The sequence below is a fragment of the Brassica napus genome, chromosome C6, assembly GCF_020379485.1.
Source record: "Brassica napus cultivar Da-Ae chromosome C6, Da-Ae, whole genome shotgun sequence".
Lineage (NCBI taxonomy): Eukaryota > Viridiplantae > Streptophyta > Magnoliopsida > Brassicales > Brassicaceae > Brassica > Brassica napus.
In genome coordinates, this window is record NC_063449.1 from 29,309,667 (window position 1) to 29,450,895 (window position 141,229).

The 141,229-nt window shown below is 36.2% G+C and overlaps 16 protein-coding genes, 2 non-coding genes and 1 pseudogene across 22 annotated transcripts; 10 read left to right on the top strand and 9 right to left on the bottom strand.

Annotated features, from left to right (window-relative positions):
• Positions 1-10,182: 10,182 nt before the first annotated feature.
• On the top strand, positions 10,183-16,918 carry LOC106355639 (ABC transporter B family member 5-like). Its single transcript, XM_048759812.1, has 11 exons — positions 10,183-10,464; positions 10,551-10,605; positions 10,848-11,023; positions 11,106-11,327; positions 11,421-11,659; positions 11,882-12,681; positions 12,781-13,595; positions 13,670-13,936; positions 15,069-15,332; positions 15,505-15,801; positions 15,879-16,918. Exons 1-11 carry the CDS (start codon positions 10,183-10,185, stop codon positions 16,227-16,229), a joined length of 3,768 nt encoding a protein of 1,255 aa, XP_048615769.1. The 3' UTR covers positions 16,230-16,918.
• A 7,330-nt stretch (positions 16,919-24,248) lies between these two features.
• LOC106432711 lies at positions 24,249-24,857 on the bottom strand. The gene has a single exon (XM_013873554.2). The coding sequence runs from the start codon at positions 24,855-24,857 to the stop codon at positions 24,249-24,251; it is 609 nt and encodes a 202-aa protein (XP_013729008.2).
• Positions 24,858-26,152: 1,295 nt separating this feature from the next.
• On the bottom strand, positions 26,153-28,310 carry LOC125588654 (AT-hook motif nuclear-localized protein 11-like). Its single transcript, XM_048760248.1, has 5 exons — positions 27,887-28,310; positions 27,570-27,637; positions 27,357-27,488; positions 27,109-27,270; positions 26,153-27,031 (listed from the first exon to the last, which is right to left on the bottom strand). Exons 1-5 carry the CDS (start codon positions 28,299-28,301, stop codon positions 26,804-26,806), a joined length of 1,005 nt encoding a protein of 334 aa, XP_048616205.1. The 5' UTR covers positions 28,302-28,310; the 3' UTR covers positions 26,153-26,803.
• Positions 28,311-30,194: 1,884 nt separating this feature from the next.
• Positions 30,195-31,857, top strand: LOC106432701 (F-box/kelch-repeat protein SKIP4). Its single transcript, XM_013873545.3, has 3 exons — positions 30,195-30,378; positions 30,562-31,082; positions 31,152-31,857. Exons 2-3 carry the CDS (start codon positions 30,589-30,591, stop codon positions 31,735-31,737), a joined length of 1,080 nt encoding a protein of 359 aa, XP_013728999.1. The 5' UTR covers positions 30,195-30,378; positions 30,562-30,588; the 3' UTR covers positions 31,738-31,857.
• A 12,015-nt stretch (positions 31,858-43,872) lies between these two features.
• Positions 43,873-53,519, bottom strand: LOC106434348. The gene is made up of 4 exons (XM_048760249.1): positions 46,292-53,519; positions 45,921-46,026; positions 45,511-45,846; positions 43,873-45,424 (listed from the first exon to the last, which is right to left on the bottom strand). Exon 1 carries the CDS (start codon positions 52,738-52,740, stop codon positions 51,721-51,723), a length of 1,020 nt encoding a protein of 339 aa, XP_048616206.1. The 5' UTR covers positions 52,741-53,519; the 3' UTR covers positions 43,873-45,424; positions 45,511-45,846; positions 45,921-46,026; positions 46,292-51,720.
• A 3,199-nt stretch (positions 53,520-56,718) lies between these two features.
• Positions 56,719-60,671, top strand: LOC106432729 (U-box domain-containing protein 36). Its single transcript, XM_013873567.3, has 7 exons — positions 56,719-57,190; positions 57,274-57,377; positions 57,862-57,983; positions 58,074-58,178; positions 58,309-58,537; positions 58,624-58,947; positions 59,020-60,671. The coding sequence occupies exons 1-7, from the start codon at positions 56,953-56,955 to the stop codon at positions 59,278-59,280; spliced, it is 1,383 nt and encodes a 460-aa protein (XP_013729021.1). The 5' UTR covers positions 56,719-56,952; the 3' UTR covers positions 59,281-60,671.
• LOC106432731 (SKP1-like protein 21) lies at positions 60,560-63,565 on the bottom strand. Of its 4 annotated transcripts, none has more exons than XM_048760250.1 (10): positions 63,384-63,565; positions 62,964-63,044; positions 62,436-62,669; positions 62,167-62,358; positions 61,981-62,106; positions 61,816-61,885; positions 61,434-61,501; positions 61,177-61,358; positions 60,978-61,093; positions 60,560-60,878 (listed from the first exon to the last, which is right to left on the bottom strand). In XM_048760250.1, exons 2-10 carry the CDS (start codon positions 62,997-62,999, stop codon positions 60,871-60,873), a joined length of 1,032 nt encoding a protein of 343 aa, XP_048616207.1. In that variant the 5' UTR covers positions 63,000-63,044; positions 63,384-63,565; the 3' UTR covers positions 60,560-60,870. The 4 variants fall into 4 exon arrangements, with proteins under 4 accessions (XP_048616207.1, XP_013729025.1, XP_013729026.1 ...); XM_013873571.3 differs by having other exon boundaries at positions 60,560-60,884; XM_013873572.3 differs by having other exon boundaries at positions 60,560-60,884; positions 61,981-62,091; positions 63,384-63,564.
• A 6,711-nt stretch (positions 63,566-70,276) lies between these two features.
• Positions 70,277-71,003, bottom strand: LOC106432720 (brassinosteroid-responsive RING protein 1). The gene has a single exon (XM_013873562.3). It carries the CDS (start codon positions 70,905-70,907, stop codon positions 70,410-70,412), a length of 498 nt encoding a protein of 165 aa, XP_013729016.1. The 5' UTR covers positions 70,908-71,003; the 3' UTR covers positions 70,277-70,409.
• Positions 71,004-80,380: 9,377 nt separating this feature from the next.
• On the top strand, positions 80,381-81,919 carry LOC106432728 (photosystem I chlorophyll a/b-binding protein 2, chloroplastic). Its single transcript, XM_013873565.3, has 4 exons — positions 80,381-80,668; positions 80,870-81,057; positions 81,160-81,674; positions 81,762-81,919. Exons 1-4 carry the CDS (start codon positions 80,619-80,621, stop codon positions 81,777-81,779), a joined length of 771 nt encoding a protein of 256 aa, XP_013729019.1. The 5' UTR covers positions 80,381-80,618; the 3' UTR covers positions 81,780-81,919.
• Positions 81,920-82,157: 238 nt separating this feature from the next.
• LOC106432727 lies at positions 82,158-90,238 on the top strand (annotated as a pseudogene).
• Positions 90,239-92,007: 1,769 nt separating this feature from the next.
• On the top strand, positions 92,008-92,673 carry LOC106432708 (photosystem I chlorophyll a/b-binding protein 2, chloroplastic-like). Its single transcript, XM_048759813.1, has 3 exons — positions 92,008-92,037; positions 92,132-92,536; positions 92,628-92,673. The coding sequence occupies exons 1-3, from the start codon at positions 92,008-92,010 to the stop codon at positions 92,643-92,645; spliced, it is 453 nt and encodes a 150-aa protein (XP_048615770.1). The 3' UTR covers positions 92,646-92,673.
• An 11,144-nt stretch (positions 92,674-103,817) lies between these two features.
• Positions 103,818-103,924, bottom strand: LOC125589408. The gene has a single exon (XR_007325601.1). It is a non-coding gene; the product is annotated as a small nucleolar RNA R71 (small nucleolar RNA).
• Positions 103,925-116,674: 12,750 nt separating this feature from the next.
• LOC111213661 (pentatricopeptide repeat-containing protein At3g61520, mitochondrial-like) lies at positions 116,675-119,132 on the bottom strand. The gene has a single exon (XM_022715469.2). It carries the CDS (start codon positions 119,047-119,049, stop codon positions 116,761-116,763), a length of 2,289 nt encoding a protein of 762 aa, XP_022571190.1. The 5' UTR covers positions 119,050-119,132; the 3' UTR covers positions 116,675-116,760.
• Positions 119,133-119,526: 394 nt separating this feature from the next.
• LOC111213662 (3-methyl-2-oxobutanoate hydroxymethyltransferase 2, mitochondrial) lies at positions 119,527-122,107 on the bottom strand. Its single transcript, XM_022715470.2, has 5 exons — positions 121,581-122,107; positions 120,579-120,785; positions 120,360-120,506; positions 120,110-120,163; positions 119,527-120,019 (listed from the first exon to the last, which is right to left on the bottom strand). The coding sequence occupies exons 1-5, from the start codon at positions 121,986-121,988 to the stop codon at positions 119,792-119,794; spliced, it is 1,044 nt and encodes a 347-aa protein (XP_022571191.1). The 5' UTR covers positions 121,989-122,107; the 3' UTR covers positions 119,527-119,791.
• A 4,426-nt stretch (positions 122,108-126,533) lies between these two features.
• LOC106406599 (proline iminopeptidase) lies at positions 126,534-128,943 on the top strand. The gene is made up of 10 exons (XM_013847288.3): positions 126,534-126,865; positions 126,947-127,083; positions 127,180-127,353; positions 127,431-127,667; positions 127,756-127,856; positions 127,931-128,003; positions 128,097-128,165; positions 128,246-128,353; positions 128,443-128,568; positions 128,651-128,943. The coding sequence occupies exons 1-10, from the start codon at positions 126,562-126,564 to the stop codon at positions 128,843-128,845; spliced, it is 1,524 nt and encodes a 507-aa protein (XP_013702742.2). The 5' UTR covers positions 126,534-126,561; the 3' UTR covers positions 128,846-128,943.
• A 117-nt stretch (positions 128,944-129,060) lies between these two features.
• TRNAE-CUC lies at positions 129,061-129,133 on the top strand. The gene has a single exon. It is a non-coding gene; the product is annotated as a tRNA-Glu (tRNA).
• Positions 129,134-129,459: 326 nt separating this feature from the next.
• LOC106406365 (reticulon-like protein B6) lies at positions 129,460-131,142 on the top strand. Its single transcript, XM_013847002.3, has 5 exons — positions 129,460-129,714; positions 130,041-130,221; positions 130,308-130,449; positions 130,576-130,645; positions 130,749-131,142. Exons 1-5 carry the CDS (start codon positions 129,510-129,512, stop codon positions 130,913-130,915), a joined length of 765 nt encoding a protein of 254 aa, XP_013702456.1. The 5' UTR covers positions 129,460-129,509; the 3' UTR covers positions 130,916-131,142.
• On the bottom strand, positions 131,120-135,452 carry LOC106406364 (golgin candidate 3). Of its 2 annotated transcripts, none has more exons than XM_013847001.3 (15): positions 135,051-135,452; positions 134,859-134,957; positions 134,636-134,758; positions 134,217-134,330; positions 133,904-134,012; positions 133,761-133,825; positions 133,490-133,657; positions 133,244-133,357; positions 133,006-133,131; positions 132,537-132,833; positions 132,392-132,457; positions 132,105-132,307; positions 131,957-132,011; positions 131,690-131,875; positions 131,120-131,587 (listed from the first exon to the last, which is right to left on the bottom strand). In XM_013847001.3, exons 1-15 carry the CDS (start codon positions 135,243-135,245, stop codon positions 131,381-131,383), a joined length of 2,127 nt encoding a protein of 708 aa, XP_013702455.1. In that variant the 5' UTR covers positions 135,246-135,452; the 3' UTR covers positions 131,120-131,380. The 2 variants fall into 2 exon arrangements, with proteins under 2 accessions (XP_013702455.1, XP_013702454.1); XM_013847000.3 differs by having other exon boundaries at positions 133,006-133,134.
• Positions 135,453-138,794: 3,342 nt separating this feature from the next.
• On the top strand, positions 138,795-140,534 carry LOC106406140 (delta(8)-fatty-acid desaturase 1). Its single transcript, XM_013846743.3, has one exon. It carries the CDS (start codon positions 138,996-138,998, stop codon positions 140,343-140,345), a length of 1,350 nt encoding a protein of 449 aa, XP_013702197.1. The 5' UTR covers positions 138,795-138,995; the 3' UTR covers positions 140,346-140,534.
• Positions 140,535-141,229: the final 695 nt, after the last annotated feature.

A 141,229-nucleotide genomic window follows, 5' to 3' on the forward strand; every position in this document is an offset into this window, starting at 1 on the left:
CAAGACTTTCAAAAAATTATAAGTAAATAAATTTAACTCATGATTTTCAACTTTTAGGCTATATGCTAATGAAAATATTCACATATAACATGCATTATGTATAAGTTGAAGGTATAAATAATTGAAAATGTTCACATAATATTTTTAAAACACCAAAAATATGCTAAATATCATTTATTTACTATATAAAAGTTGAGATTATAGGTCATTAAGAGTATACACATAGGATTATAAAAGACCAATAAGAATATGAAAAATCATAATTATAGTTTACTATTTTTAAAATGTTAAAATTTCTAAAACTAATTATTTCACCATCAAATAACGCAAACTGATAAATAAATCATTAAAATGGAAATAACTTATATGTATACTAAATATTTGGAAATTTAACAAAAGAAATTAACTAAAATAAAATATACTATTCAAAATAAAATTTCAAAAAGTGTATTTTCAAAATAAATTAGAAATCAATATCAAATGTATTTTCTTTAATAATATCCAAATCAAAGAATTAACAAGAAGGAACCCATAAAAAATATAGGGTTTGAAATAAGCGAAGAATAACAGTGAATGAAAACGAAAAACGTCCGTGATGGAAAGTAAACCATACAAGTCGAAGACAAAATCCGATAGACAAAAAATGCATCACACCAAACAATACCAGATATATTAGAGAATAATTCCAAACTACATGATGAATTCTTATTGAGAAGCTCTCTCTATTGAGTTATGTCGAAGAAAATATTTAGATAACAATGTTTATAAGATAGATGAAAAATAAAGAGCCTAAGAAATCATGTCAAATATGTTAGTTAAGATTTTAAATAAAAATTATAACGAACACAAACAATAAATTAGCATGAAAGATAACATAAAAAATGATAGAAAGAACAATCAATATGAATTTATCAAAATAACTATAATATCTAAGTACTATAATCAACAAATTAAAAACATAAAAATTTACAAATTTTGAACATTTAAAAAAAAAGTAAAATATAATATATTGTAATAATCATTGAGCATTTGGCAACTAGAAAAAAAAACAATTATCGAAATTATATAATAGTTTTAAAAGAATCTTAAAAATCTTCATGTAAACTCCAAAACAAACAAATATTAACTATTATACCAGACAGTAAATTATAATATATTGTAATACATTATACGATCATACAAGCTTAACTATAATACAAATAATTAACGGAATAAAGTAGAAGATAAATTTAATATTTTAAATTCTCAATATTATTAATTCAATAAATAAAAATGTTAGATAACATTTGATAAATTCATTATAGAGAAATTCCCTAGAATAGCCCTTTTTAAGTTTTTATCACAAAAATAGCCCTCCGTGAAGAAAATGACCAAAATAAGTTTTATTAAAGGGTAAAAAAATATTTTTACCCTAGGGTTAACTAATCTAAACTTAGGGTTTAGAGTTAAGGGATGAGATTTTGGGGATAGAGTTTCAATTTTTTTTTTTTAAAATAAAAATATTAGAATTTTCAAAATAAAAAGGGGCTATTTTGGTCATCTTTTTTTCTTGAGGGCTATTTTTGTGACAAAAACTTAAAAATGGCTATTTGAGAGAATTTCCTTTCATTATATTTACTTTACTTTATATACTATCTTACAAAGGCAATTTAATATTAACTAAAGTTCATCAAAATATTTTTAGTGATTAAATTTTAAATCTAAATATTATACTATCATATATATATAAGAATCACACATTAATTGTAAAGTTTTTATGACTACAAAACAAAATTAGATATTATGCATATAGTTCAATCGTTTATGTTATACAAATATAATATATGTAAAATGTATGATAAAATATAATGTATTACAAGTTTACATGCATCAAGCAATTTATATAATATTTTAAAATACAAATTAGTACTTTTCAAAAATTATGAATATGTTTATAAACATAATTATTACATTTATAATTACAAATAACTAAATAGCTAATAAGAGGGTATAGTTATAAATAAACCTAAATAATAAAATCAACAAATCATATTTCAGATAAGAAATTATATAAATAAATTAAATAATTAGTTTTTAAGTTATTATAAACCTAAATTAAATTATTAATACACTACGCGCGAGTATAAAATCTAGTCTATACTATATAAAAATTGAGGTTATAAACCATCGCGAGCGTCCACATAAGATTTAAAACAATCAATTAAAATATGACAAATCATCATCTTCATTTATTTTAGTTTTCTAAAATGTCAATATTTCCAGAAAAAATATTTTAAATTAAAACAAAATTATTATTAAATAAATAAGTTAAACTAACAAAATAAATATTAACATTTCAAAACTAGCTTAAAAATGGAAAATATTAAGGGCTATTTGCAAAATTGACTCAAAACTCAAAGTCAAACACAAAACTAACCTATGATTATTTTGGAAATTTTATTTGTCATATTCACCCCAGAAGTTCAGATTATTCACGAAAATGCCATTAATGTTTTTCTTCGAAAATGGCCTTTTTACTCAAACTTCATCAGCTTCAAGTATTTACAAGATTGTCATTGCCATCAATACACCAACCACCATGAACAACCAATTTGAGGATCTTAATGCACCTCAAATCGATTTACACTCTTTTTTCTCAATTCTTATGAACTAAAAACAACATTTCTTTCACTTTCTCTCCATATTCATCCAAAAAATCCAAGATTTTGATTCTAAAAATTTTATGGTTCATAGAGCCATTGAAGCTTATGATTCTTGGTGGGTCACTTTTGTTTGAGATTATGGGTGCTTTGAGAAGACTTTTGTGTGCTAAACAAGTTATCTTACCGATTGAAACTATGAAATCAATTTTTTTTTCCAGATCTGTTCGTCAGAAGACTTCCGTGTAAGTCTTCTGGCAGTAGAAGACTTACACAGAAGTCGTCTGGTCAATGCAGATGTTAGTTTTGCAATTGACTTTTAAATGTGTTTTCAGAGACGGCTTATATGGAAGTCGTCCGTTTTTGTTTGTTAAAAAAATCTCAAGAATACCAGAGACGATTTTCATGTAAGTCATCTAGGATAAACGAGCTAATTTTGCATTTGACCGGATTGTGTCAGAAATTTGACTTCTCCTGAACGACTTACTTGTAAGTCGTCCGAAAGAAAAATAAAAAATCAATATTTTATTATAATTAGACGACTTTCATGTAAGTCGTTTCAAGTTACTTTTGCAATTGAAAAATAAAACTTAAATATTTAATTTTATCTGGATGACTTACACGGAAGTCGTCTGCTAGACGACTTACACGGAAGTCTTCCAGGATTTTATCCTGAGATTCTGATCAAACCTTAGTTATTGCAGAAGACTTCTGTGTAAGTCGTCTACCGGAAGACTTCCATGTAAGTCATCCAGATAAAATTAAATATTTAAGTTTTATTTTTCAATTGCAAAAGTAACCTGAAATGACTTACATGGAAATCGTTTAATTATAATAAAATATTGACGTTTTATTTTTCTTTTGGACGACTTACTTGTAAGTCGTCTAGGAAAAGTCAAATTTCTGACATAATCCGGTCAATTACAAAAATGACCTAAATGGACGATTTTCCTAGAAGTCTACCAGAAGACTTTCCTAGAAGTCTACCAGAAGACGTGGAAGTCTTCTACGTAAATGTTTATAAACTTTCATTTTCTCTAAAACTATTAAAAAAAAATTAACAGTTTCTTGTTAATTCATGTATATTAGTTGATATTTGAGCTCTTGAGTGAAATTCATAACTTAATTGGTTTAATTATGAGTTTACCAACATTCATGTGTATTAATGTTTCCAGCTATTTCGAGAAAGTCTTATACGTTAGTTTTTTTGTAAATTTGTTAAGTAACTTTAAGATATGTTTATTTAATTTTCAAAAATGTTAAGTAACTTCAAGAATATCAAGTAATATGTTTTAATGTGTCTTCTTAGATCATAAAATATACTTTTTAACTTTCAAGAAATTTGAAATTTCAATTTTCACTTTAAATTTTGAGTTTCCCGCATAAATTTTAATTTTCCGCTTAAATTTGCCGCTTATATTTCAATTTCTCGCTTTAAATTTAAGTTTTCTGAGAAGACTTCTCATAAGACTTAATGAAAGTGTTCTATCTTTGAACTTATGTAATGTTTTATCTTTTGTGAATTTGACTAAGTTTTCTTGAGAAATTGTTTCCCTTAATTGTAATAAATTTGATTAATTTTTGTGTTATTCTGTTTTGCTATTGAAGTTGTATCAATAACTTCAATTATGTCAAGTAATTTTGGCAAGATAATATTGTGGACAATGAACATATTTACCAAATTTTTTCATTAATATCTCTTCATATTTACAAAAAAATCACAACTAAAGGAGTACACATGCAAATCACAAAACATACCATAAACAAAACTATTATAGATCATTTCTCTACAAAGACAAGCTTGGATTCCACTTGATATGGATGAAGACTCCGTCAGAAAACTTTCGAAGACTTCCAGGAAGTCCTCCAGAAGCCATTATATTTTAGAAGACTTCTGAGAAGACTTTCCATAAGTCTTCCAAAGTCTGATCCAGATCTAAAAAACATGTATATCAAACCCAGATCTGAAAAATCTGCATTTAAAAAAACGTTCAAATGGCTTAAAACAGAGAAAATGAGTGGAAGATTGGATATATACACTTTTATAGAACACACAAAGTACATATCCAAGTGGAAGATGAGAACCATCTGATTAAAAACCTGCAGCAAAAAAGATAGATTAGTGAGAAAGACATGAGACAAAAATAAAAAAATTCATATAAAGTTTGATACATATATAAAATTAATAGATCTACCTTTAAATGAGTGGAAGATGAGAATCATGTGATGAAAAACCTGCAAAAACAAGATAAATAAGTGAGAAAGACATGAGACAAAAACAATAAATTGATATAAAGTTTGATGTTTATAAGTTCAAAGAGATTAGAGAGAAGTTGGAGAGTTTTAGAATGAGAAACATTACATTTTTGTTGCAGCCATTTGAGATGAGGAGAGATAATGTGTAAATTTATTTTTATATAGGGAGAAAAAAATTCCAATAAGGTTAAATATTTTCGATTCAGAAGACTTCCTAGAAGGCTTACTTGTAAGTCGCCCAGAACACTTCAATATTTTTAGCGGGAAACTAAAATATTTTTAGCGGAAGTTAGAAAAAGTCTTCTAACCAATAATACTAATCAACAGATGACTTCCCTGTAAGTCGTCTATACCCTAAACATAACCTCTAAACTAAATTAACTAACTAAACACTTCATAAAATCAAATTGAACTTAAAAAGTGTTTACTATACAGAGAAATAAACACATATAGGTAAAATTTTAATTTTCAAAAAAACATTTAAGCTTTCCAAAATCTAACCCTAAGCTTTCCAAAATCTAACCCTAAGAATACATACAATACTACAACATATGTTGTCAAACCCTAAACCAAAGAATATCATGATTCACTACTTTCACTCATCTATGTTGAAAACAATTCAATTTTATTATATCTTAATTTATATCACTTAAAACTGTTTATAATCACATGATTTTAATTTTTCACTTGTTAAAATATTTTTTTTTAAATTTAAAAATTATTTTTAAGATCAACTACACCAGAAGACTTCCATGGACATCGTCTAGACGACTTACAGTATATCAGAAAACTCAGAAGATTTTACGGGGCTATATTCGTAAAAATGAGTTATGTTTCTTTGTTTGGTCACAAGGAGCTGGCTGTAATTTCACAAGGCTTTTAGGTTAGCTTTGCATTTGATTCAAGTTTGGGTATAGTTTTGCATTTAACATCAAGTTTTGAGTCGTATTTGGCAAATTTCCCTAAGATATTTTCATCAATTTCTCTTGAAAGAATCCATGTAGGATTTAGAACCCATTAATCAAGTACATTTTCAAGTTGACAATTTTAAACAATTAAATATTTTTAACATAATTTATAAATTCATAAATAAAAATTAATAATCATTTTTTTGTCAGCAACATAAACAGACTCAACTAAGAGACTCTGCAAACCAAACTGGTAATTCTGCATCCATATGAATATAAAAGACGGTTGAGTCATGTCACTGCCTGCAAGACTATCCGTCCTCGTATTCTGCGTTTTAGGTATATGAATGAGCTCTAAGTAGTTAAAAATTTATTTCAGTATCCTGATATATTCCAAATAACTTGCAAAAGTAGACAATTCTTATGGTTCTGAAACTTTCTTCACCAATTGAGAACAATCGTAATTTCTTTATACATTCCATTGCCGAGATGAGCGTTTCTATTTCCAAATGAAAAGGTGAGAGGATGGTTCTCATATTCCTTGCCCCCATTAATCCATCAAATCTTTTTAGCCAAACCAGTTGAAGTGGAAGAGATGTCCTCCAGGAACCTGATCACCTGGACACAAGAAAGGGCGTCAGTTTAAACGACATGATGGATATGATAAACTAATAACTTGAAGGATTTTTCACAAACCCTTGTTGATGTCTTTGACATCCTATGATCAAGAGCATAATATGCAAAGTGTACATAACCAAGTAAGTGAGCTAATCTATGGCACGACTGAACCTACACAGACTAGTATAGTTAGATATCAGCTGATTAAAGTCTGCTGCAGGCTTCTGTCAAAGGTTTCTAGAACAGACATGCAAGTACTAGTTTTCGTAACACTGGAATATTGGCATCTTCACATCTCTTTCCATATGCCATATCCATTGTCTTCCTTGTCTTGGCTATCTGCAAAGTTTACAACAACAGCCAAAATATGTTCAAAGACAAATTCAAATGTATTGGCATGGACACATAGAGAGATAATGAAACTGTAACCAGTTATAAAAGCCAGTATCAAGAACTGGTAAGTTATTGTAACTTCAATGTTTTAAAAAGCTACATGGGAATTGTTACCTTGCACAGCTCTAGAATATCCTCCACGTGATTACTTTCCAAGGTGAGCTTGACTTCTTTATTTTGAGTTTTATCCAAACTCTGAAAAAGGAAGTGTAGAAATGAGAAATAGTTACGGAAAAGTCAAGCTCACAGATTTGAATGTGACATTTAAGCTAAATAACATTTCGAGTAAAGACCTGAAGGAATTCTAGAGGCAAACCAGCAAGCTCAGCCTCAGGAAAAAAGAGACGAGAACTATCTTCATTTAAATTCTGAACGCATCACAAGCTTAGCTCATCAATTTCATTTCTCAGTCTATCCACTTCCTCTCTTTTTGTTGCAGTAAAGTTCAGACCATTGTGCTCGGAGTCTGGAACCTGTCACTGATGAAACAGAAATCAATACATTTCTTCACCTCACACAGCTCAGTAAAGAAAAAAAAAAAGTATATATGCAAGCAACTCTTGCAAATGTGCTACGAAATAGAGCTCATTACTGCAACCACTTTCTTCTGGAGCAACAGAAGGAAAGATTTAGAGCCTTTAGTGAAACTCTAAAATATTCATGCACGGATATAAATATTCTTTTGATTTTTTCTAACATGTATGGGTTAATCTTGTCAACTGTCTCATTTCCTGGAGTCAGGATAGCTCTCTCGGTAATACTTTCTTTTGTACTTTTTGATAGCATATTTTCTGCGCTGGTGGCTTCGAAAATATCATGCAAATGATTTCCAGATGATTGCATTAAGAATTTGGGATTAACTTCGACTATATGACCATTGTCTTCGTTGGCTGATCCTGCTTTGTTTGTAGGTGCATTTCCATCACCAACACATAGCAGCCATTCCAAAGCTTTCTTGTGATTTTTCGTCTCATATTCTGTTTGAGATCAAAGACTTTGCAGAAGTCCCACAAGTGTGACTGTTTTATTGATTCTAAAACTGTTACAGCTCTAGAACTTTGTGGAATTATCGGTAGTGTTTGCCTGAAATCTCCACCTAATAATATAGTTTTGCCTCCAAAAGGTTGGTTTTAACTTTTGGATCTTAATGGACATCAAATCTTGTAGTGGCTTCAAATGCATGCCGATTTGTCATAAGCGCCTCATCCCATATAATTAGATCAGTTTTTCCAATTAGTTCAGCAAGCATTATTTCTGGAAATATATCACATACTGAATCTTCATTGAGATTCATGGGTATCTTAAAGTGAGAATGTGCTATCCTTTTTGCAGGTAAAAGCAATGCTGCACTGCCGGATGAAGCAACTGGGAGTACTATTTCTTTTTCCTGATCGCAACTTAGAAATAATGATGTTGTAAAGGTATGTCTTCCCTGTTCCACCAGGACCGTATAGAAAATTTTTTTTTTTACCCAAACCATTTTCAACTGACTCCATAACTGCATCATAAACTTATACACATTTAGACTGTTGCATCGTTTGCTATGTTCCGCTTCTCTTGATGTACATTGTATTGTAACTCTTGGTTTAGCAATGTGTTACCTAGTTATTTTATAACTGTTAGTTTGGTTTTGGCATGTCATTGAACTCGTCTAGTGACCGTTCATGCCGGTGCATCACTTTCTCTATCTCTCTCATGACCGATGAAACCGACATGTCGATCAACACGATGAAACCGACATCTCTTTCGAGACTATGATAAATGAACTACGTTAGACTTGAACCCGCAATGGGTACGTAGGCAGCTCGACTTTAAGTTCAGTCACGATCCTTCTTTCTCCCCAAATCTCTATGCTATTCGGCATACGGATAGAGTTCATTTTTGTTGACTCATACATGATTACATCGTTGTGTCCTGAGGATATCGTTCTTATGTTGTTTTTTCCCTAATCTTTACAAACAATCACTAACAAATACCTAGTGTGGGTTTCTACACAGTAATGTCGTGCTCAGTTTGGTTTTATATTTTTTTTATAAAAGCAGAAACTTAACTGAATTAGAAATGATTCAGATTTGGCTTGGGTTTAAAGTCGAAAACCAACAAAATCCCGAAACTCCAAGTTAAACCCGAAAAAACCAAAGAAAACATTCGGGTTATTCAACTTTGGATAAAAAATTTATTTATATATATATATATATATACATATATTTTTAATTTTAATTTATTATTTTTAGGTAAATAAATTATATTTTTGATATTCGGATACCTGTTCGGTTCTTGGTTTAGTTCTGGTTCAATTTTGGTTTTTATTTGTTTAAAGAAATAGGATCCGATCCGTTCGGGTTTTTGTAAGTTTCAGTCCTGTTCAAGTTTTCATTTTTTCGGTTCAGTTTTTTGGGTTCGGATAATATGCCAATGACTAATTGACATGATTATTTTCTTTTACCTACACAATCTGAATCACTTAGCAACCCAAATTAGCTGTTAAACGTAACCAAAATGTTCAATTTGAGTTCCATTTGGCAAGTTTACTCACCGGTTAAGAAGATCAACTAACTAGAATTCACATACAATTTAATTTGTTTCCAAGTATTTCCACCTGACTATGTAACATCAGATTTTAATTAGAGTTAGATTGAATGATTTTATGTTGTAATCAGTGAACCATTACGCATTGACCTAAAACATTTTTTCTCAAGTCAACCTGACTTAAGTTCCCGCGAACCATCGAATAGACACAACTCATATATATTAAGCATGTTTATATTATTATATACAAGAAGGTATCTAAATTCTGTAACAATGATATCCATATTTAGGCCTATTTTCTGTCGACGATTTTGTTTAAGACCCATCAAATGCCATGTTAGGAATACAATAAGGAATAGTGGAATACACGACCAAGTTCAGCAAATGCAGAAATTAGTCGCTCCCCATGACACATGAATGATGATATTTTCATATTAAGCACTCGAATATTTGGGTTAAACATTTATGCAATGATTTTAGGAATTACATGACAGAACAATACTACATAAAAGTTATGATGAATTAAACTGTATTTTTCTTTCTTTTTTAAACTGAATTAAACTGTATTTGTTAGGGAAAAAATAACAAAAAGAACAAAACATTCCATGTTTTTGTCTCTTAATCTTTGTTTATGTCACCTGATAACAACATCTCCAAAATAATATATATCTTACACCTCATTAATCCCTTCTTAACTATTGTATTAATAATAAACTAGATAGTAAACGGAAATTTTAAATGATCGTTCAGATGTTTTAAGATCTTTCAGTGATCGCTTTTTCTAGGCGTTGTTTCATTTCTGATACGTGTGGGTCATTTCTCTACGAAAATCCAGGACAATGGTCAATGTATCTAGTTTTGAGACAAGTCATGTTCATTCAAGAAGTCCCACACAGTCGGAGATGAAGAAGGGGAAAATCGAAGAGAAGGCAAAGACCGTACCTTTCTACAAACTGTTTTCTTTCTCGGATGTTACCGATGTGTTGTTGATGATCGTTGGTTCGGTCGGAGCTATCGGAAACGGTCTTGGTTTTCCGTTGATGACATTGTTGTTTGGTGATCTTATTGATACGATTGGTCAAAACCTATTCACAAACGACATTGTCGAGTTAATCTCCAAGGTTAGATATAGATGCCCAAAGGAAACGATCTTTCAAGTTTTACTTGGTTATGTTTACTTTATTTTTTTTGGTTTTCTTCGTTTTAGATTTGTTTGAAATTTGTCTACCTTGGACTTGGGACATTTGTAGCCGCCTTTCTTCGTAAGTAATACTCTCTGATTCAATTAAATATTGTTTAATACAATGTAAACATTTTCAATGTAAGATTTGACATAAATACATTAACTTAACCTCAAGTGAGAATTAATAAAAAGATAGAAAATATCATGCTATTAATTAATTTATGTAGAACATAACAAAACAGAACTACTGTATACACACATTTTTTTTTGTTTCTTGTCAAGGAAGAAAGCAATTTCGTTTTATGTTTTCCCGTGTTCTAGAGGTGTCTTGTTGGGTGATTACGGGAGAAAGACAAGCTGCAAGGATAAGAAGTTTATATCTGAAGACAATTCTAAGACAAGACATTGTATTCTTCGATGTCGAAACAAACACAGGAGAAGTTGTTGGTCGTATGTCAGGTGATACTGTTCTTATACTAGATGCTATGGGTGAAAAGGTAAACAAACGAAAAATATCCAGAAAATAGATGTTATTGTATACATACATTGAAATATATGAAGTGTCAAATTTTTTCTCAGGTTGGGAAGTTTATACAGTTGCTTGCAACTTTCTTGGCTGGATATGCTTTAGCGTTTGTGAAAGGATGGTTACTTACACTTGTTATGTTAGCCTCAATTCCTCTCCTAGCTATGGCTGGTGCAGCTACATCGATTATTTCCACTAAAGCTTCTTCTCAACAACAAGCTGCTTATGCCAAAGCATCAACTATTGTCGAACAAACTTGCGGGTCTATTCGAACCGTAAAAATACTTCTTTCCCTCCTTTATTGTTGACTTATCATAAAATATATAGAAGTTTGAAACATAAACCATGTTATTGCATGATTCCAACAGGTTGCTTCATTCACGAGAGAGAAGCAGGCGATTAGTAGCTACAAAGAGTTGATAAACTTGGCCTATGAGTCGACTGTCAACCAAGGTTTCTCTACGGGTTTAGGGTTGGGAGTAATGTTCTTGGTGTTCTTTTGTAGCTATGCTTTGGCTATATGGTTTGGTGGAGAGATGATACTCAGAAAAGGGTATACAGGTGGTGCAGTGATTAATGTAATGGTCATTGTGGTCACAAGTTCGATGTGAGTAGAACATATCTTCCTTAGTCTCAAAACAGTTAAAACAATTACAATTGTAATTTTTTTAGGGACAACTTCCCACTTCTGAATTAAGTAAATCTCACATCAGAAGCGAGAAGAGATTTAAGTAATGTATATAAGCGAGATGAACCAATTCACTTATTGCCAATTGGTTTTGAGTTGGAAACCAATCTAACTGTTTTTTTTTTCTTTTTCTTTGGATAGGTCTCTAGGGCAAGCAGCACCATGTCTAACCTCATTTGCAGCAGGTCAAGCTGCAGCTTATAAAATGTTTGAAACGATAAAAAGAAAGCCGGTAATTGATTGTTTTGACCAAAACGGGAAGGTTTTAGAAGATATACAAGGAAAAATAGAGCTGAGAGATGTGTGTTTTAGTTACCCTGCAAGGCCTAGAGAAGAGGTCTTTAGAGGATTCTCTCTGATGATCTCAAGTGGCACAACCACTGCTTTGGTAGGAGAAAGCGGGAGCGGGAAATCTACTGTGATCAGTTTAATAGAAAGGTTCTATGATCCGAATTCCGGCCAAGTGCTTATTGATGGTGTTGACTTGAAGGAGTTTCAGCTGAAATGGATTAGAGGAAAGATTGGATTGGTTAGTCAGGAACCGGTTCTGTTTTCTTCAAGTATAATGGAGAATATTGGGTACGGGAAAGTCGGAGCGACTGTCCAAGAGATTGAAGCAGCTGCGAAGCTAGCAAACGCGGCTAAGTTTATCGATAAGTTGCCTCGGGGTTTAGAGACAATGGTAGGTGAACATGGAACTCAGCTCTCAGGAGGACAGAAACAGAGGATTGCAATCGCTAGGGCCATACTTAAAGATCCTAGGATTTTGCTGTTAGATGAAGCGACAAGCGCTCTTGATGCAGAATCCGAACGAGTGGTTCAAGAAGCTTTAGATAGGGTGATGGCTAACCGGACTACTGTGATTGTCGCACATCGGTTAAGCACGGTGAGAAATGCTGATGTGATTGCTGTTCTTCACCGTGGACAGATAGTTGAAGAAGGTACATGATACACATTGTTACTTAAGGATATATATATATTCTTTTGGAATATAAAATTGTTTAGCTTTTGTTTTACTTTTATTACATTTTACATTTAAGGTTCACATTTGGAGCTACTCAAGGATCATGAAGGGGTTTATTCACAACTTATACGGCTACAAGAGATAAACACGGAATCAAAACGATTAGAGATTTCAAATGGACAGCAAGACGGATCTATCAGGAATGGAGGAAACAGTGGCAGTAGGATGCATGGTGATGATGATGATGAATCTGTTTCCGCTCTTGTCTTACTTGCAGGACAAGAAAACACTGAAATGCCTAAAGATATGCCCAAAGATGTGTCAATTACTCGAATTGCTGCTCTTAACAAACCGGAGGCTCTGATTCTTACACTTGGAACCATAGTATGTGCACTTGACGGCGCTATATTCCCCATCTTTGGACTCTTCTTTGCTAAAGTTATCATGGCTTTCTTCCAACCGCCTCATGAGCTGAGGAGCGATTCGAGATACTGGTCGATAATATTTGTGCTTCTTGGTGTACTCTCTTTGGTAGTGTATCCAACACATATGTCCTTGTTTGCTGTAGCTGGAGGGAGACTGATTCGTAGGATACGATCAATGTGTTTTGAGAAAGTTGTTCACATGGAGGTTGGGTGGTTTGATGAGCTCGAGAACTCGAGTGGTGCCATTGGAGCAAGGCTCTCTGCTGATGCAGCCTTGATCAGGACACTTGTGGGCGACTCGTTGGCTCTAACTATCAAGAACGTTGCAACCGCCGTGGTGGGAATAATCATAGCTTTTGTGATTAGCTGGGAGTTAGCTGTTATTATCTTAGTACCGATTCCTTTAACTGGAATCAATCATTACGTTCAGATTAAGTTCATGAAAGGCTTCAGTGCAGACGCAAAGGTTGGTTCTTTTTCATTAAATAGGTTTAGGGTTTGTTACTTTTTCAACAAGAAACTGAAATAAATTGTTTGTAGACAAAGTACGAGGAGGCGAGTCAAGTGGCGAGTGATGCGGTTGGGAGTATAAGAACGGTTGCGTCTTTCTGTGCGGAGGAAAAAGTGATAGAGATGTATAAGAAACGATGTGAAGATTCGATCAAATCGGGGATGAAGCAAGGACTAGTCGCAGGATTAGGGTTTGGTCTCTCCTTCTTCGTTCTTTACTCTGTCTACGCTGCTTGTTTCTACGCAGGTGCTAGATTGGTAAAAGACGGAAGGACAACTTACAACGGTGTTTTTGAGGTTTTGTCTTCGTTCTTTTTCTCCGGAAATCTATAGTAGACATTAGTGTTCGGGTTCGGTCTGGATTTCGGGTTTTGCTTTCAGCCTCCTAGGCACCATTTGGATTTTATATATGTTTAGGTCAGGTTTTAAACACACTTTGGTTTCAAATATATTTTATAACTAGATGTTTCACCGCGTTCATCCGGGCATAAGTATTTTATAATTACTTATTAATACATACATTACTAATTAAAAAAAAAATATAGTGATAAATTAAACCAATATATATATATATATATAGTGATACATAATTATTTATGTTTTCATTTGAATTTTTTTACATATTATATTTTTTTGAAAATTTCTTTGTACAATAATTTATTATTAATAAATAAATCTTAGAAATCACTTAATATTCTCTTTTCAATTATATAAATTATGAATTTTACTTGATTAATATTTAGTTATGTGTTTTTTTTTTAATTTTACCAATTTTAAAAGATATTTTTGGATAACACAATATATATAAAGGAACTATCTCTTTTTTTAATATGTTTTTAGATTTTGGATAATTTTTATTATTATTAATTTTAATCACTTATTTAATTAAATAAATTATTATTTTTTATTAATTTTTGGCTAATTTATATATTTTATTCTTTAAAGGTATAAACGAAATTAACGTATGTAACTTTTACCGAAGCTCGAATGCGAAAAAATCACTTCACAAATAATAGTATAGATAGATATATAGATATATCCAAGACACATTTTAGAGCATAATCTATTTCTAGTTTGGTTAATTTTAATTATGTTCAGATAATTTTAGATGGCATAACAAAATAAACACAAAATTGAATATCTGAGATACTTATTTAGTTCTTGAATACAATTTGGATACTAACTCAAATTTTTATGTCAGTTTTTTTTGGGTTATTCGAATTTTAAATATTTTGGGTTCGGTTAATAAATAATAACACTTAGGGCAAATGTATGTTTTACACAACTCTACTTGATCAATTCGAGTATTTTTACAGTTTGGACATGTTTTTTTTGTTCGGATTCGGTTCGGATATTAGATTACTGTTTTTTATTGCCTAGACCTGCTAGAAGAGGCTAAATGTTTTTCTATTGGATGGGTTTGCGCCAGGTTTTCTTAACATTGACGGTGACAACAATTGGGATTTCTGGGGTGAGTTCTTCCGCTCCTGATTCAAGCAAAGCTAAGAGTGCTGCTGCTTCGATCTTCAGAATCATCGATAGGAAATCGAAGATAGACACGAGAGATGAATCAGGGATGGTGTTGGAGAACGTAAAGGGAGATATCGAGTTTTGTCACATAAGCTTTGCTTACCAAACTAGACCTGATATTCAGATTTTTCGTGACCTTTGTTTCTTCATTCGTGCCGGAAAGGTAACATTTTGTATACAAATTATAAAACTTATAAATCTTAAGTGATATATATGTAGAAAATGGACTAATCTACCTATAGTCAATTTGTTTGAAATATATCTGACTTAATAATAAACTGATGCTTCTTTCAAACTTTACATGTTTACTTTTCTAATTCTTGTGCTTATTTCAGACTGTTGCTTTGGTCGGAGAAAGTGGATCAGGTAAGTCTACGGTGATATCGCTGTTACAGAGGTTTTACGATCCGGATTCGGGTCATATCACTTTGGACGGAGTTGAGCTCAAGAAGCTGCAACTGAAATGGCTGAGACAACAAATGGGGCTTGTAGGGCAAGAACCTGTACTGTTCAACGACACAATACGAGCCAACATTGCTTATGGAAAGGGAGGAGAAGAAGCAACCGAGGCTGAGATCGTAGCTGCTTCTGAGCTCTCTAATGCTCATAAATTCATCTCTAGTATACAAAAGGTGACTGAAACAAGATCTTTTGATATTTATATTATTACTTGTGTTGCAAGTAAAAACTCTTTCATGTTTGGTTTTAGGGTTACGATACTGTGGTCGGTGAGAGAGGGATACAGTTGTCAGGAGGACAGAAGCAACGCGTGGCGATTGCACGTGCCATCGTGAAAGAACCGAAGATCTTATTACTGGACGAAGCGACGAGCGCGTTGGACGCAGAATCGGAGCGTGTGGTTCAGGACGCACTTGACCGGGTGATGGTGAACCGGACCACGATCGTGGTGGCTCACAGGCTTTCGACGATCAAGAATGCTGACATCATTGCCGTAGTGGAGAACGGTATGATCGTTGAGAAAGGGACGCACGAGACGTTGATGAATATCGAAGGTGGTGTTTATGCTTCCCTCGTTCAACCTCACATGAGTGCTTTCTAGGGACGTTAATACGGGCTCAACCCCACAGGGTTAGCCCTAATCCGTGCTAACTCGGTGAAATGCCCTAACCCTTATTTATGTAACAGTGTTTAAAAAAGGCTGGTCCTAATAGGTCTAGGGTTTAAATCTTAACTTTTTAATTTTGATTGACAAAATTATTATAAATATATACTGAAATTTTAAATTTGTTAGATAATGCAAAATATATTTTTTCCGTCAAAATTTCAAAAAAAAAATCAAATTTTTCTGCCAAAACGGAAAATCAAGTTTTAGCTAAAACAGAAAATCGAGCCAAAAACTAAAAATCGAGTTTTTTCCCACAACTAAGAATCAAATTTTTCCGCCAAAAACGAAAACTGAATTAAGAAAACTGAGTTTTCCCGCCAAAAACTAAAAATCGAGTATTCCAGCCAAAACCACAAAATCAAGTTTTTCCGCCAAAACAGGAAAATTGAATTTTCAAGCCAAAACCACAAAACCGAGTTTTCCGTCAAAAAGTGAAAAATGAATTTTTCCGCCAAAACCACAAAATCAAATTTCCCGCCAAAACCGAAAAAACTCAATTTTAAGTTATGGCGGGAAAATCGATCTTTTGTTTTTGGCGGGAAAAACTCGGGTTTGTGGTTTTAACGGGAAAACTCATTTTCCGGTTTTGGCGAGAAAAAAATCAATTTTTCGGTTTGACGGAAAAAATTGGGTTTGTGATTTTGGCGGAAAAACTTGTTTTTGGTTTTGGTGAGAAAATTTGATTTTGTGGTTTTGGCGGGAAACTCGATTTTGCAGTTTTGGCGAAACTTGATTTTCCGGTTTTGGCGAAAAAACTCGATTTTGTGGTTTTTGTGGAAAAACTCAAATTAGGTTTTGGCGGAAAAAACAGAATTTTTGTTTTTGACGGAAAAACTTTATTCTTAGTTGTGGGGCAAAAACTCGATTTTGCGATTTTGGCAGGAAAACTTGATTTCGAAGCTCAACAAATTGAAGGAAAGAATCATATCATATCTTAATTTTTCTAATTTTATCTTTAAAATTTAAGAACAAAAATAAATGAAATATTTTTTTTCAGTTAAATTGACTAACCCTGGTACAAACCCTAACCCTTGATTATAACAAAGTTAAAATATGGCTGAGTTAAAATAGGGTTGGGCTTATAATAAACAAAAGATGGTTGGACCATAACCCTATGGTTAACATCCCTATCCCTAGTGCTTTCTAATTGATACAATCATACAACGCCGTATTTTTCATAATAAACAAAAGATAGAAATTAAAGACACGAACGTTTCTAACAAAATGTTTTTTTTCTCCGAACAAAATGTTTTGTATGAAGAATTATTCATTGTTTGTTTGGCTGAAAATAAAGATTTTTGTAAGGATTTGAATCCACATTCGTGCTTTAGAATTACAACTAGATCACGACCCGCGCAACCGCACAGGTTTTTGTTTTCATTTATTTTTATATAAATATTTTGTTTTCAATTCTAAAATGGGATATATTATAATATATATGTGTCTATCAATTTTTAAAACATAATAATAATTTTACTGTATATTTTTTTCGTTGAATAGATTGTTTCAAACTTTCACATGTATTTGTATCTTCTTCTATATATATATATTTTCGAATTATTATTTTATTATTAAAATCATAACTATATATATAAAGATTATTAAATATTGTTTTATTGTCATATTCAAAGATATTGTAACATTTCACAAATTTAGAAAGTTTTTAAAAATTAAGCTTTTCGCTTCATAGATTAATATTATCAAGTAAATAATTAAATATTTAGTTTTTGTTTAATTTTTAAAATACACTATATATTTTAAAATTTGTTTTCATTGGTTTAAGGTAGTAAAGATTAATCATTGTTAGATAATATTATTTTTGTTATTTAAAAAAAGATCTTTATAATTTTAAAAGTTAACATCGACAAATATTTAAATATTTAGCATATAGAGGTATAGTATTACAACATTAAATTATATCTATTTAATTTATACTATATATAAATCCAATGAATCATCTATTGTTTAAATCCAATTATTGATAGCCCAATAAAAATTTATGGTAAGTCCAAAATTTAAATGATAAGATTAGATATTAAATAAAACATGACTTTCTAGGAATAGGTCTATTAGGTCCATTTTTAAAAAAAAATCACACATGAATCAAGGTTGTGACTTCTATTTTAATATATAAGATGAATCAAACGTATCTTTCATTCGATACTACAAAAGAGTCTCACGATAACAACTTAATAGAGATCACGAGAGTATAATGAGTAAAATACAACTCTTTAGTATTTTCCTTGATCTTTCTCTTTCTCGTTATTGTCTTTGTATTCAGATGATTAGAAAAGCTTTAACCACCTCTTCTATTTATAGTACTTGGATTTTCTTATTCTCAATTGTGTTAACAAAATTTTCAACCGACGTTTGATCAGAAGAGTAAACTAGCTGATTTGTTTTCTTTTGCTTTGACGCATGATTTCCCTATTAGGCTGGACATTGTGTAGGAAATGATGAGTTAGGCCCATATTCACACAATTTTTATAAGGTCAAATTTATCCTTGAGCTATTCTCAGAGTCAGTGATAGATCACAGAAACAATTTGTATAAGGGGCAAAAATTAAAATCACTAGATAAAATACCAAAATATAGTCATGAAACAGGACAACGAATTATAATTTTTTTAGTCTCTTAAAATTTTGTCAAAACATTTGAAGTATAGGGGGCATAAAGCAATATAGCAACAGGGGCATATCTTAAATTTGTTATAAAATTAGATTAATTTTAAAAATTCTATGGTTGGCAACTGCCCCACCCTAAGCCTATGTGTTTCCACCCCTGCTATTCTTTTTTTTGGTCAACAGCTTTTTCATTCAAACCATTAAAAGCTTACACATTGTTTTGCAACATAAGGGAAGCAAGAGCAGTCTTTGCAAAGTTATCAGCTACAAAGTATGTTGTGCGCGGAATTAAAACAAAAGATAGAGATGTGAAGAGAGGAATGAGGTGACCAATATCGCATAGAAGTCCCGCTATCTCGTTCAACACCAACCCTGATCGCAGGGCGGAGATGAGGATGCTTGAGTCCAATAGAATCTGGAGACATGAAATCCCCTCTTTTGATGCTTCCTGCATCGCCTTCCGGATGGCTAGAGCCTCCGCTGTTAGTGCTGATCCGACGAGGCTGCGCGAATCAGCGCCTTGGATCTCCAAATGGGTCTTCTTATCCTGTATAAACCAACCAAAACCAGCACATTTAGACTCAGCATTCCAAGCCCCATCCACCGAACATGTCGGAACATCAGTCACAATCTTTTCTACATTGCTCCGCGAAGGGAGCTCATATGTTTCTGGTTTTGTCTTAGCAGATTCCCATTCTTTAGCATCTTGAACTGCTTTTGAAAGTGTCTCCTCCGCTGTGTACAGCTTATCCTCAAACAGTCTCTTGTTCCTTGCTGTCCAAAGGTTCCAAATGATCCAAGGGGACAGGGGAGAACAACACAGACCTGACGGTGGGAGATTTAGGACCTTGGGGATAAGAGTCAACATTTGTTGTAGTGAGCCCAAAGGGAAAGCCTGAGCTTGGGGAGCCAGGGAGGAAGATAGGAGCTAGCTCCCATGTTCTTTGAGCAAAGGGACAGTGCATGAGAACATGTTCGACAGTTTCCAGCACCCCACAAACCTTACACGCAGGAGCAACTTCCATTCCACGTCTGATCAGAAGCTCCGCGACAGGTAGGGCGCTGTTCAGAGCTCTCCAAATGAAATGTTGGATCTTTCCTGGGGCGTCTAGTTTCCAGACATGTTTGATCCAATCAAAACTAAGCAGGTTCTGTCGATGTTCTATTAGATTGGACATCATATAACCAGACTTGGTGGTATAGTTACCTTTGCTCTCTCCTAACCACACCAATTTATCAGGTGGTTTTTGGGAACTGGGGATTAGCTGTCTGATAACTTCCTCATACTGAGGTCAATGGAACCACACCAGAGATAAGTTCCATTCATTCGAGTCCGGCAGTAGCAAGTGTTGGACTTTAAGGTGCTGGTTTGTCCTTGTTGGAGGTCCGATGGGCGTCATCGGTTTTGAGGTGGAAAGCCAAGGGCTGGACCATACGTTGATACTAGCTCCATCTCCCACCAAGTATCCCAAACCCTTCTCAAGAACTTCTTTCCCTGCCATTATCCCCGTCCAACCATGTGACGCAGCCTGTTTAGGGGTGCTCTCCATAAAGGAGCATTCGGAGAAATACTTTCCTTTCAGCACTTGGGACAGCAAAGCCTCGGGATTGTTCATGATGCGCCATCCCAATTTAGCTAGAAGGACATCATTGAACGTTTCAATATCCTTAAAGCCTAGCCCCCCCCCCCCCCCACACACATTTTGGCGTTGCCATTCGATCCCAAGAAACCCACGCCATCTTCCTTTTTTCAGGTGCACTATCCCACCAAAATCGTGTTAGGATCGATTGGATGCGCTTACAGACTGACTTAGGGATTTTGAAGCTTTGCATGGAGAAGTTGGGGAGTGTTGATAGAACTGTCTGTAGCATCACATGCTTTCCTGCACCAGATAGGAACTTCGTCGGCCATGCTTCGGAGCGTTGGCGTATCTTGTCCACTAGTCCTGTAAAAACATCTCCCTTCTTGCGTCCAAAATTCTCAGGTAACCCTAGGTATTTGCCCATGCCACCTTCCTTATCTATACCAATAGAGGTTTTAACTCTACTCATGATCGACTCCGGCGTTTTCGAGGAGAAGGATATTGTTGACTTGTTCAGGTTTATACACTGCCCTGAGCAGTTCTCATATCTCTTTAGAATCCTCATTAGAGAGGTACAACTCTTCATATTGATACCACTGAAGAAGACTGTGTCATCAGCAAACAATAAATAGTTGATGAATGGGCTTCTTCGAGCCACTTGTAGTCCCTTAAGTCTCCCATTTTGTTGTTCCTTTAGGCACAGTCCCGTGAGTACCTCAGCACACAGAATGAACAGGTACGGGGACAGCGGGTCCCCTTGCCGTAGCCCTCTGTTCGGTTGGACTTTACCAAATGGCGCACCATTGATGAGGTATGCATACGAGACGGTGGAGACACATTCCATCACCCAATTCACCCACACCGAGTCAAAGCCTAGCTGGTTGAGAATTTTGGCTAGGAAAGCCCATTCAATTATGTCGTACGCTTTGCTCATGTCGGTTTTGATCACCATGGAGCATCTCTTAGTGGCTTCGGAAACCATTAGATAGTGAAGGTTCTCGTGAGTGATAAGGATGTTGTCCGTAATAGCACGCCCCGGGACAAATGCTGATTGCTGCTTGGACACGATGTGATCAAGGAACTTCTGGAGACACAGGGTTAGTATCTTTTCTATGATCTTATAGCGCACATTGCAGAGCGCTATGGGACGGAACTCTGAGGGGCTCTTCGCGCAAGGGACCTTAGGGAGTAGACAGATATGCGTTTCATTGAATGTTTTATCCATTTTTCCAGTCAGGAAAAAGTCCCGCACCTCCCTACAGATGTCCTCCCCTATCACTTCCCAAAAAGAGTGATAGAACCCCGCCGAGAAACCGTCTGGCCCTGGCGCCTTATCAGTGTTGATGTGCTTCACTGCACAGAGAATCTCCGTATCTGTTGGGATCGCAGTGAGTGTTTGATTGGTCTCCGGGGAAATACGCCTTGAGATGGCTTCTTCAACAGCCTCCATTCCACCAGCGCCATTAGATGTAAAGAGTTTGGTATAGTAGTCTGCAGAGACTTTACCAATCTCTGCCTCCTCATGAAAAGGTATGCCAGCTTCATCTTCAATAGTGGTTAGGCGATTATAGGATCTCCTTCCTTTCGTTACAGTATGGAAGTAGGCGCTGTTCCTGCCTCCTCCTTGTAGCCACTGCACCCTACTTCTTTGACGCCAATACAATTCCTCCTCTTTGTATGCTTTGCTGAGGGCTAGGGAGAGCTCCCTAATGATCTCCGGAGATGGATCTCCACAGGAAAGATGCTCCTCCAATCTAGCCTGGAGATCAATAATAGCTTTTGCACTATTCTCCTTCTTGGTTTTAAACCATTTGATTAGTTCCTCACGGCAACGCTTGATCTTAGATTCCACCTGTTCAGGTACATCTTTCTGCCAGGCATCTTCATCACTTTGCGTGCCTCTGGCATATCCTTGATGCTTCGGTTGTACCTGAACAAGCGCCTCCTCTTAGGCTTGGATGTATCCAAGTAGGTTACCAGAGGTCTATGGTCAGAGCCCTCAAAACGGAGGTAATCACAGCGGCCAGCAGGGAACGTATCAAACCAAGCACAGTTTGCTAATACACGGTCCAACCTGGCTCGGATGAAGTGTGTACATCGTTGGCCCCTCCACGAAAGGGGGTTGTCTACATGCTTCACATCCCACATGCCATTTTCCGACACAAAGCTTCTGAAGGGTATAAAAGAACCCTCACATCTCTCTGGTCCCCCTACCTTCTCCACATTATCTAAGATATCATTAAAGTCCCCTGAAAGAAGCCAGGCAGTGTCTCTGTCTCGCCCAAGTTGGGAAATGGATTCCCAAAACGCAGCTCTATTTTCCTGTTGAGGCATCCCAAATATAAAAGTGACATGAAACTCAGTATTCTTTACCTTCAGTTTAGTGTCAATGAAGTGTGGAGTCGCTACGAGTATACTGATGTCAATGTCTGCTTTCCAGAAGAGTGCCAAGCCTCCGCTGAGGCCTATTGGTGGGACTGTGAGGTGGTGATCATAGCGGAGACTCTGGAGCTCAGAAAGCACAAACTCATCTTGATTTTTGGTCTCCATAAGAAAGAGTATATCCGGGTTTAAGGTCTTTTTTATTTCCCGGATTCTTGGAACTGTCAAGTCACCTCCCAAACCTTGACAGTTCAAGCAGACAAGAGCTAAGGAATCAGGTTTTGCGGAGGCCGAAAATCCGCCCTTCGCTTCCTTGTTGCTGGGACATGCACCATTGTTGGGGGGTCTTGCGCCTGAGAGTCAGGTAAGTCTGCATTCCCACTCCTTTCCACACATAATTTCTTGCGAGGCGGGTTAGTGGAGCGAGCTGTCATCTGTTTCGAGAGGCGCGTATTTTGGAGAGGACTTCTATTCACTTTTGCTCTAGTTGTTTTATTTCCTTGAGCTGCTGGATTAGCAGTGGTTCCTCTCTTTGCCGGTGCTTTGCTTGCAGCTTTCTTTTTACTTGAGGATGCTTGAGGAGTTTTGGTTTTAGTGCTTATAGGAGAACCAATTCGCAGTGCAGCAGGGACTCTCTGACCAGACACAGGGAGGTCCCCAGCCGGTGACTGGGTCTGTTTGCTACCAGAACTTCCTTCATTAAGCTTATTGCGGAGGTCTCCTTGCTCATAGTTGACCTCAACATATTGCAGCCGTGCTATCAATGAGCTTGAGAGGCCTCCAGACCTCTGGGGTTCCTGTTGGGGACGCTCAATTCTCTCCAGTGCTGATCGTCACTCTGAGGAGTGGCTGTTAATCTCACCACGTTCCGGAATAGCCGGTAGTTCCATAGGCTCCCTGGCTGGATTCGGGGGAGGGGTCCTTGAGGACTGAGAATACTGAGGACGATCCCCATGAAGGTGGTAATCTCTCAAAGAATGGGTGGAGGAACGGTCTCTGAGCTCTCTTCTCTCAAATGTAGGCCTCCTGTCCTGAGCTCTCCCTACAGGTCTTGAATCATAAGATGATTGGTGTTGCGCATAGTCATGGTAAGGTCTCCTTTCCGGATAACTTGGTCGAGAGGTAGTTGATCTTTGAGATACCGCATGATCATCCCTAGAATGGGAATCCGAGTTCCTCATTTGGCTCGACGGAGCTCGTCGGTGGTCCTGACGTCTTCGGTGCTCCTCTATGCTCCTCAGTGTATTCTGCTGACTTATTCCCAACGTGTGGGTAGATGTTCTTGTCGAGACTGGTTTAGTAGGGGAATCATCCTCCTCATGGAAGAGAGAGTAGCAGTAGAAACAGTGTTTCTGCAGATTTTCTTACTCCAAGTCCACATTGAAGACTTCACCAGATTGAAGTTGGACCGGTAGCTGCATCTCCAGATTTTTGAGACAATCAATATCCACACGAACTCTGCCTTGGGGAATGTCCTCATCAATGTGGATACCAAGCTCTTCTCCAATAGTTTCTAGAACCTTGAAGGTCCAGAAGTGTAGGGACAGGCCGTGAATATTAATCCAGAATGGAGTACGCCTGGGGAAAGAGTTTGATACGATTGGCTCCCATCGTTGTAGAATGATCATCCATCTTTTGTAGTGGAAAGGTGCTCGCCTCATTACAGATAATAAGGCATCTTCCGTCTCAAATTTGACTTGGAACAAGTCTGGCCCTAGAGTTCTTCCTGTGACAGCGGTTTCGAGGTTCCAGAATTGGATTAGCCAGTCCAGGACCCACTGAGGTTTTTGGATCGATGGCTTGGTGACCCGACCTAAGAGAGTGAGCTTGTTGTCTTCAATGAGTTCCGAGTTGTCACTTGATGGGAGTAGGACAGGGGCTCTTCTACTTTGCGAAGAGGGTTTCCGTGTTGGGGTTCTAGATGCTTCAGGCACCCATTTTCCTTTTTCGGATCTTGAATACCGGTTTGACATGTTGATGTAGATTGCACGCTCCAGTTAGCTGGGTTAAGGATCCTCACTGCGAGGTAACGACGAGGTGGTCGGTAGATACTGATTGTGGTAGCTTTCAATTACGAGGGAGGGTACTGTCCACCGGTCCTCAGCGATGAGGTAAAGAAGCTGGTAGGTTTTAGTTTATGAAGTTTTCGACGAACAAAGCTCCCAGATCTGCCATGAGTTTTTTTCCAGATCCCATTTTTACACTGTACAAAGAACCACCATAAAAGGGGAAATCGATTGACCCAAAAATCCTCACGCCGTAAAGTGGATGCGGTGGTTGTCGGAGCTACAGGACGGAGGAGCTAAGGTGGAGAGCGGTGGAGATCGAACTAGATCTGAGAAATATGCTTGTCTGGGGAAATGGGCCTGGGAGAGATTTCAAAAAACGCGTGCATCTCACACGCTAGGGTTTTTCCGCCCCTGCTATTCTACATTTCATAATGTGTTAAAGCATTTAGGGATTGAACCTGCAGAGTCTCAGATCACACAATAGACTATAAATTTCAGATTAAACTAGGTGAATAATAAGAAAGAAGTAAACGGTAGTATTGTGACAAAAAAAAAGTAAACAGTAGTAAATTAATACAGTTGTAAATTCTGGAAAAAAAATACGCTAGACCCATGGTAGTTCACAGGAAATCATATATCAAACAATTATCAAGGTTTATTAAGAACAGTTCTAGAACTCAAATCACATCAAACAATTTTCGTTGGCGAGAGATAATCTATATCTAATTCGTAAAATCCTAAATTTCTTTGCAGATTCAATCAATTCAGACAAGAATTAAAATCATGTTTGATATGTTCACTAAATCAGTAAACCAAATTTATTTGCATATAGGTATTAAGCTCATCAAAATTAATTCATGCAATTAATAATGCTTTCGCATCTACTAATTATCTTAAGATCTAGATTTCAAATTGTCAATCCAAATCTAGCATTGAGAACAATCAAGATGAAGAATAAAAGATAAACCCTAACACTTCATTCTAACAATTCATTCGATCCTTTGAAAACCCTAAGTCCAACTGGTGATTTATTCAAACATGATCAACAAAACACAAATCATATTCTGAGCACATTTATCCAGAACCGAATAACGGGAATCGAACCAAACCAAAAAATTAGGGTTGATTCGGATTTAGGTCCTATCAATTATTCGATTGGGTCATATGTCAGTAAAACTATAAAAAAAAAACAAAATCAATGAGAAACCGAACCGAAATCCGAATGGGTACATGAATTTCTATAGTATAATTTATATTCTTATAAATTTTAACTATATTCAGTTTTAAAATAAATGGATAAGTTAAAAGTATTATTTATAAGCCGAAATACCTAAAAATGAATTATCACAATACTTTTTATTCAAAATATTCAATATTATCTGAATTATCCAATTTTTTAACAAAAACTCAAACGAAGTGATATTTAGTCTGAACACCCAAATTTCTGATACGATTTTTAATCCGAATTAACCGAAAAATTGGAACCAAATAGGATCCGCAATTACCTCAAATATTAGCAGGTTCCCAATTTTGTTACCCGAACCGAAATAACCGAAACCGAACCAAAATTTTAAAATACCCGGATAGATGTAAACTTCTAGAACTGAAGGATCAAAGAATCGAAAAAAAAACGAACCGATAACCGAATGTCCATGGCTAGTTATTGGTATCATGCGTTCACTATGTGCGTGGATTTATATTTTTTGTAGCGAAATAATAAACGTAAGTAGTTGATATATATATGTATATTTTAACCCAAAAAAAGCGCAAAAAAAAACTCAATTAACCAAAAGCTCAAGAACCCAGCATGAATTCTGAAAATCACTAAAGACATTTTGTTCTCAGAGAAGTTAGCTTAAGTCTTTCTTCTTCTTAATCTCCTAGATTCAATGCTTATACACACAAATGGATCATCCACGCATTAGATCAATGTCCATATGGGCATGATGCATGTCCATTGATCTTGAACCTATTGACCACATCCCTGCAGGCGTCTGAACAAGGTTATGGCTTTGCTGACGAACATCAGGCGACGTTGCTGCTGTGTTATCGCCCAAAGCGTCAGTTTCTTGGACATCTTCATTTCGTTTTTTAATCTTCCCTTTAGGAATAGCCCAAATGAAGCTCCCAATGATAACCTATTAAGGAGACAACACACAAGTTTAGATAAAAATGATGTCTAAAGAAGTTTGATGATGTTTACAAGCAGGCTCACCTGAACTGAGCTTGCTGCTATTAGAGGCCCTCCAACTCCACCACCAATGACACGAAAATCCGGGCAAGCGAGTGAGACCGCTAGATTCACAGTGCGGTTTGGGTAGTCATTGTCAGTTGCGTTCGGATAAGAAGTTGACAGAGTTAAGAGCTCAAAACGACCCTATAGACCATAGAGTAAACACAACAACATGAGTAGTGTTCTTCTCTTGTAAATCATAATAAACTGTAAGGACAACAATATCAAACCTCGTATTTAATAGCTCCCTGTGATGGCGATGGCTGAAGAATAGTTGCAGTAGAGACTGCACCAGTAACGGATAAAACACAAATGGCTCTTGGACTTTGCTGTGAAAAGGACACAACCTTTGATGCAATGTCCTGACAAACAAGACAAGAATGTAGATTAAAGACTAATCTCAAGAAACCTTAAAAGAAGAGACTAGAGGAAGAAGACTATACTTCACCAACGGAAACTGCGATTACGTGCGGGGTGAAGCTCATCCCGGACGATGAAGGCAGCGATCCACCTTAGAAGGCACAACATCAGGACGCAAAGTTTAGTAAAAACATAGCTTAAGATAAAAGCCCTTAGAATAAAAGATTATTCAAATTTATAAAACTCTATATTGAAAAATTCTAAAGCTTTATTTAGTCTAATAACTCTTCCCACCAGTTTTCAAAACCAATGTCCTCATAAACTAGTACAAGTCAATATAACCTCATTCCACCATTTACAGAGCCTTTCACATTAAATTTCATGAAGAGGGGTTTATTACCAATGGAACTAAGCCTTTGCTTCTTGCCGGAACAAGGAGGTCTTCCACGGCCACGTTTGTTAGAGTTTGGGGACATGGAGGAGGAGGAGGAGACTGAAGGAGACAATGCCAAGGAAACAGAACCGTCTTGTCCGTATTTTCTAGGTCTTCCTCTCTTCCGCTTCACAAACGTCTCACCAGACGGAGGAAGTGCAACCGGCGTTGGAGAATCAACCTGAGAAGTCTCAACTGGTAAAGGAGGAGACACGAGTCCAGTGGAGCCGCCTCCTTGGTTTAGGTTTGGCACGAAAGGAGAGTTGGGATTGGAGAAATGTTGAAACCCTTGCAATCCATAAAACGACGCTTGGGTTTGTGGAGGAGCAGAACCAGGCATGCCTCTTTGGATATAGTAAGAACCCGACCCGGATAACGCCATTGCTTCTCTTTGATCATTGCTTCTGCCAAAAGGATGCAAAACTCGCTGGGGGACCTTATAAAGGTTTCGAACTTTATGGGGCTAACTGGCTACAAAAGGGGGAAGGGAAAATATCTGATTCTTATATGAAAGGATAAGAACAAAAAGCAGAATCTAAAGAGGCTTTTAAAGATATTATGACTTGGGGGTTAAGTTAACCATGCAACTGAAAAATCTCTCAAAGCTTATCAACAACACACAAGCTTCTATTTAACCTAATAGGTTTTATGTAGCTTTAGTATCAAGCTATGTAGATCCAAAAGAGAAAAGGGAAACAACCAAGAAATAAGATATGAACCTTTTCTTCTCCATCAACAACGGTGAAGAAAGGGTTTAATTACTTTCTCTCTCTCTCTCTCTCTCTCTCTAGTTCTTCTTTTGCTTTACTGAGGTGATAGAGGGAAACAGAAGAAAACAAAAATACTAGTGTATCAATCAGGTCTCTCTCCCTTATTGAGAGTTGAAAGCATTTACCGTAGATACACACAATTTTGATGTCTGACTTTGACCATACGCTCTCTCTCTCTATACTCTCTAGACTTCGTCCTAGCATCTTGTAATTTACAGGTGTGTGACGTTATTGATTGAGGCGCGTGTGTCAACCGTCATGATAGTTGGGGGAGAGAGTGAAGGTCACGCTCAAGAATGTGATGTTATCTACTCAAGACTTGTTACTCTCTGGATACACTGTTGATGATGATAAACACCGGCAAAGCTTTCAAATTTATCAAAACTCTGTTAATTTCTTTTCTCTCTCAGAGGATCTAATGTTTAGATTCCAGCCATATACACTTTAGAATGTAACTATACATTCAGTAAAGAGAAAGAACTAAAACTACTTTTGTGGATAAATTAAGCAATTATTGTTCTTGTCTCTACTGATCTAATCTCCAAATGTTTATCTATAAACAAGCCATTGATGAAAATTTAGACCTAATAATCTATCAGACAATACAGAATCTGAACAATCAACATAGGTTCTTCAACCGAATTTCAAGATAAGAACAAAATTGATTCCAAAATTTTGAGATATAAACATTAAGATAGAAGAGCCAATGCATTAGCTTTCTAACATTAATGGAACAGCGAATTATTGATGTAATGTGGTTTTTGAGCAATTAGAAAACTAGTGTGCTTTATTACTTGCCAAGTGCTCCATTGTTTGAGCAGTTTTAAGTAGATAGTAGTTGGAGTTTAATTTTTTTATTCAGTGTTTTCTTCCCAACTGCAAAATCCACATTTCTTTTTCCTCTCACTACCGTCAAGCTTGATAACACAAAATCAAATAGACCCTAGATCAAGAAACAAATCTCTTCATATAGATATAGGACTTGTTTGCATGTTGCAGTGACCTGCGACCAAAAATCAAAATGTTGTTCGGTTTTTTTTATCGCAGATTCCGTTACTTACGACCAGCTACTGCAACGTGCAACATGCAATTAAATGTTGTTTATTTCGGTGTTGAAAGTACCTGCAATCAGCCACCAGCGATCAGGTGCAAGTTGTAAAAATTTTTTTAGTCACTAATTTTTCAGCGACTTAATATTGTGTGACTTCTGAGTGAAATATCAAACGAACAACAACATGTAATTTGCAACATTCAATTGATCGCGCAATCAATCTTGTGACAGAAAAACGAATAACAACCTGCTAGATACACCGACCGCAGGTGACATACAAACTCCATGGTGTATCAATTCTTGTCAGGTTCATTCCCTCAAAGCGGCACCGTTTGTTATAAACTTTATGGACCGAATATGCATGGTCAAGCCCGGCTTGGGAAACCAAGGCCCAATAGAAGACGAATACGGCGTCGTGTTGGAACGGAACGTAAACAAACCCTGTAAGCAACCGTTTCCAAAACGACGTCGTGGAGGTTGCTTAGAAGAAGCGATCTTCTCTCTTCTCTCTGCTCTCTCCTCCTTCCTTCTCCGGGAAGCTCGCAATCATCAAACTTCTGGCGATTGCTCAATCACGCTTACCTTAGTGACGATCTGAGATATCTAAGTCTACTCGTCAAGCTCCGAAAATTCGGCAGGTATTGTATCTATGCTTCAAAATTTTCGAGATGTAGATCTGGATTGTAGTCATAGTGAATTTGATGCAGTTGCTGACCGATTTGATCTGTAGACTGAGAGAGATCTAAATAATTTAATTTGCGTTTTCTGTATTTGAATCTGTTTCTTGGCCTTCAACTGTTTATTGTTTTGGCCATGAACAGAGTTTTGTAGAATCTCATTGATTCACAATGGAGCGTATAGTACATGAGAGCACAAACGAACGTGCGGATCAATCGAAAGAGACACAAACGTCGCTTATAAGCGGAGTCCCTGACGATATCTCGAATCTCTTCTTAGCTAGAGTTCCAAGATCACACCACATGGCGATGAAATGCGTTTCCAGGAGATGGAGAGATTTCATCTCCAGTGACGACTTCTGCGACTATCGCAACAAGTCTAACTTAGCCGAGTCTTGGATCTACGCCTTGTGCCGCCACAACACGTGTGGCCGTGTCTTCTTACACGTGCTGAATCCCTCTTCTTCGAGAAGATCATGGAGAAGAGTCCATGAGATTCCTACGCATATCACTTTTAGAGACGGTATGGGTTTTGCAGTGTTGGGTAAGAGACTGTTTGTGTTGGGTGGATGCGGTTGGGTTGAAGGTGCTAGTGATGATGTTTATTGCTATGATGCTGCTATGAACACTTGGCTTCACTTACAACCTTCTCTTTCAACTAGAAGGTTAGGGTTCTTGATACTTGCCATTTTAGCAAATAGTTCAGTGTTTGATCTTCTGATTGCGTTTTGCAGATGCTTCTTTGCTTGTGAGACGCTGGACGGGAAGATTATGGCGATTGGTGGGTTAGGAGTGAACTCAAAAGCTCCACAGACTTGGGACATCTACGATCCTGTAACGAAAGCATGTGTATCCTTCTCAGACGCGAATATTGTCCGTGATATTGAAGATTCATTTGTAATGGATGGGAAGGTTTATGTTCGCGGTGGTGTTGGAGCTGTAGTATATGATGGATTGAGCGGAGTTTGGAAGCGCGTGGAGGATGATATGGCATCAGGGTGGCTAGGTCCAGCAGTTGTTGTAGGAGATGATCTCTATGTTTTTGATCAGAGTTTTGGAGCTACGCTGACAATGTGGTGCAAGGAAACGAGGGTGTGGATTCGTATCGGGAAGCTATCTCAGTTGGTTATGACGCAGCAATGTCGGCTTGTTGCTATGGGAAGTAATATATTTGTGATTGGTAAGGATTGCTCTACTGTGGTGATTGATGTTGAGAATGTGAGGAAGAAGACGGTGAATGGAGTAATGGTGTGTTCTTCTATACCCAAGACTTGGGATGATACTATTGATGTTATTTGCTGTAAATCTATAGCTATATAATGTTTAACACTGTACTTTTGATCCTTGCAAACTGTTTATCTTGCTCATGTAAAATCACAAGCCTGTGTGAATCAGGTGATTCTAATCACAAATCCAAATCTCAAAAGCCTTGGTTGTTGATTGATCAATGTAGCCAGCTCCTTCATCCACTAAGTTTGATCTTTTGACAAAGTCTATTGAAAATACTACGTTGTTGTCTATGTTCGACAGATGATGAGCTGCTAAGCTCTCAAATGTGGTTGGTTTGCAGACAAGAACCCACTACTCTAAAGTTACCTTCTAAATTAGTTGTGTTCCAGGAGGCGGTAAAAAGCTTACTCATGAGTTCCTTTAGTTTCTCCAAATCGCCTTTGCTTGATAAGGAGGTCTCTAACATTCTAAATACTGGTTTGACCACGTACCTTCCTCTCTCCACTGTCTGCCTCGAGCACTCAAATGCATCATTAGCCTTTCTTCTTGCACACAGTACAGTGGTAAGGATGTACATTATCAGGTGACGATTGTTTTTTTGGTTTTTGGTTTTTAGTTTTGTTTTTTAGTTTTTGTTTTTTAGCTTTTGGTTTTTAGTTTTTGGTTTTTGATTTTGCAGTAGATTTTAGTTTTTTGAAAAACTTGAATGGTGATTTTAGATTTTAGATTTTAGTTTTTGGTTTTTGATTTTTGCTTTTAAAAATAATAAATGAAAATATTATTAAGAGGAAATATAGCTTATATGTATCAGGTGGTCAAAAAAAAAAAAGCTTATATGTATCAACAATATTTTTTTGTGTGATGACTTACTTCAAATAAAAAATATTTTATTTATATGTATAGGAGTTATTTATCTTACATCAATTTATTATTAGACAAAAATAACATTCAAATATTATAATATTTTTATTACAATAAAGCTTTTTTATGATTAGCATAGATGTAATTTACTATATTAAAAAAAATGTGACCATCAGTTTATTATTTCATAAAATATTATTCAAATATTGTTATAATTTTATTAAAACTAAACTGTGTTATAATAAGAATATGTAATATGCCTTACGTGTGCCTTAAGTATTATATAGATGTGCTCATGAATTATTATTAGCAATCAAAAATGCCTTAGGTAAAGTGTCTTACGTTTTTTCCATAGTACCAAAATGCCTTACGTAAGTCAATTTGTAATAATGCATAAATGTAAAAAAGGTTTTTGGCAAGAAAACTAGGAAAAACTGGTTTTTGGTTTTTGTTTAGAAATTGACAGTTATTTAAAAAACTAGTTTCCCTAGATTTTAGGAAAACCATTTTTTTAAAAAGCTTGATTAGATGAAAATTGGTTTTTGGAAAAACAAAAACCAAAAACTATTCTAAAAACTAGAAACAATCAACCTCTCAACGAGGTGGCAAGTGCCACCATAAAATTTTCAATTTTTTAAAATAATATATCCGAACTTTAGTTATTTCCCTTCCCTTTACTAAATATCATATTCTAACCATAAATTTTATGTTTATACTAGATTCTGATTTTTTTTTTAATTTTTTGTCATATCATATCAATTTTTTGTTTTAATTTTTTTTTTTAAATTAATTTCCATATTTGTGGCTTTCTTTGTAATCATATTTGTGTATAAATCTTAATCAAAATATATTTTATAAAATAATAGCAATTTAAAAGTTGATTCGGTATACGTTCGGTTCTTTGTAATTATATGCATGTATACCCGTTTCTTCGTAATCATATTTGTCCGTTCTAGATCTTGACCCGCGGGTATAATATTGGTTTGTAATTTTTTGTTTTTTATGTTTCTATAAATATGTAACATTTTTATGTAATTTTTTCTTATATGTTAAAGAAATTTAATTTATATACAGTTATATAACGTAAGATTATCCTAACTACTATATTTATTAAAAAAACGTAGTGTTATATAACATATATTAAGATAGGGTTGTTTTTTTTAACTTGTTGATAACCACCCTAACGTAGTGATTATTGTTTAAATAAAATTAGATATATTTATATAAAAGAGAATAATAAAAAACTCTTTAAATAAAAGAAATAAATAATTAGATATAATATTTATTGATAGGTTATGATCTTATTTTAATAGAATAGATATGATTTTTCCTTCCCCCACCCCGCCACCCTCCAATTAAAAATTAATTCTACATTCATCACTGAGGGCAATACCCTTTATCCAGCATATACTCCCACAAGGCTAGTCCTAGTCTCGTAGATTAACTTCACCGTTCTGACAGAACAGCTTCATCAGCATCGCCACGGTTCGTGTGTTTCGGAACCAAAGACCTTCCCTTCATTTTGTGGGATAGCTCACATATGACATACTAGGCCTGGGACTTATTATCCGAGATCCGGATTCGATCCGAGATCCGCTCTGGATCCGCTCCAAAAATAGGATATCCGGGGTGCCCGGATCCGAATCCGGATAGTAAAATCTTGGATCCGTGCAAACCGAATCCGGATCCGGATATCTTAATTTTTAGGTCTGGATATCCGTATCCGGATCCGTATTTTTAAAATACATTAAATTTTTAAATTTTATTAATATTTATATTTGATATATTAATATTTATACATGAATTAATCTTATAATATTATATTTTAGTTTTTACAATATTATAAACATATATAAATATATTTATAAATATTTAATTTATGTATTATATTAAAAAAATTAGTATTTTTTGTTAAAAAAATTATTTTTAATTATTTTGACGGATCCGGATCCGGATATCCGCGGATAATAGAATATCGAGATGGATATCCGAAACCCGGATATCCGGAAACCACGAATCCGGATCCGGATATTTAATCCACGGATCCGACGGATCCGGATCCGGATCCAGATCCGGATACCCTAAACTTCCCGGATATCCTAAATTTCCCGGATATCTGGATCCTAGGGCTATGACATACCCCGTTAATTCCTTTCTCTTTTTTTTTTAAAGAAATAAAAATTCCTCTCTCGTGCTGGACTTTATTTATGATATGACTTTTACGTAAACTACAACTGGCAGAAAATGCAAACTAGACAACGATGCTTATCTTTTTTTAGACCATTCTCTACGTACTCATTTAATTAAAGTTTTTTTTGGGGCTAAAAATGGAGTAACATTAAATATGACCGCTTTACTCCATTTTTTTTCTTTTTTTTTTGGGCTAAAAATGGAGTAACATTATTTATGACATGACTTTTAGGTAAACTATTTTTTTTGATAAAATGTTAAATTATTCACTATACTATTACCTTATATTAAAATAAAAAGGTATATTAAAATAAAAATGTATAAAACTAAATGTTTGATCATACTTGAATACATTACAGTTGTTATAAATCATATTATGGATGTCCATAACCAGCCCATACTAGAGAGAGAGCCGGCGCCCTAAAGAGAGAGAGAGCCGGCGGCTAAAGAGAGAGAAAGAGAGAACCCTAGTTTCCTTTTCCTTGTTGGTTTATGATTTGTACTATTTCCATTATTCTATGACGGTGTAATTCCATATATATAAATGGCTCATTATGTTTAAGAGTAATAAGTATATACAGTTTCTATTATCTAGTTTCACAGCACGTTATCAGCACGATTACTCTAAGAACCCTAAGCTAAAATCCAAAATCGATAAACCCTAAAACCCTAGCCGACGAACCGTAATCCCGATCGCGAGAACCATCTTGATCGCGAACCTTCCCGATCCAAGCTTCTTCGCGTCCCGATCAGTTCCAGCTCACGGCGATCTCAGCTTGGACAGCTAACGTTCTGGATATCAGCTTCAACCTGTTTGCGTCCTGATCTAAGCAAGAACAGCTCGCGATCTTCTCTTGTCCGATAGACGATCTCAGCCAGCTCGCGTTCCCGAAGGACAGCTCGCGTTCCCGATCATCAACGTCCAGATCGCGTCTCTTCTCATTTGTGGTCCATTCAACACATCTGAGGTTAAGGTAACTCGAAACCCTAATGATCAATCATTGAACACAAAATCGAATTTTGATTGCTTGATATGAATTGAAACCATAAAACCTTAAACCCTAATCGAAACTAATAAGCAAATCGAAATCTTAATGTGTTGAAATCGAAACCATACACCCTAATTCGAAACCTTAATGGTTTTGAATCGAAACCTTAATGATCTAATGATCAAAATCGATTTCCTAAACCCCAATGATCTAATGATCAAAATCAAGACCCTAATACTTTAAATCCCTAGCCGCATGCATGCATAATGCATGTTATGCATAAAATCGATCCAAACCTTAATTAATCTTTGAAATCGAAATTGATTGTTTTGATTGATTGAATATGATCACATAGAAATCGTTTGCTAGGATTGCTAAACCCATACTTGAATTTGGTTGATTGAATTGATGAACCGATTGAATGTTTTGAGATTAAGGAATCGCCTAGGTTAATTGTTCTCATCCTGTTTAAGACTTAACCTGACCGGCTTTGTTCATATGTTTAAAATGCTAATCGCATTGAATATGATCCGTTAAGTTGATAGTAATTAACACCTTGATGCATTGCTTGATTGCTTGATCACTTAGAAACCGATTGCTAAGATGTATGAACCGATTGCATTAAGATCATATAGAAACCGTTTGATAAGATTGTTCATACCTTGTCTTGGCCGTGCGACTTATCTTGCATCATACTCGTATGAACTGAATGCATCATATCCGTTTGGTCGTGTAACCAATTCGCATTACATACCTGATTGTCTTGTATAATCATAAGAACACTAAGAACATTATAATCTTTAAAGATCTAAATTATAAAACATATGATTTCAGATGTCGAAAATCAACAACTTGGATTTTGCTGCCCTAAATCTCACTGGAGATAATTACTTTCAATGGGCACTTGATGCTAAGATCATCCTGAAATTCAAGGGACTCGGTGAGTGTATCACCGAGGACAATGGTGCTAGTGAGAAAGATAGATACAGAGCCATCTTGATCATTCGCCATCATCTAACTGAGAGTCTCAAAGATCAGTATCTGACCATTGAGAATCCATTAGACCTTTGGACAGAATTGAAAGCAAGATATGATCACCAGAGAACAGTAATCTTACCAAAGGCTATGTATGATTGGAGGAATCTCAGGATCCAGGACTATAAGTTTGTGGACGAGTATAACTCAGCCCTATTTAAGATTGTTTCGAAATGGAAACTGTGTGGTGAGGACAAAATAAAGGATATGCTTGAGAAAACCTTTTCCACCTTCCACACAAGCAATGTGTTGTTACAACAACAGTACCGTGAGAAGGGCTTCACGACCTATGCTAATCTGATTTCTTGTCTATTGCTCGCTGAGCAAAACAATGAACTGTTGATGAGAAACAGTGAAATGAGACCTCCTGGATCAACCCCATTACCTGAGGCACATGCGGCCACAGAGGCCAAGAAAGAAGCTAACCACGTCCAAGGAAATGGCCAACACGGCTGTGGTCGTGGAAAATGGCATGGACGTGGCTGTGGTCGAAATTCTTTTGGCCGCGGACGAGGAAACCAGTATGGTCGAGATCATGGTCGAGACCGTGGCCAAGGACACTCGTTTGGCCGAGGTCATGGCCGAGGCCGTGGGACATCATTCAAACCGCAACACTCGACCAAATCAGTGTGCCATAGATGTGGTATGGGCAATCATTGGGCTAAGACATGTAGGACTCCCAAACATCTAGTTGACCTCTACCAAGAGAGTTTGAAAGGGAAGAATCCTGAAGCCCACATGACATATCAAGATGGTGAAGATGATTTTAATCATGACCAAGACGATCTTATGGATTATGAAACTTCAGATTGTCTAAAAGATTGAAGTTGATTTCGACATTTGTGTTCTAAAACTTTTGTGTTCTTTGCTTTGGTGTTTTTCTATGTTGACATTTCTTTGAACTTGTTTTATTAAACTTAATAAATGAATAATTTTTATTTATGAAGTCTCTAAGTATCATCCTACGAATCTTGTTTTAGAAATGAACAAAAACAAGGATGTATTCATAGTGGACAGTGGGTCAAGCCACACGATCTTAAGAGACAAAAGATACTTCATAAACTTAACCCTTAAAAATGCCAACATCTCCACAATTGCGGGTATAACTAGTCTCATAGAGGGCCACAGCCAGGCTAACATTCTGTTGCCTATGGGTACGCATCTTGAAATATCAGATGCATTATATTCACCCAGCTCAAAGAGAATCCTATTGAGTGTTAAAGACATTCAAATGAATGGTTTTCATATTGAGACTAAGGGCGAAGGAAACAAAGAGTTCCTTCAGATCATTGAAATCGCCCAAGGCAATAAGAAAGTCTTAGATCTATACATGCACTCTCTACTGGTCATTACCATACCAAAGTTAGTATGACTGAGGCTAATGCCACTTTTAACAAAGAGGCCATCGAAAATTTCACTCTATGGCACGACCGGCTTGGCCATCCCGGTTCGACCATGATGCGTAAATTGATCTCGAACACTAATGGCCATACATTTAAAGAGAAACGAGTTGTTCCTAAGAACATAACGTGTGTAGCATGTTCACGAGGGAAACTCATCGTTCGGCCGTCACCAGTTAAAGTGACTAAGGAAACGATAAACTTTCTGGAAAGAATACAAGGAGACATCTGTGGACCAATACACCCACCTTGTGGGATGTTTCGATATTTCATGGTCATCATTGATGCGTCCACGAGATGGTCGCATGCCTGTCTCCTGTCAACCCGCAACTTGGCGTTTGCGAGGTTGCTTGCTCAGATAATTCGATTACGAGCTCATTTTCCAGATTTTCCTTTAAAGACTATACGTCTTGATAATGCTGGTGAATTCACGTCCCAAGCGTTTAATGATTACTGTATGTCTATGGGGGTAACTTTGAAACACTCCGTGGCACTTGTACATACACAAAACGGCTTAGCCGAATCATTTATAAAACACATACAACTAATAACTCGACCATTGCTTATGAGGTCGAGACTTCCGGTTTCTGCTTGGGGACACGCCGTGCTACATGCGGCTGAACTCATACGCATCAGGCCATCTAGTGAACATAAATATTCCCCATCACAATTGCTTACGGGTCATGAGCCAGACATATCCCATCTTAAGACAGTTGGTTGTGCTGTTTATGTTCCAATTGCTTCACCACAGAGAACAAAGATGGGACCTCAAAGGAGGATGGAGATATATGTTGGATATGATTCTCCCACGATTATTAAGTACTTTGAGCCAACTACGGGTGATTTATTTAAGGCCAGGTATGCGGATTGTCATTTCGATGAATCCGAACATCCAACATTATGGGGAGATAATAATAAGCTGGTAAAAGAAATTACATGGAATCAAACATCCTTATCTTGGCAAGATCCTCGGACTCAAGAATGTGATTTAGAAGTCCAAAAGATAATACATTTACAAAAGCTAGCTAATCAATTGCCAGATTCCTTTGCTGACCCGAAAAGAGTGACAAAGTCATATATACCAGCTGCTAATGCACCAATTAGAATTGATGTTCAAGAGGGACACAATAAAGTTGCTACATAGTCTAGACAACGTTTGAAACGTGGTACACCAATAGGTTCCAAAGATAAGAACCCTCTGAAAACAAAGAAAGGTGTTGAATCCGAGGTTGGAACCCCAGACATGGCCGCAACCGATCCTACCCGAGATGTGGCCGCGTCCGACCATAAGGCTTTAGACATGGCCGATGGTCCTGATGTACAAAACACTGATGCTTGGGATGCCAAGCTTCATGGTACTGATGATCCTGATAATAATGAGATCTCAATAAATTATGTCTTGTATGGGATACAATGGAACATAAAGAATGTCGACATTGATGATATATTTGCATACAAGGTAGCACTTGAACTTATGGAGTTAAACGAGGATCATGAACCCACGTCTATTTATGAGTGCACTCAACGATCAGATTGGATCAAATGGAAAGAAGTTATAAACGTGGAGTTAAATTCTTTAAAGAAAAGAGGTGTTTTCAGTCCTCTAATCCGAACACTATATGATGTTAAACCAGTTGGATACAAATGGGTCTTTGTGAGGAAAAGAAATGAACATGGTGAAGTAGTGAGATATAAAGCACGGCTTGTTGCACAAGGATTCTCACAAAGACCAGGAATAGATTATAAGGAGACATACTCCCATGTGGTGGATGCTACTACTTTTAGATTCCTAATAAGTCTGGCTATAAGAGAGAAATTAGACTTGCGGTTAATGGATGTAGTAACTGCATACTTATATGGTCCACTGGATAATGAGATATATATGAAAGTCCAAGAGGGTATTGAATTGAAAAACATATCGAGTTCTCGAGAACAACATTGTATAAAGTTGAACAAATCACTTTATGGATTGAAACAATCAGGTCGAATGTGGTACAATAGACTAAGTGAGTACCTAGTGAAAGAGGGATATAAGAATGACCCGATCAGTCCATGTATTTTTATAAAGAAATTCGAAAATAAATGATTTTTGATCATAGCAGTGTATGTTGATGATCTGAATATCCTAGGAACCTCTGGAGAGATTTCGCAAACAGTTGAATATCTTAAGAAAGAATTCGAGATGAAAGATCTAGGAAAAATGAAATTCTGTTTGGGATTACAACTTGAGTACATTAAAGATGGAATCCTTATGCATCAAATGGCATATACAGAAAAGATACTCAAGAGATTTAATATGGCCGAGTCTCACCCATTGTCGATCCCCATGGTCGTGAGGTCCCTCAGCCTGGACACTGATCCGTTTTGTCCTAAGATGGACGATGAAGATGTCCTAGGTCCCGAAGTGCCATATCTCAGTGCCATATGAGCTTTGATGTATCTGGCTAGTCACACACGACCAAATATATGTTTTTCCGTGAATCTATTGTCTAGATTTAGCTCTTGTCCGACCCAAAGGCACTGGAACGGGGTTAAACATGTTCTTCGTTACCTGCAAGGAACGAAAGACTTGGGTCTATTTTATACTAACCAAAACAAAGAAGGTTTAGTTGGTTTTGCTGATGCATGTTATCTTTCGGATCCACACAATGCTCGATCACAGACAGGCTATGTGTTCACACATGGTGGAACGGCCATATCATGGTGTTCCATGAAGCAGACGATCGCGGCCACATCTTCAAATCATTCGGAAATCTTGGCCATTCATGAGGCCAGCCGCGAATGTGTATGGTTAAGGTTCATGACCAACCATATCCGAGTCGATTGTGGGATGACCGAAGGCAAGGACGTACCAACCGTGATGTATGAAGACAATGCAGCTTGCATTGCTCAGCTTAAGGATGGCTACATCAAAGGGGACCGGGCGAAGCACATACTACCTAAGTTCTTCTTCACGCACGAGCTACAGAAAGCCAGCAAGGTCCAAGTAGTCCAAGTGCGTTCCAGCGACAACTCAGCAGACCTTGTTCACCAAATCACTTCCGACCTGTACGTTCAGGAAGCTCACGCATCAGATTGGGATGCGTAGGTTGAAAGACCTTCAGTGATGTTCAGAACAGGGGGAGTAATACGTGTTGTACTCTTTTTCCTTCACCATGGCTTTGTCCCACTGGGTTTTCCTGATAAGCTTTTAATGAGACAACATCCAAAGCGTATTACAAACTCTGTATGGTTATGAAATCCAAGGGGGAGTGTTATAAATCATATTATGGATGTCCATAACCAGCCCATACTAGAGAGAGAGCCGGCGCACTAGAGAGAGAGAGAGAGAGAGAGAGAGAGAGAGAGAGACCCTAGTTTTCTTTTCCTTGTTGGTTTATGATTTGTACCATTTCTATTATTCTATGACGGTGTAATTCTCTATATATAAAGAGCTCCTTATGTTTAAGATTAATAAGTATATACAGTTTCTATTCTCTAGTTTCACAACAACCACAACAACAACAGTTGGAATAACAACTCATTTAATTAAAGTTTGTTTGCTTAAATGCATGGAAATATATTTATATAGTTTTATTTTGTTGTTATATGCCGCGGCTGAGGGAGAGTATTATGAAATTCAGAGTCGTCTTATTTGACTTATCTTTCGATAAATGTAAGATTATAATTTCATTGGAAAATTGTGAAATACTCAAGTTTAGATACCCTTAATAATCTTTAGAGCTAAAACTTTAAGTCAAAATTTTGAAATAAAACCTAAGCGACTAACTTTACATTAAAAAGATGCCGGACGAAAATTGCCATCACAAAGCTAAAATCACAAAATTCGTGGATTTTAAATTAGATCTCATAAATCTATGATTTGATATTATGAAATAACTACTTTTAAGAATTTTCTCCAATCTCTCTCTGAAAAGCTTCGACATCTTCTTCCGTTCATCTGCTCCGGCTGCTCTCATAGAGCCGGAGTCGGATTTAAATTCTCTCTTTTGATAAAAATCTTTTGTTTTCATTCTTTTCTCAGCGGTGAATTTCTCTAGATCCAGATCTAGTTTCGATCCATACCGGAATGGTTGCGAGTGGTATGAAGATCTTCCTCATACAGTTCAAGCTCCTTCTAGACATCTCTGGTTAGGTCTTGGCCTACCTGTTTGATCTGATTCAGTCTCTTTTGTCTTCTGTTGATTTGCATGTTGGATTAGAGTTATCTTGGTTTCTTCACTAGTTCGATCTTCTGTAGCATGTCTCTCTGCATGCGTCAGAATCTGGTGTTGAAGGCATTTGCTCCTTGTCATTAACCTTTAGATCTGATTGAGATCTATTTCTTTCACAAGCTTCAAGCAGGCGTTTCAATTCGTCATCCCTTCGACTCCACCGTATCCGGTTTGTAGACAAAAAAATAAATTGTTCTTTTGTTCTCCCGGATCTTGTTACTTTGGATTTCAATTGTTTGGGCCATTCACTATAGGAGGTTTCTCTCTCTGTGGTTTGATCAAGTTTGTCTCCACCATCTCTCTAAGGTTCTCATTCTAAGTCCACATGCAATTTGTACTATCTCCATTTTGGATCATCTGTTTTAACTGATCATGATGTTCTAATTGTTAGCTTGTGTTGTATCTCTCTTTCGGTTAGTTTTATGTTTTCATATTATCTCCCTCTTGTGGGCTCATGATTCCGGGGATGTTTGTCTACTCCGCCGGCCTGTTATTCCCAGATTACTTGTAATCGTCGGCCTAGTTTGTAACAATGGTTTTGAAGTTAATATAATGTGATCTTTAGTGTGTAATAAAAGGGAAAAACTACTTTTAACTTCTAAGTGTATATATATGTTTAAAAATCTGTGTTTGACCACAATTTTAAAAAGTCCAAGGAAACAAAAAAGTCCAAGGAAACAATTATATTAATTTCATTTGAAAAGGATAACTTCAGTTATTACACGCTACTACACATAAACTGTTCAAGCAAAGTCATCATAATTAAGTGAGATCACTATTTCAAAGTTATATAAGTTTACTTTTTTGAAAACAAAGTTAAATAAGTTGCATGACCAGTTTACAAGAAGATGATTTCAATTATTTACACTCTTTTTTCTCCAAAAAAATATAAAATTATTTACACTCTGTTTGCTAAATGAATGAAAAACTAAACTACATATTAGGACACCTCTAATAGTTACTTTCATTAAAATAATTTTTTAGTTATAATCCAATGATTTTCGTTAAAAAGAATATTCTAATACATTCTTGTTGTATAATATAAATTAGGAAATAGAACTTATATTTATTATTTATACTAGGGGTTTGGCCCGCCCCACGGGCGGGTGAGTTTACAACAAAATTATTTTATGTTAAAATATATTTATATTTTATAATCATTTGAAAAAAATTACTCTAAATTGAATATAATAAATATTTATTTTCTAAGATTATCTTATAAATTAATTATATTTTTTGAAGATTATATTTATTTTGTTAACATTTGACCTTTGTTTATAATTCTTATGTGTCTGAATTTTTATTTGTTATCAAATATATTTTTTGTCATTGTACTATTTTGTTTTCATTATTCATTTTCATTTATATTTTTTAATGGAAATACGTTTTCTTTTTGCATTTGCATGAGATTATATATGTAGTAATTTATTATATTTTTTCAATTGTGTGTTAAAGTTTTATGTTTGATTCTGGTATATCTGAATGTATTCTACCTGTGATTATGAGTGTGTTTCTAACAATGTTTTTATTCAAAATTTTCCTTAACTAAATATTATTTGTTTTTGACTAATCTAGAATTATTTGCTTCGCGCGGGCTTTCTAACTTTGTGTTATTGAGTTTGTGAGATTAAGGCTTTGAATGATAACGTCGAAAATATCCATATTATACATATACACATTTTGTTACTATTCAGTTTCTAATATGCAGAGAACACACAAATATGTCAGCATATACATAATTCCAACCATCTTCTTCTATGTTATAAATAATAATCAGGAACGTGCATGAACGAATGGTTGCATGTTAGTTTGCAAAAAACGAAGAGTTGCAGGTTCCTTATAAAATTTAGGCGATGTATTACAGGTTTGTTATAAAATTTAGGCGACGTACGCATGTCATTTTGTGAAGATCATATGTAAGCCGAGTTAAAAGAAGCAAGGTTTGATGCTTCAGAGTATGGGATAAAAACGCTAAGAGAGTTTTTATTAGGGATAAAAGCGCTAAGAGAGTTTTTATTAGGGAACATAACGAACATGAAAGTTAATCACCGAATGCTTTGATCATTGATAAAGATTATAAGTGACGGAAGTAAGGTTTGGATGGTTGGGTTAAGAGAGGGTCGAATTATTGTTTTTAGTGAACATTACTAATTTAAGGTAAACATAGGCACAGCTGCTACCAATCGATGGGTAACTGCAGTAGTAAATAACTAAATATTAACAACAACGAATATTGGGAGTAGTTGGACTTAGAGTACAATCAGAGACGTGGGCCATCCAATTGCTATGGCACTGGTTCTAAAATCCAGTTTACTTTTTTTTGCTGATTTTTTTTTTTTGTAATTTAACTCCAGTTTACTTGCATCCCAAGTGTAGACATGAAGTCGAAAACTTTTACCTGTTATTATTTCCAGATATCATGGGGAAACCTACATAATCAAAGTATGTTAATGGAGGTTTTTGGCGTGATTTTTGGGTAAAAATGATGCGGGTCCTATAGGAAAAATGAGTAGCAGTAAGTGAGAAGAGAGTAATGTGTAAGTCTTTATCGTTCAGTAAGTGAGAAGAGAGTAATCTCTAGTCTTTATCGTCTAGTCTTTGTCGTTCTAAACGAATCTAGAGTCTTACATTAAAGAAAAAATAGAGTTAGGCTACGAAGAGACTTGATTTCCTTTATATGTAAATTACTGAAGTATGATTTCCTTTATAGTAAACATTTGGAGTTGATTTCCTTTAGGTGATCTGTCTTTTTGACTAAACATGACGAAAATCTAATGTAAATGGATATATATTTTTTTTTTTTCATATCGAGTGTGTATTTGGGTAAGAGTGCTTGCATATAGATAATATATATATGTAAAATTAACAACTCCAAATGTTTACTAAGTAACCGAACCAAAAGGGAGAGAAATCTTGAATTAGATGGTGGACCAAGTTTCTTAACCCTTATTTGGAAAACATAAAGTGAGTTCAATTAACCAATGCATGGGAGAAACCGATGGCTATGTTCCTGTATAGTGCTCAATGCAGGAAACTAAGTCCATGCTTTTTTGGATGGGTTCCTTGGGTCTTGCTCCTCACCTTGTCCCTGAAGTTTATCAAAGCAAACCTCAGTAAATCCTAAATAACATGAAACAGTATAGTATATGCTTATATTATGGTCAGATTACAAACCATTGGATGAGGAACCTCTACAGCCCTGACATTTGTCACCTTAGACATAGCTGCGTCAGATGCTACAATACAGCCGAATCTTCACCGGCTGTACCTTATAAAGCATCAATGTTCCAATTCAAAGAAAGTAGTGAGTTTCAAATAATTAAAGGACTTATGTGATATTAAGAGGTTTAAGATATATATGCTTAAGGAGAGAACCTGAGAACATTAACAGCACTTGCGTTAGGAAATTTCACGGAGGAGTTTTCTGAAACACTTGGCACATGAGATGTAGCACCATCTGTTTGTAGTTCCTATAAAACTTTGGTTGTGTATAGAAACTCAATAACCTGCCTGTGAATGAGGTACATGGGTTTAATAATCCAAGTATAAGAAAACTTGAGAAGGTGGTGATTAAGAAAACATACTTGTGGTGGAGACTCCAGAAAGTAGGTTGTCAACTCCGCTAATGAAACAGTGACAACACCTTACTGTGTCACATTGGTGGAGTCACCACCGGCTGTGGCACACAATCTGGAAGTGGGATGAAAGCAGAACGTGAGGAAGAAGGTCCTATACTCCTATGTGTGAACAGGTTCTATCTAATGCATTACATTCAAGGTCCTTCATAAAATAAACTCTAACTTGCCACCACATATTTGTCAAAATTAAATAAAAGTGTGCCCCAGACTTTTCATTCAGGAAGAGACGGTATGAATTACATGTTGAAAAATGTGAGAGGCCTTCTTGAGAAACTTAAGTTTGTGAAAATATCTGCTTGTCTTTCAAGAACATTTACCTCCTACAAACTTGGTGTTTTTGCTGGTCACATCATCACTCTAGGCTGGCAGACACCACTTTCCAGTCTCTTGTGAAGGAGTTCAGTAAGGCTGTCAAAAACGCTTAAGCAAACAATCATGTCCCTGCCCAGGAAGTACATAGTTTATATATAGATTAGCAGGAGTGGTGATTAAAATGCATGAAAAATATTCAATAGTCTGTGTCGAAAGATATTACTTATCAACTTGGATGTTCACCATCACACATTGAGTCGTATGGCTTTGATCATCATATGTTTTCATGGTCTAGCAAATCTCACCAATGATGTCTGAAAGAGAAGATGTCGCTGGCATGAGATGTCTAAATATTCAACTACTGAGAACAGAAGCTACAAAATAGAAGTGTACCTACAACTCGACATTTGTATTTGCCAACGCCATCACTTGCTCGAGCTTACGGAACATGAACATCTCAGTTGGGATGGGATTAGCAACAGCATGGACTTTGACCAACTTAGTAAACTCGTGGAGTCAGATCGCAAAGATTGAATCTAAAAGCTTGAAATCGTTGTTGCTTCTTTTCACATTAAATCCACTAAGCTCATATATAGCTCACTCCCTAAGAGGTTGTCTGAATGTGTTTAGGCGATGGACCGTTACTGAGGCTTGGATGAAAAATGCATGTAGGCAAGAAGAGATTATGTGAAAAATGAGACCCATAAAAAAGGAAACGAAGTAACAACAATAACAAAACAAAATCAGTGAAATACTAACTTATCATACAAAAGCAGCATGTCGATGTAAGTTCACCTTTCTTCACATTTATAGCTTCCAAAAACGGAGAAGCGTAAGACAACGGTTCGACTGCAACTCCCGGGCTTCAATTCGGAAAGTGATATCTTGGAAGTCGCCATTGTTCTTCAAGGTTCATCTCTGTATGGCGCCGCAGATGCATTTTTATAGGTATGAGATTGTGAAGAAGCTGAAGAGAATGGTAATGAGAAGTAGTGGGTTCTCGGGTTTACTGAAATTGAATTTGAAGATTAATGGTGTGCACTTAAAGTGATTTGCAGCCGTTACTCTATCCTTCTCTCTGCCAAGAAAATTGATATTAGGGTTTTGGAGAGGATGACGCAGAAAAAAAGTACGCTGCTTGAGTCAGGGCCCACGCCCACAAAAGATAGTAAGAAGAAATCTGGACCAGGTCTGATTTTATTAAACAAACGATCAATGGGCCAAATGTTTGATAGGCCACAAGCGGAGAATCTTTAGTCCCCAAGCATCAGAAACAAAAGGAAAAAGAGAGGCTGACGTGTCATCATTTTCCCCCTCCTCCCTGATGACGTGGACGCAGGAGGAGAGACTCAAGCCAACTTTATTGTATAAGATATGTGTGTTTGATCGATAGAAGTAAGAGACATCAGATGTTTTTATGTGTTTGTAGTAAAGCGAGAGAGAGAGGGATTATAGAACTTGTGTTTCATATTATTATTGTTTCAAGAGAACTACAAGTCCTATTTATACTACTTTCACATCGGTTTAACATACAGATATTTGACAAAATAATATTATAAGATGGACAGATATTTATGTCCATATAAAGACAAGACTTGATGGATGATCATTGACTTTTCAACCTTTATCTTATAACACTCCCCCTTGATCATCCATCTTATATGTATTACGTAGTGCCTCGTTAAAAACCTAGTCACGGAAAAACTAATTGGGACAAAAACCATGACAAGGAAAAAAGATACACTGCCGTAATCTCCCCTGAGACTAGTAGACATAGATTTCTTGTCACAGGTCACGCAAATGTCGCATTCCGATACCATAGACATGTTTTCGGAATGTTGTAGTCGGAAGAGCTTTTGTAAACAAATCAGCTGGATTATCGCATGACTGTACATACTCGATGTCCACTTCTTTATTTTTCTCGAGCTCCCTTATGTACGAGAAAAATTTTGGAGGGATGTGCTTTGTTCTGTCGCTCTTAATGTAGCCTTCCTTGAGTTAAGCAACACAAGCCGAATTATCTTCAAATATTTTTGTCGGCTCTTTCTCGATGACTATTCCGCTTGATTCTTGTATGTGGTGACTCATTAATCGAAGTCATACACATTCTCGACATGCTTCGTGAAGCGCAATAGTTTCTGCATGATTCGAAGATATCGCAACTAGGGTTTGTTTGTGAGACCGCCAAGAGATCGCGGTTCCACTAATCGTAAAAATATAGCCGGTTTGTGATCGAGCCTTATGAGGATCTGATAAGTATCATGCATCTGCAAAACCAACTATACCAAACTCGAGTTTTCTAAAATAAATTAATCCTAAATCAACTGTACCTTGGAGGTAACGGAATACATGTTTTATTCCGTCCCAGTGCCTGCGAGTAGGAGCAGAGCTATATCTTGCTAATAGATTAGTAGCAAAGGCAATATCAGGCCTGATACAGTTTGCAAGATATAACAGCCCACCGATAGCACTCATATAAGGTACTTCAGGACCTAATATTTTCTCGCTATCTTCACAGGGCCTAAAAGGATCTCTCTCAACATCGAGAGTTCTACCGACCATTAGAGTACTCAAAGGAGTCACTTTATCCATATAAAGGCGTTTCAATAATCTTTTCGTATAATTTGATTGATGCACAAATATTCCTTCTCGGAGATGCTCAATCTGGAGCCCAAGACAAAACTTTGTCTTGCCGAGATCTTTCATTTCGAACTCCTCTTTCATATGAGTTCGAGCATCATCAACCTCTTTTTGAGTTCCAATTATGTTGAGGTCATCTACATATACATCAATGATCACAAAGCCAGATAACGATTTCTTTATAAAAACGCATGGACATATCGCATTATTCACATATCCTTTACTCAAAAGATATTCACTTAAGCGATTGTAGCGTCCGGATTGCTTTAATCCGTATAGTGATCGCTGTAACTTGACCGAACAAATCATCCTGGATTTTTCTTTCAATGTCTCGGGCATTTTCAATCCCTCAGGGAGTTTCATATATATATTGTCATCCAATGATCCATACAAATATGCAGTCACAACGTCCATGAGATGCATTTCAAGATTTTTAGACGCCGTTAGGCTCATCAAAAATCTAAACGTAATTGCATCCATTACGGGGAATACGTTTCCTCAAAATCAATTCCCGGTCTCTGAGAAAAATCTTGGGCAACTAATCGGGCTTTATATCGTGTTACTTAATTTTTCTCATTTACTTTTCTCACGAATACCCACTTATACCCAACAGGATTTACGTTCTCAAGCGTTATGACTATAGGTCCAAAGACATTTCTTTTATTTAGGAAGAGTAATTCAATTTGAATGACCTTCTTCCACTCCTCCCAATCATGTCTTTTCTGACATTCCAAAATGGACCTTAGATCGGGATCATCATTTTCATGATCGATCTCTTTGGACACAGAAAAGGAGAACATTCCATCAACATTTTTTATCTTATTTCTGATCCATAATTTTTCATCTCGGGCATAGTTGATGGAAATCTCATACTTTTCTGTTCCCTTCTCGTCATCTAGATCATCTTTATCTATGTCTTCTTTCAGACATTTATCAGTAACAGGTTATTCTAAAACCTTTCCATTTATGTCTTCTTTCAGACATCTTTCAATATCAGATTCTTCTGGAACCTTACTATTTTGCTCATCCAATTTCTTTTTCTTTCGGAGATTTTTATCTTTAGAACCTGTTGGCCTTCCCCTCTTTAACTGAACTCGAGGTTCACTCATTTTATTTCCATCAGTTTGTTCTTTAGGAACATCAACTCTGGATGGAACATTTTCAGCGGTACACATGATTTCGTCACCCTTCTCGTACCTGTGAACGCATCTGGTAATTGGTTTGTCAAATTATGCAAATGCACAATTTTCTGAACTTCCAGCTCTCTTTGATTCGTATGGGGATCAAGGTGTAACAACGATGGTGTACACCATGTAATCTCTTTAGGAATTCTACTAATTCCTCCCCCTAACGCTGGAAATTCATCCTCATTAAAATGGCAATCGGCAAATCATACCGTAAACATATCACCAGTTACCGGTTCCAGATATCTTATTGTACTTGGTGACGTATAGCCCACATATATTCTCAATCTCCTTTGTGGGTCCATTTTTGTTCTTTGTGGCGGTGCTATCAGAACATAGACCGCACACCCAAAAACACGGAGATGGGATACATCTGGCTCTTGCCCAGATGCCAATTGTAATGGGGAGTACTTATGATATGCACTCGGTCTTAACCGAACCAGTGCAGCCACATGCAATATAGCATGACCCCATACAGAAATTGGGAGCTTTGTTCTCAAGACTAACGGTCTTGCAATCAACTGCAACCGTTTTATCAATGACTCAGCCATGCCATTTTGTGTATGCACATGGGGAACTGGATGCTCAACATCAATCCCCATTGACATACAATAATCATCAAAGGCTTGCGATGTAAATTCACCAGCATTATCAAGCCTTACTTTCTTAATGGTATATTCTGAGAACTGCGTTCTCAGCTTTATTATCTGGGCAATGAACTTTGCGAAAGCCGTATTTTGTGTCGTCAAAAGAGACACACTTGACCATCTACTAGATGCGTCAATCAACACCATGAAATACTTAAACTTCCCGCACAGTGGGTGGATCGGCCCACACATATCACCATGTATTCTTTCTAAAAACATTGGTGATTCATTGCCTACTTTTGCTGGTGATGGCCGAGTTATAAGTTTTCCTTGAGAACATGCATTACATGTATACTCGCCCGTTTGCAAAAAAAATCCGTTTTTCAACGGCTGACCATTTGAATTTTGCACTATTTTTCTCATCATGACTGAACCAGGATGTCCTAGCCTCTCATGCCATATTTTAAATGTATCAGTAAACTTCATGTTTACCACGGCATAGGACTCGGTCATGGTTATTTTCGTACAATATAGTCCAAAGGATAACATTCTTAACTCTTCCAATATATGTTTCCTCTCGGACTTAATGCAAAGAAATTCAATGCCATCTTTACTCATAGTCTCAATATGATATCCATTCTTCGGATATCCTTAAAACTTAACAAGTTTCTATGAGACTCGGGGAAATACAATGCATCATTTATTTCAAATATCGTACCCCCTGGCATTGAAAATTTCGCTCTTCCAGAGCCCATAATAATCTTTGCATTACCAGATATTGTACTTACGCTTTCAGCATAATCTCTTATTTTGAGAGTAGAGAAATATTTCTTATCTTTAATTATCGTGTGCGTTGACGCACTATCTGCCAAACACAAATCTCCATTCATTGTCTCAAAATTTGGCATTTTCTGAATATAAAACATATATTATTAAACATGAAACATAACAAACATAACATATATCTTGCAACAGAAGATATAGATACTATAATACAGTCTACTTATATCACATCGATTTATATCACTCATCGATACTCTCTGGCTCAACCAGAAAGTCTGATACGTCGAGATGAGTATCATCGTTTAAACCATGAATGGAAGGCCCGGGTTCATCAGAGATGAAGTTTGTTTCACCTCTTCCTTTCTCTTTTCCCTTTTGGGATTCTCTATACAGATCGGCTAAATGTTTTGGTGTACGACAACTACGTACCCAATGACCTTTCATGCCGCATCTGTAGCAAACCTTTCCTGTTTGCCTTTTATTATCCCGGTCCTTTTCATTCCTTTCATTTTCGTGGAAGTTCTTGTTATCTCTTTCATCATAGGGACGGAATCTTCTTTCTATTCCTCTTCCACGACCATGATAACGGTTTCCACCACGTCCACGACCTCGTCCTCTCCTATTATCATAACTGGATGATGCAACATTCGCTTCCGGGAATGGAGCAGATCCAGTGGGACGAGCTTGATGGTTTAAAATCACGAGTTGATTATTCTGCTCCGCTACAAGGAGGACTTGCATCAACTCCGAATAACGGGTATATCCATTCACTCGGTATTGTTGCTGCATGATTACATTTTCAGGATGGAACGTGGAGAGAGTTTTCTCGATCATATCATAATCACTTATTTTCTCTCCACATAACATCATCCTCGAAGTAATTCCGAACATCGCGGAATTAAACTCACAAACACTTTTGTAATCCTGTAACCGGAGATGGATCCACTCGTGTTTAGCTTTCGGTAAGATCACATATTTCTGGTGATCGAACCTCTCTTTTAAAGATTTCCAGAGGTCACAAGGATCCTCTTTCGTAATATATTCATCCTTTAAACCATAATGGATGTGGTGTCGTAAAAATATCATGGCTTTTGTCTTTTTCTCATCCGACACCGTTTTTGAACTATCGATGGTTTCCAAAAGCCTGTTTCCTCTCAGGTGCATTTTTTCACCCACTGCCCAGGTCATATAATTATTTCCCGTAATATCCAGGGAATTAATTTCGAGCTTTGTCAAATTCGACATGATAACTGTATTCATAGAATAATAATATAAACATAGTAAATACGAGAATTTAAATGCATAATTTAAATGCAGAAATTAAAGGCATAAAATAAAAACAAAAATTAAATTGCAGAAATTTAAATTGCGGGAATTTAAATAGCATAAATAAAATCGGGAGGCTTAGCCTACCACATGATCCGAGGAGTCATAGACTACCATATTGATCATTTTCTCAAAGTCCGAGGAGACATGGTCTACCATTTTGACTTTTACTTATTTCAAGGTCCGAGGAGACTTAGTCTACCATTTTTGACATTTTCTTTTTATTCACGGAGGCAAAGCCTACCACGTGTTTCTCTGATCGTGAAGGCATAGCCTACCATAACGATTAGTCAGGAAAGGCAGTGCCTATCATCCCGAAAAATAAATGGAGAAGGCCTAGCCTCTCACTCCGGAAAAATAATAAAATTTAAATAAATTTAGTATATGGAAATACATAAATTTAAACATTACCTCAGCTGGTTTAAGAATTTTCGGATTGATAAGTTTCGGTTGGTTAGAGCTTCCGGATTGATAGACTTCACTGGTATATGAGAGCTCGTGCTCAGTTGGTCAGAGTTTCGTACTGATAACGTGTTGTATAATATAACTTAGGAAATAGAACTTATATTTATTATTTATATATGTGTGTTTGATCGATAGAAGTAAGAGAGATCAGATGTCTTTATGTGTGTGTAGTAAAGCGAGAGAGAGAGGGATTATAGAACTTGTGTTTCATATTATTATTGTTTCAAGAGAACTACAAGTCCTATTTATACTACTTTCACGTCGGTTTAACATATAGATATTTGACAAAATAATATTATAAGATGTACAGATATTTATGTCCATATAAAGACAAGACTTGATGGATGATCATTGACTATTCAACCTTTATCTTATAATAATTCTATTATTATTACAACTAGTTTCATAGTCTCCGCGCACGCGCGGGGCCGGAGACAATGATGATGCTTGGATGGGATTTTGATGTTTGTTTTGTGATTTTTTTTTGTTCGGGTTTTAATCGAAAATGGTCAGGATTGAAATTTATAAATCTCCCAGCATGATTGAATTGATATAAAAATGATTAGGAATTCATATGCTTTTGATATTTTGATATATTATTTTAGATGATGTTATCGAGTATTTGTGTTATTAGTGCTTTCATGTTCAAGAGTTGTGGTTTATGGTGTTGTTATTATCTAATTAGTAGGTTGTTAGTATATTATTGTTAAATAGTTGAATGACATTAAAAATAAAATGGTTTTTAAGATGTTTACAAATTATACAAAGAAACATAGTTTAATGGATAGAAAAGAGAAAGAGAGATCATGCTTGTTTAGAGCTTGTGCGGAATGTTTAGGGGTTAATATTTATTAGTGAATAAAGAATTTTATTTATTAGTGAATAATTTTTTTTATTTACAGATAAGAATGTTTAACAAATTGAATTGTGTCTGTATTTCCATATTTTATTTTTGTACGATTTAATCGGATCATTACCTTATTAGCGATTTCATGGCCGTAGGTAGCAAAACTTAGGTAGTTGTTACTATAAAACTCTAATATTGGAACGTAAAACAGTCATTTTCCAAAAGAAATTTAATTAGTTTTTTTTTTTAAATGTGTCATGACATGTTTTTGAAAATATATAATTGTAGTATAGTTTCTTTTAGATAGATTAATAATGATATAATTTCATATAATTATATAGTTGTATGCCTATTTCATTCGTAGTTTTTTATATTTGGTAAAAATATTGTGGATAGTTTAAAAATGGGAAGGGTGGACTAAAAAGGTTAAGGTGGTATAGGTCTATTTTCGAACACAATGAAAACGTAATAGCTGGGTTTTTAAATGCTTGGGCTTGAAAATCGGTGGGTCTTGAGTCACAATTTAGGTCTGAAACTGAAAAAATGGTTTAATCTCCTTTTTTTTTCCTCATCATCGACAGCTTCACAAGTTCTTGCGATTTCTTGTCTGATTGCATTTTCAGTGTGTGATTTTGTAAAATTATAGTTATTCTAAAGCGTCATGGAAAAGAGATTTGCTCACCTCAGCTAAGGCTGTCTCTGCCGCATTCCTTGCTCAGTGCTCATTTGTTGCTTTGTTGTTCTCGGAGCCTAAAATAAGAAGGTTTGAATTTGTTAATTGAGTTTGACAATTAAATAAATTGATTATCAAGCTTGATGTGTTTCTCTTGTTACCATAGATTTATCTTAATTTTCAATAGATAAATTTTGAATAAAACATAACTTACAAAAAATACTAACAAACAAAAATCATCAAATAATGAAAGAGAAGACAAAAAAAAAGATAAAGTTCTTTTGGCCAATTAGATCCATTAAACCACAAAATAAACAATAACTATTAAATATACTAAACACATAAACTACATTAAAATTCTAACTAAATTTATATAATAATTAATTAAAAGAATTATTAAACTTTTTGACCAATGAAAAACAGATAAAAAGATAACCTTATGAATTGTTGGATTAATAAGGGTGCAGATTTATTCTTCTCTTTCTTTCTCTCTCAGACACACATTTCTCATTCCCTTCTCTTTTTTTTTTGGTATGAATCTTCTCTTCATCTTCTTTCTTACCATTTGTTTTTCATATTTGATCAACAAAAAACATAAGAAGATGATAATGGAGTTGAAGAATAAGAAGATTCGCTGGTGGCGAAGCTGTGGAGGCTCCCCGGAGACGAATCCACGGCGGAGCTCAAGGTCGACTTCACGCCATCATCTCACATGTGCTCAAGCTCAACGTCACACCATCTTCGGAATCTCGCCGTCACGCCATCGGCTCGAGTTCGCCGTCAATCTAGCCTAACAGAGAGGAGGAAGATTCTTCCCAAATCTCCATTATTCTTTTTCATTATTCTTTAATCTGCCGACGCATGGATCTGATATGTTTGTGATGGTGAGATTTAATGTTCTTTTGTGGGTTTGATACCTAGAAGATCTGAAAGCTGAACCGAAGATCTGCATATAATCTAACGGTTTAAAAAGCCTACGACAAAAAAAAGAAACTACGCAGCTGATATCACTGAATATGCCTTCAAATTGAAATATTCAAGTTTTAAAAAGATCTTATCATTGCTTCTTATATATTTTCATCATTTTATTCTCAGGGCATCATGAAGCAACTGTTTTTGTGCTTCGAACGACATCGGATCTCCTTTTTTCTAGTTCAACTCACTCACGCTGAAATGCACGATAAGTCGAAATTGAACAGTCTGCTGATGTTACCGACTTTCGTTGCTCTGTATTCTCCCTGAAGCTGCAACCAGTGGAGAAATCGTTGAGAGTTTTAGAGATGAAGGGTTGCTTTGTTTAAGATGAAGTATATAAAAGGAGGATTTAAGGAGGTGTTACGAATCGAGACCATTAATAATGAATTGATTTAAGATGGGGAAATGGATAAATTGACGAAGAGAAGTTGTTTTTTACTTTCCTGTAAACTCAAGAGTCAAAACCCATTTATCATAACATAATATCGAACCTTTTTTATTTTTTGAAGAAGCTCACCCATATAATATGGCAGCTGCGTGGTTTGAATCCACAAACTTGCGGACTTAATTAGAAGCCTTAGACCACTTGATTAAAGTATATTTTGTTGTTCATAGCCATCTTACCAAGACTATGGGTTTATAAAAAATAAACGCGGGGCCCACAAACGGTACATAACGCTCTAAGGAACCTAGAAACTGTCCTATTATAATATAGATTTAAAGGTCGATTGTCAGGGGCATAAACGTAAAACATAAAATTGGCGCTGAAGTAATCATGCATACGTAACGCCGGACGACAAGAGACCTGAAGAATGTGAACGTTCCGAGACTTTTTTGTACTAGTTTGAAATTTCTATCTCACTTTCCTATGTTCTTAAATTCTCTTGACAAAGACCAAACATACTTTCAGATTATTAATTTGGTCCGTTCTTTGAAAGTCAGTTTCTTATCTACTCATAGATTTCTAAGTAATAATGTGATTACGCTCCTATGATAACTTGATAAGGCTATAATTAACACGGATTAGTGATCAGATAACGTGTTTTGTCTTATAATCTCGGCCTTTTGCTTCTCCCTATATATATATTTGGAAGTTGAATAGTTTGGCTTATAAAATGCTCTAGATCAAATCTTTACCATTCATTTCTGCAGGATTACTCAGATTTTTATGTGGACGTGAGTGGTGATGAAGTTAAAGATTCAAGAAAATGTGAAAATGGCTGGATCAACAAGAGATGGTGGCAGCGATGACGGTGAATCGATGAAGATTAGCAACAGAAAGGTGGTGATGGATGAGAAGATCTATGTAGCAGTGACAAAGAGAGATCTGGAGAGCAAGTCTAGTCTCGTTTGGGCGATACAGAACACTGGAGGCAGAGAGTTTTGCATCGTCTATGTTCATCAACCGGTCCATATCTCAATCCGTAAGTATATATATTCGGTTTTTGTGCAGAGTTTGTAGATATTTTTGGTTAAAATAATTGAATATTGTTTTCTTGATTCCAAGCGGGAGCAAGGTTCCACGAGCACAAACTGCGGCGTTACAGAAAGAAGAAGAAGAGAGCACTTAATAATCTGGACAAGTACCTTCATATTTGCAGGCAAATGCAGGTATCATTTATATCTTAGGCGGAAGCGGTCGAGAAGATCCCAATTCTAAAAGGAAAAAAAGAAAAGTTTTTTAAATAGATGTATAAATTAGGGTCTAAACTTTTTAAATTTTGAATTATATTTCTAAGTTTATTGTCTGTATTTTTTTAAAAAATAAACACATATATATATATATATATATATGAAACTATTAACTTTTAAAGTATATCATTACTTGTTTAAACAAGGTTTAGAAATATTTTGAGACAATACTAATGGTATCCATATGTCTTAATTGTTACAAGAGATGTTTTGGTTTCTTGAATCTCAAGTTTAATTGTGAAATGATTAGGTTTATGATATGTTCTTGATTGTTACAAGAGATGTTCTGGTTTCTTGAATCTCATGTTTAATTGTGAAATAATAAGGTTTATCCATGTGTTCTTGATTGTTACAAGAGATGTTTGAATTTCTTGAATCTCAAGTTAAATTGTGAATTGATTAGGTCAGTGCAGAGACGATATATATTGAAATGGATTCCATAGAGGAAGGTATACTCCAATTGATATCTCAGCATGGAATTAAGAAACTTGTCATGGGAGCAGCAGCTGATAGACACTATTCAATGTAAATGGTTTTACTAGCATTAAAGTCAAAAAAATTTGCTATCTTAAGTATGAAATTATTGATCAAGTAAAGAATTCAAAACTCTTCCAGGAAAATGAGAGACTTGCAGTCCAAGAAAGCTATTTACATTCGCAGAGAAGCACCAGATACTTGCCATATATGGTTTCCCTGCAATGGATACCTAATTTTTACAAGGTTTTGGCCAACTATGAGTCAAACTTTCATCTTCTTTAGTGCTGATTACAAAAGTAGTAGTCATTGTTTAGGTTTGGTCTTTGAGTCTTGCTTGTGACTTACGCTAAACAAATGTGTGATGTTGATGTAGAGAAGCTAGAAGAAGAGAAATCTTGTATCTAGAAGGTACATCGTCAAGTTATTTGAGCCAATCCAAGATTACTAAAGGAACTGAAAGGGTTCCAAGTTCGAGTATGGCTAAAGATGATGTTGGGAACCAAGTAGCTCTCATAGAAGCTGAGAGAGCAAAAAGGGAAACACTCTTTGAGGCGTCTAAGCGTGAAGAAGCTGAAAAATCTGCAATTGATGCAATCAAAAGGGTATATATATAAGTTAACTCTAACATATTTATTTAGCTTGGAAGTATTTAACATTTTATAACTTTTGTCTATGGCCATAAGTGTAGGCTAAAGAATCGGAAAATAGGTATCTCAATGAGTTGAAGCGTAGGAAAGAAACAGAGAAGGCACTGAAAGAAGCTAAAGAAGAACTTGAAAAGATGAGATCAGAATCCGAGACACGAATTGCTGAATCAAGTATGGTGATCAGAGAGCTCCAAGGCGATCATTGCGTATTAATGGAAGTGTTGAGAAGACTTGGAGATGAACGTGAAGAGTTGAAGATAAAGCTTAGCAAATTATCAAAGCTGAGGAGTAAACGAGAGGGAGAGGAAGTGTCTCCCTCTAGGGACCCTGAACTGCCTCAATACTTCTTATGTCCCATTACACAGGTAAAGAAACATTGGAAGATCAATGAAAACTATATAAGAGAATCATTACAAAAATTCATCTTATGTTTGCAGGATGTGATGGAGGATCCACAGGTAGCAGCAGACGGCTTTACATATGAAGGAGAGGCCATACGTTGTTGGCTTGATAGTGGACACGAGACTTCTCCAATGACAAACAAAAGGCTTATCCACACAAGCTTGGTTCCAAATCTTGCTCTTCGATCTGCAATCCAAGAATGGCTTCAGGATTCAAGCTCCTGGATCATTGAACCAGATCCTCTCTTTGTAAAAGACTTGATTAAAAGGAGCTTGAAGTCCTTAGAGGCTAATTAAGGAAGCTCACTCATTGTTCTCTGAAGACTCGAGTTCGAATCTTGGTGCAACTCTCCTGGGGACGTTTTTATTTATTTTTAAATGGTTTCTCTTTTGACGTTTTGTAATAGTTCACTCACTGTTCTATCACTAGCCGTGTTTGGTATGAGTCAGCCATTTGTAAACTGTAATATGATATTGTCATTGTAAGTCATGATGGGATATGAAGTTTGTGCCTGCAGAAAGGGGTATCTTATATACACAGATAAGATTTGAAATTTGTGACATTTTTTTCAAGGAGAATTGCTTCAAAGATCTACCGTGAAGGGAATTGTCAAGATGATTTCTGACAACAGAGCCAAGAAGTTCATAATGGGAGCAGCTGCATACAAACACTATTCAACGTATTGCGTCTTCTTAGGCTTCAGCCTTTTGTGTTGCTTCTTCTTCACCTGTTTCTTTTTTACCCCTCTCGAATTTGACATTGGTGGTGATCAAATTTGCAGGAAGATGGAGAAATTTAGGTCGAGAAAAGCCATCTTGGTCTCCCAATACATCTCTGCGGCTTGTCACACTCAGTTTATCTGCAAAGGACATATAGCTCATCCATGCAAAGTTCAAGCCAGAATCCTCTTTTCCATAGCCATATAAAGTAGTTGATGCTCTATTACTGACACGTGTGCAACCAATGTAGGGAAGCTTAGAATGGATGAAGTCAGAGCTCTCTCAACTCTATTATATGCTCTTTCAGCGGCCTGTGTCCTCTCAAAGTAGCTCCAATTCAGATATGCAGAGTTGAAGTTCAAATGGGTAAAGCAAGGTGGAAGAAAGAACATCGCCAACCAGTTCTTCTCGGTCTGCTGGTACATTGTCATACTTTGGAGGATCTGTGGCTTCATCAAGTATAATATAAGATAAATCAAACCACTCATCTCCTCCCTCTGTACCTGTAAGCCCTGAGATCCTGAACAAGAGAGAAGAACCCTTGCCCCTTTTGATATATTCTTCCTCTTTAATTAGCATTTCACTTGACTCGTGAGTTGCCTTTTACGGCCACTCCACAAAACTCTGGCACTTGCCATCCAAAAACGATAAGCAGTATGAGTGACCCCAGCATTACCTGAAAAGCTACAGCAGAAGAAGAAGACAGAACATAAAGCTGCAAAATCTTGATCACATCTGTAAATACATAGAATGTGATATTTGTAAAACCCGTTCATGTGAGTGAATCTGTGTGGGAGAGGTTCGTGATGATAAAGACAATGGAATCATCTTCTTCATATTCTTTAGTTTATGAGAATACAGAAACGTAACCAATAAATAATTAAAAAGTTGGTATACAAAGGTTGATCAAAAGAGAAGCAAAACTGCATCCTAAACCCTCGGATCAACGAAAGATAACAGTTTATGAGGAAAAAAAACAAAAGCAATATATTACAGGAGGGGACACCCATGAAGAACACCACTCTCTCTCTAATTGCTTACAATCTAAATGTGGGGGATCACCAAAACTGTTCCAGCCATTGGGCTTAAGAGTTATCAGCTTCATTTGTGTCCTGCAGCTGGTCCTTCAATGTTCAAAACCGAAGGCAAACTGAACTATCTCTCCCATCAGTCATCTATAGCTATATCCAAGACTCGATATGATAAGTGATTCAGTTCAACATCATCATCTTAAAGATTAACCCTGACAAAAAAGGCTTGTCGCGTGTGTGTACCTGTTAATCGCCTTGTAGCCCCATTGCCGTTTATGGAAAAGTGCACAGGCTGCCTTTCTTGTCCTGAAGATAGAACCCAACTTGAGTTCAATCTCCGAGCAAAATCCTCTACTTCCCTGTAATTAAAATGATGTTCACCCATTTATTATTTTAAGGGGCTGTGAAGACTGAAGAGTTTTAACTTACAAGTGATACTTACCTATCAAGCATTTCCTTCAAAACTGGATCCATTCCATCATCTACATAACCATCTTCAGAGTCCGTCTTCAGTGAAAAAATATCATCTTCCATACTGGGTAAATTAGATACCCCTCCCACGCTGGAGGCAGTCTCATCAACAATTTGGACCCCTTGTTGCTTGGAATGCAAATTATGTGAAACCTAAGCAACAAGGAACACACTCAGATTTATGGATTTCTACCAACCGAGAGCAATCAGAGAGAAACTAGTTTAAACCTTATTTTTATGCTCCTTCCTTTTCTTGTTCTTCTTTTTGCTCTTGGAAGTCTTTACCACCTTGTGATCTGCGAAAGATAAACCCAAGATATCAACAAGGATTCGTGCATCAAATAACCTATCAACTCGGCTATAGATGCATAAGCAAGAAGTATATTAACATTCAAAAATGACCCACAAGTATCCCAAGAGATTACAGCACAAGACAGTGAGAATCCCATACCAGGAACTCAGTAACTAGCAACGAGTCTTATAAAAAATAGCATAGTGTAATGTAAGCATCTAAGTAGGCTCCATACATGAACTACTATGGGGATCCATCGAAAAGGAAAAAGGAACGTGGCATAATGGAGAGATATGAAGATACGAAAAGGAAAAGTACCTTTGCCATTAATAAACGATAAAAGGTCATCTACAGAACGCTCGTCGACTCGTTCTTCAACCTCTTTACCCTGGGACATGGAAATGTCCAAAAAAGTATAAAGCTGCTGCAAAAGTCCAATCTTACAAACCAAGTTCCTAACTTAGAGCAAAGTGCTAGACAGACCTTAAGTTTTTCTCTTTCTTTCAACTCCTTTCTTTTCTTAGCATACAATCTATTCAAGAGTCGGATACGTGGATCATCCATCAAGTTCTTCAGAGGCTCTAATTTCTCCTCCTGATAAAAAATAAACTAAAGATGCAGATGCAAATGTAACATCCTTAAAAAGAGATGATACTGAGGAATACATACCTCAGTAAGGTCATCTGGTAAATGAAAGATTTCACGTATCTCCTCGGGGGTTTTCCCCTCAATAATCCTAGCAAGTGCACGACTAGAAAGATCAACCAAAGGCTTCAACTGCAAACTGTCAGCGGCTGAGGCCAACTCACAGAGCCGCTTTGTATCCATCCGGATGAATTTTTCATCATGAACTTTACGCTCCTAAACAGTAATTATAAAAAAAAAAACTGGTAACATGATTATCAATGTCACCATTTGTTTCCAATTGAAAGACAAACCTTATTAGAACGCCCAGGTACTTGATGAAATCTGCAGTAATCGAGAATCAAGCTTAACATGGCTGGATTGACTCGCTGAGGAAGAGATATTGCACAGTTCTTAGAAGATCCAGCACCCAGACCCTTCTGTAGCACTTCGTGACAGATCATGGGGCAGTACATTGCAATCTCTTGCTCCACTTGCTGGATTGATCCATCAGTAGTTTCAAGCCATATATACGATTTCATCATCATCTGCGTTGATACCACAGATAAAGTAACTGAGTCTTGGTTCGAAGGTAAAGTAAATCAACTACTCATTCAATTCTAAAAACGGATGACGCAAGAATTAGGCTGTTAACTTTGTTCTCTATCCAAAAACTAATATTACCAATAAATATCAGCAAAGTATCTAACACTAACAGACTCTCTCAATAAATACTAGATGAGAGCCATGAGATAACTTAGCATAACTCCTTGTTGCCATCACTTTCAAGATGGTAAGACAATAAAATCCAACACACTTAAAAAAAAGAAGAAGAAGCTAACCTCAGGTTTAATGATGGCCATATCAGCTTCTGACATTGATTTGAAGAGCCCAGTCTTCAGGTACTAAGCTTCCCCAACTCTCTGCAACACTTAGAAAGAAAAAAAAAAGTGAGCATTGATCTCAATCAGTTTCCAACACCAAAGTGGAAAAAGAGGATAAAACACAATCAATATGTCTATTTTAGCAGCTTTTCATTTTTTTAAGAGAGATTCAATTCAATCGAATCCGCAAAACCCTAAGCCCCAAACACAATCTGAACGCGAAATCGAATACTGATGGATTCGAAATGAAAGGAGAGACGAGTGCCCAGCTCAATTTATACAATGGAGAGTGGATAAGAGCAAGACGCGTAGAGAGAGGTACGAACGATGGGGAATCAAAATGAATCAACATATACGGGGATACAAGCGTTGTCGTACCTTACAAGCGGAGGAGGTAATGAGTGGTGGCGGCGGAGGAGGAGAGGATTGAATCTGTCGGAGGAGGGTGACGGAGGCGGTGGAACAGAGGGAAGAGACAGGAGCGGATAAGAGAGAGAAAGAAGGGTTAATAGTTTTTGTTTTTTCAGTTTTAGTTTAGTAATAAGAGAAAATGAATATTACGGGAAAATGGAATATACATTAATGGTTTAATGGTAGTCAAAGGCTCAAGAGTATACAATGAATACATTTTTTCTTTTGTTAACAAATGAATGCATATGTTCCAAAAGAAAGATGCATATTTAACATAAATGTAATTATTTGAAGGAATGACTGTGGAATGAAGATAAATTCAACCTAATTAGGTAATATTATTATATAAATATCAGAATGTGTGTGATACTAATACATTATCACAAACATTAGTCAAACAATGCTAAATTTAAGCATACGTATGTTTTTACTCAATAAGTTTGGGAAAAAAGTATGATCATGTATATCTGATTATTAAAAAATCAGAACATGTTGCTATATTTTGTTGTATAAAAGGTTATAAACAAAAAAACATCAAGCGTGAAATTCAAACAAAAAATGTTAGTACAAATCTGAAAGTTTAGTTACTTCAAAAAAACTTAAATCAAATATATATATATATATATAGTAGAATAAAATACATATTTATAGTTAATTTTTTTAACGTAACTAAACCTATGTATTTTCTCTACAAATAAAAATCTTCGATTAGTATATAATTTTTTATTAAGTTTTTTTCATCTGTTGTTCTATTTACTACTCTTTCCGTTCTCGAAAGAATGATTTTCTAGAGTATTCACGCATATTAAGAATATAATAAATGTTTACAATTGAATTTATTATTTATTTTACTATACATTTTCCAATAAATATCAACCAATAGTATTCGAACAATTCAAATATTTTCAATTAATATTTTTTAAAAGTATACAACTTTTCAACATTAACTACTAAAAATACCTTAAAATTATAGAAAATCTATCATTTTGAAACAAAAAATAAATCTAAAAATTCATACTTTGAGAAACAGAGGGGGTATGATTTTGTTTCTGAATATTTTTAACTTCATTCACCTTTTCCCACATCCCATTGAATCAATGGAAAAAATTATTCAGCTTGTGGATTGTTCATGAATAACTTATTCAATATAAAATTATCGCCATAAAATTATATATATTCCAAATGCAGCAGAAGAAAAAGCCAGGTCCACCATGAAAAGAAGAGCCTCTTTGTGTGGAATTTTTTTGTGAGCATTAGCCCTTATATCTGGCCCATTTGTTGGCGCAAACTAACAAAAACAAGTCTGTTAGATCAATGAAAAAATACAATAATACAATAAGTATTAGCCCGAATATATCTGGCCCATTACCATCTGAACTGAGAATGATGCATACAGTTAATGTGCAGGTGCACGATGACGGGTGATACTCTTTCGGGTACCGATCAGTTTTTAGTTTTTTCGGGTATCTGATTTTCGGGTTTTGGAATCAGGCCATATTCGTATAGTACAAAATTTTAGGTCGGATTCGAGTTTGGTCCTTCCAAATCCAGGTGGGTTCGGTTCTGTTGTATAGGAACCTGAAAATAATCGAATAGCCAAAATATCTGAAACATGTTCGGATATTTGATTTTACCCGATTTAGTTCGGGTAATTTGTATCCAAACTATCCAAATGTACCAAAAAAATAATTAAAAATACTCATTAGATACAGTTTTGTTTGAGTTTTTCTATCGAGCTATCTTATTTTATCTGAAAATACACAAAAGTATTGAAAATAACTAATTTATAATTTTAATTTAATTAATAAAATAATTATAAGTATAATTATAACTAACATTTTAGATATATATTTACTTTACGAATACTCATTCGGTTCTCGATTTGGATCGGGTTCGATACCAGTTTTTCGGATATAGCAATTTAGGACTCATTCGTTTATTTACTCCGGATCCGATCGAGTTCGGAACCCTGATTTTTTGGTCGGTTTCGAATTGGTTCTTCGGTCCGAATATTTTGCCTATCCCTAAATGAAGCATTCAAATGTTCTTATCGTAAAGATACACTGAACTATACACCACGTCTCCAACGCAAGTCTCTAGATGTTTTAATGGTGTGCAAGGATAAGCTTGAGTGTATAGGCTTGTTCTCGTGTAGCCTGGAAAATGAGAGAATTAATACTTATAAATTCAAGAACTTGAGCTCCTGCTTGCAAACAATAACCCATAACTTTATATCTAAGCCAAGTCCAGTTGGTGATGGGATTCAGGTGTTAGCAATATTGCGGTTTAATATGACTTCAAGGTGGAGGCGTGTGGAGCCAACGACTAATCTCCGGGTTCTAACTGTTACAACCATGTTTATACTAGAGTCTAGAGTTAGTGTCAAACATATTATAATTAATATTCTTAATCTTAGGCCTATACATTTAAGATGTTTTAATGGATTTTCATATCTATGGCTACGAGTGCACGACCATCTAAGCTAACTCAAATTGCTTTGTTGTTACTGATTGTCATTGATATGTCATAGGTTTATAAGAAAAAGTACCTATACAGATAGATAAATGCATTTACTTCCATTTAGATTCGGTCTTTGAACGAGGGTTTTCATTTTTCAACACAATTTAGATTCTTAACCATAAATGCCATGATCAGAATAATAATCTAGAAACTAGCTTTTGCGCGGGGGTTTATTTTTTTATAGAATTTATAATTTATATATATTTAATATATAGATATAAAATACATTTTTCCATATTTTTATATAACATATGGTTACATAACATTGTTATTGTATTTAGGTCACTCATGAGTTATATTTGTTTATAAATCTTCTAAATTAGTGTTTTTGTATAAATAATCAGAAAAACATTTTTCTTTAAGCAAATGTATTATTGTTTGAAAATATTAATTTGCAAATGTCTATTTTTCTAATTACGTTTTATACAAGAAAATCAATCAAAACGTGAAAAATATATAAAACATATTTATTATTATTTTTTTTTTTGCTAAGAATGTTAATTTATCATAAAGATAGAGATTGTTTTTTACAAAAGATACTAATCTATACAACACAACGCCCTGGCAAAAGAAAGTAAAAACAGGATAGTTGGTAGGGTAATATCATATTGGAGTCCAAAGGAGTCTCTTAAAAAACAGAGGCATAAAGCCATAGGATTACAGCAGCCAAGAGGACATGAGGTTTCTGAATTTCTTCCGCTTCCTCAGAACATTGATGGTGTTGATGACCTGTCTGTTCATATCCTTAAACACTACCAGAGGAGGAGTGATAGATTGATTATGGAGCATGTTGTTTCTCTGTTGCCAAACAGAGTAAACCAGCGATTGAGTCACCAGCATTTTAAGCACGGGAGGAACTGAAGAAGCCGGTGCACGAGCCCATTGCATAAGGTCCGACCAAGAAGTAAACCGTGGAACTCGACAGCGAATCCTTAGTTGGATCTCAGACCAAACAGTCATCGCATAGGAGCAAGTTAACATAAGATGGTCTCTTGATTCAGGGGCATTAGAGCAGATACAACAGCTCAAGGGCACCTGCATACCCCAGGTGGAGAACCTGTCACGTGTTGGTAGCCTGTTGGTAACATAATATTTATTATTATTTATACAAATTTGATTTTCTTGTTGACAGGGAGATATATATTCTCACTGGTTTGTTAGCATATAATATGATAAAAAGATCATTTGATTGCTTTTAATTTATTCTTGTTTATGTCAAATCGGTGTGTATGTTTATTGTTTGTTTGCAGAAAGTAGAAAATGGCTGACACTGAAGACATTCAGATGGTACTGGAATGCTCAAGGAAATGCTCAAATGGAATCTTTAATCTTATATTATATCTATTGAATTTGAAAGTCTCTCTGTTATATTCTAAACATGTCACTGGCCTGAAAACTTATGGATCTATGAGATGATCTATGAGATCTATAAGTGGATTTAAGAAATAAAAAAAGACCAATCTTTGTTGTAGGTATCAATCTGTAGCTAAGTCCCATTTAAAAAAAACATATTAGATGGATATTTACACCGTTTAACTATGTAATTTCTAATTTTTGTAGTTGTTGATCATACGAAGAATGTAGCCAAGTCCATCATAATATATTTATATTAGGCTTTTTTAGTGTTCGCATGAAATTGGACGGTATGAAGTGGTGATGAGGTTGAGCAATCCATACATGTAGTGACGGTTGTGGGACAAAAATGCATAGATCTAACATATATGGACTGAAAGTGATAAAACACAGGAGAAGAGACTGCATACTGTAATAAGGTCACTGGAAGACCCAAAACCAAGCACCAACGAATCCACCGAAATTGCACGAGAAGAGCTCCTTTTGCTTGAAAATGAGAGAGAATAGAAGGCCAAGAACTTCTGGGATAGAGTACAGTGAAGTTTGAGAAAATCTCAGGTCTAGATGTAGCCTTAGGAATGATTCTGGTGAAGAAGACACTAAGAGGAGATGAGAAAAGATGGAAAATCGAAGAAAAAACAATGGTAATGTTCGAGATTGAATCTCCTTTGATGAAATAAGATTTCGAGAAGGTGAAAAGTTTGAAGGGGTATAAGATCTGTCGGAAGAGGAAGGTCTAACGGGAGATGAGGGTTGGTCGGGAGGTTCTGGAGAGTCAGGCTCAAGAAAATGACCGGAATCCATGGTGAGAGAGGAGGAGAGCAAGGGGAAACCTCTGACGGCTAGGTTTTCGTCGAAAGAATTTTTTTCTAATAAATAAATGATCTTTGCGTTACACAGACAATTAAGTTTATGCAGGATTTGTTAAATTATAAAACTACTGTGTTTAGTACCAGTGGCATGAGAAGGTAATTTTTGTGGAAAACTTAGGGCTAAGTACAAAATGTATTTCCAGATTAGATGTTCGGGTTTCTAGATTTTTGTGGTTTTGATTTCCTTTATCAAAATAAAACTTGTTTAGTTAGTCATTACGTTTGAAATTGACTGATTGACCAGGCATGTTACCAAACTTACGCATTACCATGATCCATTGAATTTAGATCCTTCTGGTTAAATCTAGATTAGATGTTCGGGTTTCTAGATTTTTGTGGTTTTGATTTCCTTTATCAAAATAAAACTTGTTTAGTTAGTCATTACGTTTGAAATTGACTGATTGACCAGGCATGTTACCAAACTTACGCATTACCATGATCCATTGAATTTAGATCCTTCTGGTTAAATCTAGAGAGGGGGATTATAGGTAAGTAAATTCTCATTAACTTTGAAAATTTTGAGATTCTATTTTTGAGATTCTATTGTTATTCGTTTAATGATTCATAAATTATAATTCAAATCAAGTGTTATTTAATCATACGGATTTACTAATAGATTTGATTTCATAATGGATTTGCATGAATTTCTTTGTTAAAAATACAAAGGCTCAAATCCGAGGGACAACCTCCGGATTTGTAAATACTAATTCGAGAGAATTTGAAAATTTGTATATTTTACTTAGATTTATAAATAATGTATGGATTTCTAAATCAATCACAATATATAAACCAATAACACTTCATAATTCTAACTAAATCTAGTGTTATTGAGAGATGAATTCTATTCATTTTTACTCATAAGACTCAACTCTCAAAATATCATATGTATTCATGTGATTTTCAAAATCTTTGTGATAAAAAACTAGAAAACAAAATAATTATTTTTACCAAATATCTATTGCACCTTAAATCCAAATTATATCTCCAAAACTATAATTCATTACATTTATATACTCTTACATTTTTGAATATATAGTATATTATATTTTTGAATATAAATATTAATAATTACATTTACAAATATTAATAATTTTAAAATAAGTTTTTTTTTTAAATAGTTTCATAAGGCATTTTCAGATTTCAAATAGAAAATTTTAAAAAATATATTAAAAAAATAGCAAAAGTTATAATTTTTTAAAAAATGTTCGAATTTGAAAACATATTATTCGAAATTATATTAAATAAATGTTAAAATAGTCTTTTGTCTTTTTAATGAAATTTATTTTGGTCATTTTTCTTTTTTGAATGCTCTTTTGTGACAAAATCTTTTAAAATGCCTATTTAAGAAGAATGTTCAATTTTGTATGTATCACTATTATTTTCTTTTTAATTTGAAAGTAAAAAAATAAATAATCATGCTATATGATTTAGAAAATAAATAAATTATATATTTATTTTACAAAAAAATGATAGAAAATAGGTAATACAAATTCATGAAAATTTATACCAATATAAAAAAGTTATGATCAAATTTCATAAATCAATGTATATAAATTTTCATAATCCACATAACTTGTTAAAATCTATCAACTCTCAAAATTCACAGATTCTTTACAAATTCATCTCCTAATAACTCCCTCAAAATAAAAGGTGAGGGGCTGTTTTTAAAATAATATTACGATAACTTACACGCTAAAAATTACATATGTGATCACTGGGCAGTGGTCAGAGACAACTACTGACAAGATCTTAACTACTCCCGGTTAAAAGTTATTAATGTATTGATAAATCTCAGAATTAATTGAAACAGTATAAGTTACTATTTACTATAAAAAGTAATTTAAGGTTATAAATTTCAGTCTGCAAATAAACAACTTTATTGCCATGGATTAAAAACAAAGTGTGGAGAAGAAATATAGAATTCAGATCAGTTTCATTCACATCTATTGTATTTCTCGTTTTATTAATTTGGATTTAGGCTTTCATCATTCTTTTTCGGTAAGTGCCGCTCAAATCATCTCTATCCGAGTTTTATTTACAAAGTAAAAATATACTCTCTTTTTTAGTTAAATTTGGTTGTGTTTATTGCTCATATCATTCATATACACATAAAAGTGGCAAATCTAATGTTAGCAAGGGTGAAAAAGCACAATTAAAAGTACAGTGGTAAAAAGTAAAAAAAGAAAAGAAAAGACACAAGGAGGGAGGGAGACAAAAGTAGCTTTCTCTAAAGTAACGACAAGGGACTCTACTCGATGTGGAAGTCATGAACACCAGAAGCAGCCCATAACCGTTGATTAAACTCTTCTTGCATCTCATCTGGAACAAACGGTGTTCTACAAAGAGGACACGTCTTCTGATCATGATCCATCCAACGGTCGAGACAGCTCCGGTGGAATATATGTCTGCAGTTTCTCAGCCGTCGGATCTCTTCCTCTCCTTCGAACTCGTAGAGACAAACGGCGCAGTTTCCTGGTAGTTCTTCGCCGGAGCTCGTCACGTCTTCGAATTTGATAACCGGTAAGATCTCGCGGATTAGTAGGGCGGAGAAAGGTGAGCGGAGTTCGGGTATTCGGGTCGGGTACGATGTGTAGTCGGGCCAGGTTTGATCCGTTTCGAGGAAGCCGGAGAGACCCAAGAAGCGGAAGAGATAGAAGACGACGGTTCTGAAGAAACTGAGTATCGAAAGCGTTTGTACGAAGAGCTTAGGGAGAAACACCTCTGTGTAGCCTACGGGAAAGCCCATTGGAGCTAGAGAGAGATAGAGATAGAGATAGAGAGAGAGAGAGAGAATGAGCTCTGATTGTTCTTTTCCTTTTTTAAATAAAAGACAGAGAGATTCATTATATAGAGCTGCTGAGAGGAGGAAGAAGAGATTAAAACGACGTCGTGGCATTTGATAAAGTTAACTGACTGTGACGTTTGTTACTGTGAACTTTCCCGATGGGAAGAAAAGAGAAAGTAGTAATGCGAAAAGCAACAAAGGGAACTAGGATTGGTCTGTGAGACGTGCATCTGTCACCAACACTGTTGCATTTTTTATTCGCTGCGTGCGTCTCTAGTGTATTTCCTTTGTTTCGGAAAATAAATTTCTGCAAGTCGCACGACGATCGACACACGTGGTACGTCCGGTTGATAGGAGATATTGATGTGGACTAGGAATTCGCCATTTTATTTCCTTTTTTTAATATAAAAACTCAAATCGCATTTTTGTATTAACCTGGAGCATATCTGCATATGAATCGAAGCCCAGCTAATCCATCTAGAGGACTAGTATGGTTTCGGATTTTCAAATAAAATTAGAAATATATTTTTATTTTAATCTAATCAAATAATAGCAAATTAACGTCTTGTTCCAAATTTTTCTTACCACCAGACTACTATTTCATTTCAGACTTTGTGGTATTTGTTGTATATCCGTATACTACTAAGAATATTCTCTATTACTAATAGATGTTTTTTTTGTTTGGCTTGATTCGTCGTATATTTCTATTTAACACGTGAAAGTTAATCTAGGCATTGCATTATAATTAAAAACCTAAGATCAGATACGTTCTCGATAGAGCACTAATCATTTTATTTGAATGCAAGAATGGTAAACTGGGTCAAGATATCCAACTAATCTAGTGAAGATAAATCGAACGGTTAGGCTTCGTACGTGAATCACACGACAAAAGAGCTCTATCTGATGCGTAGTCTCTATTAGCATTCACTGAATATTTTGCTTTTTACTTCTGGTGTTCCTTTCAATTTTTGTTCTAAAAAAACAATAAACCAAAGTATCTGGAATTCGCCCTGGCTTTCCTTCAAAACCCCTTCTCAACCGATGGGTCCAGTCACATTAGAAAATCAACTTCTAATGGTTAGCGACCTGCTCTGCCCGTTAACAAACAAATGGGAACTGGACAAGATCAGAGCTCTTTTACCTCAGTATGAGGACACTATTTTGCAAATAAAAACTAGCTCAACACCAGTGGATGATACTCTGTTATGGTTACCGGAAAAATCAGGCATCTACTCTACAAAGACAGGCTATGGGGTGGGAATACTGAGAGGAAAACCCCTACATGTAGGGAATCAGCCGGTCAACTGGTTATCACACATTTGGAATGTCAAAACGGTGCCGAAACTCAAGGACTTCCTATGGCGGGTGGTGAGGAAAGCCATCCCAGTTAGCTCCAACCTTGAGAAGAGAGGAGTTCCAAGCTTCAACTGTAAAACATGTGGAGTACATGAAGATGACCTTCACGTTTTTCTTACGTGCCCGATAGCAGAGGAAGTGTGGCGACTCATTCCGACACGGCATACACCTTCTAGCCTACTTCCTTCAGTTTCGGAATTGATAAAACAGGGCAGTAACTTTCTCCCATTGCCTCCGACAGGATTAACTTCTCCTTTGTGGCCTTGGGTTATGTGGAACTCGTGGAAAGCTCGAAATAAACTTGTCTTTGAGAACGGGGTCTTCACAGCTCAAGAAATTGCACTTAAGAGCATTAAAGACGCCAAGGAGTGGAGTGAAGCGCAAAATAGTACCAGAGTGTCATCATCTAACACCCCATGCTCACTTCGCCCACATCAACGCTCCCCTTGTCCTCCACCGCCTGTGCAGACCGGAGTACTAATATGCAAAGTGGATGCGGCTTGGGACAGTAGCTCAGGGAAGTGCGGAATTGGAGTAATCTTCAGCGGTGATGTAGCGTTTAGTCACCCCCACCATATTTGATTCCCTTAGTCACGTATCATCAGCTCTCATGGCCGAAGCCATTGCTGTTCACCGAGCGGTTGCTCTTGCGTTTTATTCAAACGTCCGATCCTTGGCGGTTCTATCCGATTCCTTATCTCTGATCAATCTGTTGAAGACGAGAGGGTGTCAACCGGAACTGTTCGGTATCATGTTTGATATCTACCACTTTATGTCCTATTTTGATGTCATTTCCTTTGCTTTCATTTCTCGAAATTTTAATTCAGAGGCTGATTCTGTGGCAAAATCAACTCTCGATCAGTTTGTAAGAAACCCCATTCGCGGTGGGTAGAACCCTTCTAGCTAATGCAATGCTTGTTTGATCAAAAAAAAAAAAACCATTCTCTCTGGAGAATGTGAAAGTCCCTGTGACCATGCAAGTAAAAATTTGGTGTGGTGTGGATTCGAAATCGGTGATCCACAGAACGCTTTCACCACTCGACCACAGACACGTGGTTATTCAATTTTTGTTCTACTTCGTAACAAAGCATTAAATATAGAAATCCACACACAAATGTTTTCGTTATCACATCTGCTAGTCTTATAGTTAACTATTAGGTGCTGATGAACACATTTGTTTGTGGAAATGCACTCTGAAAGTCATTGAAGTGTACTTTCATATTAGATAATCAAAATGTGGTTAAATGTATAATTTATTTTGGAAAATCATGATATTATATCTAAGAGATATTTCTAAACTTTCAGTGAAATCTATTGATTCTAAAAAAAAGGCAATAAGTCTAGTGAAACATGACAAAAGCAAGAGTTAAAAAAGGAAGTAAAGAGAAACGAGAGAAGGCCAACAATGTGTGGGTGATGGAGCTTTTAAGCATAAAAAAATATAGAGATGATTAAGATTAAAGACGAAGAAGAAATTAATCTTATCTATACCCCTTAATTTCAAAACGATATGTATAGAAAGAAAATTTAAGTGTTTAACTGAGTGGTGGGCCGAAGAAATATAGAAGACAAGTCGTCGGCGGCAATGATCTTTCCACCAACCGGCAATGGTTCATATGGCTCTACTATGACCGGAGAAATGTCGTTCCTGCTGGAAATGATACGAAACTATAGCCATATTTTATTTTTATGATATCTAAAATCGTATTTTATAAATCAAGTGATTGTATAAGAACTATTGGTAATTAGTATATTGATACTTTGGTATCCGCTGGACATTATATGTGAAGTGATTTCACACATGTCATCTCGATAATCACTCTCACCAAAAAAATGTGACATCCCTTATATATTAATTCAGAAACATTACAACCTTTAAGTGTAGACACATGTTATCACCAGAATAAAATTCAGAATCCTTAGAAAATATGTTGGTCCAATTAAGTATATATTATACTTTTCATTAAATTAATCATAAAATTAATTAAAGTGTACAATTACTATTTACTTTTCTTTCCTTAAGTAAAAGCTACGGAATTACCAAATATAACTAATATATATATGACAATTAATGATTGTAATAATAAAGATTTGATAATAATTTATATCTCATCCATTGTTTTTTTGATTTTATATTATTAAAATAAATTAAACAATCAAACTAGCTATAAAATTAAAATATAGATTTCTTTGTATATGTTATATTTTGAAAATTAAAAAACGACAAAATTACTGAAACTGTTAAAATTATTATGTTAAAAATAAATGATCAATGGTTTAACATCCCCTATATATTAATAGAGAAACATTAAAAAAGTTTATAACATGTAGTTTGTACTAATTAAAAAAGTGTAATGCTGAGTTGTCAAGTAATTGAAATGTTAATTTGTTTACATGGCGGCTTGAAAATTAATTGAGAATTTTGTTAGTCCAAAATTAAATTGTTAGAGAATATTATATTATATAGTATGTCCATTATGGAGCATTCATTTATGAAATTGAAATTTATTATATATTATTTCCTTAAATGAAACTTACGGAATTACCTAATGTGATTATGATATAAATAATAATTAATGATTTTAAATAATGAAGATTTGCAAATAATCTGTATACTTTCTATCATTTTTGTTTAATTCTTTATTATTAAAGTAAATTACACAATTATATTGATCATATAATAAAATTTTAGATTTTTTTGTATATGTTGTATTTTGAATTTTTCAAAACGAGTATAAATTACTAAAACTGTTAAAAGTCTCACATAAACTTTTGTGATCAATGTTTAATTTTTTTCTATAATAAGATACAATGATAATAAAATCACATAAATAAATAATTTTATTTTAATAGGTGTTTATGTTAATATATATATACTTCATATCGTTTAAATATAATTATATATTATATACGATATATAAGATTGATTATTTTGATTTATTTGTCCTAAAATTATTGCGAATAAACAAGAGCGGTCATTTGATTTGTAAGTGAAAGCCAATTTATTACATAGTAGTATCTGATTTCTTAGTTATTTAATTTTATTATTTCATAATATGCATAAAAATATAAAATAAGTAATAAATATAAAAAAAATATTCAGCAGAAGGCGCAAATCTTAACCTAAGTATGTATCTCTTCAATAATTTTGAATCCTAAAAGTTTTCTAAATATCAGGCCAAAATAAAAGAAAGAAATGAGAATAAACTCACAAAATCAATATTTATAACGAGCAATACCCAAAATGACACAAAAAAGAGAAAAATATCAAAGATATATAGGATTGACACGTGAACGTAAACTTCTCATAACCATAATTAACTTTTAAATTGCTAAATCATGATATAAAACTAGGCTGACATAGTTTCATTGTAACCAAATAGTAGACATGACATTCTTGGGCCTAAACGTTAGTAAAAAAGTTTAAGTCATGATATAAAACTGAGCTGGCATAGTTTTATTAGTAAACAAATTATATAATTAACAAAAAAGTTTTTAAGAAATTTTTTAAGGGCCAAAAATATTAATTCGATCAATAATATAAATTTTATTTTGTATACGATATTTCTTAAATAATTTTCATATAAATTTACCCTGCACAAAGCGCAAGTCTTATCCTAGTGACATACTAAAATTGATGACATGGTTTATGGTAAAAATTGACATGGACAACTATATTTAATGTTAATTTCAATTTTTGGTAACTTTTGATAATATGGTAATAACACATAAATCATCATTAAAATAAATCTATTCAAATATGTCATTAAATAATATGACAAGGGAAATATAAAAGATTTTAAAATTTCGAAATAGTATTTAAATATATTTTTATAATCATTAAAATTTTATTATTAAAAAATATTTTCAAAATTTTATACAATCTTTTAAAAAAAAAAATTAAATTTTTAATCGTAATACCATTTGTTTATTTTTGATATCTACAACTTTTAGGAATTAATTTTAATTTTAAATTTTGATAATTATAAAAAAGAATTATATCAATTTTACTATTTTAAAGTAATTTAATTTATCTTAACCAAAATAAATAAAATAAAATCTATGTAAATTATAGTTTTAAATATAACTTGAATATAATTTAAAATAAATCAAATTATTTATTTTAATTCTATGTTTAACTAAATTAGTATTTAATATTTTTCTTAAAATATTATTTTAAAATAATAAAATCTAAAATATTAACAAATTTTTATTTTTAAATATAATTTAAAATTTTATCACTGCACATGGTGCAGGAAAACACCTAGTATTCATGAATCATGAAGTTGTGTGTCTTAATGTCTTCTTTGAAACTGTCAATTTCAAACTAAACCTCTTTGATCTTAACTAGTCACTGAACATATATATTGTAATGTTATTGTAAAGACCCAATTTTCAGCCCAGTGATTTCCGCCCAGCAAGGTCTACTAGGGTTGTAGAAAACCCTAGATTTTGAGCCATCAGAGAGAGATATTGGTGAACCGTCACAGCCACCGTCGACTGATATCAGATCTGACACGTTATCACCGTCTCACGCTTAAGGCCACCATCGTATTCGTGACGCCGAGACTAGTCCGGACAAGGAAGCTCAGCCGGAGAGCAACCTCGACGCGCCCACACGCGCGGATAGAAATCCCGCCCGTGAATCTCACGCGCCACCGTCTCCGCCAGACGTTCGCCGGAGCCACTGGGAAGCCGCCGCCGCATCGCCGCCGCATCTCTGTCGCTGCCGGTGATTTTCCGGTAAGCACCGCTGTCGTTGGCCGCCGCCGCCGACCGGTCTCTGTCGACTCGCCGGTAACTCGGTGACTCGGCCTAGTCGACTCAGCGAGTCAAGCCGTTGACCAGTCACGCCGGTTTGGTTTGGTTTGTTCTATTGATTTTCAGTTTGATTGGTTATTGGGAATTGATTTCCGGTTAGGGTTAAACCAATTTGAAATCGATTTTAATATGGTCCAATTGAAATCGAATCCGATTAAGGAAAAACCGACGGTTCAATTCAATTTCAATTTGGTCAAGGGTTGACCGGCATGGGTCAGAGTTGACCAGGTTGACCTTTGACCAGCGGGTAGACTTTTTGACCAGATCGCCGGTTATTCATTTCAGACCGTTCGAAAGGCGTTCTAACTCAATTTTTCGCCCTAATTTCAGATTTGGAGTCTGTTTGAGCAGCTGGAGTTCATAGCTACCACTTTTCCAAATTGCTAAGGTGAGGGTATATTCAGTAAATCCCGTACCAGTGTAGAATTCTCTCTATCGTAGTTTAGATTTCGAATCGTGATCCGTCTGTTTGAATTGAGTCTTGATTGTTAGTTAGTTCATTCACTGTAAACTGGAACTAGGGTTAGTTCATTCACTGTAAACTGGAACTAGGGGTCTAGAGGATTCAATCATTGATTTGATTGCGTGATGTTAAGAGATGTGATATATATATATATGTATGTATACATAGTTATGAGTAGGGACTATGTGCGCAGGCGGGGGCTCAGAGATGTCTGGGCTAGCGACGCTACTTTGATTGTGCGGGCCGGGGTTCAGAGACGTCTGGACTAGCGACGCTACTAGTGATGGGCGTGTGGTGCAGAGACGTTTGTACCATGGACGCAACTTGAGAGGGCGGGGGTTCAGAGACAGACTGTACTAGCGACGCTACGTATTTATATATCCGTATGAGGATATGCGGGGTGTATGGACTAGCTATATGCTATCATCGCATTGTTTGTGTTTGTGTAACGCGCTAGCCGTTGTGTGTGTTCATGTTAAAGCTAAACTTCCATAGTGGGAGTTCAATTTACTCAAGTCAGTGGTTTGCGTGTTTAGCATCCCATACCTCACAGAGTAACTCCCCTGTTACCCACCCCTCATATTCCTTCCCCTTTCAGGTAAGACTAACGAGCATGAGTGATTGCTATCGGACTGGTGCTTTGGGAGTTTTATTTCTTTTCTTTTTCAGACTTGCAGTTTTTATGCTTTTACCGATATTTTCGGGATTTATTATGTTATTTGAATTTATGGCTATTTATTGGATTTCGACTTTGGAGTTGACTTTTGAGAAGTAATAAATGGAGATTTCAGACTTTTTATTTATTTAAGTTATTTCGGAAAATACGGGTGTTACAATTTTACTCAAATATCAGAGTGGCCTACACCTAAGAGCGCTACCGAGATTCGTAGTTTTCTGGGTTTAGCAGGATACTACAGGAAGTTTGTGAAGGATTTTGCCAGTATTGCGAAACCGGTGACGCGGTTAACAAGCAAAGACACTAAGTTTGATTGGACAAATGCTTGTATGGAGAGTTTTACTGAGCTGAAATGAAAGTTCACAAATACGCCAGTGTTGGTACTACCGAGACCGGGGGTACCTTATGAGGTTTATATAGATGCGTCAGGTACTGGTTTGGGTTGTGTATTGATGCAGGATGGTCATGTTATTGCTTATGCATCAGTCAGTTGAGGCCTCACGGGGTCAACTACCCTACTCATGATTTGGAGTTAGCAGCAGTTGTTTTTGCGCTAAAGATTTGGAGGTCATATTTGTATGGAGAGAAAGTTCAGATCCTCACAGACCACCAGATATTTTCGGGATTTATTATGTTATTTGAATTTATGGTTATTTATTGGAGTTAGCATCAGTTGTTTTTTTTCTAGACTTGCAGTTTTTATGCTTTTACCGATATTTTCGGGATTTATTATGTTATTTGAATTTATGGTTATTTATTGGATTTATGACTTTGGAGTTGACTTTTGAGAAGTAATAAATGGAGATTATAGATTTTTTATTTATTTAAGCTATTTGGAAAACATGGGTGTTACAGTTATATTATACGACAAGAAAACATGGAATTTGTCAATTACAATCGGTTCAATTAATCAAAGAAAAAGCTTTAAACGATAAGGGAAACGAGTGTCGATGTATAAGTGTTGTAATGAGGCCGAGACAGTCACATGGCCCCATTGCTTCCATGCCTTTCATCTCATCTCCAATCTCTCCCACACTTCTCTTTGTCCTGTCACTGTTTAGTTTTTGGTTACTCGCCACCATCTCTTTCTCTGGTCCCATCATGAATGATACAAAATACACTTGACTAACTCTTTCTTGTTCCTTTATAAAAATTTATACGATAATCCCAACATCATCATGATCCAATATATTGATCTTCGATTTAAAATGATGTTTTGGTGGAATCTGAAGCTCAATCGTTACTTTATTTGTATTAGAAAATACAGTTAGATGATGAGTCACACGCCAATAATTCCTTTTTCATCACACAATATTATTATTTTTTATTTGAAAGTACGATCAAATCTTTAGTGTTGGAGTCTATGTGTGTAAGTCTCTTCTCAGTTAGCATTTTCCATTTGGTTTTATTAAAACGGAATATGTATGCCCAGGCCAGAATAACATTGCATTGCATGTGTAGCGTTGGAAATAAAAAAATAAAACATAGCGTTTGTTCGCTAATCAGTAATAATGACAAGTCTTTTTTTTTTTTGCATGTGTGTTTCAGTGTACTGTTTCCTACTAAATAGGGATAGTTTTTTTTTTTGTCGATTATACCCGTATAGTGAAATCAAGTTCAAGTTAATAAGAAGGTTGTTCTGATGAGAACCATATCTCTTTAATCTAGTCTGACCTACATGAATAGAATACGATTTGATTTCTAACCACATTTACAAGGGAATCGGCGTGAACATTTTCGTTCCTCGAATATTGATAATACTGAAATTAAGTAGGGGTAGATGGAAAAAGATCGATAGTATGGATCAATATAGTCAAGATTTCGTCGATTACAAGTTAGCAAACAAAAATATTTAGTCAATAACACAAGGATATTAAGTGTAGTCATTGATGTCTTGTCTTTCTCGCAAACGTCACATGGTACCACTTCATGTATTTTTGTCCTTGGACCATGGTACCACTACACCTTTAACTTCATTAGAAAAATGCATTGAACTTGTAGATGGTACATGTACTAAAAATGTAACAATCATAGCTTGTTTCTTGACGGCCCATATCTTTCTCTGAAAACATGGAAAACAAATATTTAACTTAGGCTTTTCTATTCTTTTTCTGGCCCAATCCTTTGAGATACTAGTTGATAGTTTTATTTTGTGCAGCTATTGTGAAATAGAGAATCTAAAATATGGCGGACGAAGGTGCCACGTTCCACTAGTTGGCCAATGAGAAAACATAGTGCGTTATCCATAGAGATAAGCAGAATCTAGTTCTGTCATATAACATCACTCCATCGTTTCTTTTATTTTTCCTAACACTACCACTTTGAGTCTTGAAGAAGGTCAACAACTTCGAGAATAATGGCTTCTCTTTGTGCTTCTTCTGCCATCGCCGCTATTTCTTCTCCAGGGTAAGCTCGTCTTCTTCTCTCCTCTCTGATCAGTTAACATCAAATATTTGGTATATAGGTAAGAAGGCTAGAATAGTGATCCATTTATGTAATGTAATGATTTATATTAGTCACGTCGTTTTTTTACTATCTGAATGTGTGTGTGTGAAATGCTAAAAGGTATGGTCAAAACTTTATATTAATTGTATGATATATGTGCAGTTTCTTGGGAGGGAAGAAACTGAGGCTGAACAAGAAGTTGAATGTTCCAACTGTTTCTAGGTCCGGTACGTCGGTGCGCGCTGTCGCAGCGGATCCAGATAGACCAATTTGGTTCCCTGGAAGCACACCTCCAGAGTGGCTTGACGGTAGCCTCCCTGGTGACTTCGGGTTTGATCCTCTTGGTCTTTGTGAGTGTTATTTATTTCTCCCATAGTATATGCTTTTAACCTATTTTACAGAATGATTTATATTATTTTAACAATTGTCTGACTAACCCGTACACATGTCAGCATCTGACCCGGATAGTCTAAAGTGGAACGCACAAGCAGAGCTAGTCCACTGCCGGTGGGCAATGCTCGGCGCCGCCGGGATTTTTATCCCGGAGTTTCTAACCAAGATAGGAATCCTCAACACGCCGTCGTGGTACACGGCGGGAGAGCAAGAGTATTTCACCGACAAAACCACACTCTTCGTCGTTGAGCTCATCTTAATAGGATGGGCCGAGGGACGTAGATGGGCTGATATCATTAAGCCAGGTAGTGTCAACACTGACCCAATCTTCCCAAACAACAAACTGACGGGGACAGACGTTGGATACCCGGGTGGGTTATGGTTTGACCCGTTGGGTTGGGGATCCGGTAGCCCGGCTAAAATCAAGGAGCTGAGGACTAAGGAGATAAAAAATGGAAGGTTGGCTATGTTGGCAGTGATGGGTGCATGGTTCCAACACATATACACTGGGAATGGTCCTATTGATAACCTTTTTGCACATCTTGCTGATCCTGGCCACGCCACTATCTTCGCTGTAAGTGTGATCCAAATCAATCTTTAGTTTTGAATGCTCCGGATCATTTGTTTTGACTAGCTATTTTTTGTGTGTTTTTCTTTACAGGCTTTCACACCCAAGTGAGACGTCAAAAACGTCGAAAAAGGATGGGCTTGTGTGATCATGTTTGTACAAATATTGTTTTTGAACTTAAAACTATTATGTACTTATATAAACTGTGGTCGAATGCAAATTAGAGTAACACTGCTCTTTTCTTGACTAAATGCGCATATCTTTCTTTTACATTGTCATTCCGGGTCAATGAGAGTGAATATCATCATTTTTTTTGCTCGTTTACGTTTAGTTATCTATCATGTTGAACGAGTTTGAGCAAACAAAGTTGAACCAGTTTGGTTCATGTTAGTTTACTTTGAGTTCCATCTCAATCATGTTGTTACTCTTTATAAACGAGCGATTAAAAGCTATGAATTTCATCGTACTGAATAAAATTAGATATTTTACCAACTGAGTTCGTGCGGCTAACTAAATATTAAGGCAAAGCGTATATTTATATATGTAAAAGATAACTCATAATTTTTTTTGTGGTTGACTAATTATATGTTTGTTAAAGTAGTTTAAGTGTAATGATAACATTTATTCAATGCTCATACACAAATTTGATTAACACAAACAAGATATTTATTATATAAAATGAGAGGTAGTCAAGACAATTATTTTTATCTTCTTCTTTTTTTTTAATAGAAAATATTAAAAAATTATTAAAAATTAAACTGGTTTAAAAATTAGATAAAAATATATAAATAAATATGATTTTTTTAAGATTTACACTATTTACCAAACAATTAATTTTTCATATTCAGACATGTTTTAAGATATAATGAATTGAAAACAAATTTCAACAACCAAACTATATCGATTCAGATTTTTTGGCATAAAATCTGTTATTATCCAAATCAAATTTAAGTTAAAAGTCAGGATAAATGTTTTTATTGGTTACAAAATTCACAAAATTAGTTAAAAGATAAACAAAATTTTTACTTAAATAATATGACAGTTACAATTTTGCTTTTTCGGAATATCTATAATTATCCATATTATCTCTAGGTAACTATTTTATACCCCTATAAAAGCTTTGTTTCCTTTCATATTTCTTCATTCAAAAACCATTCTTCTAAGTAAATATGGTTTATCTAAGATTTCTTTTATGTTTACTTTTCGTAAGTAGTGTCTATGCCACAATCGTTTCTCATGATGGCCGAGCCATTACCATTGATGGTCACCGCCGAGTTCTCCTTTCTGGTTCTATCCATTATCCTCGAAGCACTCCTGAGGTATTTAAGTAAACAATATGTGTGGTCTTAGTCTTTTATGTTTGCTACTAATCATATTTTTTTTTTGGTTAATATGTTTAGATGTGGCAGGATCTTATAAAAAAAGGTAAAGAAGGAGGTCTTGATGCTATCGAAACATATGTCTTCTGGAATGCGCATGAGCCTACTCGCCGTCAATATGATTTTTCTGGAAAATTAGATCTTATTCGATTCCTGAAAACTATTCAAGATGAAGGATTGTATGGTGTTCTTCGCATAGGACCATATGCATGTGCTGAGTGGAATTACGGGTAATATACTAAAATGGATTTAGCTAGTCTCTTTAAGTGCAATATATACCAGTTTAATACATTTTGATAATAAGTTATCTTCTTGTATGGTGATAGTACGGTTTTCCATATAATGTTTTGGTTGATAAATGGTCCAATGAATTGATTTTATTAATTAGTATACCAAAACTTATGTATCATGAATGTCAGAACTAGTCTTTAATTATAGTAGTCTTTAATTATAGTATATAAATTATCATAATGAGTCGGCTTCTTGTATGATGATATTACTGTTTCTCATGAAATATTTTTGACCTGCAAATTTTTTAATTATTTTAAATAGAGGATTCCCAGTGTGGCTGCACAACATGCCTGGAATGGTGTTCAGAACTACAAATAAAGCATTTATGGTAGTCTTACCCGATGATCAATATTCATTTTTTATCATAAATGTAGTGTTATTTTTAATTAAATTTTATATGAATGATCTATGTATAGGATGAGATGCAAAACTTCACAACTATGATAGTAGACATGGTCAAGAAAGAAAAATTATTTGCATCACAAGGAGGTCCAATTATTCTTGCTCAGGTAATCGATTTAATCTTTTAAATACATTATGTGGTGTTTCGTAATGTTATATACAATTCTTAACAATATTTATCTTTTTTGTTTTATTAATCTTGCAGATAGAAAATGAGTATGGAAATGTAATGGGACCCTATGGAGAATCGGGTAAATCATACATTAAGTGGTGTGCAAACATGGCTCAGTCTCTTGATGTTGGTGTTCCATGGATAATGTGTCAACAAAATGATGCTCCTCAACCTATGGTAATAAGATCAGTCTAGTCATAATTAATATTTATCTAATATATTCAAAGGTTAACTATTTTAAATCGTTTTTTTATAGTTGAATACATGTAATGGCTTTTATTGTGACAATTTTGTACCAAACAATCCCAACACTCCTAAGATGTGGACTGAGAATTGGACCGGATGGTTAGTTTTATTTGCTATTTTTTATTATTTTGTAAATATTTTATCATAATATATATATTTTGTCTTCGATTTGTTTAGGTTTAAGCAATGGGGTGGTAAAAATCCCCATAGAACAACCGAAGATGTTGCATTTTCTGTTGCAAGATTCTTCCAAAGAGGAGGAACTTTTAATAATTATTATATGGTACAATATAATACTGTAAATTTAATTTATTTATTAAAATAAGCTCACAGAAAATCGACATTAACTAGAAAGAGTAATTGAAATGTTTTTATTATTGTAGTACCATGGAGGCACCAACTTTGACAGAACCGCAGGTGGTCCATACATCACAACCTCATATGATTATGATGCTCCCCTTGACGAATATGGTAAATTTAAAGTATATTCATATTTAAAAGTATTTTATAAGTTTCTATTTTTACTAACATGGGAAAACCTATTAGGTAATTTGAATCAACCAAAGTACGGACATTTGAAACAAATTCATGATGTTCTTCACTCTATGGAGAGAATTCTCACATACGGAAACATCTCCACAATTGACTTTGGAAACTCTGCATCGGTGATATTCTTGTTATTTTTTATCAATATTATACATGTTATTCTTGAACTAATTACTTATCATGAAAATATTACATAGGCAACTATTTATAAAACCGAAGAAGGATCAAGCTGCTTTTTTGGAAATGGAAATGAAACTTCAGATGCAACAATTAGTTTCCAAGGAGAATCTTATGTTGTCCCGGCTTGGTCTGTTACCATTTTACCGGATTGCAAAAATGAGGCTTATAACACCGCCAAGGTTCTTTATTTTACATTTTCTTTTGTGGATTTTAAAATTTCATACTAACAATTATTATTCATTCAAAGTTGTAACCAAAATTTTTTTTTTTGTTTGTTTTATATTTTCAGATTACCACTCAGACTTCAATGATGGTTAAGAAACCAAATGAAGCTGAGGATACCCCTTCAACTCTGAAATGGTCATGGAGACCAGAGAACATGGACAACTTCCTTTTGAAAGGAAAAGTGGAATCTACACAGACACAACTATTTGATCAGAAAGTAGAAACCAATGACCAAAGTGATTATCTATGGTACATGACTACCGTTAAGTTTAAGAAACGAGATCCAATTTCGGGTAAAATCATGTCTCTTCGCATCAACAGCACTGCTCATGTCCTTCACGCTTTTGTCAATGGAAAACATATTGGTAAGTAACTCAAATATATGTTTTACAAATCTCAATAACACCAATTTACCAAAAAGTCTTTGATTTATATTTTTAGGTAATCAGCATGCTGAGAATGGAAAATTTAACTATGTATTTGAGAAAGATGTGAAGTTTAAGTCTGGTCGTAATGTCATTGCTCTTCTTAGCATAATTGTGGGACTTGCGGTAAGTTCCTAGATATTATTTTATCTTGTATTTCTTTTAAATTTTAATAATCTTTTTTTTTTAATTTTTACTGAAAAATAAAATCTTGTCAATTATGGTGCTTTTTTTTATAGAACTATGGTGCTTTCTTTGAAAGTAAGCCGGCTGGAATCACTGGACCCATTTTTATTACCGGAAGAAATGGTGATGAAACTATTGTTAAGGACTTGTCTGCTCATAAATGGAGCTATAAAACCGGTTTAAATGGGTTTGAGAACCAACTCTTTAGAACATAATCAATGTCTAAATGGTCAGTTGAAGGTGTACCGTTTAACCGAACCATGACTTGGTATAAGGTAAAGAGATGTTATTATCTATAAGATAACAAACCAAATACTTGTTGATTTAATTATTACATCTTGCCTTTCAAGCTACATTCAAGGCTCCCTTGGGAAATGATCCAGTTGTTGTCGATCTTATGGGACTTGGAAAAGGTACAGCCTGGGTCAATGGAAACAACATTGGACGTTATTAGTCCGCATTCATTTCAAGCGAAAATGGTTGTGATGCAAAATGTAATTATAAAGGGGCTTATCATGCTGAAAAATGTCTAACCAATTGTGGAGAACCCACACAAAGATGGTACATTTTCCACATCTTATTAGATTCTAGAATCATATATTTTAATGTTAAAATCTGAGAAATATTTACTGGGATTTTTTTGCTTTGTTCTTTTCTTGAACAGGTACCATGTTCCTCGTTCTTTTTTGAATGCAGAAGAAGATAACACACTAGTTTTGTTTGAGGAAATGGGAGGAAACCCATCGCTTGTAAGTTTCCAAACAACTAGAGTGGGAAGTGTATGTGCAAACGTCTACGAGAAAAAAATTATTGAGCTTTCATGCGATAGAAAACCTATTTCTGCCATCAAATTTGCATCATTTGGTAACCCAGATGGCAATTGTGGATCTTTTGAAAAAGGAACTTGTGAATCAAGTAAAAACACGGTTGAGATTCTCACACAAGAATGCGTTGGAAAAGAGAAGTGTTCCATTGATGTTTCTACGGAAAAGTTTGGAGCACCAGATTGCAGTGGTGCTACTAGAAGGCTCGCCGTCGAAGCTATCTGCTAAATGTTATTCTAGATTTATATATTTTTTATCATATTTTCAAACTATGCTATATTAATTCCAGAAGATTTAAGTATTTTTAATATTTATTGGTGTTTGTTTTATTCAATAAAAGAACACATTCTTATATACATTTTGCACAGTCATCTTCTTTTCCCAAAACAATCATGGTCATTTCTTCTCCACCATCCTCACTCTCTCTCTAGAAAATTAAAAAATTGTTCCCTTCAATATTTATTGTTTTTCTATTTAATATATAACACAGACTAAATTGCGGTACCTCAGTTGGTAAATAGCTAATTTTAGTTTATTAAGATACACGAGTTTAAATCTTATTGTGACATTTTTTGTATTAAATATAATCTTGAGCGTACAACCTATCACACAAAATGATAGAGAAAAGAAATATCAAATTTGAAAGCATAAAAGAATGTTTTAGTTTAAGGAAAAAGTAGAAGACTATATCTTAAATAGTATATTACACTCTCCATAAATAGTATAGTGTATGTGACAGCATCAAAGAAGAATGTGCATATCCATGTCAAATACAGAGGATGTGGGGGAAGTGATCCTCGAATGTGAATAAGAAAAGAGGAGGAAAGTGAGGGGGTTTGTGCTTTCACGGTGGTGTATATGACTGTGAGTTTCTGAGACCAAGGGAAAACGCATGAAGAACTTCAAGCCTCGTTCGTATGAGAAAAATTAAAAACCCCTCTGTTTTGGCTACAAACAAGAAGAACCAGAGATATATCATATATTTATATATATAAAGTTGGTTTTTTCCCTTTTTATGACATGTGGAAGGGGGGTTTGTTGACATATGTCCTCATATTTTTTTTAAATCCTTCTTCATTTAAATTATTGCAATTTGCTCCATCAATTTCTAATTATGTACTATCTAATATTTCTCATATTTATTGGTCCCAAGAAATAAATAAAAGAATATAAATATATTTTAAATATTTAATTTATTCACAATTCAAAATAGCATAAACTTTCACCATTTTATTATTTACTAATTTTTATTATTTCATTTACAAATTATATATTTATTTCACTATTAATATCATAAGATAATCAAACTAAGAATAAGAAACTAGAGCATCAACGCAAATAACCAAAAAAGCGGGACAAAGAAAGAATAATAATCGAAAGGCCAAAGCCACCAAGAAGCAGGAAGATATATGACTAAAGCACTGAAATCACAACCAGTAGCTAAAAGGTAAGAAACACCTCACAAACTAAACAAGAACATACAAGACGGCCATGCAAGTGCAAAACCACAAAGCTCTGGATAGAAGAGACCATAGCTCCAAGAGACTAACTCCGCACACCTATACCAAGAGAAATATAGAAAGAAAAGAAACAACTTGAGAGAGGGAGAATGAAAGACAACCACTGAGAAATCAGAGACTAAACTTGAGACCAGAAATAACCTTCCAAGCCCACATAGCATACACGAACGAAAACATTATCCAAACCTGAAGTGGCAAACATGGTGAAAGAGAGAGCCACCAGATATGTGATGAAAGCTGCAAAGAGATGCGAGAATAGAGAGGGAAAGGGAGACGAAACGAAATCAACAAACTATGGAGCCGTCCTCGAGATATAAAAGAGAGCATATAAATCAGAACACCAAAAAATAGATCTTGAAAACCAAGACAAACAGAGACACTATTGACGGTAAGCCAACAACGATGAATACAACATCAAAGACGGTAGGAACCAAAGAGACGTAGTTCCAAACATCAGCTGAAATCTAAGGAAGAAGAGGACTTGTCAATATTGACTGGAACATCCTACAATGCCGTGAGAATCAACCAAACAACTGAAAACTCATAAACCTGATCTACAACAAATACCATATAATCTCACATGTGAAGAATGCAAGGAAGAACAAGAGAAAGAGGTGAATCTTTTTCCGGTGATGGTGAGAACTATCGCACACCAGAAAGGTAACGAAATACATAGACGGTGACAGCTCAAGGTCAAAATATGGAGAGAGGGCAAAAAAACATAGTTATAATTTTCAAAAAAATAAAATAAAATACAATTTTGACGCTGAAACCGTTAATCTTATAATCAACAAATGCGTAGATACAAAGTTATTAAAATTCAATATTCTTTTACGTTAGAGGCTCACTTCACTACTAACAAGTAGTATACACACAAAAACAAATTATTCAAAAAAACAAACACAAAATATATTAATATATCACCTACTACTATAAAACACACTAAAAATACCAAGTAATGCTCTTAACAGATAAAAACGACAACAAAATTACATTATCCAAAAAATTATGCTCTTCGCAATAATAAAACAATATTCTGCGCTACATTCCCTAGTTTTACATAAACTTACTTTGTGTAAGTTGTGTGAATAACTAAGGATCACATTTAACTTTTTACGGATATTAAATATTAACTAGACCTTCGCGGATATGAATTTTCAGTTTTTAATTACTACTACTACGGACCAATAAATGTTTGTTGAAGACATCATAACCATTCTTACGTGGCCCTATGATCTAATCAATTTTAGTATGATAGACATGTGCATTGTGAAAAGGACACTAGTCAAATCATGGTCATATCTACATAAGTCATATGTTCAAAGATTTGTCACGAACTTGTCAACAAATTCAACCGTGGTATTCGTATGAATATTTATAATTTTTTTTAATGTTCATATATCCCATCTATTTTATTTTTTCAATATAAGTACCTATCGATCGAGTCATACTATGTGTACTGAAATAACACTTTCTTATATTTTGTCATCGTTTACAACAGTTACTTCTTCTCAACTTTTATGAGTTAATTGAAAAAGAAAACTACGCGGGATGGTCATGGCTTGTTTTTAATAAGAATTCTTTAAAAAGAGCTAGAAAATTCCTGAAGAGAAAGATGACAAAACCAAGACGAACAGAGACAGTATTGACGGTAAGCCAACAACGATGAATACAACATCAAAGACGGTAGGAACCAAAGAGACGTAGTTCCAAACATCAGCTGAAATCTAAGGAAAAAGAGAACTTGTCAATATTGACTAGAACATCCTACAATGCCGTGAGAATCAACCAAACAACTGAAAACTCATAAACCTGATCTACAACAAATGCCATATAATCTCACATGTGAAGAAGGCAAGGAAGAACAAGAGAAAGAGGTGAATCTTTTTCCGGTGATGGTGAGAACTATCGCACACCAGAAAGGTAACGAAATACATAGACGGTGACAGCTCAAGGTCAAAATATGGAGAGAGGGCAAAAAAACATAGTTATAATTTTCAAAAAAATAAAATAAAATACAATTTTGACGCTGAAACCGTTAATCTTATAATCAACAAATGCGTAGATACAAAGTTATTGAAATTCAATATTCTTTTACGTTAGAGGCTCACTTCACTACTAACAAGTACTATACACACAAAAACAAATTATTCAAAAAAACAAACACAAAATATATTAATAAATCACCTACTACTATAAAACACACTAAAAATACCAAGTAATGCTCTTAACAAATAAAAACGACAACAAAATTACATTATCCAAAAAATCATGCTCTTCGCAATAATAAAACAATATTCTGCGCGAAGCGCGGACATTCCCTAGTTTTACATAAACTTACTTTGTGTAAGTTGTGTGAATAACTAAGGACCACATTTAACTTTTTACGGATATTAAATATTAACTAGACCCTCAGCGCGGATATGAATTTTCAGTTTTTAATTATTTATTTTATTAAATGATGTATTTGTAATATTCGTTCATATTATATTCATTACGAATGTGTGATATCATATTAAAAATATTAAAAAATGAGTATAGAGTTAATTAGATAATTTTAAAAACAGAAATTTTTCTTCCGTGTGCGATATCATATAAATAATGATCCGCCCAGTTAACAAAAATCATGATTATTTTATGTGTAATTTTTTTTATTTTGACCATTTCCTTAAAACTATATTAAATTTTACATATTTTAATTAGAATATTTTTAATATCTTTACCTTTTTATTTGAAATGCAACTCAATATTTTTTTAACAATTATAACAAAATATTTAAAAAATATTTTGAGAATTTGTTTGAAAAATATGAAAATTACATTTTAAATTAAAATTGTCGTAAAATATGATAAGTTTTGATGTAAACGAAAACTCAAATTATGTCAAAATAATGATATTCAATGATAATAACAATTTGAATTGATTATTTTTTTTAAAAAATACATTTACAAAAATATTGTTTGGAAGAAAATTCATTTATCTTTCAAATATAAAATGAAAATATTATAATTAAATAATAAAAAATATAAATAAAAACCATAAATTTAGCAAATGACAACTAAGTTATATTATGCTAAAATTTTCTTTCTAACAATTTATCAAATGACAAATGAGTTATGAGCAAATAATACCATATAATTTTTAAAAACATAGTCATTCTTAAATATTTTTTGAATAAATAATTATTTTTAAATTTAATCAACTGAAAATAATATCCGTACAATTGTGTAAGTCAAATTCTAGTTTTATTGATGCATGCTATATATTAGTGCTGCATGTTTTAGGTAACATTTTAATGATGCACGTTTTTAAAAATCTCCATTATTAAAATTATGCACGTAAGGATAACTCATGAGTTTTTTTGGTTGATTAAATAACATTATGTCCAAATTTATTTAAGGATATTTCATTAAGGTAACTGAAAAAGACAAACAATAAAATAGGAAGTTTAAATTCAGTTAAGCATATTTCATTAATGTAACTGAAAAGACAAATAATAAATTAGGCAGTTTTATTCGTTTTAGTATATTTCATAAATGCAACTGAAAAAGACAATAAAAAAAGAGTTTAATTAATGAAGTAAGAACATTTTCAAATGGGTACTTCTGTTTTAATAATATAGATTAAATTTTATTTTTTCTTTGCAGTTTTCACAAGTTTCATACAAGGATATTATGGTATTATTACATAAAATAAATGGTATATGCTATCAATTTAGATTATTTATATAGAAAGTGAATTATATTTTTTTTGAAATATGATATAATTTCCCCCAAAATATTCAACCCTTCTTCCTCCCCCATTTTCTTTGACGAACACGGAACGAAGCTCGCCGCCGCCCTCAGAGAGTTTTTTTTCCAATGAAGGTGATTCAGGCGAACAGTGAGCTTTGGAAGGGACTGAAACACTTTCGTCTTCAGTCCTTTGTTTGCCGCTTCAATCTATGGTGGATGACATTGACTTGAACCGCCTTGTGATCCGGAGGATTAATTGTTACCAACGGCGAAACACTAGATACATAAGCATAGAGGATGACGATAGGTTTGGTTTAGTTTAGATTTGTAAAGGGGTTTCAAGGTCCTCGATCGAGGTGGGCAAACAAAGTTGAACCAGTTTGGTTCATATTAGTTTACTTTGAGTTCCAGCTCCATCATGCTGTTTCTCTTTATAAACAAGCAATTAAAAGCTATGAATTACATCTCCAATGGTTCTGGTTTGACCCAATCTTCCCAAACAACAAACCGACGGGGACATACGTTGGATACCCGGGTGAGTTTTGGTTTGACCCGTTGGATTGGGGATCTGATAGCCCGACTAAGATCAAGGAGCTGAGGACTAAGGAGATAAAGAATGGAAGGTTGGCTATGTTGGAAGTGATGGGTGCTTGGTTCCAACACATATACACTGGGACTTGTCCTATTGATAAACTTTTTGCACATCTTGCTGATCCTGGCCACACCACTATCTTCGCTGTAAGTGTGATCCAAATCAATCTTTAGTTTTGCAAGCTCCGGATCATTTGTTTTGACTAGCTATTTTTTGTGTGTGTGTGTTTTTTTACAGGCTTTCACACCCAAGTGAGACGTCAAAAACGTCAAAAAAGGATGGGGTTTGTGTGATCATGTTTGTAAAAATATCTTTTTGAATTTAAAACTATGATGTATTTATGTAAACTGTGGTCGAATGCAAATTAGAGTTCATCGTAACACTCTTGTTTTCTTGACTAAATGCGCATATATTTCTTTTACATTGCCATTCCGGGTCAATGAGAGTGAATATCATCAATTTTTTGCTCGTTTACGTTTAGTTATCTATCATGTTGAACCAGTCTGGGCAAACAAAGGTGAACCAGTTTGGTTCATGTTAGTTTACTTTGAGTTTCATCTCAATCATGGTGTTGCTCTTTATAAACAAGCGATTAAAAGCTATGAATTCCATCTCACTGAATAAAATTAGATATTTTACCAACCGAGTCCGTGCGACTAACTGAATATTAAGGCAAAGCATATATTTATATATGTAAAAGATAACTCATAAAAAAAATTTGTGGTTGACTAATTATATGTTAGTTAAAGTAGTTTAAGTGTAATGATAACATTTATTCAATACTCATACACAAATTTGATTAACACAAACAAGATATTTATTATATAAAAAGAGACGTAGTCAAGACAATTATTTTTATCTTCTTTGTCAAAAATAGAAAGTATTAAAAAAATTGTTAAAAAATTAAACTGGTTAAAAATTAGATAAAAATATATAAATAAATATGATTTTTTTTGAGATTTACACTATTTACAAAACAATTAATTTTTCATATTCAGACATGTTTTTATTGAAGTTAAACTTGATTTTGGGCTATGCTTAATTATGGACCAATAAACTCTTATTGGACTAAACCCAAAATTAAGCTTAAATTCTAGAATCTTTCTAGAATTATCATCACCTCCTCAAATAGAAAAATATCTAGATATTGTAGTAGAAAAATCTAGAGAATAAAAAAAAATCTAGGAAGTAAGGAGGTTGTAATAGAACCATCTAGATAGTTTTAACAGAGTTTAGGAGGCTATAAATACCTCTTCATCCTCTCATTTGTAAAAATACAAGAAGTTGAACAAGTAAAGTATAAGAAAGTTTTCTTGAAGAAAGAGTGTTCTACTCAAAGTTCTCTAAATCTCTTTGAGAGTTCTTCCATATTATTCTTCATACTTGGAAGTTTTCTTGTTTCTTTCGGGTTCTCGGGTATTACGATCTTGGGCTAGTGCTAAGCACTATCAAGGGTGGTTTCTTTACATGGTATCAGAGCCAAGCTAATCTTGTGCTCATCAAGATCGGTTTTTAAAGAGAGCTCGGGTCTATTCTAAGTATGGAATCAACGGGTCGTGTTGTTGGATTGGGAATGGAAATCCTAAACCAATCTAACTACCGGTTATGGAAGTCATGCATGGAGTCATACCTGGTGAGTGAGGACTTATGGGATGTCGTCGGTGGTAACAACACAACACCACCAAGGGGAAATGCTGCAACCCCGAAAGCGACAAAGGAGTGGACACGGAAGAATGCCAAGGCAGAGTTTGCTTTGAAAAGGTCCATATCTTCAAGCATATTTGAGCATGTCTCAAGGTGTACTTCCGCTAGTTCCATTTGGCAAGCTTTAGATCAATTGTTCAACAAGAAGAATGAGGCTAAACTATAATTATTAGAGAATGAGCTTGCGAATGCGAAGCAGGGGGAGTCTTCAATCTCGGAGTTTTTTATCAAGGTAAAGAACCTATGCTCTGAGATTAATACTCTAAATCCGGAGGAGTCAATTTCTGAAGCACGGTTGAAGCGGTCTATCATTCGAGGTCTACGGCCTGAATATACACCGTTTGTGACTTCGGTTCAAGGATGGGCTACACAACCTTCCTTGGAAGAGTTTGAAAATTTGCTAGCTTCGCAAGAGTCATTAGCCATGCAAATGTCAGGAGTCAAAATCAATGATGACTCGGGAAGCGCCTTTGTAGCTCGGAGACAACAAAGCTTCAAGGCGAAAAACAAAGATGGAGGTTCAAGACACAATGATGGAAGTGAAGGATCTTCTATGGATAAGAAAAAGTTCAAGTGCTATCGGTGTGGAAAGCTTGGGCATTTCAAAAGGGATTTTCGAGTCAAGTTGAAGGAAACAAATATGGTGAAGTCAAAAAGTCATACGGAAGATGAAGAATGAGGGAAATGTTTCACGGTGGAGGCTACACATCCAGGTACACCCACAACTAAAAACTTGAGAAATGATTGGATTGTAGACTCGGGTTGTAGCCATCATATTACCGGAGATGAGAAGTTATTTTCTAGTCTTCAACGTCATGACGGGAAAGAAGCCATTATTACCGCTGATAATTCAATCCATCGAGTTGAGAAAGAAGGGACTGTTGTCATTAAAGGAGATGATGAAGAACTGATCACCCTCAAGAATGTGTACCATGTCCCTGGAGTAAAGAAAAATCTTCTTTCGGTGGTGAATGCGGTCGACTCAGGTAATTATGTTCTATTTGGCCCAAGAGACGTTAAGTTCTTAAGGAATATTAAAGAATTAAAGGCGGATGTTGTTCACACTGGAGCACGCGTCAAAGATTTATATGTTTTATCGGCCTCACACGCCTATGTGGAGAAGATGAGTACGAATGACAATGCTTCCATCTGGCATGCTAGACTTGGCCATATAAATATGACCAAGCTTAAGGTCATGGTGAATAAAGATTTGGTTCATGGGCTTCCAAAATTGAAGATTCAAGATGGAGGAAAAATTTGTGAAGGTCGTCAATATGGAAAGTCACATAGACTTCCATTTGATCATTCAACCTCAAGGTGCAACGGTCCATTGGAGAAGGTCCATAGTGATTTGATGGGTCCAACAAGAACATCCTCCTATTCCGGGTTTCGCTACATGTTTCTGTTCGTAGATGATTTCTCACGGTACACCTGGGTATACTTTGTGAAGGAAAAATCAGAAGTATTTCAAAGATTTCAAGAATTCAAGGTTACCGTGGAAGGAGAGTTTGGCCGGAATCTAAAGACTCTAAGGACGGATAATGGAGGAGAATTCATGTCAAAGGAGTTTCTCCCTTTTTGCCAAAATAATGGTATTAAGAGAGAATATACATGTCCGTATACACCTCAACAAAATGGAGTAGCAGAAAGAAAAATTAGACATCTAACTGAGACGTGCATAAGTTGGCTACATGATAAGAATTTGCCAAAGGCCTTATGGGCAGAAGGCATGAGATGCGCAGCCTATGTCATCAACCGGATGCCACTCAGTCCAAACAACATGAAGTCGCCTTACGAGATGATTCACGGGAAGAAGCCGACGGTGAAGCATCTAAGGATATTTGGATCGGTCTGCTACGTTCATGTGTTCGACTCCCAAAGAACAAAGTTGGAAGCAAAGGCAAAGAAGTGCATCTTTGTCGGTTACGATGAACAACGAAAGGGCTGGAGGTGTATGGATCCAGAGACACATAAATACACAGTGTCTCGTGATGTTGTCTTTGACGAAGTTTCATCCTACTATGGACCACATCAAGTCTTAGATGAGCATGATGGTTCATGTTCCTCCAAGACTGATGAACAAATTATTCAAGTTCCAAGTAGTAATGAAAGCTTTGAAAAGGAGACTCAAGGTGAAAGGGGGAGCATTGACCAAGATGAAGAAGAGGAGCATGATCATGGTTCTATCGCCAATCAACGACCAAAAAGGAACATTGTCAAACCCGCTCGGTTCATAGATGAAAGGTTCGTCACCACTTACTCTTGTTACTTTGCAGCTCCTTTCGATGAAGATGAACCATCATCTTATGAAGAAGCAAAAGGAGTTGAAGAATGGATGATCGCAATGAAGGAAGAGATTGATGCTCTCATGAAAAATGAAACATGGGATTTGGTTCCGAAACCAAAGGATGCTAAACCTGTTTCTTGTAAATGGGTGTATCGACTAAAGAGAAAGGCGGATGGGAGAATCGATAGATACAAAGCAAGGTTGGTTGCTCGAGGATTCTCTCAGAAGTACGGAGAAGATTATGATGAGACCTTCAGTCCAGCAGCAAACATGACTACGGTACGCTCACTCTTATCACTAGCTGCAAGCTTCAGATGGAAACTATGGCAGTTAGATGTGAAGAATGCTTTTCTCTATGGTGAGATTGATAAGGAAATTTTTATGGAGCAACCACCTGGTTTTGAGTCACAAGAGTATCCTAACCATGTATGCAAGCTAAAGAAAGCCTTGTATGGGTTAAAACAAGCTCCACGGGCTTGGTATGGAAAGCTTGCTCAATTTCTTCAGTTTTGCAGGTATATGGCATCAAGTGCTGATTCAATCCTATTCTTCAAGAGAAGTGGAAGAGTTCATGTAGTAGTTCTCCTCTACGTGGATGATATGATCATTACTGGAAATGACGATGCTGAAATTGCTCGGCTACAAGAGGATATGTCGGTGAGGTTTGAAATGAAGAAGTTAGGTGAGCTGAATCACTTTCTTGGTCTAGAGGTCGAGAGGGTAAAGGATGGAATATTCATCGGCCAACAAGGTTATGCGAAAAGGATTGTTGACAGGTTTGGAGTATACCAAGGAAAGGTATGTTCCACTCCACTAGATACTAACATAAGGCTCAAACGCGATGAAGGATCATTGTTAGCCAATCCTCGACCTTATCGCTCTCGTGTTAGAAGTCTTCTATACTTAACCATTACAAGACCAGATATTGCCTTTGCGGTTGGCCTTGTAAGCCGGTTAATGCAGGAACCAAGGAAGCCACATCTAGAAGCGGCTAAGAAGATATTAAAATATGTGAAGACAACTCTTGGCATGGGACTGATGTACAAGTATAATGCCAAGGTTTCTCTTCATGGTTTCACAGATGCTGACTTTGGTGGAGATTTAGATGATCGAAAATCAACTTCGGGTTTTGTGTTCTTATGTGGAGACACAAGCATTTCATGGTGCAGTAAGAAGCAAGCAACGGTGTCATTGTCTACTACTGAAGCAGAGTATAAAGCTTCAACACTCGCAGCCCAAGAATGTATATGGCTTCGAAGACTCCTTGAAGACTTGTTCAAACCAATCAATAAATCGATTACCATCTATGGAGATAACCAAAGTGCTATCAAGCTGGCCAATAATCCAGTGTTCCATGGAAGAACAAAGCACATTGAATTGGAACATCATTTCATAAGAGAGAAGGTACTTGATGGAACAATTGAAGCATTGGAGGTTCGAAGCGAGGACAACATTGCTGATATCTTCACCAAGTCATTACCTAAAGGTCAGTTCGAGATACTCCGCTCCAAGCTCGGAATGGTGGACAAAATCAAGTTTAAGGGGGAGTATTGAAGTTAAACTTGATTTTGGGCTATGCTTAATTATGGACCAATAAACTCTTATTGGACTAAACCCAAAATTAAGCTTAAATTCTAGAATCTTTCTAGAATTATCATCACCTCCTCAAATAGAAAAATATCTAGATATTGTAGTAGAAAAATCTAGAGAATAAAGAAAAATCTAGGAAGTAAGGAGGTTGTAATAGAACCATCTAGATATTTTTAATAGAGTTTAGGAGGCTATAAATACCTCTTCATCCTCTCATTTGTAAAAATACAAGAAGTTGACCAAGTAAAGTATAAGAAAGTTTTCTTGAAGAAAGAGTGTTCTACTCAAAAGTTCTCTAAATCTCTTTGAGAGTTCTTCCATATTATTCTTCATACTTGGAAGTTTTCTTGTTTCTTTCGGGTTCTCGGGTATTACGATCTTGGGCTAGTGCTAAGCACTATCAAGGGTGGTTTCTTTACAGTTTTAAGATATAAGGAATTGAAAACAAATTTCAACAACCAAACTACATGGAGAATCGGTTAACAATGTTTATCTTTTTTGTTTTATTAATCTTGCAGATAGAAAATGAGTATGGAAATGTAATGGGACCTTATGGAGAATCGGGTAAATCATACATTAAGTGGTGTGCAAACATGGCTCAGTCTCTTGATGTTGGTGTTCCATGGATAATGTGTCAACAAAATGATGCTCCTCAACCTATGGTAATAAGATCAGTCTAGTTATAATTAATATTTATCTAATATATTCAAAGGTTAACTATTTTAAATCGTTTTTGTTTTTATAGTTAAATACATGTAATAATTTTTATTGTGACAATTTTGTACCAAACAATTCCAACACTCCTAAGATGTGGACTGAGAATTGGACCGGATGGTTAGTTTTATTTTCTATTTTTATTATTTTGTAAATATTTTTATCATAATATATTTATTTTGTCTTCTATTTGTTTAGGTTTAAGCAATGGGGTGGTAAAAATCCCCATAGAACAACCGAAGATGTTGCATTTTCTGTTGCAAGATTTTTCCAAAGAGGAGGAACTTTTAATAATTATTATATGGTAAAATATAGTAATGAAAATTTATCTTATTTATTAAAATAAGCTCACAGAAAATCGACACTAACTAGAAAGAGTAATTGAAATGTTTTTATTATTGTAGTACCATGGAGGCACCAACTTTGACAGAACCGCAGGTGGTCCATACATCACAACCTCATATGATTATGATGCTCCCCTTGACGAATATGGTAAATTTAAAGTATATTCATATTTAAAAATATTTTATAAGTTTCTATTTTTACTAACATGGGAAAACCTATTAAGTAATTTGAATCAACCAAAGTACGGACATTTGAAACAACTTCATGATGTTCTTCACTCCATGGAGAGAATTCTCACATATGGAAACATCTCCACAATTGACTTTGGAAACTCTGCATCGGTGATATTCTTGTTATTTTTTATCAATATTATACATGTTATTCTTGAACTAATTACTTATCATGAAAATATTACATAGGCAACTATTTATAAAACCGAAGAAGGATCAAGCTGCTTTTTTGGAAATGGAAATGAAACTTCAGATGCAACAATTAGTTTCCAAGGAGAATCTTACGTTGTCCCGGCTTGGTCTGTTACCATTTTACCGGATTGCAAAAATGAGGCTTATAACACCGCCAAGGTTCTTTATTTTACATTTTCTTTTGTGGATTTTAAAATTTCATACTAACAACTATTATTCATTCAAAGTTGTAACCAAAATTTATTTTTTGTTGGTTTTATATTTTCAGATTACCACTCAGACTTCAATGATGGTTAAGAAACCAAATGACACTGAGGATACCCCTTCAACTCTGAAATGGTCATGGAGACCAGAGAGCATGGACAACTTCCTTTTGAAAGGAAAAGGAGAATCTACACAGACACAACTATTTGATCAGAAAGTAGTAACCAATGACCAAAGTGATTATCTGTGGTACATGACTACCGTTAAGTTTAAGAAACGAGATCCAATTTCGGGTAAAATCATGTCTCTTCGCGTCAACAGTACTGCTCATGTCCTTCATGCTTTTGTCAATGGAAAACATATTGGTAAGTAACTCAAATATATGTTTTACAAATCGCAATAACACCAATTTACCAAAAGTCTTTGATTTATATTTTTAGGTAATCAACATGCTGAGAATGGAAAATTTAACTATGTATTTGAGAAAGATGTAAAGTTTAAGTCTGGTCGTAATGTCATTGCTCTTCTTAGCATAACTGTGGGACTTGCGGTAAGTTCTTAGATATTATTTTATCTTGTATTTCTTTTAAATGTTAAATTTTTTTTTTAATTTTAACTGAAAAATAAAATCTTGTCAATTTTTTTTTATAGAACTATGGTGCTTTCTTTGAAAGTAAGCCGGCTGGAATCACTGGACCCATTTTTATTACTGGAAGAAATGGTAATGAAACTATTGTTAAGGACTTGTCTGCTCATAAATGGAGCTATAAAACCGGTTTAAATGGGGTTAAGAACCAACTCTTTAGAACGGAATCAATGTCTAAATGGTCAGTTGAAGGTGTACCGTTTAACCGAACCATGACTTGGTATAAGGTAAAGAGATGTTATTATCTATAAGATAACAAACCAAATACTTGTTGATTTAATTATTACATCTTGTCTTTCAGGCTACATTCAAGGCTCCCTTGGGAAATGATCCAGTTGTGGTCGATCTTATGGGACTTGGAAAAGGTACAGCATGGGTCAATGGAAACAACATTGGATGTTATTGGCCGGCATTCATTTCAAGCGAAAATGGTTGTGATGCAAAATGTAATTATAGAGGGGCTTATCATGCTGAAAAATGTCTGACCAATTGTGGAGAACCCACACAAAGATGGTACATTTTCCACATCTTATTTGGTTCCAGAATCAAATATTTTAATGTTAAAATCTGAAAAATCTTTACTGGATTTTTTTGCTTTGTTCTTTTCTTGAACAGGTACCATGTTCCTTGTTCTTTCTTGAATGCAGAAGGAGATAACACACTAGTTTTGTTCGAGGAAATGGGAGGAAACCCATCGCTTGTAAGTTTCCAAACAACTAGAGGTGGAAGTGTATGTGCAAACGTCTACGAGAAAAAAATTATTGAGCTTTCATGCGATAGAAAACCTATTTCTGCCATCAAATTTGCATCATTTGGTAACCCAGATGGCAATTGTGGATCTTTTGAAAAAGGAACTTGTGAATCAAGTAAAAACACGGTTGATATTCTCACACAAGAATGTGTTGGAAAAGAGAAGTGTTCCATTGATGTTTCTACGGAAAAGTTTGGAGCACCAGATTGCAGTGGTGCTACTAGAAGGCTCGCCGTCGAAGCTATCTGCTAAATGTTTTTCTAGATTTATGTTTTTTATTATATTTCCAAATTATGCTATATTTTTCCTGAAGATTTAAATATTTTTAATAATTTATTGGTGGTTGCTTTATTCAATAAAAGAACACATTCTTATATATATTTTACACAGTCATCTTTTTTCACAAAACAATCATGGTCATTTTTCTTCTCCACCATTCTCACTCTCTCTAGAAAATTGAAAAATTGTTCCCTTCAATATTTATTGTTTTTCTATTTAATATATATGATATTCCGTGTTTTTAACGGTTTTAAACTCGTTTTGGAGCAATTAAATGGTCGGTTTTAATTAATGTTTTGGTCTATTTGATGCGTTTTGGTGTTCTTAAGTGTAATATGCAGGTTACTAGATAGCTTGAAAGAAAAGAACGCATTCGGGATTTATTCAGAAGCAAGATGGACCGAACAATGGACCGAACGAGAAGTATTGATCGCACAGAGCCACAGATCGACCGATCCGGTCCATGTGGATCGACCGATCCACGGTTTCAGCCACAGATCGACCGATCCGGTCTATGTGGATCGACCGATCTCAGGCTCTACGGGCTCCACACGCACAAACGAGCTTTTCACTCCTTTTTACCCACTCTCCTCAATAATTCACAGGAGAACTCGACTTTGGAGACTCAGAAAAGACCAGGGGGCGACCAAGGAGGAGATTTACAAGTTCTAGAGAGAGATTTGAGTGTTTTGTACTTGTTTTGGTGTGATTTGTGAAGATTTGTAAAGGAGTTCATCTCAAAACCATTTGGAGAAGATCTTCTGAACCTTTACTCTGTTTTAATACAATCTTATCATGTTTTCTTCATCAAAATCGTTTTGTTCTTGCTTAGTTATGTGTGAGTAGTCATCTAGTTGGGTTTAGGGGTTCTCATAGGGGATTTCTTGATGTTTTGATCCATAAAACGTGTGTAGACTAAGGGATTACGTTTTGGTTCTTCATCTAATGGATTTCTTACTGCTTGAACTGAATTGATCACTTAGTTCATGATTTAGATTGTTTGATGCACCGAAAGTGATTGTTTGAACTTCCGAAAATACTTTAGATGAGCAAAGTGTCCTTAACCCTCGGAAGTTGATGTTATTGCGCTTTGTGAACATATTGAACCTGTTCTTAATGCTTGTTTAGAAATTGAAACTCAGCGGAAGTTAGTGTGGAGATTTCTATAACATAGAGAATTAGCGCTACGGAAGTAGGTTAATTCTAATATCGTGTTTGAGTTCTAGACGGTTCTTAATATATCCCTGTGTCTTCCATTAATTGTATCTTGATTAAAAAGAAATCCCTGAGAATTCCCAATGCCCAACGTTTGTTTTAAAATAGTTTTCAAATCGTTTAAATCATCTTTTTACAACTTGTTTATGCTTTGTGACACCTAAGAAAATTAAATAAAACCATCAAAAATATCTTGATTCGCTGTAGCTATTAACTTGTCTGCAACTCTACGTGTGATCATCGGTCCCTGTGGATTCGATCATTACTACTGCGTACTTTACTGTGCACTTGCATTAGAAATCAAAATCGTTTTCAAATCATCTTTTTATGCTTTGTGACACCTAAGAAAATTAAATAAAAACCATCAAAAATATATCTTGATTCGCTGTAGCTATTAACTTGTCTGCAACTCTACGTGTGATCATCGGTCCCTGTGGATTCGATCCCGCATTACTACTGCGTACTTTACTGTGCACTTGCAGTTAGATAATCGGGTTAAAACTCGAGACATCAAGTTTTTGGCGCCGTTGCCGGGGACCATTTGGTCACCCTAGAGTTAATGATCAGTTTAAGACTATAGCATTTTTTTTATTTTGTCTAATGTTTCTGTCTTTCTCTTTTTGTTTGTGTTTTCAGGTGAATGAGCGGATTTCATACTAGAAGCAAAGGATCATCGAATTTAATACCTTTGGAGTTAGAGCTCGGCCGCCTAGAGAGACAAGTGAAAAAGAAAAGACTTGAGTCCGCTGAAGAGGTTGAAATGGCTGAACACCAAGAAGACCAATTTCAGGACAACCCGCAAAATCCAATTCCTGTAAATGAACGAGAAGGCAACAATGCTGGTGATAATCAGCAGGCTGGTGTAGCTGCAAGACAACAGGCTGGAGACTATGGCATGCCTAGGATGACGCTTGCACATTATGATACACCAGATGCATTCTATGCCGATCGTTCTGGGATTCGCCCACCTCCCATTGAGAGAAGAGACTTTGAGATCAAGACTGGTCTCATTAATTTGGTGGAGAAAAATCCGTTTCATGGAAACCCGTCTGAGGACCCGATGTATCACTTGGAGCATTTTGAGCGAGTCTGTGACACCAGCAGACATAATGGAGTTCCTCAAGGCGCTTTGAAATGCAGGTTGTTCCCGTTTTCCTTAGCTGATAAAGCTATCAGATGGTTAAAGTCCATCCCTCCAGGATCTCTTACTACATGGGAAGAGACAAGAGCTGCTTTTCTACAGCATTTCTTCACCAAGTCAAGGTCCACATATCTGAGAAGCAGAATTGGAAGCTTTCAGCAACTTGATTCAGAAAGCTTTCATGAGGCTTGGGAGCGTTTCAAGGAGTACACACAGGACTGCCCTCACCATGGCTACACTGATGTGAGTTTGCTGAACATTTTCTATAATGGAGTTCATGAAGAGAGTCAAGATGCCATGGACACAGCAAGTAATGGTGATTTCATGACCAAGACTGTTGAAGAAGCTTACACCTTGTTGAACAACCTGTCATCCAGCAAAGCAAACCGCAAGTCAAGGTTTGATACCAGCCAGAAGGGTGTTGGTTATGAATCCAAGAAGATAGATGAGCTGAATGCCAAGATTGAGATGCTTCTCAAGAGAGATCAGAAATCTGTGAAATTTGTGGAGGAGCAAGGCTATCGTTCCTCACAAGAAGCTGTTGGTGATGATTCAAGTGATATGCAGGCTGATGTGAACTACATTGGTGGTCAAGGAAACTACAACAGAGGCTACAATCAGAACCTTGGGTGGAATCAAAATCAGCAAAATAATCTGTCTTACCGGAGCAACAATGTGGAGAATCCACAACATCAGTCCTACCCTCAGGCAGGAAACAGGCAGAACCAGAATCAGAACCAGAGTGTGTTCAACCAAGGATTTCAGAACAGAAATCAATATCAGGGGAACAACTCGGGCAACTCAGGATTTCAGCAAAGGCAGCAGTACAACAACTATCAGAATCAAGGAAATGCCTCTTCGTCACAGCCTTCTCAGGATAACGAAATTAAGAAGATGCTGCAAATGGTGCTAGAAGGTCAGAAGAATAGCACTGCAGAGATAAACACCAAGGTGGATAACATGTATGGAGAGCTTAATGGGAAGTTCGAAGCTTTGAACACCCATTTGAAAGTTTTGGAAAAGCAAGTTGCTCAAACCGCCTCCAGCAGCAGAACAGCACCTGGATTTCTACCAGGGAAGTCAGAGACGAATCCAAAGGAGTTTGTGAATGCTATAACACTTAGGAGTGGAAAAACGATTGAGGAATCGAAAGAGAAAGAGATCGACCGATCTCAAGAACAGATCGACCGATCCAAGGGGAAGGAGATCGACCGATCCAAGGGGAAGGAGATCGACCGATCCGGTCGACCGATCCGGTCCTGGATCGACCGATCCCGTGTCGACGAGCCAAATTCCTCTGAACCTGAAGAGGTGTATGTGGCGCCTCCTGCTTATGTTCCTAAGGCTCCATACCCATCCAGACCAAGGCAGAAGATCAAAGAACGTGAGTACGAGAAGCTAAAGAACCTTGTTGGGGAGTTACATGTGAGATTGCCATTTGTTGAAGCGGTGAAGATGGTACCTTCTCTTAAAAGGTACATGAAGGAGATTCTTACCGATAAGATGAGCCTAGAGCGGGGTGTGTTGATGCTCAATGAGGAGTGTAGCGCAGTTCTACAAAATGTCATGCCTAAAAAGCGTGAAGATCCCGGAGCATTTGTTCTACCATGCCGCATTGGATCACTTACTTTTGAGAAGAGTCTCTGCGATCTGGGTTCAGGAGTGAGCCTAATGCCTTTCTCTGTCTCTGAGAGGCTAGGCATGACGAACTACAAACCTACAAGGATCTCCTTGGTCCTTGCTGACCGATCAGTGCGAAGACCAGTCGGTGTACTAGAGAACATCCCTGTTGGTGTTGGAAAGGGATACGTGCTTACCGATTTTGTAGTTCTGGAGCTGGAAGAGGAACCTAAAGATCCTCTCATTTTGGGCAGACCATTTTTAGCTACTGCTGGAGCCATGATTGATGTACAGAATGGGCATATAGACTTACGTCTAGGAGACATGGCGATGAGATACAATGTGGAGAAGGTGCTGAAAAATCCGACTATTGATGGACAGACTTTCTGGGTTGATACATTGACTGAACTGGTGGAGGAAATGGATGAAGAGTTGCACACTGATGATCCTCTACAAGTCGCATTGACCCAAAGGGAGAGTGAGTTCGGGTTCATGAACCAAGAAGTGGTTGGATTTTCTGAGATTTTGGATTCAGCCTCACCGATTGAGAAGCATGTCGCCTATGTCAGCCTTGAAGACTCAGGCACCGATAAAACCGTCAAACCGTCATCCTCCCAACCAGATTGGAGTGAGGAGAATGCTCCAAAGGTGGAACTTAAAGCCCTCCCAGCTGGGCTGAGGTATGCATTCTTGGGACCGAATTCCACATATCCTGTTATTATTTGTGCTAACCTGAATAATGTGGAGACCGCTTTGCTTCTTTCAAAATTGCGAAAGTATAGAAAAGCATTGGGGTACTCTTTGGATGATATTACAGGTATTTCTCCAGATCTTTGCATGCACAAGATTCACTTGGAGGATGAGTCAAAGACGTCCATAGAGCACCAGCGAAGACTGAATCCCAAACTGATGGAAGTTGTGAAAAAGGAGATTCTAAAGCTGTTGAGTGCAGGGGTGATCTACCCAATTTCAGACAGCACTTGGGTGAGCCCGGTTCATGTGGTTCCTAAGAAGGGTGGCATCACTGTCATCACAAATGAGAAGGATGAGCTGATTCCTACCAGAACAGTCACAGGGCATAGGATGTGCATTGACTACAGGAAGCTAAACTCAGCCACAAGGAAGGACCACTTCCCACTTCCTTTCATTGACCAGATGCTGGAAAGACTAGCCAACCACCCCTACTACTGTTTTCTCGATGGCTACTCCGGGTTCTTTCAGATACCCATTCATCCAGACGACCAAGAGAAGACAACATTCACCTGCCCATACGGTACTTTTGCCTACAGGAGAATGCCTTTCGGATTGTGCAATGCTCCTGCCACTTTCCAGAGATGCATGATGTCGATCTTTACTGATCTTATTGAGGACATTATGGAGGTTTTTATGGACGATTTCTCAGTCTACGGTTCTTCATTTAGCGACTGCCTTGCTAATCTGTGCAAGGTGCTGGAAAGATGTGAGGAGAAGAACTTGGTGTTAAATTGGGAGAAGTGTCATTTCATGGTGAAAGATGGCATTGTTTTGGGTCACAGGATATCAGAGCAGGGTATCGAGGTTGACAAAGCAAAGATTGAAGTTATGACCAGCCTACAGCCTCCCAGGACAGTGAGGGATATTCGGAGTTTTCTGGGACATGCCGGTTTCTACAGGAGGTTTATCAAAGACTTCTCTATGATAGCGAGGCCACTCACCCGTCTGCTGTGCAAAGAAGCGAAGTTTGTTTTTGATGCTGACTGCCTCGCTGCGTTTCAGATTCTCAAGAAGTCTCTAGTCAGTGCTCCCATTGTGCAGCCACCAGATTGGGACTTGCCATTTGAAATAATGTGTGACGCAAGTGATTACGCGATTGGAGCTGTTTTGGGGCAGAGAAAAGACAAGAAACTCCATGTGATCTATTATGCCAGCCGAACGCTTGATGATGCTCAAATCAAGTATGCTACCACTGAGAAGGAGTTGCTGGCAGTAGTTTATGCTTTCGAGAAGTTCAGGTCCTATTTGGTGGGCTCGAAAGTAATTGTGCACACAGATCATGCAGCCTTGAAGTACCTGATGACGAAAAAAGATGCTAAACCGAGACTCTTAAGGTGGATCTTACTCCTACAGGAGTTTGATATTGAGATCAGAGACAAGAGAGGAGCAGAAAATGGAGTGGCAGATCATCTTTCCCGAATGAGAGTGGAAGCTGAAACACCACTGGATGATACATTACCCGAGGAGAATGTCTATGTGATCACCTTGCTGGAGGATGAGTATTTGGATCAGGCTGATTGCTGTGTCATGAGACAAATTCAGGATGATCTCCCATGGTTTGCAGACTTTGCAAACTACCTATGTGCTGGAATTGAACCACCGAACCTGAAGGGGTATGAGAGGAAGAAGTTCATGAGAGATGTGAACCACTATTACTGGGATGATCCCTTCCTCTACAAGAGATGCTCAGATGGTTTATTCAGGAGATGCGTTCTGGAGAATGAGATGCAAGGGATTCTTTTCCACTGCCACAGCTCAGAATACGCAGGCCATTTTGCAACATTCAAGACGGTTTCTAAGGTCCTGCAGGCTGGTTACTGGTGGCCTACACTTTTCAGAGACGCCCATGAGTTTGTCTCAAAGTGTGATGCATGTCAGCGGAAGGGTAACATCAGTAAGAGAAATGAGATGCCCCAAAATTTCATCCTTGAAGTTGAAGTTTTTGATGTATGGGGAATTGATTTTATGGGCCCTTTCCCATCTTCTTATGGAAATGAGTACATCTTGGTTGCGGTTGATTATGTCTCCAAGTGGGTGGAAGCAGTAGCCAGCAAGACAAATGACTCTAGTGTTGTCAAGAAAATGTTCAAGACAGTCATTTTTCCAAGATTCGGAATCCCGAGAGTGGTTATTAGTGATGGAGGCTCTCACTTCATCAACAAGACGTTCGATAAACTGCTGAAGAAACATGGAGTAAAGCATAAGGTAGCTACACCTTATCATCCTCAGACAAGTGGGCAGGTTGAAATATCGAACCGAGAAATCAAGGGAATTTTGGAGAAGGCTGTAGGCAAAACAAGGAAAGACTGGGCTGTGAAGCTTGATGACGCCTTATGGGCGTATAGAACCGCCTACAAGACTCCCTTGGGCACCACTCCTTTTAATCTGGTCTATGGAAAGTCTTGTCACCTACCTGTGGAATTGGAGTACAGTGGTTTTTGGGCAACGAAGTTGATGAACTTCGACATTAAAACCGCTGCAGAAAGGAGGATGGTTCAGTTGAACGAGCTGGACGAGATTCGGTTGAACGCCTATGAGAACACCAAAATCTACAAGGAAAGAACTAAGGCATGGCATGACAGAAAGATAATCCCGAGAGACTTCGCTGCTGGAGACAAAGTCCTTCTGTTCAACTCTAGACTCAAGCTATTTCCTGGAAAGCTTAAGTCTCGTTGGTCCGGACCTTTCACCATCACAGAGGTTAGACCTTATGGAGCTGTTGTCTTGGAAGACAATGGGAGGAAATTCACCGTCAATGGGCAGAGGCTAAAACCTTACTTCACAGATGCAAAACCCGAAGAAGGAACCAACATTCCTTTATCGGAACCCGATCTCGCCTAAGGACAACAAAATAGTCAGGCTCGCGACTTTAAACAAGCGCTGACTGGGAGGCAACCCACATGGTTTGATTTTCTTTCTCTTTTTGTGATTATGTTTTCTTGTGTGAATTGATTTTTGGTTGTGTTTTTAGATGATTTTCAGTCATGTATCACGATCGGGCAGAGATCGATCGATCTGACGCCTATGGATCGGTCGATCTAAGGCGCCCACGACACCGCTGCTGGACCTGAGGCAGCGAGGGACTCAGATGATGATGGAGCCTTGGAGAGGCGCTCCAAGAGGCGCACTGACCACAACGCCTGATCGGTAATCTCTCTTGGAATTATTTTCACACCGAGACGGTGTGAAGTAAGTCTGGGGGAGGATGCTACTTATGTACCATATTGCTTTTATTTCTTTTATTTTCTTTGTGTTTTAAAAACTCTCTACGTATTTTTCTCCGACCCTGTGATGATTAATAGACTATTTCCTTGTGTGTTGTGCATTACATTTCATATTGACCATTTTTCAGGACTGTTAGCGCAGACAAACCGAGGAACCACTTGACCAAGCAACCTCTCCTTAAATCTTTTATCAAGTCTCGGTGAATTGTAATCGACTCAACTATTTTTGACCATTAATGAATTTAATTTCTTTTGACCAGGAATCAACATCAGGAAACGGTACACCATATACACATTCAGGATTTTCTTTACCACATTTTACCACTCTTTAATAATCCTGAATGGCCAGACTCATCAATAGTTTGGTACCTCACCTACACCTTACCCTTTTATTTCATCTCCATGCATTCTTACACACTGATCATATGTGCATACATGTGCAAAAACAATGGAGAGATTAGGGTAGACATGGTTCATCCGACTGCTTAGGTAGGATCGGAACATTTAGGTGGTTAGACACGGACCTGTGTGTCTAGAGGTGTAAATAGAAAAATTGGGTGTTGTAAGTGTGTGATTGCATCGCAGTGTATATATTCGATTTCGGTTTGTATAAGTTTTCGTTCTAAAAAAAAAAAAAAAAAAAAAAAAAAAAAATGAAAATGAAAAAAAAAAAAAAAAAAAAAAAAAAAAAAAAAAAAAAAAAAAAAAAAAAAAAAAAAAAAGTTCATGTTTATATCTCATTCAGTAGATTTGATTTAGACATTTTATTTTTATTTTGTGTACTAGAGATGATGCTTTGTTTTAATTTGGGGTTAGAGTTTGAGATTTGTTGGGTTTTGATCATTTGAGACTTGAGCAGTTCGAAAACATGGTTATCAATATACTCGGTCTCTCCAGCGATTTTGCATAATGTTTTGCATTTTTTTTGATATCGCTGATACCCACAAACACTTGAGCCTCACCTAATTAAACACTAAAACAGCCTCCCAAACACCGAGCCCGTTATACCTGATGGAGATATCTTTGGTGGAAAGGTCACGCACTTTTTAATGAATGTAAAGAGTTGATTACTTGAAACTGAGACTTGCAGGTCTGAAATATGGAAAGGTTTGCGCGGTCTTGGTGGGGATTTGGAATGAATGCCTTGACAGTCTCTGATTTAAGTGGTTAGCGAAATCACAAGGTAAGGTCTACTGAGGGTTAGTGAGCTCCCAAATTTTAATCCTCTTTACTTGAGGACAAGCAAAGATTCAAGTCTGGGGGAGTTGATATTCCGTGTTTTTAACGGTTTTAAACTCGTTTTGGAGCAATTAAATGGTCGGTTTTAATTAATGTTTTGGTCTATTTGATGCGTTTTGGTGTTCTTAAGTGTAATATGCAGGTTACTAGATAGCTTGAAAGAAAAGAACGCATTCGGGATTTATTCAGAAGCAAGATGGACCGAACAATGGACCGAATGAGAAGTATTGATCGCACAGAGCCACAGATCGACCGATCCGGTCCATGTGGATCGACCGATCCACGGTTTCAGCCACAGATCGACCGATCCGGTCATGTGGATCGACCGATCTCAGGCGCTACGGGCTCCACACGCACAAACGAGCTTTTCACTCCTTTTTACCCACTCCCCTCAATAATTCACAGAGAACTCGACTTTGGAGACTCAGAAAAGACCAGGGGCGACCAAGGAGGAGATTTACAAGTTCTAGAGAGAGATTTGAGTGTTTTGTACTTGTTTTGGTGTGATTTGTGAAGATTTGTAAAGGAGTTCATCTCAAAACCATTTGGAGAAGATCTTCTGAACCTTTACTCTGTTTTAATACAATCTTATCATGTTTTCTTCATCAAAATCGTTTTGTTCTTGCTTAGTTATGTGTGAGTAGTCATCTAGTTGGGTTTAGGGGTTCTCATAGGGGATTTCTTGATGTTTTGATCCATAAAACGTGTGTAGACTAAGGGATTACGTTTTGGTTCTTCATCTAATGGATTTCTTACTGCTTGAACTGAATTGATCACTTAGTTCATGATTTAGATTGTTTGATGCACCGAAAGTGATTGTTTGAACTTCCGAAAATACTTTAGATGAGCAAAGTGTCCTTAACCCTCGGAAGTTGATGTTATTGCGCTTTGTGAACATATTGAACCTGTTCTTAATGCTTGTTTAGAAATTGAAACTCAGCGGAAGTTAGTGTGGAGATTTCTATAACATAGAGAATTAGCGCTACGGAAGTAGGTTAATTCTAATATCGTGTTTGAGTTCTAGACGGTTCTTAATATATCCCTGTGTCTTCCATTAATTGTATCTTGATTAAAAAGAAATCCCTGAGAATTCCCAATGCCCAACGTTTGTTTTAAAATAGTTTTCAAATCGTTTAAATCATCTTTTTACAACTTGTTTATGCTTTGTGACACCTAAGAAAATTAAATAAAAACCATCAAAAATATATCTTGATTCGCTGTAGCTATTAACTTGTCTGCAACTCTACGTGTGATCATCGGTCCCTGTGGATTCGATCCCGCATTACTACTGCGTACTTTACTGTGCACTTGCAGTTAGATAATCGGGTTAAAACTCGAGAGAAGTTTTCAAATCGTTTAAATCATCTTTTTACATGCTTGTTTATGTTTTGTGACACCTAAGAAAATTAAATAAAAACCATCAAAAATATATCTTGATTCGCTGTAGCTATTAACTTGTCTGCAACTCTACGTGTGATCATCGGTCCCTGTGGATTCGATCCCGCATTACTACTGCGTACTTTACTGTGCACTTGCAGTTAGATAATCGGGTTAAAACTCGAGACATCAATATATAACACAGACTAAACTGCACTACCTCTGTTGATAAATAACTAATTTTAGTTTATTAAGATACACGAGTTCAAATCTTATTGTGACATTTTTTGTATTAAATAAAATCTTGACCGTACAACCAATCATACAAAATGATAGAGAAAATAAATATCAAATTGAAAGCATAACAGAGTGTTTTAGTTTAAGGAAAGTGTATATAAATACGTGAAGAATAGAAAACTATATCTTAAATTGTATATTACACTCTATATAAATAGTATAGTTCTCACTAGTCTAATGTATAGTTTTTAGTTTTTACTCGTTTATTCAATACTTTTTGGTCATCTTTGATTTCAGTAATATAGCCATTATATGTTATAACAATGATACAAACCCATCGATTCATAACAATGATACAACAACAAAACATACCTAATGTTTATTTACTCTGCAGCCACGTTTTTGTTCTACTTCATCAAATATAATAGAGCAATACAAATAACACACTGCAACTGAGTGAGAGGATATAAAGCTGATGGATTAATGAAGGAGAAGAATGAGGAGACGAATGAAAAGATATGATTTTCAGAAGATCTGGTGTCAGAGTTGATGGAGGAGGAAAAGAAACCACCACCACAGAAGGTGGAGAAGAAGAAGAAGAAGAAACAGTGGGATGAAGAGATATGGGTGGAGACAGCAGTGGAGAGAAAGTTGTGGCAACGATGAAACAACTAGTGCTGATTCATGGTGCTGATTTTACAGATGGAATAATAGCAAACATTGTATATTACATTTCACTTCTATTCTATATGTATACAATAGTATAGAACATAAAAATGTTCATTTTCTCCGATCGTTTTTACTAACTGACGGTGGCGTGTTTGTGACAGCAGCAAAGAAGAAGGTGCATCTCTCCATGCTCTTTGACGAACACGAACTGGAGCTTGCCGTCGAGAGGCTAGAGACAGACGCATAGAAGATGACGATAAGTTTGGTTTAGTTTAGATTTGTAAAGGGGTTTCAAGGACCTCGATCGAGGTGGGCAAACAATGTTGAACCAGTTTGGTTCATATTAGTTTACTCTGAGTTCCATCTCCATCATGTTGTTGCTCTTTATAAACAAGCAATTAAAAGCTATGAATTCCATCTCCAATGGTTCTGGTTTAACCCAATCTTCTCAAACAACAAACCGATGGGGACTCCCCGATGTTGGATACCTGGGTGGGTTATGGTTTGACCCGTTGGGGATCCGGTAGCCCGGCTAGGATCAAGGAGCTGAGGACTAAGGAGATAAAGAATGGAAAGGTTGGCTATGTTGGCAGTGATGGGTGCTTGGTCCCAACACATATACACTGGGACTGGTCCTATTGATAACCTTTTTGCACATCTTGCTGATCCTGGCAACACCACTATCTTCGATGCAAGTATGTTCCAAATCAATCTTTGGTTTTGCATGCTCCGGATCATTTTTTTTTTGACTAGCTATCTTTTGTGTGTTTTTTCTTTACATGCTTTCACACCCAAGTGTCAAAAATATTAAAAAAGGATGGGTTTGTGTGATCATGTTTGTACAAATATCGTTTTTGAACTTAAAACTATTATGTATTTATATAAACTGTGGTCGAATGTAAATTAGAGTTCATCGTAACACTGTTATTTTCTTGACTAAATACGCATCTTGCTTTTACATTGCCATTCCGGGTCAATAAGAGTGAATATTATTGTCTGGACAAGGTAGTCCAAGTGGAAGGACGGGCTTGGGTTGCTAAAACAATCCGGGTTCGATCCCCCCATGCGGAAACTACCCTGCCTCGTCTGGACACTAAAGCGGGTAATGGGCCTTCGGGCCCAGGGAAAAACCTCCCGGGTGAAGCTGGCATGCTGCCTGACCGGGCCCAGGGGAATGATCCGCGTAAGCGGGGAACCCCTGGATTACAAAAAAAAAAAAAAAAAAAAAAAGAATATTATCAAAAAAATGCTTGTTTAGCAGAGCCGGTCCCGAAGAGACCCTATTCAAATAAAAATATTTATTTAAATTAAGTTTAAAATATTCAATGTTAATTATTTTTAGCTAATTTTTAGTTTATTTTCATAAAATCCAAAGAAAAAATAAATGACATGAAAATAAAATATTAATAGAATTTTATTTATTTATTTGGTTATATTAAAGTCTCATAGCATTAAATTTCTTTAATATTTTATTTTAATTCTAAAAACTAAGAAAATTTCATTTTGTTATTGACAGTTTATCTATAGTTATATTAATATATCAAATAAAAAGCTTTAGAAGAAATTGGGGACCCCATAAGATTGGGGGCTATTCAAATGTTTCGTACGTCTGCCCACAAGTCCGGTTCTGTCGTTTAGTTATCTCATGACAACGAAACACACTCGGAGCAAGTAACTAAACTTTAGAAAATAACATATTTGTTCTTTTTTTGGTCTAAATGTTAAGAAATCACATATTTGTTGTGAGTGGCCTTCTTTCAAATGCTAAATTATATGGTTTGGTCTTCGCCTAAGGGGATAGCATGGTATGTATTAACAGGGGCGAAGCTAGTAAGGAGAGAGGGTGTGCATATGCACCCATAATATTTTCAAAAAATAGTGTATTCCTCAGCCTAATTTTATATATACACATATTGTCATTGGTAAATTTACACTGTGTGCACCCAGTGAAAAATCAGTTTGGATTCACCACTGTGTATACTCTTAAATCTTAATCATCAGAAAACAATGTTTGTTTATAAAATATATATTATAAAATAAAAATAACAAAAACAATTATTGAAATGTCCATTCTGTCGTTATGAGTTTTGTCCCCTGCCAAAATTTCAGTTTCCAGATATTACCAAACCCCGCCACGAAAAATGTGTAGGTTCGTAAAAAAAACATTCATTAAAATATGGTCACTCTGCCCAACACTATAGAAATGGCGTTGGTGATTGTCAAACTAGAAGGTCTTGCTGTTAGTCAGTACTGCACATTACGAATATTGCAGGCGACACTTGATGAGTCCCTCTATGATCTTGCTGGAGAGCTGGTATGTATTTGATGTTCTTGTTGTTTGTTTGAAATGGAAAACTTAAAGCGTAAAACCTTGAGTAATAAAGTTGGTCTCATACGCCAATTACGATGGAAGGTGAGGTTTTTGCTGAGATCTGGAAGAGAAATTGAGCATGCACCAACAGAATCACATACATTAACATCGCCTAAGCTTCTTGGGTTTCTTATTTTTGGTTCCAGCCACAAGAAGTCATCACTCGATAAGAGGTTGAAACTATAAAACTGTGTTTCTGTTTTCATTTTTCATTTTTTTTTTTTTTTTTGCTAGTGTAATACAATTGCCTTCTTATCAAGTTTCTCTGGAGCAGTTCCTCGTTCAAGGAGCAAAGTCTTCATGTTGCTTCTGTCAAGAGCGTACTTGAAAGTCATGCCAGTTATTTGATGTCGGGTAAAGAACTTTCGAGTACGTCAACACTTAGTTTCGAGTATCTGTATCTCTCACCCTTTTATGGTTTAACGGCAATAGAAGTGTTTAGTATTAACTAACAAGAATACCAAAATCTCAGGCTGTGCTCAGCTGGAGAATTTCGCAGCAGGACTTGAACTGATTGGTCAAAAGGTAGGAATCAACTCTACTGTGGTTTCTTTTCATGTTCCAATTCATGTTTTCCACTCTGCTTCTCGTCGAGACAGTAAAAACCAAACACATAGACCTCTGCCTCATTATAAAAATCTCTGTTTCTTCAGCTGCAGATAAGTGAGCTACAGAACCGGTTAGATGCAGAGTTTCTACCGGCTCAGATGTGTTCAGTGAAGTTCAAAGAATGGATAGTTGTTCTTGCCACTCTCTTACAACGGTCCGAGAGGTATGAAACCTTCTAACTTCCACCATTATATCACGAGCGCAGGTACTTTATGATATATTCCGGTCTGATATACGGTTGTGGAAAGCATATAGCATGACATTACAGGTTAAACTATTGTTTCTATAACAATCAAAACATCCATTTGGTAACCTCTTTAAAATAATGTTCTTTGTTTCAGTCTCACTTGGGTTTAGCTCAGTACCAATGACTTACTCCAGATCTTAGAGGAGAAACTCTCAGCCACCCCACGAGAAGGAAGCAGTAGAGGTTCCATCTCTTGAATATAAAAGTATATTTTATTTTTGGAGATTTTCTCACTTTTAAAACTTTTTTGACCTCGTGTAGATATAAACATGATTCCAAAAGAAATAAGAAATACATGTTTGAGAGCGTAGGTATAAAATTGCAGTTCTTGTCTTCGAGCACAATGTCAGTTTGGAGTCTGTCCAGATTAGCAAAGCAGACTCGGAACCAACCTGGCTCATAGCAGTGAAAGGACGAGCCAGGAGAGACATTGGTCTTGACCTTATTAACGGTCTTATTCTTTAAGCATCTGACTCAAACCCAAGCAAGAAACCCCATCTCGTAAAGATTCGGTGTCTCTTTGCTTCTTCTCTCTTTAAGACCTCTGTAAGGAAGTTACAGACACATCTATTTGCAAAATTTACAAAACAGAACACTGGAATTTTTTCAATCTTTTATTCAGGTTACTAAAATTGAACAATAAATCAAAACATAGGGAGCCATTTTGTATTCTATTAAAGCAATGAAGAATAGAGGTAGATGATACAAAAACCAAATCATCACAAACTAAAGACACGGAAAACTTAAGTTTTTCTCGACCTTATAACCAACAGGGTAACCTTGCATAAACTGTTTAAGCTTAATCAAATCATCAGAGCTAGTGAGACGCTCCATTAAAATCTCCACGGTGGTCTGGTTTGCTTCACAGGAGGACTGGTTCATTTCGTCCATTAGCTTAAACACCGTCTCTTTCTGGTGCACCTCATTAAGCCACTTAAACAAGGCATTGTACGTTTCCACATTCGGTCTCACCATCTTCTCTTTCATTTCCTCTTTCAGAGACATAGCTTGTCCGAGATTCCCCGCCTTGCAAAACGCGTTTATGAGAATGTTGTATATCACGGTGTTCGGACTGACCTTTGAGCGCGAACCCATGTCATTGAATAGCTTCAACGCTTCGTTTACATCCCCAGCCGAGCAATAAGCTTCTATTATCACTCCATACGTCACAACGGTTGGGTGCAACCCGTCTTCTCTCATGTTCTCCATCATTTTCTGAACACTCTTGAAGTCCTTGAGTTTACAGAAAAACGAGACCAACGTGTTGTAAGTGATGGAATCAGGTTTCATCTTTGCTTCCTCCATATCCGTTAGCATCTCATAGACTTTCTCCCCGTTGTTCTTATCACAAAACAGCCCAATCAGCATGTTGTAAGCCAGCAAATCAAGAGAAAACCCTGACTGTTTCAGTTTCTCCACCACTCTAACCGCGTCATGATCTCTTCTAGCTTGGCACAATCCAGATATCAAAGCGTAATAGATCTTTGCATCAGGTGAACAACCATCTTCCAACATTTGGTCAAACAGTCCCATAGCGTTTTCTATGTTACCAACGCTGCAGTAAGCATGTATCAACGTCGTGTAAGTAACCACGTTCCCTTGCAAGCCTTCCCTTTGCATATCTGCAAAGAAAGCAATCGCCATGTTCACTCCATGGTGCCTGCACATTCCGCCGATAAGTGTATTGAGAGTGACAACATTGGGTTTAATCCCATCCTCCTTCATCCGAGAAACAACTTCTTTAGCCGTCTCAAGCTGTCCCGCTATGCAATACCCACCAATCAAGCAATTGTAAGTAACCGTAGTTGGCGCACAACCCTCTTCCGTTTTCATCTTCACCAACAGCTCCTCAGCTTCCTTCATCCTCCCCACCTTGCATAACCCGTCGATGAGAGTGTTGAAATGAATCGAATCAGCTTTAATCACATCCCCATCATCAGTTCTCTTCCCACTCATTTCTTGAAAAACTTCAAGAGCTTCATCGACCCTCCTTGACTTGCACAAAGTGTTGATAAGAATCCCCAACGTCACTACATCAGGCCGAACCTTCATCTCGTCCATCTTCACAACCACATCATTCATTCTACCAATCTCCATATTCCTTCCCAAAACCGTCAACAATGCATTGAAGGAAGGAGCTTGAAGCGGAGCAGCCCTGTTCTTCATCAGACCGCTCAAAACCTCCCAAGCTACATCGGTCCGAGCATTTCTGCATAAACTAGTTATAAACCGAGTCAACCAAACACAGTTTGGAGCCACACCATGAGAACCAAACCTCGAAATCAACCCAACAATCTCCTCTTCGTTCAAAACCCTTCCTCTCCAAACCTCATGGAAAACAATATCAGCAGTGATTCTATTAGGACGAAAGACCGATCCTTTACAAAGCATTTCGTCGAGCACCTTGAACGCATCACCCACTCTCTTATTTCTGAACAAAACATCAATCACAACGTTACGAACTTGCGTGTTCTTCACGCCCGAATCGAGCCGTTCGTAGACGAGAACCGATTCGTTCACCATACCCATACGCGAAAACCATCTGATGAGAAGCTTAGTGGCGACGACGGTGAGCGGGATGTTCTTCTCTGTGGCGGTCTCGTATAGACTGAGAAGCTTATCCTTTGCGTCGGGTTCACTACCGGCGAATTCGATAGCCGATTGAAACACTAACGAGAGAGACTCTTCGCGGCGGTTCAGAGACTGAGATTTCGCGTCGAGGTAGTGGAAGAAGGAGACTGCTAGAGAGTAGGATCCGAGACGGCGGGTGATTTGAGAGAATGCTGGAGGGGGTAGAGAGGTTTCGAGGAGAGAAGAAAGCGTCTCGCTTGACGCCCAATCGTGGTGTGGGATGTTACGGAGATTCTCTAGTAACCGGGCTTCCACTGATTCGTGGCCCTCCGGTTTGATTCCGGGAGGTGGGTCGGCATCAGCGGAGAATCTACGGAGGAGTCGGGGATGGTTGAGGAGATAGTAGGAGCTCCGGCGCCGGGAATGAGATAGCAAAGTATTCATCTTTTCAAAGGTTTTGAAGAAGACGACGGCCGCCGGGAGAAAATGAGGCGACTAACTCTGATCGGCGGGTTTGATTTGCACTCTAATGGGCTTTAATGAGGCATTTGCACATATTGGGCCCAAGAAGGATTATTACATTAAGAAGAAAAAAAATATTTAATATAGTATTTTAAAATTTTGGAGTGATTTATTTAAAAATTTTGATGATTAAAAATTAATAAGATTTAAAAAAAAAATAATCTATAGTTTCGTTTACACTATAGTTTTTTTTAAAACATTTTAAAATCAAGAAATTTTATAAAAATTTGTTCTTTGAGCTATTTTTCATAATATAAAAATTTTGTATATTTGCTGTTATAAAAAAAAATTAGTATATTTGAAATTTCATAAATTCATAACACTATATTTAGAATCAAGGAAAAAACACTAAAGAATTGTATATAATCTAAATTTGGGGCAAAAACTCAGTAATCAAAATCAGAAGAAAAAAACTCTTTTCTTTATCACACATTGAGGACAAATATTTATTTTTCATAAAAATCACTTATTTTACCAGTCGTTGATATTACCCTGAACTGAACTCTGAAAATACAACTCTTCTTATCGCACCAAATGCTATCCAGCAAAACTTCTAAAAAAAGTCCTATTAAAGGACTTTTATTTCTTCAAACCATGTCTGACTACTCAAAATAAGGTGCCTGAGAGAAGTTCTACAGCTTTGTCACTGAGAAGACAGTGAATCTTAAGACTCCATCTTCTCAGCTGATGCTGCAGCATCAGAAGCAGCTTTATCTAGTCCCATTTTTTGTAACTCCCTTAAGAACCCGTCCAGGTCGTTTGAGGAGATCTTGTAAGGGCTGTGAGAAGGACCTGGAAACGTGTGTTTGGTTACTTCTTCCTTATACTCCAACAGTGCTTTGTTGATCACTTCTCCTACTTGAGCGTACTGCTTACAAAACTTTGGAGTCACCTGGAAATGAAAGGGAAAATTATTAGAAAAATGAATGGTAGTTAAAAACAGGAAGAAGCATGATGATAGTTAATTGGTTCAGGGTTTGACCTTAGCATGATGTGGATGCTGCATCATTCCCAGAAGATCATGATACACTAAAACCTGCAGCCACAAAAAAAGTTTCATAGTTGATCATAATAGTAGCAGCTCGCTCTTTTGTGCTGATCTTACTCTTAAATCATTCAAAAAGGCCAATACTTGAGTAAATGGTTCATTCAATCAAACCATTTGAGCATACAAAACCGGAAAAAAAAACTGTCTCTCAATAAGACCAATGTAAAAGAGTGTGAAAACGAACTTGTCCACTGCAGAAAGGGCCAGCTCCTATGCCAATGGTTGGAATATGAAGAGCAGAGGTTGCAGCAGCAGCCACAGGGGGCGGAACACATTCTAAAACAACCGAAAAACATCCAGCTTCTTGTAAAGCCATTGCAGTTTCCACAACCTAAACCCCACCAAAAATAAACTTTTCTTCAAAAAGCAAACGAGCAACAAACATGAAATCTTAGTTTCAGACCTTAACAGCACTAGCTATGTTTCTCCCTTGTGGTCTGAAACCACCAAGAACACTGATAGCTTGAGGAGTCAACCCAACATGTCCCATAACAGCAATCCCTGCTTCCACAATGGATTTTGCAGCAGTGATCCTTGAAGGTGAACCTCCTTCAAGTTTAATAGCATCCATTCCTCCTTCTTTCAACACTCTAACTGCACTATCAACCGCCTGATCATCATGTAAACCAAAACTTAACCAACCAAACTGGTTCTTTGCTAAAACAATACAAGTCTCAAAAGGGCAAAAGAAACACAACTTGGTGCTGTTTCAAAGAGATTAGCTGGACAAAAGCATCCAAATTTCAAGTGTAATTAAAGGGTTATCAACCGCCTGCTCATTATTCAGACGAGAACCTAATCAACCAAACTGGTGTTCTCAAACAATACATGTCTGAAAGGGCCAAAAGAATACAAATTGTAAGAGATTATTTAAACAAAAACATCCACATTTCAAGTGTCATTAAAGGGTTATCAACCGCCTTTTCATAATTTAAACTGAAACTTAATGAATCTACAAAATAATTCTTTGCTCAAACAATACATGTCTGAAAGGGCAACAAAAAAACACAACTTGGTGCTGTTCCAAAGAGATTAGCTAAACAAAAGCATCCATATTTCTATACTAGAAATTCTAGTCTAATTAAAGGGTTATCAACCGCCTGATCATCATTCAAACTAGAACTTAATCAACCAAACTGGTCCCTTGCTCAAACAATGCAAGTCTTAAAGGACAAAAGAACACAACTTGGTCCTGTTCCAAAGAAACAAAAGCATCTATTCAACTGTAATTAAAAGAGTTATCAACCGCCTGGCCATCACTTAAACTTAACCAACCAACCAAATTGGCGTTTCGCTCAAACAATGCAAGTCTCAAAAGGACAAAAGAACACAACTTGATGCTGTTCCAAAGAGATTAGTTAGATAAAAGCATCCACATTTCGACTGTAATGAAACGCTAATTCACCTGATTGGTGCTGGACTCGTATGTACCAAACGGCAAATCACCGACAAGAAGCGGCCTTTTAGCTCCACGAGCAACGGCGCGACAGTGAACGAGCATCTCGTCCAAGGAGATAGGAAGAGTGGTGTCGTAGCCATGAACAACCATGGAAGCTGAATCCCCGACGAGACAAACATCGATTCCAGCCGTATCGATGTGAACGGCGGAAGGGTAGTCGTAACCGGTGACGACGGTTATCGGCTCGCCTTTCCGATGTTTCTGCCTCAGCTGCGTGAGAGTCACTCTCTGGTTCGGGTTTTGGGGTTTGGGTCCTCCGTAAACGGTATTCTCCGGTACGTTGCTCATTAACCGGGATGCGGTTATGGTTCTAACGGCACGACGAGAGCAGCGACTGACGATCGAAGAAGCCATTGTGTCGTCGATTGAAAACAGAACTGAAAATTAATTAAAAAAATTTAAAGACTTTTTTTGATAAAAATAGTTTCTTTTTAAAATAAAAACGATGTTGGTGACTCACGCGCTGATCGAGACAGAGAGTAGAGAGGTGTCCGGTTTGGTAATGTGATGACAACATATCATTGTCATGATTGAAGTCAAATATTTGTCTCACTCGCTATACGTTGTTGGTTAGTCATTGTCTGAATTCTTCACTCACTCACTCACTCGTCATCGATTTCTGAGAATCTCAGCACAATGGAGAATGAATCGTACTTGGACAGCGAGGATTGCCTTTTTCATCATGATCATCTCGATTCTCGGCAGAAGCTTCCATTCACGAGTACAAGAACCAAAGCTAACAACACACCATCATGCATCATAGCTCCATTGTATATAACACTATACCTGATGTTGTCTTCCTTTAGGTTTGACGACGTGACGTTCGTGAGGACCAGTGCCGGCTCAGGTACATGGGCGAGCAGGGCGACGGCCCAGGACCCAAGAGCAAGAGGGGCCCATAATATTTTTTCAAGTATTAAAAATTTAAGTGACAAAACAATTAGAGTTAAAAAAAATGTTAATCAAAGATGTTCGTATTAGATGTTTTCTTTTTGTCAAAGGATGTTCTTATTTACTGATTTCTCTTTCCCCATTAAAAGTTTTCTTTCCCCGTTAAAATTTCATTTCCCCGTACACATTTCTAATTTTATTGTTCTATGAGAGCATGCTTTGTCTTTTTAATATTATTCTATTTTCTTGAATAAAACTTTTAGTGTTTTAGACGGATCAAAATTTTAGTCGTTAATACATGTCACTTCTTTCTAATACTTGATAATTAGATTTTGTTGAACATTTTAACAAATTTTTAAAAACACGTGCTAATACAAATTTGAAAATTTGAAATTTGATGGTATAAAAACATTTTATATGAGATAATTGTTTTAATATGACTCTAAATCATTTTGTCCAAAAAAAACGACTCTAATCACTTCTAAATTTCTAATCCCTTATATGAGCATGATAATATTTTAAGCATTTGGTTTCTTGTTCTTGATAAATTGTACAATTATGCTATGAATAAACAATATTTTAAAAGTTAAGGGCCTATTTTAGAAAATTGCCCCAGGACTTATAAATCGGTTAAGCCGGCCCTGGTGAGAACAGCTGAATCTGCTGGGAAGCAGAATGTAATGCAATCAGCCACATGTTTGGTTGAAGCAATTATACTTGAGTGGAAAGACCGAGATCGAATTGGGTCTACCATTGATCCAGTTATTTGTTGCATCCGGGAGCTTGTCCATTCTTAATGGTTCTTGCAATCTAAGTTGGTTTATTAATAAAAGTAAACAATACTAATGGTTTTACGAATGTATTATTATCAAATAAATACAAATTATGTTTATATATAAACTTTAATATATTATATAAAAATATAAGTAAAAAATACATAGAATATAAGTAAAAATTATACAAAATATAAGTAAAAAATTATTTTTAAATGTGAATTTTCGTGATAAAATTTGATTTTAGTAAATTGTGATTGATTATAGTCAAATATTGGTCATAATATTAACAAATATTGCTATACAATTAAGTTCATAAAATTATCTTTAATGAATATTAATGGAGTTGAATTAGTTTATAAATTTATATTATATATATATATATTTATTTATTTATTTATTTATATATATAATAGTGGAAATAATAAAATAAAAATATGTTGTTAAAAGTTTTTTAAGGCATTTAAAAGTGTTGAACCATCACTGCTATTATCGGAGAAAGAACAGTTTGGAAGAATTTCTATGGTTATTTACTGGGTAAAGTGGCTCCTTTAAGAGAATTTTTTGGCTTCATGTCGCTATGTTATCTCTAGCTCGGGCTAATCTGGTTTCTCATGCTGGTGAAAGATATAGGAGGTACAAGTCAGATTCACTGACATATGAGTTTTGTTATTACTCTTGGCATGTGTGAGATGACTGCTCAGTACTTTGAATACTCTATTTTCAACTCGACTCGAAGAAAACCGATGGAACTTTCTTTGTGGGCTGTGAGTTTTACTTGCATCAAAAAACGGTTTCCATGATTCTTCTTTTAGTCGTCTCTACGGGTTTTGATATTACGAAGACGACTTGGAGTCATGATCTATCTTGTGGCATCATCGGCTCTTGAGTTGGTTGAACACTTGGGTAACATCCCAAGAAAGTCTTTGCTGTTTTTGTGGCATCATGGGATGTTTGCTTCATTCTCTGGATTTTCTCATCTTTGGCGAGAAATCTTGATAAATTTCAAGTAAAAATGTGATTTCTTTTTACCACTTATATTTCATTTTACTTTCTTTCTTTTTGTAATTCTTATTTGTATAAGAGTATCATTGATAGGTTTCTTAACCTGGGTCTCTCAGTATTAGTTTATTAATATTTTAACATATAACAGTTTTATAATCCCCTATATATTGTTTGTGAAACATTACAACTTCTTTTTGTAGCCACATGTCATCACTAGGATGATTCTTAGAATTATTAGAGAAATGGGTTGGTCCATCTAATTATATAATAAGTTTTTTATTAAACTAACCATAAATTCATTATTAATGTCATTTATTATTATTTAAATAAATATTACGGAATTGCCTAATGTGGGTAAAGTATATATGACAATTAATGATTTTGAATAATAAAGATCTGATTAAAAAAATGTATCTTCTATCAATTTTTTTTAATTTAAAACTATTAAAATAATTTTTTAAAAAATACAATAACCATATTATAAAAAATTATATTTTTTTGTATATTTTATATTTTGAATTTTAAAAAATGACTATAAATTACTAAAATTGTTAAAAGTCTCACATTCAAATTTTGCGATCCATGGTTTAAAATTTTTGTTATGACAAAATACAAATGATTACAAAATCATATAAGTAAAAGTCTAATTTAATTAATCATTAAAATTTAAAATATATATGTATATATATATCATTCTAAATTAAACTATAAACCATATTGAATAAATAAATATTTTAGTTTCAAAATTTACTTTGAATAATTTTTTTTTTGATAAAAGTTTTGAACTAACATTGATAAATTTTTTTAAATTATCAATTACTAAAATTATTAATCCTACAATAAAAATTTTGTTATCATTAATTTAAAGTTTTTGCTATTAAAAATACACATGATAAAAAAAAAATATGAGTGGAAAGCATCATTTAAAAAAAAATAAAAAAATAAAATAGACATTAATATTAAAAATATACTATGTATGTTAATATCATTTAAATTTAATTACATATCCTATCAAGTTTTTTTTTAAAAAATGTTTGGATTAATAAAATTGATTTATACATTTGCACCAATTTAATTATATATGTAATAGTTACTGACTTTTAATTATTCAATATATATTTATTATTTCATAATATTTAAGAACATATAATACATAAAATAATTTATATATATAATGTTTATCCCGCGCAAGGCGCGGGTTTTAATCTAGTTAAAATTAAATCTGTTAAAATTTGATAGGTAGACAAGTGTAAGATTGGTTTCTTAGAAAAGTAGGATTGTTTCTTATTTCAGAAATGTTTCTTTATTTTTCTGTTGTATATTGGTTCCTTTTGATTTTTATGAGGATCGTTCTCCTAATGTTTTATGGTATAAAGTTGTATGGTGTAAGAACATGTTCCTAGATGTGCTTTTACGACCTAGCTAGCTGTACAAACAAGGCTACCAACTCGTGATTGCTTGCATGCATCGATAGGGTATTAATATCCCAACAACTTGTCTCTTTTGCTCGGACGGTCAAGAGATACATGAGCATCTGTTTTTCCAATGCCACTTCTCGATGCAGATTTGTGAAAATATAACATTTCGTATATGCATCCTCAACCATGTCTTCAGTTACAGTATGTAATCAATTGGATTTTTTCAAAGATGAACGCCTCCTCAGACGTCATAAATGATCATAAAACAACTCCTTCTTCGACAAGCATCAATTTCAACCTTTTGGAAAGAGTGTAATGCTCGTTAGTTCACGTACGATAGTATCTTCCACACCGGGCATTCTCCGCAAGTCTATCGATTATCACATCAGAGACCGTTTACTCTCGTTACAACCGCCACGACCCACGATCAGGTTCCACAATTCTCTCCTTGAATTGTAATTTTGTTCTATTACAGTCCAGATTTGCTGTTTTTATTTTTTTTTCTTTTACTTCTTTTATGAATTCCATTTTGTAAGCGTTCGCGTATAAATATATTTTAATTTTAGAAAAGTAGTATTTTTCAGAAGAAAATGATATAAATCTTAATATTTACATCAAAAAAAAATAATCTATCACTCTAATATCAAAAGCATAGCTATCCTTTCCACGTATTGATCATCTTCACTTTAGCTCACCTTCATGCTTTTTTTAAGTGCAACATCCCTTTTCAGGGTCCTTCCTCAATGATGTCTCTAGTGCTAAATTAAAAATGTAAAAGACTTTTTGTGGGATAAAAATCATTTCTTTTTACCAGAAAGGCAAAATAAAAAAAAAAAGAAGATGTTGGCCATTCACGCGCTGCTGACTCCGATTCCTGGGAGGAGGATAACGATTCCAAAGTTGACTCCTTTCATACTCTCTCCATCAAAATCCTTTGGTGTAATCAGTTTCCACCTTCGCCGGAGATCTCATCGAGTAATCACTTCCATGGCTGGATCAGGACCCGTCTCCACGCCGGAGCACGTAACAGAGAAGTGGTTTTCCGTGCCGGAGCTCCGGTTGCGTAACCATCGCTTCTCAGTCCCTCTCGATTACTCCAAACCTTCTCCCAGAATCACAGTCTTCGCTCGAGAAATCGTCGCCGGTTAAAGCTTTTAAAGATCAAATCTTTTTAAACCTTTCAATGATGTGAGATTGAAATGTTTTCTCTTTTTTTTTGTGCTAGTTGGGAAAGAGGAGCAGTCGTTGCCGTATCTATTGTACTTACAAGGCGGTCCTGGATTCGAAGGTCCAAGACCTAGCGAAGCTGGTGGATGGATACAACGGGCTTGTGAAGAGTTTCGCGTCATCTTACTCGATCAAGTACCATACTTTAATTACTCTTCTCTGACTTTGGAGACTTGTAGTCTTAGTGTTTTGTGTTGTACTCAGCTTTAGCGTGTGTTTGGTCTTGTGCAGAGAGGAACAGGCTTGTCAACTCCTTTGACGTCTTCCTCTATGCTTCAGTTCAAATCAGCTAGTGATTTAGCTGATTACTTGGCTCACTTCCGAGCTGATAATATAGTCAATGATGCTGAGTTTATTAGAATTCGTCTTGTTCCTAAAGCTGATCCTTGGACTATTTTGGGTCAGGTAATAATTTGTCTCTGTCTTGTCTTTTTAGTCAATCTTGTTTCATACTTTTACTTGTGGATTTGGTGTTTCTGCAGAGTTTTGGTGGCTTCTGTGCGTTGACTTATCTGAGCTTTGCGCCTCAAGGACTGAAACAAGTGCTGATAACCGGAGGAATCCCACCGATTGGCAAATCATGCACAGCGGATGATGTGTATGACGCTGGTTTTGAGCAAGTTGTTCGTCAGAACGAGAAGTACTACAAGAGGTTCCCTGAAGACGTTGAGATTGTTCGTGAACTTGTGAATTACTTGGCTGAATCTGAAGGCGGAGGGGTGAGGAAGTAGTCAAAACATTCCTCCAATTTCACTGACCAGTTTAGTTTTAGTTTAATCACTTGTGTTTTGAATTCTTTGTCTTTAGGTACCTCTTCCATCAGGAGGCATCCTCACCCCCCTTGGTCTTCAGACTCTTGGTCTTTCTGGTTTAGGATCAAGTACTGGTTTTGAGCGTCTGCATTACATGTAAGAGTTCAGCTTTTTTCATCAATTATCTCACTTTGTTCTGTGTTAAACCTTGCCTTGTTAATTGATCATAGGTTGGAGAGAGTATGGGATCCTATTTTAGTTCCTGGATCACCTAAGCGCATTAGTCACTTCTTCTTAAACGCTGTAAGATAATTGCTGTTATTCTCAGAGTACTATCTGTTTTTGGCGGTGGAATCAATAGAGTCTGATTATATTCTTGGAGGATCTGTTTTGCAGTTTGAGACTTGGCATTCTTTTGATACAAACCCACTCTACGCTCTTCTCCACGAGGCTATATACTGCGAGGTATAGTCTCCTCAATTCCTCATCTTCTTTCCTGTTTTACTCAGTTCCTTTGAAAGCTCATTAATTGGAAAGTTTGTCAGGGTGCTTCATCAAGATGGTCTGCTCATAAATTACGAGAGAAAGTTGAGTGCAAATTCGATGCAATTAGAGCAGCCAAAGAAGGCCAAAATGTACTCTTCACTGGAGAGGTGACTAGTTTGTACTAGTTTTATTAAATTCTCGGCACTCACTCACATTGCCTAGCTAAATAAGAATCTGGATTTTGATTTTTTTTCAGATGATATTTCCATGGATGTTTGATGAGATTCATGCGTTGAAACCATTCAAAGCTGCCGCAGATCTCTTGGCCAAGAAAGAGGACTGGCCTCCATTATACGATCCTGCTACATTAAAAACCAACAAGGTCTGTTTCAAGAGTCTTCATAATTTGTTTCTTATGGATCAAACAGTTTCCTCTTGTTTTCACATTATTTTCTTTTATGTAGGTGCCTGTTGCTGCGGCTGTATACTATGAAGACATGTACGTAAACTTCAAGCTAGTGATGGAAACAGCTTCTCAGATTTCGGGTATTAGGCTTTGGGTAACGAACGAGTATATGCACTCGGGTCTTCGTGATGCTGGAAGACAGATTCTTGATCATTTGTTGGGAATGATCAATGGGAAAAAGCCTCTCTTTTGATGATCTTCCGCTTTGTGACATGTTTGTTTTCTTCTTTGTACTCTATTTGAGGATTGAGTAAAGAAAGAAAGATTAATGAATAAGAAAGTCTTAGAGTTTTTGGACTCACTTTACTCTTCCTGCTAATAATGTTCATGAAGATGTTTTGCAAGTTACAAGAGAACAAAAGAGAGCGAGATACATTGAATTGAAGACGCTGCATGGAGTAAGCAAAATCCGTTGTAGTCTAGCTGGTCAGGATACTCGGCTCTCACCCGAGAGACCCGGGTTCGAGTGCCGGCAACGGAGATTCTTTTTTAATTTTAATTAGTCCCGAAATTTTAGAAAACGACGACGGTTTTGTCAGAAAATAAGTGAGCCGTCGATTTTCAGCTTTACTGATCCAACTGTCGACACGTGGACAGAATTGATTCAGACCCTGTCGGTTACTTTAATGAAAGTAAAAGGGTCGCACCAAGGCACTAAGCATTGGGTTGCCACCACGTTCGAGGCACTAAACGTAAACGTCTGTTTTATCTTTTTTCCCTCGTTCAAAGATTAACGGCGTTAAACGTAACTTCGTGGTCCGGATACACCGAACCTCAGGCTCGTACATATATATATATCCCCTCATAAACCTATTCTCACCTCTCTCTTGCTTCCTTTTCTCTTTGTTGGATCGAAAATGGCGGAAGAATCGGAGAAACCTGTTCACGCGGAAGAGTCTCTGATGGAGAAGATAGCTGAGAAGATCCACGATCATCACGATTCATCCTCGTCGTCGGACTCTGACCACGAGAAGCCGGAGTCTCCGTCGGCTTTGAAGGCGAAGATATACCGCTTGTTTGGGAGGGAGAAGCCTGTTCACAAGGTTCTCGGTGGTGGCTTGCGTACGTTCTCCTTCTAAATCTCCCTCTCTTTTTTTATTTCCTCTGCTTTGATCTGCAATACGAGGATCTAGTCTCTGATTACAATGAAATAATCTCCGACACAAGTTTGCGTTGTCGGAAACTGAAACAATGTGCTTTGTAATAAGACAAGTTATATGCTTTTTTTCATTTGTGGATCGAAACTGTTTATCATTTGAATGATTAATAAGGTCTGGTCTGTGTATCTAAAGCGTTGTTTTGGTTTGGTTTCAAACAAACAATGTCGTATGATAAAAGATTTTGACTTTTTTTATTGGGTTTTCGATTTTGAACTTGTCTCTGTGCAGCCGCTGATGTGTTCTTGTGGAGGGACAAAAAGCTCTCAGCCGCTGTTCTTGGTGTAGCCACTGCCATTTGGGTTCTGTTCGAGTTAGTTGAGTATCATTTGCTGAGTCTTGTGTGTCACATTTTGATATTCTCCCTCGCAGCCATGTTTTTATGGTCTAATGCTCATGCCTTTATGAAAAAGTAAGCTTCTTTTTTGCTTGAGTTACAACATTTATGCTTCTGTTCTTGTTATGCTTAAAATGTTAAAAAAAAATCTTTATTTCCAGGTCTCCTCCTAAAATTCCTGAGGTCCATGTTAAAGAGGAACATTTCCTTTTGATTGCTTCTGCACTGAGAAACGAGCTGAACCAGGCCTTCGTTATCCTAAGGAGCATTGCGTTAGGAAGAGACTTGAAGAAGTTTTTGATGGTATGTTTATATTCTACTATAGTTGATGTAGATATCGAGAAATTGTTAAGTAGCTGCCTAAGTTAAAAAACTTTTGCAATCTACACTTATTTATTTGGTCGTTATGCAATGTGTGCTAATTCTCAGGTGGTTGTTGGGCTGTGGATAATATCTGTTGTTGGCAACTGGTTCAACTTCTTGACCCTTGTCTACATATGTAAGTATCCGTACCAATAAAAAAATTTGAAGTTGCATATTGGTTTCGACTTTTCCCATTGTTGAGTCTAAATTATGTGTGTGCGTGTGGGAAAACAAAACAGGTTTTGTGGTGCTGCATACAGTACCGATGCTGTATGAGAAACACGAGGACAAGGTGGATCCAGTGGCAGAGAAGACGTTGAAGGAGCTGAAGAAACATTACATGGTTTTCGATGAGAAAGTTCTTTCTAAGATCCCTCTTGCTTCCCTCAAAGCAAAGTTGGGTTAGAGACTTTATAATGAAGTAATCTCTATACCCCTTTGACGTTTTGGTTTTTGTCTTGGGGCATTTCTGTTTCTTTATATTTCTACCTTTAAGACTTGAAAAGAAACTGTTACTCTGGTTTTACTTGTGTTCATTTCTTTCATTTGATGCTTTTACTGGCGAGAGCACTTTCATTTTTTGGGCTATTTGATGTAAACGATGAGATAATAATATGATACAAATGTTTATTTCTTGGTTCTTGCACCAAATAAGAAGTATTGAGCATTGGGAAACCTTTAAAAGAGAAGGTTCTTTCATTATACATCAGCAAAAGAAAAAACAGCTTTAACTTCCCTTGGACAAAATTGGACTGAAAGAAGGACAAACGACTGCTGTGTTATGAGATTCATAATTACAACACAAGACTCCACAGATACTCAAAACACCTATTTAAGTGTGTGTAATATATAAGTATGTGTATTTACCACCTTACGGAAGTACTCTCGAGAGCCGTTGATTAATGTCCGATGATCTAAGAGGCACCGTGGAGTACTCCGAATCAGACAAAGAACCGTCTTGTCTTGTCTTCTCCGAATCTTGCTTAGCTTCGGTTGCTGCTGCTGCCTCTTCTGCTTCTCTTCTTTCTCGCTCTTCTGCGTCTTTCAGTAAAAAATCCACCCATAAATCCGCAAAAGACTGTAAAAAAACCAAAAAACAATATCTCTCAGTGAAATTTGCTCTGTGTATTGATTCCATGACTTGGATCAGAGCTTTATTGTGTAATGGAGAGGTTTTTACGTGGTTATCAGAAGCCGCATTGGCATGTGAACCTGCGGTTTTCCCACCCAAGATTCCACCAACGAAGCGACCAGGAAAGCCCAAAACGCCTCTTACAACACCTTTACCGCCTCCTTGTTGTGCCACTCCAATCCGCTCTTTATCTTCCTCTGAAAATCCCAGCATCCTAACCATGAGGTCCAACACCTATGCAAAAGCAATGAAACATCTAGAGTAAATGTGAATGTCCGGTAAAAAATAGAATTTGGAATATATTCCAATGTTTACCTCTTTGCTATGATTCTTCTGGAGGTACGTAACCAGTAACTTAACAACGATACGCCTGTCAAAGATATTTTGGGTTTCATTGCTGCATCAGAATATGTAGTTCTGACAGGAGAATTGAAAAATCTGTATGATGTGATAATTTATGTACCTATCAACGAGATTATCCGACTCCATTGACATTCTATTTAGCCTCGTCATGCTCTGCTCAAGTACACGGCGCACTTTTGCATTGTCTTCTTCAACCTTGGTTACTCTGTTTTTCCATTCAGCCGCAACCTTCTCAGCTTGCAACAGTTTGGATGTGATATCTTCCTTTTCTCTGTCTGATGACTCCAATCGCTCATCTGCATCCTTAAGCAACATCAGAATAGCATTAGACCTATATGGATATGGCAGATCACATGCAACAAAGGAAAAGGATAGTAATATGCCTACTTTCAAACGACCATAAAGCTTCGTCTGCTCATCTTTAGCAACCGCAAGCTCTCGTTCAAAATGTTCCTACAAAATGAATAAGAACTCATTGATAAATTGAGTGTAGGAAAGGTAAGAATTTCAATTTACTCATAGTACTACCAACCTTAGCTTCGATTTCAGCATAGTACTGGCCAAGAGCTGTTTGAAGATTTAGAAGTTCAACATTCTTGGACTCGATTGTTCTCAAACAATTTGTAAGTTTTTGATTCAAGTCATCAATTGTTTCCTTTAAGTTCCGGATTTGATTGTCATTGCTCATCCTGTTATCCTCCTGACTAGACATTGCCTCCTTAAGTGTTTTCTCCAACTGTGATATCTGGGACCTTTGATATTGATTAGTCTGGCGGAGTTCTTCAATCAATTGGCTATCTTCATCCATTTTCTCAGACTCTTCCATTTCCTGTAAAATTATGTAAAAGAAAGCATAAATCCGTAATCTTCTCAGAAATATATCAAGAGACTACCAGAAAACTTTGTTTAGAATGAAGTCATAACAAATTTTAAGAGTGTTGCAAGAAAACAGAGATAATTTGCAAAGACACGATCCAGAAGCTAATGATACAATAGCTGACCTTTTCTAGCAAGTGTTGTTTGAGGCGTTTTAGTTCTTTCCGTGCTTTATCCCTTTCTCTTTGTGCGTCCTTCAAATCTGTTTCCAACCTCTGCAGGGATTGCTCCATTTCTTCTTTTTCAGTTTCCTTCTAGTTAAATATGGAAAAACCGTAAGGGACTACAGATACTTGGCCCACATTTCATGAACGCAATGCAAAACGTATATATATATGATCAAGTGTCTTCTGGATTAAGAACCTTGTCCAAACTACTAGGATATCTAGTCAGAGCCTCTGTGGTGTCTGGGAAGACTTTCCTACTGTTTGGCCTCCTGCTTTCTTCCCAAGCAGCTTCTAGCTCAGTTCGTTTCAACTACGTAGTGATGAAAAAAAACAGAGCATTTTCGTTCCAGATTCCAAAAGTCAAACAAGACATACACAAATTAGAGAACTATAGTTTTTTTTTGCTTGCAAAATCATTCAACAATATTGGAACACAACAAACCTTAAGCTCGCTGTTTTCCCTCTCTAGTGCTTTGTTAACTTCTTTTAGATGTTCCATGGCAGTTCCAACAGCATGGCTCTGCTGATCATTCAACTTCATCTGCAAGTGATTGATTTCAAGTAATTTTTCATCCAGTTCACTATGCACTTTGCTAATCTCCAACGAGGTCTGCAAACAGATGGAATAAAGAAAATCACAAACTTTTAAGCAAGAAGTATTTTTTCCTAAATGAATAGAGAAAATGCCAGTCTTTTCTAACTTATAGACTTACTTTGTTCTTATCTAACCTCAGAGACTCGAGTTCCTCCTTGAAAGATTCACTCCGTTTCCGCTCCTCTGATGAATTAAGGTGAGTGAGAATACTAGATATCAGAGATAGAAAAGAAGCAATAAGCAACGAATGATAGTATATACCCTGCAGAGAAAGCTGCAATTCTCTGAATTTTTCACGCTCTTTGGCAAGTTCTTTAGCTTGAACAGCTGCCAGTGATTTTGTTCTATCTTCTAGCATATCAGCAAGGTCCTAAAACGCCATCCAGAGTAACGCTTAGAATTTAGAGTTTACCAAAAGAGAATATCGCAGATAAATAAAAGGCCCTTTCACCACTGCTAAAAACTGCTTCGTATGCATTACAAGATGTTACCAAAAAGAACGTCATTCGGAAAGCCTGATGAATGTATCTTAAAAACCAAACGAATTCAACACCACAATGAACGATGATGTTACCTTTTCCTTTAGTTTTGAATCAGTGTCCTTCCCTTTTCCATTGGACATAAGGCCTCGACCTTTTGAAAGTGACACAGATTTTTGAAGCCTGTTAGGTGACTGATCGTTGTTTCCCTGGTGAAGATTACAACCCAATCTATTAGTTTAAGATCTTAATGCACAATTGCATACCTAAGCAAAGTTCGCAAATAGAGAACCTACAAACTTATCAAGATAATGATGTTGACATAACTTTCTAATAACTAGAAACGCTGAAATCGAGCTTCCTGAAATCTTTGATAACTTTGTTCGACCTAGAGAAAAGCTTTGCACCAAACTAAATCCCACTAACACGCTGAGAAAAATAACTATTCCTAACACAAGGGATTTCCATTTCATGAGACCAAAGAGATGAAACAAACATATCATGTGTCTTATACCTTGATAGCATTATTGTTTGATTTCCTGAAAATGCTAGTTCTGGCCTCTTTCAAGGCAGCACTAGTAGAGGTAAGACTTTGCTTCAATGAGCCATTCTCCTGGTTCAGTCTGGAGATCTGATCCTGTAATAACCCATTGGCTCTTTGGTGTAAGGAGAACGGCAAAAAAAAAAAAAAAAAAAAGAGGTGGCTTGAAAGAAGTAAAATTCTACCACAAGCTTACCTCTTTATCTCTTAAAAGAGCTGCGTAATTAACTGATAAAGCTTTGATATCTGATTCAGACTCCTGAAGCTTCTTAATCTCTGCCTTATACCTCTCAATCTAAACCATTAAACAAGATTACACAAACTACATTTCGCTCAGTACTCAGATTTGGAGTACCATTCCAGTGAAATTCGGATGCTTAATCGATACCTCGTGATGAGCAGGCGATTCGATTCCATTGGAGATCTGATACCTCGAAGCTGACCTGGAGCTCCTCCGACCACCGACATTATTAGCTGAACCGTAACTGTGAAGAGCCTCTTCATCTTCGTCGTCGTAGTCTTCGTGCACATCGAGCGCGATCTTGTTCAAGTTCTCCTTCAAATTCTCGATCGAACTCCACATTGCTCTTTCTCTCTATCTCTATCTCCTCCACATTTACTAAACCTCAAAACCTTAAAGAAAAATGCAGATTACTCCTCACTATATAATGTAAATCTTCGTTTGAAAGATGGAATCGTGAAGGTTTCTTCCTTCCCCAGTCGAATTGACAATTTATTTTCCGAGAAACGTAGAAGAAAGAGATTTGGAACTGAAGATTCCTCGTTACGTTTTGAAACAAATCACTCGTAGTAGACTCGTCGTAGCAGTTATTACTAATGGGCTTTCAAGACTAAAGCCCAATACTTAATTATGGACCGTCTAATTATATACATGTGCAATGCCAATTATATGCCCTTAGCATTCCTTACGTTACACAGGTCTAGTTTCATTTCACTGAACATGATAAAATTTTCAAGATATCTTCTTCTGAATAGTTGGCATTTCAAATATATTTTTCCTACCCAAAAAACTTTATAAGACTTTGTACCAATTTCAAACTTTTATAATCTAAATTTTATATTTATGAATTTCAGTTAAAACAAAAGTGACATCAGTTGAATATTCTGTATGTTAAAGTGAATAATCATCTTTTCCCACTGCTTGCTTGCTTGCTTGCCCAGTCTCCTTTATACATTCCTTAGCATGAAAAGTCTCTCTTTAATTTCCTGGTTGAGGAATTTCCCTCTCATTTACTATTTGATTTATAATATTTAAATTTTATTTTGTCGACATGCATTTAAATATTATCAAAGGGTACGTATATCTGACTTTTTTGTCTGTACCACACTTGAAAACAAAAATAATAATTGCTTTGATGAAATAAAATACAATTTATTTCAGATCTCAATGAGGGGAAACATATGTTCATGAGTTAACGATGACTCAGAAAAAGATCTCAAAGAGCACAGCTGTGTGTCTGAGACCAAGTCATGGATAGCAGTTGAGCAACAGGGACGGTGCAAGTGCGCTAAGAAATCTTTTCTTAACATAAAGTGATTATGCCATAGTATGAAATTATTATTACTAGGTGCATAGTCTCTGCGCAAGCGCGGAGTTGGCTACATTATAGGTGTATTGTATAGTTTTGTTTACGGGATTTTATTGTTTTTTTGTCTATAATGTGATTGATGAGACTTTGGATATTACATAGGTTGATGAGTTTGATATAAGAATGAACGACGAAGTCATATGTTGATATTTTTATATCTTATATGTTCAAAGTTGAGGGTGATGGAACTTGTTAGTGTTTACTTAGGTAGTTGTTTGTATATAAATCAAATAGTGCATGGAAAAAGATAATAAATTTGGATTTAAAATGTTAGGGTTTTAAAATAACTGGGTCTTGAATCTGTGGTTTAGTCTAATACTGAAAAAACTGTTAGGACTTCAACTCCTTTTTTTCTCTATGTCGGGAATGTGGGCACTAATTTCCCGATTCATGTAGGTAAAATTGTTTTTTAGTTTGTGAGATTGAAAAGCGTAGATTGATTTTAAGCATGATTGATGAGAGGTTTACTTGCATCAGCTTCGTCTGCCGTGAGTGTTGAGTTTCGTCGGCGTCAGATGTTAGACATGCAAGAGAGAAGATCTGAATATGTTAATTTCGTGTTTTGTTTTTTCTTCTCTCGTGTTTTGTGGGTTCCACTCTTTGCTCAGGCTGTACAATAGATGAAGTCTGGCTAGGCCGTCTCACTTCTCTGAAGTATTCCCTTGATTAAGCTCCCACCAACATATATCTTCTGATTCTGTCTTGAAGTCGAGGAGCTTCAAAAAAAATTAGCTTACATCTGCTGTTCCGCTTGGAATGGAGAGTTCTGAAATGCCGCATAAAAACATATTGGCAAATAACTAATGATTGTCAACAACTATCCATATACTAAATAGAAAATAAATCAAGGTTTTTTGTTCTGCACAAACTAAAATCTTACAACAGGGTTGTCACGGTCTTTTTTCAGAAGCAATATCTTTTTCTTCCCAGAAACCATAGTCAATGCAATCCTTGGGAGAGAGCTATCCATGACAGAGGCTAAAGTTGCGTAGATGAAAAAAAAAATCAGAAACACAATAGATTTTTTCAGATAAGGAAAATATGGGATAAGTTGTTGACTAATTACCAGTTTCAATTGTTGGTATGTCATTCCACTTCAATTTGCCTGATTGTAATCTTGCTTGGGGCTGCCAAATATGCTATGTTTACCAATTTCTAGGTTTGTGTTCGCAATCACTTGGAGCACCTAGCAACCTCAAAACGATCGACTTTCACAATGGAATCTGCTTTCAAAGATAGCATGTAATGATTAGCATGTCCGACGGGAGTAAACCCATGAATCACGGAATCTGCAAATAGTATTATCCAACAAAGAATCAGGAAATAAATTAAAACTATTATGTTAAATAAGTGTGATAGATCGAAGATTAACTTACCTTTTCATCGAGGAAAAGAACCGTGATTCCCACAAACTCCCTGTCTTTCTTGAAGTTTAGCGAATCCCATAAGCGGAGGAAGCCAGAGGCTATGCTCTGACTACTAAGACCAAGACGGAGAGACTCGAAGGTTGAGTGACGGACGCCGGGACGCCGGTTTGACGAACTGGAGAGGCAGAGATAAACATTTTCTAGAAGATGGTTAAAGCTAAGAGGAATCAATGAGTTTTGTGGAGATGCAGATTGAGTTCATCAAAGATGAGAATCATATATATATGGTTTACAGAGGGGCTACAAATCAGGAACATTTATGATCAAGCGATTTAAGATGAGGACATGAAGAGTTCACCGGTGAAAAAATAGATTACGAACATACACACGGCGCAACTCTGTAACTCAGACTTGTTTGAGACAATGATGAAAAGAACCCATATTAAACTACAACAGTTTATAATATAGGAAAATCATAATTGTTGCAAACTTAAGCTTTTTTCATATAACGTGATGAATCCCATTTAAAAATGAAACCATAACACACTTGTAGGTCCGACTCTCAGAGGAAGCCGAAGAAGCAAGGGCTTCCGACCTTCATAAATATATATTAGGTTCGGCCATCAATGTACAAAGGTATCAGTTAGCTTAGTGGTATAAATGTTGTTGTTTATATCTCAATAACTCGGGTTCGAACCATGAGCTTAACACTTTTTTACACTTTTTAAAAGTGGAGCCCACAAAATGATTACGTGGCGCGCTGAGGAGTGAGCAAAAACTGATCTATTATAATATAGATTATTGAAGGCAAACCTATATTCATATTTTTTTTTAATTTTGATTTTCCAAAATTACTTTTCCATATCAGAAAATATATATGCTAAATATATTCATTTGATTTATAACAAAATAATCATTTGATTTAATGTTGACGTAAAATTGACAGACACCAACCAATGAATGAATGATAAATAGACTTGCAATGTAAAATATCTAAAGCTATAACACATGGTCTATCTCGCATTTCATAACTACGAGGGACAGCACTAAGTTTCCTCATTTTTATTTATTTATTTAACTTAACAACCAATTAATTTTAAAAATGGTCCCTCTTTTAAAGAAGAGACTCGCACGTGAGAACGACTCAAGTACACTTGGCCACCTATATGATCCTATACTCGTTTAATTTGAAAACATAAATATATCAAAACGCAGATTCAAATTCAGGTCCATTACTATGTAAAGAAAAGGTTAGTGCATCTCTCTAATCTCTAACCTTTTTATCAATCCGAATCTCGAAAACGAGAAACCAATCGCCATTAGATTCAGATCCCCCGAGCTTTCGATTCGTCATCAATGGCGGAAGAGAACGAGAAAAAGTTCATTACGAACGAAGATCTCAAAAGCCACAACAAACCCGGAGATCTATGGATCGCGATCCAAGGCAAAGTCTACAACGTCTCCGATTGGATCAAATCCCACCCCGGAGGCGACGCGGTGATCCTCAACCTCGTCGGCCAAGACGTCACCGACGCGTTCATCGCGTTCCACCCCGGAACCGCGTGGCACCACCTCGACGACCTCTTCACCGGCTACCACGTCAGAGACTTCCAAGTCTCGGAGGTCTCCCGCGATTACCGCCGCATGGCCGCCGAGTTTCGCAAACTCGGCCTCTTCGAAAACAAAGGCCACGTCACTCTCTACACCTTCGCCTTCGTCGCCGCTATGTTCGCCGCCGTTCTCTACGGCGTTCTGGCCTGTACTTCGATCCTCGCTCACCAGATCGCCGCCGCGATACTCGGACTCCTCTGGATCCAGAGCGCGTACATAGGCCACGACTCTGGCCACTACGTCATCATGACGAACAAATCGTACAACAGATTCGCTCAGCTCCTCTCCGGCAACTGCCTAACGGGAATCTCGATCGCGTGGTGGAAATGGACTCACAACGCGCACCACCTCGCGTGCAACAGCCTCGATTACGATCCGGATCTGCAGCACATCCCTGTGTTCGCAGTCTCCACCAAGTTCTTCACCTCCATAACGTCGCGGTTCTACGATCGGAAACTCACTTTCGATCCCTTAGCGAGGCTCTTGATCAGCTACCAGCACTTCAGTTACTACCCGGTCATGTGCTTCGGGAGAATCAATCTGTTTATACAAACGCTCCTCCTCCTCTTCTCCAAACGCGAGGTCACGGATCGTGCCCTCAACTTCGCAGGAATCTTGGTGTTCTGGACTTGGTTCCCGCTCTTGGTTTCCTGCTTACCGACTTGGCCTGAGAGATTCTTCTTCGTCTTCACTAGCTTCAGTGTTACGGCGCTTCAGCATATTCAATTCACGCTTAACCATTTCGCTGCTGATGTATACATGGGCCCACCCACGGGAGGCGACTGGTTCGAGAAGCAGGCTGCAGGGACGTTGGACATCTCGTGTAGTTCGTATATGGATTGGTTCTTCGGTGGGTTGCAGTTTCAGCTCGAGCACCACTTGTTCCCGAGGCTGCCGCGTTGCCATCTACGGAAAGTGGCTCCGGTGGTTCAGGAGCTTTGCAAGAAGCATAACCTTCCGTATAGGAGTCTCTCGTGGTGGGAGGCGAATGTGTGGACTATTAGGACGTTGAAGAAAGCTGCTTATCAGGCTAGAGACGCGGCTAATCCTGTGGTTAAGAACTTGGTTTGGGAAGCTTTGAATACTCATGGCTAAGTTGACTTCGGAATCAGACAAAGAACTCTTGTTTTTGTTTTTGTTTGATCGTAAGCATTATCATTATGTTTGCTTTTGAATCTTTTAAATTTCGTTTTGTTACTATTGAAGAGCTGTTATATGGAATTGTAACGAGATTTATCGAGACTCTTAGCATATTATTTATTTGAATTTTGTTTTGTTTTCTTATATCTACTAACCTCTCTAATTGTCATTCACATGGCTGGCTCTTTTTGGTATCTGTGACTTTTTGTTTCTGGCTTTTGCTTTTGCTTTTGCCAATGTCTTTGTCGTGTTTACATCATTACCGTGTGGGTGTTATTCTTGATATCCTGCGTGGTCCGAAACGATGAAGCGTTGCAAGGATGTGAGCTACTCTGCTTTTGTCATAGGTAAGCAATCTTGCATATGCTAGTGTCTTTTGTCATAGACTAGCTTTGCGCCACTTTTTCAAGGCCCAAATTTGTTATAATGCGGAAAACTCTGACCACTAATTGTCTCAAAGCCCAATAATACAGCGAATGTTGGTCTTGAAATATTTGGAATGAGAAAGAGGAGATGGGAGATTTTAGTTTCTGAATAGTCCATGAATACAAACTTTTAATTCCACTGATCCTTTGATCAAATCTTGAACTTGTAGGATCCACGGTATCTTGTCACCGGAAACAAGCTAGGAAGGAGCTTAAAGGAATTCAATTGAGAAAATTCATTTTATTTCACTATTGGGCTTTGTTGTGATTTTAGATCAAGTTGGCTTTTAGTATATACTAGTATGAACCCCATGCTTCGCATAGAAATTTTTTTTGAACTTAAAATACTTTTGCTTACAAATCAACATATAACTAAGAATGACATGTATATATACTTACAGATCAAAGTCATAT

Bases quoted from the DNA above. Each gene is read 5' to 3' on its own strand.
- LOC106355639 (XM_048759812.1), top strand. From the start codon at position 10,183: ATGGTCAATGTATCTAGTTTTGAGACAAGTCATGTTCATTCAAGAAGT. The intron at 12,682-12,780 runs GTACATGATACA...TTTACATTTAAG, and splicing joins TGGACAGATAGTTGAAGAAG to GTTCACATTTGGAGCTACTC. The intron at 15,802-15,878 runs GTGACTGAAACA...GTTTGGTTTTAG, and splicing joins TCATCTCTAGTATACAAAAG to GGTTACGATACTGTGGTCGG.
- LOC106432711 (XM_013873554.2), bottom strand. From the start codon at position 24,857: ATGTCAAACCGGTATTCAAGATCCGAAAAAGGAAAATGGGTGCCTGAA.
- LOC125588654 (XM_048760248.1), bottom strand. From the start codon at position 28,301: ATGGCGTTATCCGGGTCGGGTTCTTACTATATCCAAAGAGGCATGCCT. The intron at 27,638-27,886 runs GTAATAAACCCC...GTGCCTTCTAAG, and splicing joins GCAAAGGCTTAGTTCCATTG to GTGGATCGCTGCCTTCATCG. The intron at 27,271-27,356 runs GTTTGATATTGT...TATGGTCTATAG, and splicing joins AGGGAGCTATTAAATACGAG to GGTCGTTTTGAGCTCTTAAC.
- LOC106432701 (XM_013873545.3), top strand. From the start codon at position 30,589: ATGGAGCGTATAGTACATGAGAGCACAAACGAACGTGCGGATCAATCG. The intron at 31,083-31,151 runs GTTAGGGTTCTT...TGCGTTTTGCAG, and splicing joins CCTTCTCTTTCAACTAGAAG to ATGCTTCTTTGCTTGTGAGA.
- LOC106434348 (XM_048760249.1), bottom strand. From the start codon at position 52,740: ATGAATACAGTTATCATGTCGAATTTGACAAAGCTCGAAATTAATTCC.
- LOC106432729 (XM_013873567.3), top strand. From the start codon at position 56,953: ATGAAGTTAAAGATTCAAGAAAATGTGAAAATGGCTGGATCAACAAGA. The intron at 58,179-58,308 runs GTTTTGGCCAAC...ATGTTGATGTAG, and splicing joins GGATACCTAATTTTTACAAG to AGAAGCTAGAAGAAGAGAAA. The intron at 58,948-59,019 runs GTAAAGAAACAT...TTATGTTTGCAG, and splicing joins TCTTATGTCCCATTACACAG to GATGTGATGGAGGATCCACA.
- LOC106432731 (XM_013873571.3), bottom strand. From the start codon at position 62,999: ATGTCAGAAGCTGATATGGCCATCATTAAACCTGAG. The intron at 62,107-62,166 runs GTATGTATTCCT...CTGCATCTTTAG, and splicing joins TACCAGATGACCTTACTGAG to TTTATTTTTTATCAGGAGGA. The intron at 61,094-61,176 runs GTAAGTATCACT...TTTTAATTACAG, and splicing joins TTGAAGGAAATGCTTGATAG to GGAAGTAGAGGATTTTGCTC.
- LOC106432720 (XM_013873562.3), bottom strand. From the start codon at position 70,907: ATGGGCTTTCCCGTAGGCTACACAGAGGTGTTTCTCCCTAAGCTCTTC.
- LOC106432728 (XM_013873565.3), top strand. From the start codon at position 80,619: ATGGCTTCTCTTTGTGCTTCTTCTGCCATCGCCGCTATTTCTTCTCCA. The intron at 80,669-80,869 runs GTAAGCTCGTCT...ATATATGTGCAG, and splicing joins GCCGCTATTTCTTCTCCAGG to TTTCTTGGGAGGGAAGAAAC. The intron at 81,058-81,159 runs GTGAGTGTTATT...TACACATGTCAG, and splicing joins GTTTGATCCTCTTGGTCTTT to CATCTGACCCGGATAGTCTA.
- LOC106432708 (XM_048759813.1), top strand. From the start codon at position 92,008: ATGGTGGATGACATTGACTTGAACCGCCTT. The intron at 92,038-92,131 runs GTGATCCGGAGG...AGATTTGTAAAG, and splicing joins ACATTGACTTGAACCGCCTT to GGGTTTCAAGGTCCTCGATC.
- LOC111213661 (XM_022715469.2), bottom strand. From the start codon at position 119,049: ATGAATACTTTGCTATCTCATTCCCGGCGCCGGAGCTCCTACTATCTC.
- LOC111213662 (XM_022715470.2), bottom strand. From the start codon at position 121,988: ATGGCTTCTTCGATCGTCAGTCGCTGCTCTCGTCGTGCCGTTAGAACC. The intron at 120,507-120,578 runs GTCTGAAACTAA...GGTGGGGTTTAG, and splicing joins ACATAGCTAGTGCTGTTAAG to GTTGTGGAAACTGCAATGGC. The intron at 120,164-120,359 runs GTTCGTTTTCAC...TTGTGGCTGCAG, and splicing joins GCCCTTTCTGCAGTGGACAA to GTTTTAGTGTATCATGATCT.
- LOC106406599 (XM_013847288.3), top strand. From the start codon at position 126,562: ATGTTGGCCATTCACGCGCTGCTGACTCCGATTCCTGGGAGGAGGATA. The intron at 126,866-126,946 runs GTTAAAGCTTTT...TTTTTGTGCTAG, and splicing joins CGCTCGAGAAATCGTCGCCG to TTGGGAAAGAGGAGCAGTCG. The intron at 127,857-127,930 runs GTAAGAGTTCAG...AATTGATCATAG, and splicing joins TTTGAGCGTCTGCATTACAT to GTTGGAGAGAGTATGGGATC.
- LOC106406365 (XM_013847002.3), top strand. From the start codon at position 129,510: ATGGCGGAAGAATCGGAGAAACCTGTTCACGCGGAAGAGTCTCTGATG. The intron at 130,222-130,307 runs GTAAGCTTCTTT...CTTTATTTCCAG, and splicing joins GCTCATGCCTTTATGAAAAA to GTCTCCTCCTAAAATTCCTG. The intron at 130,646-130,748 runs GTAAGTATCCGT...AAAACAAAACAG, and splicing joins CTTGACCCTTGTCTACATAT to GTTTTGTGGTGCTGCATACA.
- LOC106406364 (XM_013847000.3), bottom strand. From the start codon at position 135,245: ATGTGGAGTTCGATCGAGAATTTGAAGGAGAACTTGAACAAGATCGCG. The intron at 133,135-133,243 runs GTTCTTAATCCA...ATATTTAACTAG, and splicing joins ATCCTAGTAGTTTGGACAAG to AAGGAAACTGAAAAAGAAGA. The intron at 132,458-132,536 runs GTTGGTAGTACT...TTCATTTTGTAG, and splicing joins ATGCTGAAATCGAAGCTAAG to GAACATTTTGAACGAGAGCT.
- LOC106406140 (XM_013846743.3), top strand. From the start codon at position 138,996: ATGGCGGAAGAGAACGAGAAAAAGTTCATTACGAACGAAGATCTCAAA.